This window comes from Carassius carassius, chromosome 46, assembly GCF_963082965.1.
Source record: "Carassius carassius chromosome 46, fCarCar2.1, whole genome shotgun sequence".
Classification (NCBI taxonomy): Eukaryota; Metazoa; Chordata; class Actinopteri; order Cypriniformes; family Cyprinidae; genus Carassius; species Carassius carassius.
Window position 1 is genome coordinate 2,916,397 of NC_081800.1, and position 144,179 is coordinate 3,060,575.

The window sequence follows — 144,179 nt, forward strand, 5'->3', positions numbered from 1 at the left end:
AACACATTAATTACGGAGTAAAAAAAAAATTGCTCCATGGAAAATACTGCAATAAATAATGGGCAGGAGAACAAAAAAAAAAAAAAATCACAAGAAAGATGGAGACAGACAGACAGGCGTTATAGTGCAGACCCAGCTGAAAATGAAACCTCGTTTTGTTCAACTCAAAGGAAATGAACTGAACCCCATGGCCATATTTATGCTCTATTATGCAGAGTATTTTAAGCTGTGTTTGCCTAGGGAGACCAAATGAACAGTTTATAAAATCTTGACATCAACTCTTCGCAATCATGTAGAGGTAAGGTTAATACTTGCATTAATGCATTGGTGGTTAAAGGGAAGCTTTGACAGTTTAGCAAAAGGTTTTGCACAAATTAGCCAAAAAGACTGCGATAATATCGTAATTGTTTTAACGATGTGCGATTTGACATTATCAGTATTTTGCCAAAAACAAAACAAAACAAAACACTCCTACAGAGTGCCATGAAATCTAGTGTATTAGACTAGTGCATGCGCGCATTTACAGTGCATTCTTTCTCTGCCTGATTCAGTCTGTTAAAATGCATTTAAAATGATCACAAAATTGAAGATATAGGGGCAGAAAATGTATATATTTATATAATTTCATATAGTAAATCAGTATCACACGAAGAGTTGATTTTTTTTACAACAGTTCAATAGACAAGAAGTTAATTAAGAAAATTGCGGTTTAGACACCATATTTCCATATTGTTTTTCGACAACAAAAATAATTCAAAAAACAGCACAGTCTTGCACCTCTGAGGAATGACGTGTTTTGTTCCTGAATGAATCAACCCTTTAAATGATTTGGTTCAATTGCAATGACTCACTTATTAACAGTGACTTGCTGACACCTACTGGCAATTTTTATTTTCACATTTAATATATTATTTTATTATTTTTTTTATCATTTCAAATGAGTACTCAACATTTTATGTTGTATATATCAAAACATTATTTTTGCATGTGTAACTGCAGGTTAAATGCATTCATGTCCTGCATTAAATAGTGTAAATACATCTAAATGACACTTCAGATGCAGCTTCTCTGCAATGAAAAGATTAATTTTGTTGATACTGATTTAATTTGCCTGGTAATAGCCCAGATGTCTTATTATTATAAATAACTGATTTCTTCAACTGGTTTAAGATTTAAAGGCCTACCCCAGGGGTGTCAAACTCATTTACTGGAGGGGCACAGCCCTGCAGAGGTTAGTTCCAACCCTGCTCCAACACACCTTCCATGTAGTTTTGAAATAAGCCTAAATGATTAGATTAGCTGGATCAGATGTGTTAAATTAGGGTTATATCTAAACTGTGCAGGGCTATGGCCCTCCAGGAACTGAGTTTGACACCCTTGGCCCCATTTTTGCTTCCCTCTCACTGTTAAGAGAGTAAATTTTAATCGAGCTTCTTGTTCCTTTTACTTGAGTAGATTTTTAAGACTGGTACTTTTACTTGTACTTAAGTTCACCTCGGTACATCTCCCAATTCAGACTTTTTTCTTAGAATTGCAAGGCTGGTGGAATGAATGATAATGCGCAACACCAGCACCACTCACCAGTCTCGAGTCCCATGGAGGAGCTCCAAAAGGATAAAAGGAGGAGAGACCTGAACGATTTATTTTGTTGTTGTTTTCATGTAGCAGTAGTCCATGAGGGGCTGCAGCTGTTAATTTAGTTTTGTGTTTGTTAATTTTTATAAATATCTTCTTTTTTCATAGTTGTTTTACACATTTGTTCACAAAAATAAAGCTAGTGAAATAAACATTCTAAAAAGATATTTCTATTTTTGCTTTTTCAAAAGATATTTCATTTTTTTTTGCCTTTTCTACACAGTATTTATTATTTATATTTAGCCATTTTCTTGTGGCTGGTCCCCACAATGTAAGTGATTTCCTACACTGTGTGTTCTCTGATATAAATTCAGTTGTAATGTCACTTTTAAGGTGGAATCTGACTGTTTCTCTTTCTCAATGGCTGTTTTCTCTTTCCCTGAAGGGCCTAGGGCCAGCTGCAGCTATATGAGTCTTACAATTCAATTGATCTTTAATATTACAAAGTGGTATTGACTCTTGAACATGTCCGTACCAAAGTACCAAATTGGTGTGCAAGCAGAGTTGGGACTAGGCTTTAGATACAGGGCTATAGTGCTTTTTCAATGTTCTGGGCTTCTTCTTTCTTTCTGTGTGCACTGCAGGAAATGTAATTGGACTTAACAGGACAGTAGCTGCATCTTCAGTATCCAGGAGCTGGTTGCACCAGCTGGACATACACCCGGTTGTAAGACTAGGCTGTCCGTAAAATGCAATTTAAGTTGTGCATAAAATGTATACCCGTTGCACCATTTTGGCATAATGCTACGTCTGAAACTAAATCTTACACCTAGTCAGAGGTAGGTGTAAAGTCAAAAGTCATGATTTGCTCGGACTTTATATATTTTTATGATTCATGTCGGTTAGTTCATTTTTACTGCAGATGAACTGTAATGTGGTCTTTTTGGTCAGAATAAGCGATATTAATCACGAAGTTCAGTATAAACTATAGCCTACCACACTTTTCACATTGAATACAAAACATATTTCTGTACAGCAAGTAATAATTATACAGCAAAATATCACATATGAACTAGGATTCATAAAAGAAACTGAACCATTTGACATCTTGCTTGGAAGGACATTGTAAATCCTTGGAAATTTTTTTCCATCTTTAATTCCATTCATTATTTTTTTAGCATGCCTGCCATCCAATAATTATTGTGCTTTATTACTTTTAATCAGAAGTGATCTGCTTTTAAAATCTGTGAATTGTACAACCCGAATTCCGGAAAAGTTGGGACGTTTTTTAAATTTTAATAAAATGAAAACTAAAGGAATTTCAAATCACATGAGCCAATATTTTATTCACAATAGAACATAGATAACGTAGCAAATGTTTAAACTGAGAAATTTTACACTTTTATCCACTTAATTAGCTCATTTAAAATTTAATGCCTGCTACAGGTCTCAAAAAAGTTGGCACGGGGGCAACAAATGGCTAAAAAAGCAAGCAGTTTTGAAAAGATTCAGCTGGGAGAACATCTAGTGATTAATTAAGTTAATTGATATCAGGTCTGTAACATGATTAGCTATAAAAGCTTTGTCTTAGAGAAGCAGAGTCTCTCAGAAGTAAAGATGGGCAGAGGCTCTCCAATCTGTGAAAGACTGCGTAAAAAAATTGTGGAAAACTTTAAAAACAATGTTCCTCAACGTCAAATTGCAAAGGCTTTGCAAATCTCATCATCTACAGTGCATAACATCATCAAAAGATTCAGAGAAACTGGAGAAATCTCTGTGCGTAAGGGACAAGGCCGGAGACCTTTATTGGATGCCCGTGGTCTTCGGGCTCTCAGACGACACTGCATCACTCATCGGCATGATTGTGTCAATGACATTACTAAATGGGCCCAGGAATACTTTCAGAAACCACTGTCGGTAAACACAATCCGCCGTGCCATCAGCAGATGCCAACTAAAGCTCTATCATGCAAAAAGGAAGCCATATGTGAACATGGTCCAGAAGTGCCGTCGTGTCCTGTGGGCCAAGGCTCATTTAAAATGGACTATTTCAAAGTGGAATAGTGTTTTATGGTCAGACGAGTCCCAATTTGAAATCCTTGTTGGAAATCACGGACGCCGTGTCCTCCGGGCTAAAGAGGAGGGAGACCTTCCAGCATGTTATCAGCGTTCAGTTCAAAAGCCAGCATCTCTGATGGTATGGGGGTGCATAAGTGCATACGGTATGGGCAGCTTGCATGTTTTGGAAGGCTCTGTGAATGCTGAAAGGTATATAAAGGTTTTAGAGCAACATATGCTTCCCTCCAAACAACGTCTATTTTAGGGAAGGCCTTGTTTATTTCAGCAGGACAATGCAAAACCACATACTGCAGCTATAACAACAGCATGGCTTCGTCGTAGAAGAGTCCGGGTGCTAACCTGGCCTGCCTGCAGTCCAGATCTTTCACCTATAGAGAACATTTGGCGCATCATTAAACGAAAAATACGTCAAAGACGACCACGAACTCTTCAGCAGCTGGAAATCTATATAAGGCAAGAATGGGACCAAATTCCAACAGCAAAACTCCAGCAACTCATAGCCTCAATGCCCTGACGTCTTCAAACTGTTTTGAAAAGAAAAGGAGATGCTACACCATGGTAAACATGCCCCGTCCCAACTATTTTGAGACCTGTAGCAGAAATCAAAATTGAAATGAGCTCATTTTGTGCATAAAATTGTAAACTTTCTCAGTTTAAACATTTGCTATGTTATCTATGTTCTATTGTGAATAAAATATTGGCTCATGTGATTTGAAAGTCTTTTAGTTTTCATTTTATTAAAATTTAAAAAACGTCCCAACTTCTCCGGAATTCGGGTTGTATCACAAAATACAAACTATAACGTTTTTTTTTTTTTTTTCAGCCACAGAAAGACACAACATGCACAACATGTCACATGAAGTCACAATTACCTCAGGAAAGACATTAATTGTACATAACATTTTGTAACATTTTGTAACATTTTGTAACGTTACACTTGGAGAAGGGCACCCTGGAGGCTGGTGCAGGACTGGGACAGGGAAGCCATGGCGGAACAGGCAGTTCGGTTTGACATGGCGGATCAGGGGACTTGGGAGGCCATGGTGGACCCCCCCCCCCCCCAGTTCTTGCGGAGCAGGCACAGCAAAGCTCTTTCGAGCTGGTACTGGAGTGAATTTAATAGTAGCCAGTGAGCTTGAGAGTGATGTGGCTGGCATATCTGGGCTTAGGACAGAGACAATGCTGGGAGGAGATGGGTGGTTGGACTATTTTGCTGGGTATGTGGAGGTTCCTGGTGAGGGGTGAGCTGGGGCAGCTCGGTGGTATTCGGAAGGGCTTGGATGACTTCTTCGACCTCGGAATTTGAACAACTTAAATAAAGGACATAATTTAACAGCTCGATCAGGGGAAAACTACACATGGAAAGATCGCAACTGATGGATAAAAGACTTTCAACAGTGGACAGAGAACTAGGAACTGAGAACACTTTCAATACACAGACACTGATGGGACATGGCTGGAACCAAATTAACTAAACGTGGAACACCTGGAACTAATAGAACTGAGGATAGAAACAGGAAACAGGACCAAATAAGGAAAACAGGAACTAAGACCGGGGAACAAACACATGACACATTGATAGTCAGCTATATAGGCTACATAAAAAATAACTCTAGAGAGAAGCATTGTATTACATTTATTATATTTTACTTATCCTTGATGAAATCTGTCATGGGAGTTTGCACGGTGTCAGGGTCCAGTCAAGCTCTAATCACCCACAACTGTTCACTATCAGCGACCTCGTCAAAAGGACTATAAAGCACTCACCTCAGCCCCAGTTCTAGGTCAAGCCACACACACACACACACACACTACAAGTTTGTGAAAAGTGTGTTCATCCCATAGGCGTAATGGTTTTTATATTGTAGAAACTGTATATTCTATTGCCCTACACCAACCCTACACCTAACCCTAAACCTCACAGGAAAACTTTGTGCATTTTTACTTTCTCAAAAAAACTCATTCTGTATGATTTATAAGCGTTTTGAAAAATGGGGACATGGGTTATGTCCTCATAAGTCACCCTCTCCTTGTAATAACTGTGTCATACCCATGTCATTATACAGAGTTGTGTCCTGATATGTCACAAAAACAAGAGCACACACACACACAAACACACACACACACACACACACACACACATACACACATACATATACACTCAAGTAGAGGATTATTAGGAACACCTGTTCAATTTCTCATTAATGCAATTATCTAATCAACCAATCACATGGCAGTTTCTTCAATGCATTTAGGGGTGTGGTCCTGGTCAAGACAATCTCCTGAACTCTAAACTGACTAGAGTATCTTTGGGATGTGGTGGAACGGAAGCTTCGTGCCCAGGATGTGCATCCCACAAATCTCCATCAACTGCAAGATGCTATCCTATCAATATGGGCCAACATTTCTAAAGAATGCTTTCAGCACCTTGTTGAATCAATGGCACATAGAATTAAGGCAGTTCTGAAGGTAAAAGGGGGTCAAACACAGTATTACTATGGTGTTCCTAATAATCCTTTAGGTGAGTGTATATATAATAAATCTTTTTTTTTTTCCCTCCATGGAAATGTTTTTTTTAAATGAGTACCCAGCTAACCTTTATAGAGAGAGAGATTACAAATGTTAACCTTAAAAAAAATAGAAATATTGCTATGCCAACTAAAACTAATGTAACTGAAATCTAAAAAAATATCTTTTTTTTCTTCATTTTCCAAAAAAAAAAAAAGAAAAGACAAAAGCACATAAGTAACTAAAACTTAAACTAAAATTAAAATGAGAATGAAGAAAAAAAAATTATAATAATAAAGTAAAAGGATTAAAACACACTTTAGTTTAGGGACTTACTCTCACTATTAACTAGTAACCAACATATTTGCATATTGGCTGTTTATTAGTACTTGTAAAGCACAAATTAATGTCTTATTCAGCATTACCATATTCCATATTCATAGAAACTTAACAACTACCTTACTGACTATCAATAAACAGCAAATGTGGAGTTTATTGAGGGAAAACTTAGTTAATAGTTATATATTAGAGAATTCGACGTAAAAAAAAATAAAGCATGACCATTAATTCCAAATATTAATAAATACTATAATGGTATAATAATGTTTAAATAACTCTGTAGACAAGTGACTACCATGAAAAGTTGTGTTTTCTGACTTAATAATGTATTAATTATCAGTTCTGCAGGAAACAATTAATCATGTACACAATTTATCTGATATTATCTGATAAAAATAGTTTAAAACATCTTTGACTGGGCTGAAAGACAAGTAATCAATGAGAAGTATGAAACACTCTTGTTCACCCATCCTACACAGCTGCACCCTTAATGGCACGCTGTTCTACAATAGTTTTTATCAGTAGGCAAATCAAATAACTGAAAAAAAATGTAATTTAACAAGTAACTGTTTGTGTAACACAGTACTCCATCACTGTTTCTGAGTAGGTTTGACTGCAGTACCCTGTGTGTGTGTGTGTGTGTGTGTGTACTGTCGTATTTTGGTGTTCCTTAGCTATCTCTAATTATATTGGTCTCAAGGGGGAAGTAGTGCATGTGTCCATCTCTAGATCTCCTTTGAGAACATAATTGGACTGAATGCAGTTCTCCAGTGAAATTTAGTTAAGGCAAGGTGATGAAGTAGAACATAGCAGTATTTAAGAGCTTCTAAGCGTAAATGTCTATACAAGTGCATTAGGAAGCGTTTGTGTTTGCATCTAATTATGTTCATCTTTTCAATGTTTGTCATACATTTTTGAATCATACAGTACCTGGAGGAGCAGCATTTATTTTGTTAATGATATATGATTATCGTTACATTTTCCTTGTGTAATTCCCACCTGACATGAAATGTCTGTCTTGTTGCTGTGAACACTTGAACTCTGTGGTTTCTTCAGATCTTTTAATTGATGTGTGTTTTCTCTCAGTTGCTCTTTTAGACACACTTGTGTACACACTTTTGTTTGGTTCTGCTCATGTTGGTGGAGCCGTTTCACAATGAAGCATGCTACTATTCAGATTTTCCCAGGCATCAGCAATATACCCTCTCAGAAATCCAATGTGAGAGGATTTTCAGAAAGATTTTGTCACAGCTTGATTACATTTAATGTGAAAACATCAACTTGCAATGTGCATACATTAATGTTGCTGTCAGTTGACCAGTGATTTATTTTATTGTATTTTATTAGTACTAGTATTATTATTATTTATTTATTTTTATTCCATTTTTTATGTATGTTAGCTAACATATATGTATATTATAATGTATAATTTGCATAAAATGGCTGTCAAACTATCTAACATAAATCAAGCAGCGCGGTCATTAAAAACTGACCATTAGTACAGTGGTAATGCTGTTAAAGTGACATTTTATTGTAAACCTCTAAAACCTTTCACAGTGGCCATTTTAACCTTGTAATGAGGGGGTTCTTCATCCAAAAATTCATGGGTCAACATTTACCCACCCTTATGTTGTTACACACTTTTGTTTATCTTTGTAACACAAATTAAGGAAGGTTATGTTCTCTCCCCATTTTTATCTATCCATCGACAGTCTACGCAACCATAATTTTAAATCTGCAAGAAGTACATAAACAGTAAATGTGAATTAACATGTGATTAAAAGCCTAAATGAAAACCATTCATCCTCCTATCATCATCTCATCTTCAACATTTTAGACTGCTCGATTCACATAGATAACTTTTAAGATGTCTTTATGAACTTTTTGAAGCTCGAAAATTTTCATTGCCTGGACCTTCAATACATGGAAAATTATCAGTAACGACGTGAAGGAACGACATCAGTGACATCAGGTTAAGGGGATTACACAGATTTATTTATTTATTTATTTTGTGAACTTTTAATTTAAGGAGTGATTGATGGTTTTGGGTTTCATATGATTTAGCATTTTATTAAAAGTATTAGATAAATGATTTCCTGTTTATCCTTTTATGTTTTGATATTTTGTATCATGCATGTTTGCTTGGTTCCTGCTAATGTTCGTATTGCATTGGGCATGTTACAGTGAAGAGTAAACAGCAATCAGAATGTCATTTGATTGCTGATGTAATTCAGAGCATTAAAACTATATTAGCTCATAACTGAAACATCATGGCCATCGATTTCTTTGCTGTTCAAAGTGTTCAGTTATGCAGACTTCAGCATTGCCTCCTCCTGTTTACATTTGAATGAACTTATCACAGAAAATTCTTACTTTCCGAAATTAATGTTTGTCTCCTAAAATGAATAATTTAAGTATAGTTACTAACTTTTTTTTTTTTTAGCATTTTTAAGATTTTTTTTTTTAAGATCATGAAAGATCATTTGAGATCTTTTTCTCATATTCAAAGCACTCAGTAAGGCTCTTCACAAATGTTGAGAAGAATGAGAGCCATTTTACTGTAGCGCTCCCATGAATGCCTGTTCAATCTCTTCATTTTTTTTCCAGACATCAGACTAATTTCCTGTTTTCTATCTCATTCACTTGCATTCACTTATCGATCTATCCAATCATTGAGCAGAAACATTGATCTGCCCACTGATCCTTCCAGTCATCCGTCAGCAGCTGACAGGCTTTTAATTGATGGGAAAGCAGGTCAAATTAAGCAATTAGGCCAAACAGGAAATGCAGACAGATAACTACACTCTGACCAGGTCAAGAGACAGCCAGAGTAATGTCTGTGTGGCAGGAATCGAGTGATGCAGAGTGTTTACACTTATTCATTTTGCAACGTGAATGAATTTTTCATTGTGGTTCATAAAAAAATCTATCACTATTTTACCTGAGGAGAAAATAAAACAGAGGAAAAAGAGAAAGAGTGGCCTTATGAATCAAAAGTTAATTGAAGATGCTGATGGTGGGAAGTTTAGGGGTGAACAATGACACAAAACACCTGACAGACAGACAGGCTGGGAGTTGGGCTAATCTCTGGGTGAAAATCAAAAGAGGAGGTGTGGGGAAAGCTGGGCCGCTTGGGGAGGGGTGATGGAGGCAAAGATAGTGCCACTAACAATAACACCTACAACAGCCAGGGTGATTTGGTGATGCTCATTTTCACTCTGTCAGGAGACAAAAGATGATGCCAAGCATCATCACAGCATAATTCCACACGTGAGAGGAGCTCTTTTGTTCAAACCCAAGATGGATCTGTTGTATAGTTTTCCCCCTTAGGATGTCAAAAGCACAGGTTCCGCATAGAGGCAGAAACATCTGACTTTACACTGTCATGCACATTGGAAATACATGCCTCTCTGTACAAAACTTAATAACTCACATATACATACGAACTGCTGCAGTTTCCAGATATAACAATAGAGGCAGTAAAACTCTGACAACTTGTATGCCTTTTTCACACAAAGTATGATTTACAGGCCTAGAGTTTCCATTACAGTCACTTTGGTGCATTTCTCAAATCAGAAATGAAATTCTCAAAACTACTTGTACAACCTCCACACCATCTAGTCATTTATACACTTCATAAAACCCGTTTCTTATTCTTTTGAACAAGTTGCGATTGCTTTTGTACATTCATCTGCGGTTTCCTACATTATCAGTTGCTAATGTCATGTTGCTCAAAATGTATTATATAGTTTTCTGTGCAATAGTCTAACCCCACAAAACATCTAGTCTTTAGTTTATCGTATAAGTCATTAAATGCAAAATGGTTAATCTAGTTGTCATAAACTGCCAAGCACACTTTTTATTTTTATTTTTGCACATTATTACAGTTTTTCTCAGTTGCTTTGGTACATTTCTCGAATCATCCTTGAGATTTGCAATAAGACAGTCAAATTGCTTAGTTATGTTGTCAATATAACTGATGTATGTTCTGATGTAAACTACTGTATTGAACAGGATGCCATATGCTTATGTATGCCATATATCCATTCCAAAAGTATACATTTACACATAACTGTATGTGGCATATTGATTGAAAGAGACTGGATAGAATTCACAGTTACACTTTTACTAGTGGTCTGACCCAAAAAGTAAAAAATAAAAAAATAAATCCTTTACAATGTTTTTGTGATATAGAAAAGGAAAAGGAAATATGGGCACAAAGATGAAAATAAGTCAAATTTCAGAATTTGTAACTCTTGTGTTGTCCTCTGTCTATACAGTATAAGCTTTCTAACTGAAGATTCATGAGATGAAGCTTTGAGCTATTTCAGAGAAATGGTTTATCATTGGTTGATCTACATTCTCTTCATTAGTCAAGATTCAGTTGCACAATTCATGCCTAATTGACAAGAAGTCTAATAATAATGTGTAAAAATAAAAATAAAAAGTGTGCTTGGCAGTTTGTGACAACTAGATTAACCATTTTGCATTTAATGGATTATATGATGAACTAAAGACTAGATGTTTTGAGCGGTAAGACTATTGGACAGAAAACTATATAATACGTTTTGAGCAGCATGACATTAGCAACTGATAATGTAGGAAACTGCAGATAAATGTGCGTAATCAATTGCATGAATGTACAAAAGCAATCGCAACTTGTTCAAAAGAATAAGAAACTGGTTTTATGATGTGTGTAAATGACTAGATGATGTGGAGGTTGTACAACCCGAATTCCGGAAAAGTTGGGACGTTTTTTAAATTTTAATAAAATGAAAACTAAAAGACTTTCAAATCACATGAGCCAATATTTTATTCACAATAGAACATAGATAACATAGCAAATGTTTAAACTGAGAAAGTTTACAATTTTATGCACAAAATGAGCTCATTTCAATTTTGATTTCTGCTACAGGTCTCAAAATAGTTGGGACGGGGCATGTTTACCATGTTGTAGCATCTCCTTTTCTTTTCAAAACAGTTTGAAGATGTCTGGGCATTGAGGCTATGAGTTGCTGGAGTTTTGCTGTTGGAATTTGGTCCCATTCTTGCCTTATATAGATTTCCAGCTGCTGAAGAGTTCGTGGTCGTCTTTGACGTATTTTTCGTTTAATGATGCGCCAAATGTTCTCTATAGGTGAAAGATCTGGACTGCAGGCAGGCCAGGTTAGCACCCAGACTCTTCTACGACGAAGCCATGCTGTTGTTATAGCTGCAGTATGTGGTTTTGCATTGTCCTGCTGAAATAAACAAGGCCTTCCCTGAAATAGACGTTGTTTGGAGGGAAGCATATGTTGCTCTAAAACCTTTATATACCTTTCAGCATTCACAGAGCCTTCCAAAACATGCAAGCTGCCCATACCGTATGCACTTATGCACCCCCATACCATCAGAGATGCTGGCTTTTGACCTGAACGCTGATAACATGCTGGAAGGTCTCCCTCCACTTTAGCCCGGAGGACACGGCGTCCGTGATTTCCAACAAGAATGTCAAATTTGGACTCGTCTGACCATAAAACACTATTCCACTTTGAAATAGTCCATTTTAAATGAGCCTTGGCCCACAGGACACGACGGCGCTTCTGGACCATGTTCACATATGGCTTCCTTTTTGCATGATAGAGCTTTAGTTGGCATCTGCTGATGGCACGGCGGATTGTGTTTACCGACAGTGGTTTCTGAAAGTATTCCTGGGCCCATTTAGTAATGTCATTGACACAATCATGCCGATGAGTGATGCAGTGTCGTCTGAGAGCCCGAAGACCACGGGCATCCAATAAAGGTCTCCGGCCTTGTCCCTTACGCACAGAGATTTCTCCAGTTTCTCTGAATCTTTTGATGATGTTATGCACTGTAGATGATGAGATTTGCAAAGCCTTTGCAATTTGACGTTGAGGAACATTGTTTTTAAAGTTTTCCACAATTTTTTTACACAGTCTTTCACAGATTGGAGAGCCTCTGCCCATCTTTACTTCTGAGAGACTCTGCTTCTCTAAGACAAAGCTTTTATAGCTAATCATGTTACAGACCTGATATCAATTAACTTAATTAATCACTAGATGTTCTCCCAGCTGAATCTTTTCAAAACTGCTTGCTTTTTTAGCCATTTGTTGCCCCCGTGCCAACTTTTTTGATACCTGTAGCAGGCATTCAATTTTATATGAGCTAATTAAGTGGATAAAAGTGTAAAATTTCTCAGTTTAAACATTTGCTACGTTATCTATGTTCTATTGTGAATAAAATATTGGCTCATGTGATTTGAAATTCCTTTAGTTTTCATTTTATTAAAATTTAAAAAACGTCCCAACTTTTCCGGAATTCGGGTTGTACAAGTAGTTTTGAGAATTTCAAGTGACTGAGAAAAACTGTATTAGACTTTTTGTCAATTTGGCATGAACTGTGCAAGTGAAACTTTACTAATGAAGAGAATGTAGATGATAAACCAATGATAAACCATTTCTCTGAAATAGCTCAAAGGTTCATCTCATTACTGTAATCTTCAGTTGGAAAGCTTCAGTCTGTATAGACAGAGGACAACACAAGAGTTACACATTCTGAAAATTGACTGATTTAGGCTTGAAGAGTAAAAATGGCTTCTGTTCATGTTGATCAAATTTTATTGGAGACTATAGTAGTCTGATTGGCTGAATTCATTGATTCGGTAACACTTTAGAATAGGTAACACTTGTTAACTATTAACTACGACATTTCTCTCAATAAATTATTAATTTGCTGCTTATTAATAGTTAGTGGCATACTCAATACAGTAACTGTCATCCAAAATGTTGCCATAGTTTACATCAGTACACTGTTATACTGACAACATGACTAAGCAATTTGACTGTCTTATCCATAAACTATGACACAAGGACTTGTCATTCTGATGGCACTGACATGTTCATTGACACAGATATTTATTTTTGAGAGATGAACTAAGGATTTTGAGCAAGAGACCTGCTTTTGCAGGTAATCCATTGTGTTTTGCTATTTGTATTTGTTGAGTTGTAATGAGTTGTTTTGAGAAATGCACTTACTGTTTTGCAAATTTCAAGGATGATTCGAGAAATGTACCAAAGTGACTGAGAAAAACTGTAAGAAAGCCTTTTTTCTTCTTCTTGCGCAATATTATGTTATGAATTCAAAACAATTTTGATATGCTGCAAGTTTCGAAAACCAATACTTTTGAACATTGGCGTCACATACACAGCTTCATATGTAAGGGTTTTCTAATGCAATTGGTTTTATCAGTACCTCACATGATGGCATTGCATTTGTGAGGGGAATCGCTTTGGTATGAATCCTGTGAAACCACAGTTCGATAAAACAGATCAAGGCTGCATAAAGAAAGGTCAAATAGAATAGCACGGTTGCAACACCGATGGTGGTTTTTTTTTTTTTTTTGCTTTAGTTAATACTATCGTGTAGGTGTAGGGTTGGGTTTGGTGTAGGGGGTTTGTTAATTTACAGCATGATTTTTCTTGTAAAAGTCTGTGTTACAGTCCTGGTGCTTACCATGGTCAAAACTTTATGGGGACCTTATGCAAAAATGCCACCAACAATTTTACATAAATGACCCCAAATGCCTCTGCACAATTAAATGAGCTTGCGATGAATTAATTGACTGCTTCTGGGATGAGGAACATTCTTTATTCGCTTTCTTTATATAATTTATTTCCAATTTGAATAATCGTTTTGTTTTCATGCTATTAAGATAAACAATAATTGTGTTTCTCATATTATTATTATTATTTTAATCATTTATATTCTTTCTGTGGGGTATTGAACATTACAAAAATAACTCTTAACATGGAATTATGCAGTTGTGTTGTAAATACATTTATGCCATCGTTGAACCGCATTAAGCAGTGCATTTAGGCTTGAAGAGTAAAAATGGCTTCTGTTCATGTTGATCAAATTTTATTGGAGACTATAGTAGTCTGATTGGCTGAATTCATTGATTCGGTAACACTTTAGAATAGGTAACACTTGTTAACTATTAACTACGACATTTCTCTCAATAAATTATTAATTTGCTGCTTATTAATAGTTAGTGAGGTAGTTGTTAGGTTTAGGTATTGGGTAAGATTAGGGATGTAGAATAAGTTCAAGTAGAATAAGGCATTAATATGTTTGTAATTAGCACTAATAAATGGCTAATATTCTATTAATATGCATGCAAATAAGCAACTAGGTGTTACCTATTCTAAAGTGTGACCATTGATTCTTTTTAAATCGTTTGCCCCTTAATGGAAAAGTTAATGTCTGACCCTGGTCACATTAAACAATGATTCTCAACTGATGGAACTTAACCCAAAATGAGTCGAAGGGTAGTGTTTCTTTCATCAATAAAAATTATGACTAAAAATCATCGTCAACGAACCTTTATCACGTGACAAAAACAAGACAAGACACAACGTAAATGCTGGTCATGTGACAATGACTATAATTAAATGTATAATGCTATATTGTTGACAGATAAAAACAAGACTAAATGTGGTTTACAAAATAAAAACTATGCTAAAATGTCTCTTCATTTTCATTGAACAAAACAAGATGAAACTAAATGTTATAACATTGTTTAGTCTCATTTAGTCGCTTTATTATTGTTATTTAGCAGTATTTCTGTTTCCTGTGACGCAGACGCAGGTGACGTCCCTTCCTCAAGCCCCACTAGTGGCATTATTTAGAAGATGACAACAAACAACGGACTAAAATAAGACTAAAATGCTCAGACTTTTAGTTGACTGAAACTTGACTAGACTAAAAAAAGGCAACCAAAAACAACACTAGTCGAAAGTCTTTTCTGAAAGGGTCACAAATAATAATAGACTTGGAAAACTTAACAAAATTAAAGGTAAGTCACAAGATATATCATCATAATACAAGCAGTTGAATGGATTTTCAGCCCAGAATCTCTCTGATTTCTGAGACTGTGTCTGGCCACACCAGGGCAGTGGTGACCCTTATATTGGTCTGTGACCTGTGAACTGCTTTGCTAAATCCATCCCAGCTCAGCCAGAACACTGTCCCATTTGCATGAATTTATGCATGCAATGGATGCCATCATCCGACTACAGATAGTCAATTAAATATCTAATTAACTTAGGCGAAGATTTAAATAATTCAGATGTATTGACTGGCCTCTAGGAGAGCAGATTCACCATTAAATCATGTCAGTACCGTGAGTCTTAGCTAGCCCTGCCGCGATCATAAAACAGACCCAAATTATTCTGCTTTAGACGTGTGGTGGAAATATGCAGTTGAAGGTTCAAACCAAACTTTATTGTCTTGATTTAACTACTAATAAAGCTGTTTGTATTTTGTTTTGTTTTACAAAACCTTTTTTTCCCCTACATTTTTAACCTTAACTAAATGGGTTACTGTTAAGTTTAGGGGTAGGTTCAAGGTAATTGGTATCTTTGTCACAATATAATGTGTTGTTATTGTTTGTGTAGCAAAGAATGGGGATATGCATGCAGACTAAGACTGATCCAAATAATCCTATTTTTAAAAGTCCACATGAAATAAAAATTTACACTATTTATTTTGTTAGCACAAATTGCTTGTCTTGTGGTGAAAAAATAAAGAAAATAATGTTTGTCTTAGTAAACTTTATTCAAAATCTGATTTGATTCTGCTCTGGAATGGCATACCTTCTCTGGCTCATTCAAAATAGGCGCCTCTAAGTACATTTCTGCAACACCTTTATTACTAACTTTACTGCACATTTTGCAGCAGTGTCAAAGTGAAATGTCCAGTGAGTGGCACTAAAACACGGGTTCAATACGTGACCCTGCCGGTTTTTTTTTACATTGATATAGGCACATATTGCTGTGTTTTAAGTTTCTTCAGGTAAGTATTGCGGTGGTTCATAATTCAAATATCAGGGGAGTGTCACTAAAAGTAAATGATTTATCATGTTGGAAATATCCCCTACACCTAACCCAATCCTAAACTTACTTGATAGTGTTAACAAATGCAAAGCTGATTGATTGCATTTCTAGATCCAACCGTGCAATTTGATCTTCCTTATATGCAGGTTTGAAGTGTTTTGTCGGAGCACAGTTTCACGAGATTCGTACTGGAGCTCTTCACCACTCAGGTGCAACTACATACTGCATGAGCTTCCAAAAAAACCTACTGCATATGAAAACCCATACAAACAAAGCTGGATATGTGACTCTAATGTTCAAAAGTATCAGTTTTAAAATCTCGCTGCATGTTAAAATTGTTTTGAATATATAACATAATCCCTCAAGTAATTGTGCAGAAATTAGTCTTTATTAATCTAAACTGTGGACCTGTAAATCATAATTTGTTTGAAAATAGGTAAGCGAACTTTGCTTCCTTTGATCTGTTAACAAAATCTTAGTTCTTGCAAGACTATTATATTCTCACTGGAGCTTACGCTACACCTATGTCCTATGTCATCTGCTGGATTGCCACTCGCTAATGGAGCCATGTGGAGCACTTTTTATGATGGATTGATACACTTTATTGGACTTCTTTTGGACTAATAAATAATGGAACCATTCACTGCCATTATAAAGTTTGGAAGAGCCAGGACATTTGTTAATAAAACTCTGAGTCGTCTGAAATAAGAAAGTCAAATACACCTACGATGGCTTGAGGGTAAGTAAATTATGGGTTAATTTTCATTTTTGGGTGAACTATCTCTTTAATACTCAAATCCTCAAATCTTAACTCAAATACTCAAATCATCAGAAATCACCCTTAACAGATGAAAGGTTAGTACGACAAAGATATTGCTTTCCTCAGTGGACATTCAAACTAATGTTTTAGTGTGAATATGAGATTGAGCTGACTATTGAATGCTGTATTAGATACTGGTAACTGTGTAAGTGTAAATGTCAGCATTAAGAGGTTCTGTCTCAGAATGGGATGTTTCAGAGAATGCAGCACGGTGGAAAATATAGGCTCTTTTGGCTGATTCCGAACATTGCACCTGCATTGAGCCACAGTCTTAAACACACACTAAGAGCCATTAGGTCATTCTGCACCATGTAACATGTCTGATGAGTTTTTCAGTGCCAGAAGTCTAATTTCTCACCCGCAAAGAATGAAAAAAAAAAATGTGTAGAATATCTGGATATACAACATCTCTGCTGACACTCTAAAAAATGCTGGGTTGTTTTAACCCAACTTTGAGCCAAATATGGACTAACCCAACTATTGAGTGAATATTTTTATTAAATGTTTAACCCAAAAGTTGGATTAGTTCATCTTTGACCCAAAGTTTGGTTGAAACAACCCAGCATTTTTTATGGTATGGTATGATAAAATACATATATTTAAACACAATAAATATTTCTTCTGCCAAGTTCATTAGACTAACTGTAGTGTAACTGTAAGCTTTTTAAAGTTGTCAAACAATGAAAATGCTACATTTGTATATTGTTAGAAATACTGTAATTACCAGATAACATCAAAACTGACAACATTAATGGACTCTTAAAATAATGCTAAAAATAAGAATAGATAGATAGATAGATAGATAGATAGATAGATAGATAGACAGACAGACAGACAGACAGACAGACAGACAGACAGATAAACAGCATATTATATATGAGATACATGATGAGTTAAATCCCTTTGATTAAAAACCTGCTATGAAATGCTTCATCCTACTGGTTATCTTCAGCGCACGCAGCTAAAAACATAAATGCTGAACATCATAATGTTATAATGAGAGCACTATTGTAAACAATTTTGTGAATTCTTAGGGTTTTGCTGACATTTCATGTCAAGAAAAATTCTAGGCTACAAGCTCCAGTTCTCAAAAATCCCGGGAACCATTGTTCTTTATGTGTTTTTTTGCCTTATTCAAGTGTTTTAACATTTTTAGTTTTTCACTAACCACGCATAATATTTTTTTTCTCAAAAACACAATCATGTACATACATGCATTTCACATATTATTACAGCCCAGTTTGAGCTGATTACAGTGAGATTAGACTTTACCCATTTAGATGTTTATAAGAAACTGAAAAAAGCACAAATGTCAGGGCATGACAAAACTTCTCCAGGCCCCAAAAATACCCTTAGACTCCAGAGGGTTAATCACAACATAAAACATTATTTACCATGTTGTATCTGTGAGGCATCCGTTACATATTTCCCCTGTGTGTTAACGTAATTATGACTGTCAAATGTCTGACTTGACCCTTGGTAATGTATTTGCCCTGCCCCTAAAACATGATTTGACTATCAATCGAATATCTGCAAGATTCGAAAATTCCAGTTCGACTATGAAAATCCTTAGGACACCCCTAATATGTATATATGAAGAGTTTGGTTCCAAAATGCAATAAATCCATTTTGATTAATTTGAGTAAAAATTGTGTTTTCTTTACCAAAAAAGTGGCAAGATGAAAACCACTATTTTTTTTTCATACATTCACATAGCATCTTTATGTCGCCATTAATCAATTAATGTGTCAACGTGATAATAACGCATTAACTTGCCCAGCCCTAGAAAATACACAACATAGTAAGTTGATCCACATATAAAAGCCTCTGAACTTGGTCAATACTAATCTTATATACAGGCACTGGACTAAAAATACATTCATCAGTCATCGCTTCCAAAATTAATTCAGCGTGTCATCTTGTTAATGCTATACAATTAATTGCAGCAATAAAATACAATTTCATCATGAACAAGGACATGAACAACAATATCACATTAGATCACATTAATAAAAAAACTTACACTGACAAGCTACACAATATCATGTTCATAATCAAATGCGATTCATCTAATGAACACGATATAGTGCAGCTTGTCAGTGGTCGTAAGCTCACAGTGCAATGAAAGAACATGACAGAAGAAATGTTCATTGTTTATTAGTAAATAACCAAAAGACATTTTTAAGGCATATCTAAGGGGAAAAAACAACAACAAGATATCCATTTATGTTATTACAATGTTGTTTATTGTGTATGTGCTGAAGGTCACAGCCCTATACAATGTGGCAGAGCAGGGGTGCCCAACCCTGCTCCTGGCGATCGACTGTCCTGCAAAGTTTAGCTCCAATCCTAATCAAACACACCTGAAGCAACTCACCTTTATTTATATAGCACTTTAAACAAAATACATTGCGTCAAAGCAACTGAACAACATTCATTAGGAAAACAGTGTCAATATTGCAAAAATGATTGTTAAAGGCAGTTCATCATTGGACTAATTTAGGTCTTCAGGCTCACTTAAAAATTAAAGGCAGGTGTGTTTGATTAGGGTTGGAGCCAAACTTTACAGGACAGTCGATCACCAGGAGCAGGGTTGGGCACCCCTGTGGTAGAGGATGTTCTTCAAGCTAACTTCATGCAAGCTAAACAGGCATCACACCTACAATGGAGGCCTGAGAAGATGAGGACAGTCAAATGGAGCTATTACAATAAGCAGCTGCTTGTCTGCAAGATGCCAAGGTGCCCCTCTGGGTACAGACGGGTGAGGGCTAAAGTTGAACCCCCTGTCCAAGCACCTCCACCACCCAAAACCCTCTTCCTTATTCTTTTCACTAATTGTGCTACCTTAATAAAGACATTGAGCACTGTGAGTTGAAGGTTGAAAGTTTAAGCCACCTTTTATTTGAAGGGCAAATCACTAAGACATTAAACACAAAGAGAAATATATACCATGAGGCATTCATTTTTCATCAAGAGAAAAAGGCATGATAATCTTTATATATATATATATATATATATATTTTTTTTTTTTTTTTTTTTTTTTTTTTTTTTTTTTCTGATAAATTAATTTCCAAACCTCTAAAAACTGAGAGGAACTAAAGCGAAAACATTATGAAGAATCTACACATGGAGACTCAAATAGACATAGATAGATGCTCACTTAGTTACTGTAAGTCCTGCCCACTCTCGTGAGAAATAGTAGGGTCAGCTAAAAATGGCTCTTGAGCAGTCATACTAAGGAAGGTAAAGACAGACCTAGGCGTAATATAGCCCATGCGTGTGTAAGATGTGGTGAGGAGTGTGTGTCTGATGTGTCACAAGCACTCAGCAGAGCTTATGGACAGAAGCAGACAGGAGGGGGTTTGAAGTATAGAAAGGTCTGGATCCGTGCCACCATCCACCTGTGCCGCCTACTCTCACCCCCGCCTCATAAACTCACACAAAAACAGGACTATAACATGACTGGGTAAATACCTTCTATTCCTTCATCATCGTTTATTCTCCTTTCTACCCCGACCTGATTCAGGCACTGTTTTTGGGCTGCTAAGGCACGACTATGACTTCCTCCCACGATATGAGGAAAACAAACCCAGATAGTGTGTGTAAGTGTGCATTTAGCCCACAGATCCACCACTCTTCTGGCCAGGGACTTTCCAGTGCAAAACCCAACTGAGCTGGAGTCAGCGGTTCAGACTTCGTGTTATCTGGGGATCACACAAAGGGCACCCTGGGATGATAGAGCCAATCAGAGATAATAATGGCTCGGTCCACAGTATGCAACATAAACTGTACTGAATATATGCTAGATTAGAGCCTGCAAATTAGGCAATAATTGTGTAGGCTATGCTGTACTGAAGGTTAAGATGGATGTACATGAGAATTTTCCTGTATGTTTAATAAAAAGGTAAACTGTTATGTTACTTTCATTTTATGAGACATGTTGAGAGCTCTTTAGACAGTTTTCAGCATTACTCAGAGCACCAACACAGTCACTCAGACGACCGAAGGGAAAGAAATGGCAACACCTGCTCCACAAAATTGGTAATCAAAGAAACAGGAATGGAATCGTGAAGCCCCAGTAAGCTAAGTGCCGACGTCATGTTGTCTTGCTACCCTTCATCTACCCCACTTACCACACACAGTAAATCCTCAGGGCACAACATATGGCCCACACACAAGCTTCAGGAATAAGTGGACCAGAGCACCTTCTCCTCTTTAACAAAGAAGCATCATAATTCGCTGTACCTTTCATGTAATAATGTACTTTTTGAGTATATGACTACAGTTTGACTTATTTCCTATTATTTCCTATTTAGTTTATTTCCTATTTATTTATTTCCTATTTCCACTAATTTGTCAATTTGCTGATGTTTTGATCCATTGTAAATGGTACATTTAATACAGGGAAAATCCCTCTGTAGTTAACTTGCTTAAGGGGAACAATAGTGATATTTTTTAGATCACTCCTTGCAGGATCTGAACATTTAACCTTTACTCTTTTTACAGGTTTTGAGAGGTTCATGGCCACAGGTTCCGACCACAGAAGTCTATACTCATTTTCCACTGTTTACTTTGGTGTGGACTGTACAAATTTTCACAAAAACTGTTGAACCATTATTTGAATGAACTACCACTTTGTTTCATGCTGATCTATTATTGGTCACTTCAGGCAAACAAATAAATGAACAGTCTCCCCATTGGCATGGTTTCAACTACTGTTGGATGGGAGAATTGGACTATATATTTGTGGTAAGTGAGAGAGGTAGGGAGAATGATTAATCTGCCATCCTACATAGCTTCCTGATGGACTGATGGACTCCAGAATCCCACATCACTGAGCCACCTGCTAACATCTCTCCCTGTAGCCAGCGGTCTCTGTTGATTCTCCGCCTGTCTCTGTCTGTCAGTCTTGGTTCCCAGATGGACCAGTGTGGTCCTGTGTGACCACATCAGTGAACGCAGCATTATAGGAAATAAAGAGAGTCAGCATTCTCATGCCTTTTTTCCTCAAGTATTCCCAACATCTGAGTGGGTTAATTTATTAGAGCTACTTACACAGCGGGAAACACTTCTGTTTGCCCCCTGTCGATGTCACCAGTAAAATGTGCAAACTCATTTCAGCTAAAAGCCTCAAAAAAGATCCCAGCTGTCTCACATCAGGACACTTTTAATTCAGATGTTGAAATGGAATATACCATAACACAGAGTCTGGCCAGGTGTGTTAGCTTTGCTGACTCTAGCCACCCACCTGCTTTCTAGACATTTACAGTGCTAGCCTGGATGATCTCATAATAACCTAATACCGCTAAGCCCAGTCATAGCCCTTCCTGCCAAGAAGAACTTGCTCATGGAGCTTTTGAAGTGTCATGGCCATGGATGAAGTCATCTCTTTGAGTCAGCAAGGCAATGTACATAATATTTTCTGTGAAAGCTTTTTATTACAGATCCTACCAATGCATTAAGTGATGTTTTATTAACTAATTTCAGGAGGAGCATGTGCAGATAATTAACATGGCCAGTCCATCATCAGTAATTACACCATCTATCCAACCAGCAAAAGAGAGAACCCCTATAAGTAATCAAAGCAGCCTTACCTTCATTACTTCTAGTCTTTCAGCATTTGGTTTGCTCCTTTGCCTTAACAGACCCAATTTTTCACATCCAAACAACGAGACCTATACTCGGGATTTTCAGATAACTTTCAGATCCTCCACCACAATCCACTAGCCTCAGGATCACTCCTTCTCCACCAGTCATCGCCACCGAGCCCCAGGCTCCAGCGCGGCCTCCGCCTGGCTCGACCAGCCACACGATTTCCCCAATACCGAGGCTTAACCTCACCTCCACTGCTGAAACTTCCAACTTCCCTGACATCCTCGTATAATTAGGCCACACAAGCAATTCCTCTGATCAGAAAGTAGAAGTGCAGCAGTGCCTGCTTCCGCAGAAGCCAAATTCTCTTTTCAGATAAAAGAACAGAAATTGTGAGTAATTTTCTGTCGTCTTTTAGGTCTGTATTATGAAGAGTGTGCAAGTAAATATCTTAGCAACAGAATAGAAGTGAATAGCAAGTATCTGTACAATTAAGATTATAGGTATAATCATAGATGTCTATTGGTACAATATGTGTCACATGACTAAGCATGCGTCATCATTTTCAAATCCTCCACTTTGGACACTGCTTCCAAAAAGCTCAATTTTTTTCACCAAACACTGTCTCACTGTGGACGGAAGGCCAAAATGGAGAGAAAGATGTATTTCAAATGAAAGGTATTATTGTGGACAAGGCCTGAGGTATTGCCAAATCTAGCAACAAAATGGATAAGTTGGTAACACTTCAGGCTATCCAGGGATTCCAGCCTGCCCTGCCAAATGTCAAAAACCCTTCCACCTTCCTGCGGCCTACAGCTACAGCAGCTGAAGCAAGCGTGGAGCTGCTTCCACTTGCAACACAGGCCCTCAAAACTCAGTGTTCCCTCCTGTTACTTCTAAGCTCTTCTTTTCAATGGCCCCCACCTCACTATCGTGAGTAAGTAAGTAAGTAAAATGTATTTATATAGCACCTTTCACAGACAAGAAGTCACAAAGTGCTTTACAATCTGTTAATAAAAAGGATCAAACATGCATACAATAAATCTACCATAACACAACACACATAAACATTCTTCACAAACATGAAATGACAAGTAACCACTGCTGTTAAATAAAAGCGAGTCCAAAAAGATGCGTCTTCAGGTGTTTTTTTAAAAGAATTGACAGAACCCATAGTTCTCAGTACTAATGGAAGTGAGTTCCAAAGCCTCGGTGCCACAGTACAAAAAGCGCGATCACCTTTAGTCTTAAGACGTGTTCTAGGGACAATTAAAAGGTCCTGACCAGAAGACCGTAAGAGCCGACCCGGTGAATGTTTATGTAAAAGATCCTGAATATAGAGAGGTGCCTGACCATGCAAGGCTCTATAAGTGATAACTAACATTTTAAACTGCACTCTGAATTCAACTGGGAGCCAATGAAGGTCCTTGAGAACTGGTCTTATATGAGACCACTTACTGGTACCAGTCAACAGCCTTGCAGCTGCATTTTGTACAACTTGTAGTCGCTCCATAGAAGACTTATTCAAACAAGTATACAGAACATTGCAATAGTCCAAACGTGACGAGATGAAGGCATGAACAAGCATCTCCATCTCTTTTCTTGAGACCACCGATCTAATCTGAGCAATGTTCCTAAGATGGAAAAAACATGAGCGAACTACAGACTTTATATGACTGTTAAAACATATGGCTCTATCCAGAAAGACACCTAGATTTCTTATTTCACTACAATCTGAAGTGGCTGAAACCCCCAAAACCTGCTTAATCCTAGGTATAATATTATCAGGAGCAAAGATCATCATTTCAGTTTTATCCTTATTAAGTTGCAAAAAATTGTTTGCCATCCATTTATTAATGGAGACTAAACAATCCTGTAGAACTGACAGTTTATCTAGACTATCAGGTCTAAACAAAATAAATAACTGAATGTCATCTGCATATAAATGATAAGATATTATTTTAAATCTATTAATAATCTGTCCAAGAGGAAGCATATACAAGTTAAACAACAAAGGGCCCAGCACAGAACCTTGTGGCACACCACAGGACAAAAGTACAGAATCGGACATAAAGGATCCAACAGATACCGAAAAAGACCTATCGGACAGATAAGATGAAAACCAATCCAGAGCCGAACCCGAAATACCTACTAAACAGCATAATCTATTAATCAGAGTGCAGTGATCCACCGTGTCAAACGCTGGGCTAAGATCTAACATAACCAACACGGAACATTCCCCCGCATCTGTGGCCATCAAAATGTCATTTGATACCCTGAGTAAGGCGGTTTCAGTAGAATGATTTTTGCGAATTGATAGCCTGATTGAAATTTGTCATAAATATTATGAGTATCCAAAATATCATTCAACTGCATTGCCACAACCTTTTCCAGGATTTTAGAAATGAAGGGCAACTTAGAGATAGGCCTATAGTTGTTCAACAATGTAACATCAAGATTACACTTTTTCAAGAGCGGTTGAACAACAGCGTGTTTAAAACACCTAGGGACCTGGCCCAACTTTAGCGACAGGTTAACAATTGAGACCAAACATGGACCAATGGATGTAATAGTTTCCATGACCACAGAAGCAGGCAAAATATCCGCCGGACTTGTGAGAAGGTTTCATCATACAAACTATCTTTATAAGATCATTAAAGGATATTGACTGAAAAGAGCTCAAAATTGAGGGCCGCTCTGTGATAATTAAAGAGGGGATAGCTGATGGTAAAATGCTAGCCCTAACAACCATAACCTTACCCACAAAATGAGACAAAAAATTATTACAATCATCGTTAGAAAAAACAGGTACAGATGATGTAACAGGAGACACAAGACAATTAATAGTGTCAAACAAAGTCTTAGGATTCCTTTTACAAGTTAAAATCAAATTTCTAAAATACAGCGCTCTGGCCACCTTGATCATCTCATGTAAATCAGACAGTAACTCTTTAAAATACAGACGATGAACCTGGAGCCACGTAGATTTCCACAAACGTTCAGTCTTCCGACACACACGTCTGAGACTGCGAATGGCATCATTTATCCATGGAGAAGTATTAACCACGGGAATATGCCGATTCCTAAATGGAGCCACTTTATCCAGTACCAAAGTGCAGTGATCATTAAACGACTGTACAGAACTGTCAATGTCATTCAAAATAATAACCGAGTTGGAATCAAAAGCGGTCGAGAAATTCTCAACAGCAACTTGTGTAATCATGCGAGAACAAGACACCCGCTTGACCGGCAGTGGATTTTCGTTACACGCAAGATTAAATAAAACACATTTATGATCACTAACATAGACATCCTCTGTACACACATCGTCAATATTTAAACCATGAGAAAACACTAAATCAAGTAAGTGTCCTTTATCATGTGTAGGACCAGAGACATGTTGAACAAAATTAAAATTATCCATTAAATTAAAAAATTTTAAAACAGTATTACATGCAGCATTATCCACATGAATATTAAAATCACTGACAATAATAACTCTATTCAACTTAATGATAGAGGATAAAAAGTCAGTAAAGTCGCTCAGAAAAGGACCCAAAATCCCAGGAGGCCGATAAACAAGAATACAATAAAAAGAATTTGATCGACCAACCTTAGACATCTGTAATTCAAAGGACGAATATGTGTTGGAGTTCATCAACTGGCAAATAAACTGATTTTTATAAACAACAGCAAGTCCACCCCCGCGGCACACGAGCCTTGGTGTGCTGATGAATGAACATTCCGCAGGACAGAGTTCAATCAAATGGGAAAACTCCATACTCCGTTGCCATGTCTCCGTCAACAACATAAAGTCCAAATTTTTATAAGTGAATAGTTCATTGAGCAGGAATGACTTGTTTCTGATTGATCGAACATTCAACAAAGCAATCTTAAGCGGTGCAGATCTACCCCCCGGAGCAGAGACAGAGGTACGCAGCAGCAGCCTCAAGTGCTCGTCGCACACACCACGACTGGTCGAAGAAACTCTCAGGGGCAAAAAAAACTGACCACTGTAGACGCTCGGAACCAAGGGGCGAAGACACGGCAAACTGGAAACAACACAGCACTGCTCCAACTTCCAGAGTTTCCTGAGATACACTCAGATGGTCTGGGAGATGGTCTCCCAGCCCTTTTTCCTATCCTTCTCCTCCGCTTCTTAGTATGTCTCTCAAGTCCCTCTCCTTCCGGCATGCAGACAGCCGATGCAGGTGGACAGCGGTACAGGAATGATTCGCCCAAGCCACTCCAGGTACAAAAGCCACCACACTTGGTCACAGATGAACGAATTAAAATCATTGTTTGGCGATCATACACCCACACGGCAGACACATCATAGGAGGACAAACTTAATAACAGCAACGCACATAAAATAATTAAAACAAAACGAAACGATCCTCCAGCCACAGCGGCAATGCCAAACACAGGCACCATCTTGGACCGGGCCGCCATCTTGGACCGGGCCGCCATCTTGTCCTATGACTCTATGTCCTAAGACTCTGCCACGCCTCCTAAAACTGAGGCTGCTTCCGCTAGTGGTACAAGCTACATGGATTCTTCAGGATGTCACAAACCCATGTCCCGTGTCCTAAAGCTAAAGCAGCTAAAGCAAGCGTCAGGCTGCCTCCGCTTGTAACACAAGCCCTTACATCTCGTCTTTCCTGCTGCTTCTTATAAACCATTTACTTTTTAGTTGCTCCCATAGCAGAAGCTAGCGTGAGGCTGCCTCTGCTAGTGGTGCAGACCTATCCATAGGCTTTTCCTTAACCCACTCCCAAGCCTCTCCCCTACCCATGGCACCGCCAATGCCACAGGCCCCGATGTCGGCCATTCCCCTTCTCTTTCCCCCTCTTTTTCCCACTCCGGAGCCATCCCAAGCATGAGCATGCCTCCGCAAGTGGTTCCAGCAGCTATCTTTCCTCCTCCCGCTCGCATGCTCGCCCTTACTTTTCTGTCTTCCGCCACACCCCTACCCATCCCTTCCAACACTCTCACCTTGACACCACCCCCAGTAGCCAATAACATCAGGACACAGAAGCCAAAGGCCTTCATGACCTATGTGCTGTCAGACCACTTCCATATCAAAGAAGCTCATTGAACCCTCATCAGCCAACCTCTTTAACGCCAGTCCATCCCTGTTCACTAGAACTCCTGTACCACAATAGCTAACCCCCTTTAAACTTTCCCTAATCCATCTATAACTGCCCATCCTTCCTCCAGCCATTCCTGCTCCCACAGGTGACTTATCTGTCTTTCCCCACTGCCACAGCAGTGTCTGCTCCTGCAGGTGCCTTTATCTGTATTTCCCCACTGCCGCAGAAGTCACTGCTGCCGCAGGAGCCTTTATCTGTATTTCCCCACTGCCACAGCAGTGACTGCTCCTGCAGGTGCCTTTATCTGTATATCCCCATTGCCGCAGTAGCTTCTGCTACCGCAGGATTCTTTATCTATATTTCCTGACTGCTGCCTCCCACAGGAGCCTTTATCTGTTTATCCCCACTGCAGCAGCGGTGTCTCCTCCCGCAGAAGCCTTATCTGTATTCCCCCACTGCCACAGCAGTGACTGCTCCCACAGTAGCCTTAATCTGTATTTCCCCACAGTTTCCACTACCACAGAAGCCTATCTGTATTTTACACTACCCCAGCAGCGCTCGCCTCCACAAAACCCATTTTTTCTTTTCAGATGCCATAGCTGTTCCCACTCCCACAGAAGTTTTCTTTTCAGGTGCCGCAGCAGCGCCTGCTTCCACAGAAGCCACTTTCTCTTTTCAGATGCCGTAGCAGTTCCCACTCCCACAGGAGTTTTCTTTTTCAGATGCCGGAGTAGTGCCCGCTTCTGCAGAAGCCTTAAGTTCTCTCTTCTGCCCCAGCAGTGCTTCTACTACAAACGAAGTCCAGCACCACACCAGTCTTAAGCTTTGCAAATATTTGGAGGTTATCAACACTCTGCTCTGGCTGCTGTTCCGTACTAATTGGATCTTTTAGGGCTGTACTCTGGGTTCGGGCTAAAACCCGGGCTAGTACCCAGACAGGGCGAGTACCCTGGGCTCGAGAGTAATCACTGAGCTCGAAGCCCTGTCCCCGGACAGCACACCAAATACGCATAACCTTTACTCAGTTTATTATATGTAAGTGTGAACTAGTGAAGTGATGTTTTATTTAAATTTTTTGGGAGGAGCACGTGCAGATAATTAACATGGCCAGTCTATCATCAGTAATTACAACTTCTATCCAACCAACACAAGAGAGAACCCCTATAAATAATCAAAGCAACCTTACCTTCATTGTTTCTAGACTTTCAGCATCCCTCCACCACCCCAAGTCCTCACCTTCAGCCCGTTCCTACCCCAGCACAGGGAGGAGCATTCGGGGGAGCACTCTGGGTCTGGTCTAACAGCCAAGCTCGACCCCTCTCCCTGGACAAGGGAAGTACCCTGGGCTTGAGAGTAATTACCGAACTCGGAGCCCTCTCCCCAGACATTACGCCAGATATGCATAACCTTTACTCAGTTTTATTATTATTATATGTAAGTGTGAATTCGTGAAAAATCCTAGCAATACAAAAGTTTCTTAATGGAATATTGTTAAGACAGATGTTAGAAGTTCAATACAAATCCCCCCCACACAGCCAATCACACATACAGTTTTTTTTATTCGCTTTGGTACTACTTTCACAAGCAAGGTGTACATTTTCAAAACTCATAGTACTAATATCACAACAGATCATAAAAAGTGCACTTTTTTCAAACATTTCAGCATATTTTCGATTGTGTTAGTACAATACACAAAACCACAAAGTATCCTTTTCACTACACAAAATAAGTGTTTCATCTTTATAAATGTTTCATTCACAGTAACCACCTTTCATAAATCTCTTACTATCAAACTTTTGATTTGCATCTCTTCTCATTCAGTTTAATACATTTGTCTGTTATTTAATCCAACTGATCTTAATGGTTAATCACAAAACCGTTTGGTAAACCTATATATTTTAAATTGGTTTGTCAGCAATATACAGTATACAGATTTTGAGAACTACAGAAATAAAAATGCGTGTTTGTACGAACATATAAATCATGTGTAACCACACATGATGAATACTCGTTATTGCTAATTGATTTCACATAGTAACCACAATTGGTCACTATATAAAAGTGGGGGTGTAAACACTGGCAATTTCTTTCAACATGGCGCAGGATAGACAGCAAGGAATAGAAAGAGCTTGTGGACAAGGGATCCGTCAGAGAGGTGGACCCCAACAGAGAGGTCAAAAAGGTGGGCATGGGGCCCGTCAAAGGTTTGGTCATCAGAGAGAGGGAGTCAGAACCGGAAACATCTCCATGTCCCAGCTATCTCTGAAGATGGTGTTGTAGGACGTAGGCCATAACTTGGCTCCTATAATGCTGCACATCTTATTGAGTTTCTCAATGAAATTGAGCCAGTCTGTCAAGGTGAAGGGGATCACCTATGTAATTGTGTGGGACAATGTCAGGTTCCACCATGCAGAGGTAGTTCAAGCATGGTTTCAGGCCCATCCCCGATTCATGACCCTCTACCTGCCTCCATACTCTCCCTTCCTCAACCCTATTGAGGAATTTTTTTCAGCATGGAGGTGGAAGGTCTATGATCGCCAACCCCTTGAGCGTGCTACCCTCCTTCAGGCCATGGATGATGCATGTGATGACATCAGTGTAGACCAATGTCAAGCATTGATTCGCCACGCCAAAAGGTTTTTTCCAAGGTGCTTGAACAATGATAACATTCATTGTGATGTGGATGAGAATCTATGGCCAAATGCTCAAGACAGGCTTGATCCAAATTAATGTAATGTGTGCACTAAATGTTATGTTTTCTTCTCATTTAGTTGAATTTCATTATAGAAAGTATACCTATGTTACAATTATATCTGAAAAATAAAAACTAATTCGCCCAAATTGTTGTAGAGGATGTGTTCATTGATCCTTCACTTGATTACACATAGGATGGATATTTTGGAAATCATAGATTATGTAAATGTTGGGTAATGTATTACATATATTGGTATATAAGTGTATTGCCTAATGTGAAAACTGTGTAATCTGTCCTCTATAGTACTGTAGCATATTAATTTCAGCACTTCTAAGGCTGATTTGAAACCAGTATCTTGCATTGTTTGCATTTGGATGAAATTCGTTGGATTTTATTCGTTACGTTTTTGTAACTGAAGACCTGGAGCAATATAATTATTCATTCCATTCTAGCTAATTGTTAAGTGAGAATATTATGTTTAAGTCATGATTTGTTCAAAGCGACTCATGTAAAAAAAAAATGAAAAGATGTGTTTCTTACTAAGGTAAACATGCTGAGCGTTCATAATATTTTTATTAGGCCGAATGTCAGATATCAGTATGTTTCATGTGCATTTATTGTGTCTATAGCTCCATTTCTGTAACTGTGGAACTGAAAATAAATAAAAGGCGTAAGTTTGTCATGTCAATAGTAAGTGAACAATTTTTACAGAATACAATATTTGCAGAAGCTGTCAATAATGAATGAATAATTAATTTCTTATGATTATACTCCATTGTAACTTAAGATCCTGAGCAAGATGAATTGTTCATTGTGAGTTTGATAAAATGTTTTAAGCTATAATTTGCTTATAGCAATTAAAAATTAAAAACAAGTTAAAATGGGTAAATCTTTTATTCATATTTTTTATTTTTCATTTTCTTAACTGACGTATTCCAATTCATGTTAAAATACGCTAGATGAGCTTATTCTGTGCATTTTAGCATGTTTTGTGAGAAATCATGTTTATTTTATCCATCAAAACTGTACTGTGTCTCTCACTTTAATTTAGCATCAGCAGTGCAGTAAAAATAGCAGCAACTCTGTATATATATAATATATATATATACACACACACACACACATATATATATATATATAAATATTCTTTATATATATATATATATATATATATATATATATATATATATACACACACACACACACACACGCTTAGGAGAGTTGTGGAAAATAGTTTCTTACTTATCCAGGATGTTCCTTGTATGGATTCAGGTTTCCTTCTGGCCATGGATTTTCCCCTGTGAGGAGACTCAGTCTCGTTGTCTGGACATATCCGAGAAAAGCAAGGCCTTTTTTTCAATATTTTAATGACATTGCATAAGAGATTATTTTATTTGGACACTTAGACTAGAAGCCTCTGCTCGGCCCAGATGGCTCCATCTGATCTTTCCATAACAACAGAGTGTATTCCAAAACAATTTGCTCGCAACATGATTGAGCAAAGTGTGATTTGTTGTGATAGTTACAAATGTTTGCAATCATCTTGTACTAGTCATTAGTAGCGATCAGAGTCAAAAAGTTCAAGCCAGTTGTGTTGAGATAACAAATTTTTCTGCAGACTGTCCTTCATTTAGATGGTGCTTTGGCTGAAAAGGAATGGAAACCTAAATGTTTCAGTCTTTGGTTATTCTGATTTTAGGTTGGTCATGTTCAGAAGTCCAGAAGTATACTTAGTATAGTTGTCATGTGTTTTATGGAGCCATATTTACTACATATGGTGGAGCCATTGGAATGAGTTCTGACCAACACGTGTTGATGTCTACATTTGTAAAGTAAGCTCTCTCTTTCCATTTTTTTTTTCTTTCCCCAGAATTCTCTTCATAAATAAAGTCCTGTCCACTCACATTTTAGGATCTGTCAACTTTAAGAGGCTTTAGTAGACTATAGCTCATAGTCACAACCAGGAACCTTCAATATGCAATGTTTGCTGTTTCGGATCCAAGACATACTCTAACATGAGATAATGCTCAAAAATGATATTTATTGAAACTAAACTGCAAAACTGTGTCGTTCAGGAGTTTCTGTGGCATCGCATGAACTCAAATGAACTCAAATCACATTTACCCATAAGTGCATATTGAACTTTGATCTATTCCTATACACAAAGGTTAGCCAATCAAAACAGTGTCCATTTGCATATACAAGGTGCAGCAAACTTTATTCTACTGATCACAGAGACGATGTAAAATGAATCTAATAAACATGTAATAACATTAATAGGAAGAATGTACACTACAAAATGTACACTACAAAAGTGTACATTTTAAATGTTAGGTAATGCTATGCAGAGGATGTTTTGCAGGCATGAGGCCAGGAAGTTAAAACTTTCCGGACCAGCAATGATTCCATGGGAAGTGGATCCAAGGATCCAAAATTGGGCTTGAAAATATATAAAAGTGCTACAACTTTTTTTTTTTCAGTAGCTTGTTATTGATTTTCCTCCTTGCCATTCCACTCACGCAACCCCCATTAATGTTGAAGATCACAGGCTCTGTATTTATTTTGTTGTGGCCCTGCTTTGTACTGCATTTCCATATGATGGATCCATGCAGATGTTTAAAAATGAATTTTCACAGGGAAGTGAATCTTGTAAGCCCCTGCAGCCATGTCCTTGTGCTAACCCTTCACACACACACACGCAGTGTCTGTGTTTGTCATCACTGCAATGGCTTGTGTTGTTTTAATGCCTATTGTTTCAGCACCGCTGCTGGATATTGAGTTCACACACTATAAATGAGTCATAATCCATTAGCGTGTTATAGCGATTATATCCTTAGGACTTTTCATTCATAAATATGATCGCCTGTAGAGGGACCTGCTCATTGCTGAATCTAACTTGAATGAAAGACTGATGAATAAACTTTGCCTCATCTGTTTAGCCATTCATTATTAGGATCAAATAAATGTGTGTGTGTTCCAGTTAAGTCCTAACTGGGTGTGTGTTGAGGTCAAATGGGTGGATCATACACCATATGAAACACAAAGATTAAACAACTAACTAGATTCACTGTAGCAGTGTGTGTAGTGTGTGTGTGTGTGTGTGTAGCTTTCTTTATAATAGTGGTACAATTACCACAAAAGTAAAATATTATTATTAATATAAACATTTTACACTGTTATATTGGCAACCATTCTTCATTTGACACTTTATTGTCTTTCTCTGTCTGACCGTCTCTCTCCAGCATTTATAGAGTCAGATGTTTTTGTCTCTCTTTCTCTGCCACTGAACCGGTGACAATATCTGCCTGTTATAACCTCAAACTACATTCAGTCTGTCCAGTGGCTCACTGTTCACAAATAACCCCAGGCCAGACGTTTATTAGAAACTCAACCCGAGTCGACGTCCCTCCTCACTGCAAGAAGAGGAGGAACTCTTCTGATATTAAAGTGTGTGTGTGTGTGTGTGCTCAGCTGTGCACAACAACTCACACCACCTTTCTCTCTCTCTCTCTCTCTCTCTCTCTCTCTCTCTCACTCTCCTCCTCCTCCTCTCTTTGATGAATCAGATTGCATTTTTTTCTGATATTTTCTTTCTTTCTTTCTCTTTCTTTCTCTTTCTTTCTTTCTTATATATATTTGGATTTTCAACTATTATGAAAGTTGCCCAACAAAGAGATCAAAAGCGTGTTGCATGAATGTACAGTATGTTGGTACCTGTTTGTTATTAGTCCAAATGAATCTTTAGATATCTTCTTTACCATACCCAAAACTTGTTTTCAGACACTTAAACAGAATGTGTCAGCGTTGCTCCAGTGTTGACTTGTTCCAGACCTTCTACTAAACAAACACTCCCTGTACCACAGCTGGGACACTACAGCGAGACGTGCCTCCTATGTCCAGCGCCGGAGCCCATGAGTGGGACTTAGGAACACTGCCGCCCCTTCCTCCCAGAGCAGGAACTTCATGGTCTGCGGCTGTTTGTTTGGCCTTGCTGCACTATTTTCAGTGACTGCAGTATCAAGAAAAGGCACAACATGACATTCTGATGAACTTGAGAACAGGCCAGTCATGCTTACTGTTTGTGTCTGTCATGCGTGACTCAGACAGAATTCTGAAAACACTTATTCTAGGATTATTTTGAAATTTTTCCTGGTTGTATCATGTCTCACACTTTTCTCTCAAGGAACAACCAGATTACATTTCAAAATAAACCTATAGAAAGCTTTGAAAAAAATTATGTTAGCATTTGTTAATGTTAATATTTGATTATACACATTTGTCACGGCAAATGTGGCCAAATTTATCGGAGTTTACCTTATTTTAACTTTTTTTATACTTGTTTGGTGTCAGGCAGATATTTTGTACTAAAACATGCCCATAAAATGAAGTACAGTTATGCATTGATAACATGTAAATACTCTAAAAGTACAAAACAGATATGCCTGCAGTGAACAATGAGTCTGTTCACTCTTTACAACACATTTTGCTCTGTCATGTGTCATGATGTACTGGCACTGGTACTAACACAATACCAGCATCACACACACAAACACACACACACACACACACACACACTGGCTGAGAACTAAACATTCAAGACATCTGTCAAACAAAGTTAGATAAAGCCATGCCACAACTTCATCTGAGTGTCCTTTGTAGTAGAGAGAGCATTTCTGCTGTCTGTCTCTGCACCGTGTGCATTTTACATTCTCTCCTCTGTCACATAAACATTTCTTGAAAATAAAAACACGTCAGACCCTCACACTAAAAACAGAGATAAAATATACACGAAGAAGCATGATAAAATATTGTTATCTAGGTAAAATAAAAACATAACAGACAGTTCTGGTAAATACAGAATTCCAGTCATAAAATACACAATATGTTAACAGTTCTAGTCAATATTTGACTTGTTATGATGTTCTGAACCCTTGTGCTGGTATCGCTAATATTTCACTCACTTTTTGTCCCTTTTGAGCTTGATATTGCTTATAAAAAGAAACTGTATTGAACTTGTATTCTACTCTAAATCTGTACTTTCAGATAATATTATATTAATTAAAAAAAGTAATTTAAAAATTACTTAAAGAGAGTTCACTTTCTTGACAGTTTCTTAACTCATCAACTAGCCTTTTAAAAAGAGTGCTTTGTCATGTCAAATTAAAAGTTAGGGTTAGGGTCAAGCTTTAAATTAAACTGATTTTCCTGTGTTGACTAGGATACTTAAGTAATGTAGTTAATTAGAATTTGACTATAACTATTTTATTAGAACTGTAGTGTTATTATATGTTAGATTTAAAGCTGATATATTTTAAATGTACCAAATTGTACTTTTGCATTACAAAGGTATGTGTTGTTTAAACTAACTTAAGTCCTACTAAAGTGAGTAAAAATAAATAAATAAATAAAATGGTTAGCATTTAACCTCAAATTTTAACTATACTACATTTTCATGCAAACATCCAAGGGTCCAACAGCATTACATTCAGTTTGTACAAATTTATAACTTAACTTATATATATGTTTATTTTCATATATATATATATATATATATATATATATATATATATATATATATATATATATATATATATATATATATATATATATAATATATAACATAATACATGTATGTTAGGCCTATTTATTCAGATAAATGGAACATCATATTGACCAGCAATGACTGCAAAATGTAGTGATGCAGACAGTAGACAGGATATTTATATGTACAAATCAGACAAATATCCCATTCCAAAACATGTCTAGCATAAATTTACATTCTAAAGAAATTAAAGTTCCATCTTTGATTGTTGAAAGACTTTCTGGTGCATTTCACTTACAACCAATAAAACGTCTAGAAGGATTTTCATCGATCAGGTGTGGATCTATTCTGAATGGTTCATAACTTTTGACAAAATTTAATCCAGGAGCAAAGAGAAATAATTTCTACTTTAAAAGCACGGAGAGATCGCGACTGCACAGTCTGCAACCAAGCAGTTCTCTTCAGGAAGCGCTACGGGGAACGCGTCTAGCATGAGCGACTCTGAATATGGTGTGTAATCAGTCCAATGGAAGAGCGTGACGTCACGGGCAGGGGTGACGTAAGCGACCAGGAAGCTATAAAAGCACGTGCCGCGCAGCTGGCATCAGCTTCGCGTCTTCAGCAAGCGCTCTGTGTGTGAATGTCCTCAGTTTGTCTTGTGAGTCTTATTTACTGTTGTCTGTCCAGTAGAGCAAGGCAAAAACCAAGCACTTGAAAGGTGAATCTGGATCGTGTTTCAGGCTGTGTGTTCCTCGCTGCCCACGATACATTACGAGTGGGGATTTACACAGTCTGTGCGTGGTCTGCCTGGGTTCGAAGCTCGCTGAGTCGGCTCTCGAGGGAGTCAACCACCTCCCAGCCGGGGCCTTCCCTTTTTTCCCCTGCGGTGGCCTCTTACACCAGAGGTCAGTCTCGAGAGACTGATTCCCTTAGTAGATTATTAAGCAGCGTGGAAACTACTGCCAAATGAATCTCAATGGGTCCTGCGCACAGTAGAAAAAGGCTACCATATTCAGTTCGGCTCTTCACCGCCAATATTCAGCAGGGTTACTCCGACGATAGTCGGCCCCGAGCAGGCTCTGGTTATGGAACAAGAAGTGAAAACCCTATTAGGGAAGGAGCGCTGGACGCATATGTGAAGTTTGAGCTCAGGACGCATACGTCCACAGAGCTGCAAATCAGACCAATTGCTTGTATGCTACGGTCCCCCCAAGAGGGGCTTTCCTGCTTCTAAGCAGACTATTAGCCGTTGGATATTTGAGACTATCAACGCCACATATGAGTCCTCTGGTCTTCCCCCGCTGTCGGGAGCCAAGGCTCACTCTACACAGGATATGCCGGCCTCAAGGGCCTTTCTAGCAGGTGTGTCCATGTTGGACATCTGCAATGCTGCGGGGTGGTCCACACCTTCCACTTTTGCAAAATTCTATGGCTTAGATATACCAGTCACTCTAGGCGCTTCAGTCCTCTCATCTTAAACTGTGCTCTTCGTATACACACTAGGCAGGGATTTGGTAGTCTGGCAGCGTGGGTACATCGTTCCCCGTAGCACTTCGATGCAGCTCGAGTTCCTGAAGAGGAACATCTCTAGGTTACGCATGTAACCCTAGTTACTCGAGGGAACGAGACGCTGCATCTCGAGGCCATACCCCCGGCACCCCTGCCGACGCCTGCTGGTTCTTTGAAGCTGACGCCAGCTGCGCGGCACATGATTTTATAGCTTCCTGGTCACTTACGTCACCCCTCCCGTGACGTCACGCTCTATCATTGGACTGATTACACACGATATTCAGAGTCGATCACACTAGACGCATTCCCCGTAGCGCCTCGACGCAGTGTCTAGTTCCCTCAAGGAACTAGGGTTACATGCATAACCTAGAGATGTTCATTTGTATAAGTTAGGCCTATTTGAAAGCTTGGATCCAGTTTTCTGCGATTACATGACAGTGTTCTCATGTTACAATAAAGCACTCACCACATTTGCATGGGAATAATTAAAATAATGCGGAATACCTGCAATCCCGAGCAGACATTCAGACTGTAATTGACAGGAGACGGATGATTGTCAAACTCACTCGGAGAGGAGAGAGAGATGCAGATTGTATCGGTGTATATTCAGATACTGTGGGAAAAGAGTAATGGAACCGTGTCAGATATTTCAGTATGGGTATCAAATTATAGATATTTATGATAACACTACCATGTAGTTTGTTTCTCCAAGCTCTGAGTCCATAAATGACACTGAGCTCCCTCACTGTCTGATCAACTCTTTACCTACTGCAGCGGCGCTGTTCCCGGTTCAGATATCAGCGCTTTTATTGGTCCCTTCACGATCTGATATTTTTATTGGCTACTGAAGTGCCTTCAAAAATTTGAATATCAATTCAAATTGTGGGCGTACTCAGTAACGAACTGTGATTTAAAAGTAACAAAGTCGATTATTTTACTTAATTTGTACCTAAGTAAAAGTAAAAGTACAGCTTTAAAAATATACTCAAAAGAGTACAAGTGGTGGAAAAAATTACTTAATTACAGTAATGTGAATAGTTGTAATTCGTTACTTCCCACCACTGGTATTTTCCCAAAATGTAATTTGATAACATGGTAATATTACGAGGTCTATGGATGACAACATGTTAACAGAGGCCAAAGACGGACACAATAAGGAAAAATACTGTTGCAGGCTGAGCAAGCTCGCTGTCCACATGCATGACATTTCTTTACAAATGCCCTGTAACAGAGCAAATAAAAATCTTGTTTGTGTACTAATATTTTCATTATTTTATGTCTCTGGCTTAAAAATAAATAAATGAAATCTATTTTAAAAATGACAATTGGAATTGGCCATGACATATTAAGATCAGTACATCCTTACTTCATACAGTACGCTAGGACTGTCACGATCATTAGATGGAGGGCCCATGAACTTCAGTAGAGGGCACTCCACTCAGGACCATTCCACCCATCAACCACCAGATGTCACTTGGACACTAGCACCTCTCATACTGTTGCACCACACCCAAACTACATTCCCCATGAGTCACTGCATCACTATCACCTTGCCACACCTGCACCTCATTCATCAGCCAATTTCCTTGCCACATCTGCACCTCATTTACACACACATAAAAGCAGCACAATCACTCTCACTCACTGCGAAGTCTTGTTTAGCCTGTCTAACATTTCCGAGCGTTTCTCCCTGTGTTTGTCATTCCCGTGTTTGATCTTTGGACTGATTACTCTGATTCTTTGCTGCCTGCCCCGATCTCTGCTTGTTTCTGGTTTCGACTCTGGCTATCCCTGACACACCTGACGCCATTCCTGATTTCTGCCTGTTTGACCATTCTTTAATAAAGTGCTGCATTTGGATCCGGATGTCTCTAGCTCATCATTACAAGGACTTTGAACAAGTGGAATTTTATAAAAGAAAGCAAGTAAAAAAAGGAAAGCATATTGCAATATTTTTTCCCCTTATTCTCGTACTGTTCCTGTCCTGAAAACTTTTATTCCTTTTCACACAAAGTATGATTCATAGCACCACAGTTTTGATTAATAAAGCCTAATTTTCACACTATTCCATGCATAATATTATGTTATGACTTCAAACAATTTTAACATGCTTCTAAATTTGAAAACTGGTAAGCTAATTTTGAACATTATCATCGCATATACAGTAGCCAAAACGTCACCACAAGCACAGATTTCCAGTGAGCCTGAGTTGGGAAAGTCCCACACTTTGCACACACATGCAGGGACATCTACTGTACACATACACACATTCCCATGTATCAGTTCAAGTCCTCGCTGTCAGCCACACTCGTTCCCTTCCCCCATGTCTCTCTCTCCCTCCCCTCCACATGCTTTTGCTCTCTTTAAGTGGAAATGATTGGAATTGAGTTCAGTGTGCTCCCTAGAGAGGAAACCTGCCTGCCAACTGCCCGTCCCGCCACACACTTACACAAGATTGTGTGTAAGAGTCCCTAAACCTTTACAGTGACTTCAAACACTGCCATATTTCTGTAGATTGGTGACTAATCTACAGGACTAGATGAATTAATTAGCGGTTAATTGCCCTGGTAAGGCTCCAGGTATAAGAATAGCAGATAATGTGAATGTAGGCGTCTTTGTAATATATATATATATATTCAATTTGCAGTAAATCTGTGACAATGTTTTTCTCAATATGTCATTCTGATTAAAATAGTAGCAATATGCAAAATGGAAGCATTTTCATTTGAGTTTTCCAACTATACCCAGTGTGTATCACTACATATATGATTTAGATACATCATAGTGTGTTTAGGGTGTCCTGGGCTCTCTGCAAGCTTACAAGCGATGGTGTCTGCAAGAGGCCCAGCAAAAAGTCCATAACATCCCGGGCTATCGACTCCCTCTGGGGGATCAATACTGGAATGATGGGCATCTTCTGTCTCGCCCATCCATCCACTGGGCCATTGTGTGCATGTTAATGTTATGAATTATTGAGAGAACGGTTTCTATTGATTGCCAGTGGGGATTATTGAAGGGATGAATTTCAGCGAGAGGGCGGGCAGAGGTCTGGAAGAGGCGGAGGGAGTCTACGTCAACAGACAGGTTAAAATCTTCAAGCAAGGTTTAAGTATTCACTAAGGTGCCTGACCTCCAATACATTCAGGTCAGAGGTTGCAGGAAGGACACGGCTGACATTATGATGATTGTGTTTTCTGCCTTTGGTTTCTTAGTCATTCCCTTTCTCTTGGTTTCCCAGGATTTGCTGAGAAAAACTGTTTTAAATCAACCTAAACTTTTTAGTTGGTCTCCCAGCCTCACCATACTGGTCTGGTTTGCTGGTTTTAGAGGTGGGCTGGTGCTATTTAAACTGGGAGACTAGACAGCCATTTAACCAAATGAGTGGCATGGTGGGGAGACCACCAGTAAAGACATTTTCAGCTTTTTAAGCAGGGCTAAGTAAGTTCTAGTTGTGAAAGCAGCAGTATTTGAATTTTAGATTCTCAATAGGTGTGCTTCATTCATAAATTGATTAGCTGCTTTGAGTGTGTTTCATTAGGCTTGGATTTAAATTCTGCAGGACAGTCTCCTCCAGGAGCAGAAGGTCAGTGAGTGTTAGTTTCTTGTTACTTACCATGTTTAATATATTTACACAAATCCAGATATGAGGTAATGAATGAAGTCAAGTACCCTGATTCATGGGCCTAAAACAAACCTGGGAGCCTCTATTCATAGTTTCAGCCACTTGACTGACTTAAAGACCTGAAAGGCAAAACATCCATAGAACTGTAGCACAAGCCTATCAAGTTTTCATCTGTTTCCAAGCCCCAGATATTTCGATAACCTCTCAAAATAATAAACCAAAGATTTTGCAATCATTTTTAAATCACCCCCTGCAATATTTCAATCACTTAGACAGTGGGGAGATTATAACACAGTTAATATGAAAAACACTTAAAGTGTCATTGTATTAAAACAGGATACAACCTTATTGATGATGCATGGCATTCCTTGTGGGCAGGTTTCGTTGCTTGAAAGATTGATTGAAAGCTTTGAATGGGCAATACTAATACTAAGAAAAAAGAAATGGCATGAGATTAGGAAGGGTGAACTTGAGCCACCATCTCCATTATGACTATGGCTCAATATGTATTGAGTTCATGCGCTAACCACTAACCACAGCTCAAACAATTCCAAATCTGAGCACCCATGCTAGAAAACACAAGCAAATCTTGCTTGGCAGATACATTTTTAAGTCTGGTAAAGCATTATTGAGTACATTTTGTAAAGCATTTAAGCCAACAGATCCCCAACCCTCAACCAGAAATCTCCACATAGCTTGACCTATCTTAAAACATTTCTTTCTCTTTTTGTTCAGAGGATGCTCCTGAGACAAGATTGCAGTAGAAATTAGTTCCCCATTGCTGAATCCCCACAGGCCTTTCTTAGCAAATGTTGTGGCACTAAAAAACGAAATCGCTGGACCGTACTGCTCCTCACTAGCATTATCTTCTATTGATCCTAGTTCTTAAGTGTGACCATAAATCCTGCCTTGCACTGCTGACCGAAGCCAGTTTACCAGGACCCTCTGTGTGGAAACTCTGATGGCAGGGTAACTGAAAACAGTACTTCCACTCTTTAAGAATCAAGATCAAGTCGTTTGGATCTTTGTTTAACTGCACTGCAAAGGGGAGAGATTTCGATAGTAGCTCCTACAAACTGAGTGCACCACTGATGGTACGTCCAATTCAAGAATTCAGGAAATCACTGGTTCGAGTCAGATGAGACGTAACTGGAAATATCCGAGGAGGCAGTCGTAGAATAATAAAGTAAAATTACATTGATCGCTAGTAATGGCTTTTGAAATGAATACAGGGTTTCTTGTTGAATGCAGTGAGCTTGGATGTACAATCTAAAAGCTTGTCTAATAGCTCACCATGAGCCAGGAAGACCAGTATATCTAATATCAGATAGTCTCATAATCCCCATTTACACAAACAGTCGACGCTGCATCCATTAGGTGATGAGCTACAGGCTGTGTTTGTTGTTGAATGGAATTTCAGTGATTAAGTTGTTGGATGATAATGCAATTAGAAAGCTGTTTCAGAGCACTTCTGCTTTGTTTTGATTCATAAAATGCCAGTGGTCTTTGTTATATAATTTGAGAATCCGTTGTCAGCCGACAGAGTTTGCTTAATTCTGAAACGTAAATATACACTAAATTTGTTTCAACTTAATTATTCAAAAGATTTAATAAATTCCAATATGACTGAGGTCTTTTGTGTGTGGACACTGACAATACAATGCTGCATTAAGACTGAGTTATTGTCTGGTTGTTATTGATTTCTGAACAGTCTCATTGCAAAGACATGTTTGAGAAAAATTATCTGGACCTGTGTTCCTGTAAAAATCTCTGTGTTACTGTAAGGACACCAAATCAAACCAGCTCTGCTGTTAATATTTCAGCAGGTGACAATCTGAGCGAGTGTGTGTATCTGCTGCTGAATGAGAATGAGAAATACAGTCTCTACTTGTCCAGCTGAATATAAAAAATTTTAACCATTCTAAATTATATAGAAAATCATAATTAATTCTTACAGTAATACACAGTTTTGAATACAGTGTGTGGGTAATACTTTAAAAAAAAAAAAAAAAAAAAAACCTTTCAAAGATATTACCCTGTTTCTCTTTTTTTTAACTAAATTGTAATTTTCATTATCATCTCATTTTAATTTTATTACATTTCATTATTAACTTATGTTATCAGCATAACAATTTGATTGTAAGGTTTGATTAAAAGTTGAAAGAAATAACATTAAATTCAGCATTTCGTAGGTTTTGAATGGTCCTCCTTTTGCTTTCCTGGCAGCAACTGACACAAGAATATTCCAGATATTTATAAACAAATTGTTAAATAATAGAAATACAAATATTTTGTGTGAGGAAATATGAATGTATTTTTTTTACAAAATAATAAGAAAACTAAATATTAGAAAAATAATTTAATTAGTTGGTAAATTATGTCAAATTGTAATCGAAATGTTCATAGATGCATGTGAAAAACTGTAGCAGTGGAGTACGGGTGGTGGCGGCGCTCTTAAATCTGCTGTTGAATAGCATATATCAGGTGACAGCTATAAAGGGCTGCCCTTTAGGGTGCAGCGGGCGCGGGGAGCTTGACTCCTGTCTGAGTGATAGTTAGCCCTACATCATTCAGACCTCACCTTATCACTCGCTTCCTCACTTTCGCACCCTTATAAATGTCAGCAATAAATCTGGTCTAAATCCTGCTCAGAACATAATTCATACACGCACATGCAAACATACACAAATACACTCTGTGTTTGACATGCACCACACGTCTCATCACTTTACAGTTGTACAAACTCGTTTTGTTTCTCTACCTGTCTCCTTCCTTCTAACCTGTAGAGATGCTAGCAATGAGTTTTTTATGGTGTCCTTATTTCAAGTACCTGCCGTCACCTCTCAGTTTCTCCCTGGAGAGAAGTAAACCGCCCATCAGCTCCCCTTACAGCAACCTCCGAGCTAAGCCCCTATGAGAGCCAACACAGGTCTGCCATTGTGAAATATAGCCGGGCATAATGACCCTCTAAATGAACTCTACATTTCTCAAATGGCGTCATTAGCATATAATAGGGTGCAGAGAGACGAGAGAGGGCCAAGTCTGCCCTGCAGCAGGCCCATGCCAACCCATTGCTCTGTCTCAGCACCACGAGCGCTGCTGTAACGGTATTGTAAAGTTCAGTCTTATAAACATGTCAGCTGAGCATGTAATTAACCGACTGGCCATTAGATAATGCATCTAGTACCTGTGAGCTGCCTGTCAATAAAGAACAGCACACATACTCCTGCTCCCTCTACAGCCCTAAGACCATCCCATTGATTCTACCTCTTTATTAAAGTGGTTGTTTTTAGAATCATTGAAGCTAGTTTGGGGGTGTTGCCAAAAAAATAATTATTATTATTAAATGGCTTTTAAAAATTCCTGTTACTTCAATAATGTCATGACTAAAATATTCAGAGAAATAATGTATCCATCAGGATTGGGTATACCATTTTTTTTTTTTTTGTTAATTATCTTTTTACATTATCTTTATTAATTTAACTGAAAAGAAAAGTCATGGAGCAAGGACAGGACAGGACAGGAGAGGAGAGGAGAGAAAAGGAAAGGGAAGGGAAGGAAAGGAAACTAAGAAGAAAAGGGAATGGAGAGGCTAGGGAAGCTCTTTACAGCTGTCACTGTGACACACACAAAGCGCTGGTGCAACTGCAACCACAAAAACACTGGTTTGGTTAGACATACCCCCCCCCCCCCAAACACACACACACCCTCCTCCAGGTCCCCACCTCAATCAAATTTACACCTCCACTTCATTCTCTCTCTTCTGTAGTTATCTTATTTTCTTCTCAGCCTCAAATTAATGAAAAGCAGGCCAAAGAGGGAGCGCTTTCAGTCATTTTAAGAGCCAGTTAATAAATGCGATTGCAAATGGAACTTGTCACCGCACACTAGAGAGCAGCGTGCGGTCAATATCTTGGCTGGCAGGTGCTGAGGGTCACATATAAGTCAGCCCAGTGATGGATATGTATCCAATAATTGATGTAGGCCGTCTGTTATTGTGGGTTTCACTCCTGCCTCTATTGCTTATTAAAAGCTGTTTGCTTTAAGTACCAGGCTGCCCTGTAACTGCCCATGCTGGCTGTTAGCTGAGCATCAGGAACCACAGGCAATAGAGAAGACGGCCAACTCTGGTTGTCAACACAAATATTACAAATATTTTGGCCACACAGGTTAACTTCTAGTTTTAACAGACGATATACTTGTTTTATTTAATAAATGCACACACAGGAACTCTCTACGTATAACTAAAAATTAAGGTGGAAGAACATTTATACAGAAACATCACTACAGTATATTTTTTATAAGTACGACTCACATCCAGTCTGTATGACGTTATTTTCAGAATCAGCACAGTCTGCTGATGCCACTGTTTGTGTGCAGACTCGAACCTACGTCTCCCATATAAGCACCAGGACTCAACATTTCAGAAATACATTCGCTAACCACTATGCCATGGCTATGAAAGGCCAAATCATTTATAGAGCAGAGCAAGACTCTACTGTGTTGACATGTTGGGTTCTTAAAGAGGCATAGAACGTGAGAGGACACAGATGGAAAGACAGAAGCAGAAAGAGAGGTAGACACGTCAGGAATTACCACAGGGCCTAACCCTGCACGACTGGAAGGGTGTTGTTATTGTAAAACTCAGAAAGAGCTGCTATAGCACATTTCTGACATGTAGCGCTGCCTTTCAGGGTCTGATCAAAGTGCCCCACCACAACTGCGTCTGATAACCAAATCAATTTTCCCAGTCTTTTGCTTTTCGCTGAATAATGCACATTTAGTTGTAACCTTTGAGCATGGAAGGAAGACAAGGCAGATGAGGGGAAAAGAAAGGGAAGGGGTGAGTAAGAGAGGAAAGTGATATTCCTTTATATTCAAAGAAACTAAATATATTCAAAAAGAGGAGGGAAAGATTCAATAAACTTAGTAGAAGGTTTAAAAGCGCAAAGGCTCTAGAGGACTGTATACAGCGGTCGGAGGCGGTTCGACAGGAGAGAGCAGAATGATTAGAATATGAAATGTCTCAGAAGAGGGATGAGGGTGGGAACGGAGCCAGAGAAATGGAGAGGTGAGATTAAAAGATTACCTGTCTTCTTCTCTCGCCCTTCAGGACCCTAGCGTCTGTCTGCCACCGCTGCCAGACCAGACACGTCAATGAAAGAGAGACAGCTTCAAAACAAGATAATCATTACAATCAATCCTCACCATATTACCTCTGGTGCTGATCACATTTTCAATCACATGTCTTTGTATTTTTTAATGTTTCTTAGCTCGAGAGGTCTTCAAATGCAACTTATCAACAGCATTTACTTAATACTCCATACAATAAAACCCAAAAACCAAACAAACTGTTTGAATGGGGAGCATTAATACAGGCAGAATTTGTTTGTTCAAGGATCTATGAATTCAACAAGAACTAAAGAATATGTAACCATGAATCATGCTAGAATTACAGGGTTATTTTTTTCTACATTTGTGTCAGATCAGTCCATTATGTTTTGTGGTTGCGCTGTAGTGAAAGAGTGAGTCGTGCCACTCTTGATCTGCGTGCTGCTGTCTGTTCTGTTGGATGGGATACCCTTGACCTGTCGCATCTGCAGACATTGATATTCAGTAACAAGCTCCACAAAACAAAACGATCCATATCACAAGGTGACAGGAGACAGCTTTCTCTTGGTGTGTGTTTCTCTCTCTCTCACTCACTCTTCAGTATAAATGGGCTTTTAAGGTAAGTGCACATATGGCTAAGTCTTCCCATGGCCCTTTAACCTTAACGGTGACATGGGAAAGACTTTTTGAAAGAACCTCCAAAAAGTTGGCCATAGATTAGTTCCTCAACACTTGCTTTGGCGGAGACTGAAAGAGAGAGAGAGAGAGAGAGAGAGAGAGAGAGAGAGAGAGATGAAGGCACAATCAAGGAAAGAATGAAAAAAGGACGGCCAAAAGGTGGGAGACAGCAGACAGGACCTGTGTTCGATTTAGTCTTGGCATTGACAAGTGAACTTGCTCTTTCATGACTTCTCTCTGTATATATATTACCTTCAGCATTGTTTCCTAACAGCATTTCTCATCATTTTAAGTAATTAATCTTCAGGCATTGTACCCTTTAGAAAAAGTAGTCAGCTACACTACAAGTCTGTGTTTTGAGTGGGAACCAGGGGTGGTCATGGCTCACTTGATGCCCTAGGAAAGAACATTTGAAAGGATCCATTTGCAATAAATTTAAAAAATAAAAAACATATGCTTTATGCAAATTTAACATCACTGAATGTGAAAGCACTACACTGCATTATTTGTCATCAGCTAATTTCAAGATCAAAGACCGCAATAAGAGAGAGTGTGGCATCAGCACTAATGAGAGACTTTAGTCTCACTACTTTCAATTAAAAGTGTGTTGTACTCCAGGATACAATGCCAAACTTTCCATTTAATTTGTGGCAGTTTGTGTGTCTGATCACTGAAGAGAGATTCTCATCTCCAATGGGCCATGTCTGTGGAGATGCATCTTGCAGTAGTGCTGTGTTTTTTGGCCTCTGGGAGCTGGTATAACATGAAATCTGGCTAAATCAAATGATTATTTTGGTCTAAATGAGTCTACTCCACCAAACTACTGTTATAAGCATGAGCCCAGTCAGACTGGTCGTGGAGGAGGTGTTGCAAGAATATATAGTGATATTCTCAATGTTACCCAGAAAACAGGATACAAGTTTAACTCATTCTAAATACTTCTGCTTAATGCTACACTTTCAGATATGCAAAAGAAATCTAATGTATCTCTTGTTCTAGCTACTGTGTATAAACCACCAGGGCCGTATACAGAATTCTTAAAAGAATTTGAAGTTTTCCTCTCAGACCTTTTGGTTACAGTTGATAAAGCACAATCTGTCGGAGATTTTAACATTCACGTGATAATGATGCATTAGGACTTGCGTTTACTGACCTCCTCTTTTGGAGTCAACCTAAACTAAATTGAATTATATTGCATGGAATCGATCTTACTGATATAGATGTTGTACCTCAAAGTGATGATGTTATTGACCATTTCCTTGTATCATAGTATATAAGATAATAGTCACTGTCAATATATCGATATTGTGTTTTTTTTTTGTGAAGTGGCTAAAAAGTTGTGTATAAGGAGTGAGTAAGAGGCTCAAATATATCTATATAATAGTAAAATATATTTGCATTAAAAAAAATTGTATATATAATTGTATAATTGTATGATATTTGTCATTGAAATATCATATAAGGGATTTGTATAGATTTGTATATCCTGTAACTGAGTGTGGTGTACAAGAAATTTTGCATATGACAAATACATGGTAAATTTACAAACTGCAGTTTGTACATAATTTATAAAGATCTGCAAATGATATGTAAAGCATTTAATAGTGATGAATAGTTTTCACTTTAGATTAGGGGATGCCGAAAGTGTTATAAATTACTTGTTTACATATACAACTAATTTGTAACAGGTAAGAAAGGTCTACAAATGATATGTAACACATTTACAAGTGATTAATAGTTTACACTTTAGAAAGCTTTGTAAATTATTCATGCATTTACACATGATTTCAACTTTTTTTAAATGATTCGTTCATCTTGAACAAATAACTTATAAGTGACTCATAACTGAATTAATAAAACATAACTAAAATGTTAACTTATTACTTATTAATCATTTATGAAAGTATAGTCAGGTTTTTAAATGATTAGTTCATCACTAACTAATAATTTATAAACAACTTATAACAGAATGTTATTAGGAAGTGTTACTGAAAACGGTATGTCCAGCTATAGACAGGCTATAAAAACTACCAGGGCCGAGCATATCCACAAACTCATAGAAAATAAACAAAACAATCCAAGTTTTTATTTAGCACAGTGCCACACAATCTAAATATTCCCTCACAGTTTAATAGTAATGACTTTATGAATTTCTTCACTGATAAAATAGATAACTTTAGAAACATAATAACAAATGTAGATTCTACAGCATCTAATACTTCAGCTTCATTCATTGCACCCAAAGATAAACTGCAGTGCTTTACAACTATAAGACAGGAAGAGCTAAATAAACATTGCACTGCATCTAAACCAACAACATGTTTATTAGATCCTGTACCCACTAAATTACTGAAACAGTTGTTACCTTTAGCAGAAGAACCGCTTCTCAATATTATTAACTTGTCGTTATATTTACGTCACGTGCCAAAACCATTCAAGCTGAGGGTTATTAAGCCTCTTATTAAGAAATCACAACTACAGTAGGTGGACAACCTAAATTGGTATTACCACCGCGGCTAACTGCAAGTCAGTTGCGTGTTAAAATCATTCGCGAAACTACCGCCAGGTGGCACAAAGGGACAGATTGCAAAATGAATGTAATTGTAAAATGAGATACAAGGAGGAAGTAAAACAACAATAACATTATGATATGACATTGTAACATCTTTAAAAAGCATTTTAAAAATTACAGTGAGTTAATTTCAAAACGTAGGAAAAAATACCTTTACACAAAGGATCATATGCATGCTATTGTTATTAAACAGAAAAAAAAAATCTAAGGCCTACGTATATATATATATATATATATACATATATTTATATATTTATATATATATATATATATATATATATATATATATATATATATATATATATATATATATATATATATTTATATATATGGATAAAAAGGTAAATGTTTTCATTTCATTTTCATTTCGGTTCATTCTTGGTTAAAAAAAAACCTTCATGTTCCATATGCAGAGCGAAATGAGAACGGTCCAGCATTTAGCAATAATTATTATTAACTCTGTTGTTATTCTTGATTTTTTTCAAACTACTAACACTTTGCATTTTTGAATTATGCCTTATGTGTGACCAAAAATTGAGTATTATCTCTTTCAGCTGTTTGATCGCGCTGCTGCCTCGTGCACATATTCACTGGAAACAGCAGTCGTTCACCGTGACATTCGGCTCGAGCAGCGGTCCACTTTGGCATATTGTTAATTATGTATATATATATACATACACGCGTGGACTACAAAGCCTATTTTACCTCATGAATAATAGTTAAGCTTCAAATGGGAAACATCACGATTATGGAAACGTTTGGTTTTCTCCCACGTGAGAAAATGAGAGGGCCCAACCTTACCTTATGCTTAGCTTTAAATTATTATTATTATTTTTGTTTGTTTATAGCTAAGCCTATATTATTATATATTTATCCACTAGAATTATATATTTTTAATTTTTGTTTTGTTCTGATATATTTTTTTAATTTAAAGGATTTGTTGTAAAGTGAAGGGAACTAAAAACATCCTGTTGGTACATTATAACGTTATTAGGCCAGCCGTTATTATTTCTAAATGTAATAAAATGCAACTTATACATGAATTATATAATACCCCCCCCCCCCCCCCCAAAAAAAAAACCATGCAGCAAACGAAAATAAGTGATTAATCCGTTAAAATGCAACCTATACATGACTTATATATTTTTTGATCTTACAAACATAATTTATTTTTTAGTGTGTTTAAAAAAATAAAGAAACATGAAGCAAATGTAAATAAGCGATTAATCCGTCAGTTAAAATGTGTTACTTTGGGTTAACAGTAATCATAATTATTATATACTTTCGAACAGAGCCTGGGCCTAATCTAGGCTATCTAGGGTTTTTTTTTTTTTTCATTGCATCTGACTTAGTGCATCACATTCACTTTGCATGCTCTAGCACAGATCTGCCTCCGCATTGCTCAGCTGTGGACAATTTAAAAATGTTTGATACAAAGGTTGCTGTCTCATTTTGTACAGGAATTGTTCATTTAAAAAAATCGAATTATATTGTTAGTTCTAATTATATTGTTAACACAAGTTCATTTAGGCTATTTAACATGCACTGTGACATTTTACCATTTTTAACTTATAAACTCCTTGTGATTTTAAAGTTAGTTTAATAGTATTTAAATTCAAGTTTAAAAAAGGTTTTAATTGCTTAAATAATTTCTATGTATTAATAATATGTTATCATGTTTATTCTTGTAGAAAATAAGTGTTTATTCTTTAAGACAATAAGGGAAAAAATAAGGAACGATCCGAATATTTGTTTTGCTTCACCTATTTATGTAGGCTACAATTATTCAAAAATAAATAAATAAATAAATAAATAATAAAATAATGTCTTTAAAAAATACCATCAGCCTGAGTACATTTGGCCATTATAGAATTGTGACTTTAAAGGTTAGTGATTTAAGAGGTAAAAAATACTGTGACATTACAAATGGCATGGATTTTAGATCATAACAACTGAAGGTTTATGAAACGTTAGCCAATAAAGCATTTTTTTAAAGAATTGAACTTAAAGTTGTGAACTAAAATATTATTTCAACCATACAGCATGTGAATAAATAAAATGCATACTTTTCATAACATTTCATTATTCATAAAATGCATAACGTTTCTGGTGTTTGGATTTGTACTTCAATATAATGAGCTCCAAGTTTAAGAATAGCCCTAGACTTGGTTTTCTCTCTCTCTCTCTCTCTCTTTCTCTCTCTCTATTTAACAGCATTAGCTCAATGAAATACATCTTCCTTCAAGCAGAATAAATGTTTTCCTGCCTTGCTAAATGTAGGTCTCATGATCAATAAGTTGTATTCGCCTCAATCTGATTTAGTAAAGTCAAACTGCAGATGGTGAAGCTGCGTCAGTTAGCGCGAGTCCCGCGCGTTGTGAGGCGCGGAGGATTCCGCTTGGTCTTAAAGACTTCGGCAAACATCTACTATCACAAATAACAATTATTTTCGAAAAATAATGATTAATTATCAATTTATAATTTGTTATTATTATTATGGTCTTGTGAAAATAATAATATGGGCTGCGAGAAAATAATGAATACAAAGAAAAGGGCTGCTGAGTGCAGGCATGTTTCAGTCCAGTAACATGAAAACACATCGCTCTTTCAGCCAAAAAACTGACTGAATTCAGTTCAGCTGGAGGGGGCTGGGGTTTTTGGGGGTAGTTATGAATGGCTTGTGGGGGTCGAGATAAAGTCAAGTCCCCTTTATTTATATAGCGCTTTTAACAAAATACATTGCGTCAAAGCAACTGAACAACATTCATTAGGAAAACAGTGTCAATAATGTAAAAATGATTGTTAAAGGCAGTTCATCATTGGATTCAGTTATGTCATCTCTGTTCAGTTAAATAGTGTCTGTGCATTTATTTGCAATCAAGTCAACGATATCGCTGTAGATGAAGTGACCCCAACTAAGCAAGCCAGAGGCGACAGCGGCAAGGCACCGAAACTCCATCGGTGACAGAATGGAGAAAAAAACCTTGGGAGAAACCAGGCTCAGTTGGGGGGCCAGTTCTCCTCTGACCAGACGAAACCAGTAGTTCAATTCCAGGCTGCAGCAAAGTCAGATTGTGCAGAAGAATCATCTGTTTCCTGTGGTCTTGTCCTGGTGGTCCTCTGAGACAAGGTCTTTACAGGGGATCTGTATCTGGGGCTCTAGTTTTCCTGGTTTCCGCTGTCTTTCAGGGCAGTAGAGATCCCTAGAGTAGGTCCCTAGGCAGTAGAGTAAAGGTGTGAATCTCTTGCCCTTTCATATGCAAAGTCTCTTATGAGGGTTTCAAACTTGCTGAGCAGGTTTAGTTAGGACTTGTTGTTTTGGTTATACACTAAAAATTGGTCTGCCCCCACGTAAGATTTTTCTAGTTTTAGTCATTCATTTGTTATATTCAACTAATCGGAGGTTTATAATAAATTTACATAATCAAGTCTTAATATATTCCACGCTCAAGCACATGCATTAAGTTTGCCTCAAAGCACATGCAGAAATAGCCTAATAATTGTGAAAAAATTAGACATTTTAATTATTTATTAATAAATAAATGTTTTCTTGTCGGCTGCAAGATGAAATTCACAGTGCTGGCTCTCTCCGACGGGAGAAAAGCAACATTCACAGATTACACAATGCTTTCGTTTTCATTTAAAAGACATTTCAAGCTTTCTGTAGATATATTTTTCATGTATGTGAGACACCACAATTTTAATTAAATTCATTATCAGGAACAAAAATTAAGTGATGAGATGGCACCTCTCTGTCATTAATGTGCATTAATAATTTTTGCACAAACACTTGAATATAAATATTAATTCACATTTTGCATATGCATTACAACATAAACTATTTTTTTACATGCAATTATCCAAAATAAATCCAAACAAGATTTGTAATGAAGATAAAACAAGAATAAATGCTCCACATCCAGCATCACATGCACAGTGCAAATCTTGCACATATTTTACACACCTGCATTTAAATGCAGCTGCAATTATTATTTTTTTATTAAATTATATGAAAGCAAGTTGGGCTGGGTGATAAATCGATTTTATCGATTAACTCAAATTTGTCATTTACATTGGTTTGTTTGAAGGTAAATTGGTTTTCTTTTTAACATCCACCGATGCTCCACTCAGGCTCACGTAGTTCTGAGTGGACTCCTCCCCGCGAGTCTGACAGAGACACGCTGCCGAGCAAAGGATGACTATTTTCAGGTTAAAGCATGATTTAAACACATTCACATGCAATCTCTTTAGCAATAATGCATTCAAACAAATGTAATCTTACAGTGCTACTACATTATCAGTAAGCTATCTGATTTTGAAATCTTGAAGAAATTTATCGATCGGTTTGGATAAAATAACTGACAAAAATGTACTGTTATTTTCATCACAAACACAATTTGTACAGCAGAAAGCAGATTTAATGCTTACAATATTTTTAGATTGGCATGTGATAGGGAAAAAAGTTTACACACAATAGCCTAAGCCACTTTGAAACTCTCCCGTTATTTTTTTTATATAGACTACGTTATGAACATAACATTTCAAACACACTGAAATACTTTGGAGTGAAGGCGGAGCTGTGTTTCTGGTGAGCGCACAGCTGATGCTCCAATGCTCTGAGCGTGGAGGGGAAGTTGTTGCTGCTCCGCTCCGCTCACCTGCTGCCGAGTGTGAGACATGTTTCAGCCAACGAAATGAAGACGACCGCAGCAGCACAAGCACAGCACATCCGCCGAAAGCAACCTGCAGCAATGTTCGTTGCTCGGCTCTAGGTCGCATGGCAGTAAATAATACGATGGTATGACCATGCAGTCAATACAGATATTTAATTAAAAACATTAAAAACAAGCAGGTCTGTAACATAACCCATTAAAAAACGCACGCCACGACACGAGTGGCACGATCCGTGATAGATACACTGGACACGACCCCCATCAGTGAACTGATGCTCGTTCTGTTTATGACTAAATGTTCTGACACTGTGTTCAGATGATTTGACACCATTAGTGTGATGTCATCAAGTTTAGACACGCTTTTAGCACAGTGGGACGTGCAGACAACTCTCGCATCCAGTGTAGACACAGACAGTGACTGCTCTATTTACAAATAAGTTACATAAGAAAAAATAAATAAATAAACCAGCTATGCAGCTATGCCGAGATGGAAATATAGACTAGAAAATATATTTACACTTGCTAAAACGAAATTATACAGTGCTTCACATTTTACTAAACATGCAACAATTTCTTAATCAGTTTAGAAACAAATGTCTTTTTCCCAAGAAATTATCTGTCAAAATAATGGACAGGTAACGGATAACAAAAATGCATGTTGTTTTATTAAAGGAATTTTAAAATATAAATTAAAATATAGGCATAATATATGAAAATATTGACATTTTGCATATTAATCCATGTAGCCTACCCCCTTAAAATAGGCTACCACTTTTAATGCTCCGATGCAAAGTAAACCACAATTTCTTTTGAATAATATAACACATAATTCATATAATATAAATAATACTGCGCACCTTTTAAATGTGTCAAATCTAAAATATGGTTTAATACCATGTAGCTTAGAGAAAATATAAAGGCTCAGGCTTGACATTTATCCTGCTTGAATTCGTTCTAAGAAATGCACATAACTTCATAAGTAGCAGACTTTCATCTGTGAATATTAAATATTAAATATTTTAACTATAGAGTTTTTCTTTCATTTTCCGTGGTAGAAGCCGTCAAATGTAACACATCAGCGAGGCAAAACTGACGTCTATTTGCAAAAATGTGCTTTGATACGATTGTTTGATAACTTGTGGTTAAAGCGCCACTCAGCGGTCAAAAGCTGCAAATGCACTTTACAGACGCCAAGGTGGCGGTACCCGCGGCGGTAGATGGGGAGTTTTGGATGTCTACCTACTGTAGATCCTAATAAACTGGCAAATTACTGCCCCTTTTCAAATCTTCCGTTTATGTCTAAATTTTTTGGAAAACTTGTGTCTGCTCAATTGTGATCCTTAATGCAAAAAATAAGAAAAAATAAAGAAAATTAAATAAAAATAATCTCTATGAAGAATTTCAGTCAGGTTTTAGGATCCATCATATCAAAGAAAAACTGCACCTGTTAAAACTACAAATGACTTGCTTCTTGCGTCAGACAAGGCTGCATCTCATTGCAAGTTTTACTTGATCTTAGTGCTGCTTTCGACACCATAGATCATGAGTGCCCAAATGTTCCTGGAGGGCTGGTGTCCTGCAGAGTTTAGATCCAACCCGAAATTAAACCCACCTGAACCAGCCAATCATGGTCTTACTAGGCATACAGGAAACTTCCAGGTAGGTGTGTTGAGGCAAGTTAGAGCTAAACTCTGCAAGACACTTGCCCTCCAGGACCGAGTTTGGGCACCCCAGCTATAGATCATGACATAACTATAGATAGATTACAAAACTATATGAGCATTTAAGTACAGACTTTAAGATGGTTTAGATGCTACCTGTCCGATCACTACAACTTTGTTTATTTAAACAGGGAGTTATCTCAGTTATCACCAGTAAGGTATGGAGTGCCACAAGGATCTGTCCTACTGTAGGTCTTTTACTATTTTCAATATACGTGTTTTAGACCTGTATTCGGTCCATAAAAGTTAGGCCCGACAGGACCCGAGCCCAACAGGTTTGGCCCAAGCCCGACAAGTAGATTTTGATTGACAGCTTTTTAAAAGCCCGAACCCGTTTACAGCCCAACATTATTCAAATGTGCGTACACACAGTTCTTTTGCCTTTTGTCAAGAATGAGTCATTTATACATGTTTTTTACATAATTTATTCATTACTAACGTAGACTAGACCACTTGGAAGTTGGAATAAATAAATAAAATAAGTCCTCTGTGACATCTTAACATCTCAGCACTCTAAATAGACATAGGCTCATTTAGCCTATAAATAGACCAATGCACCAATAAAATGAGTCTTTTTTATCAAATTAAATTAAGATACATTTTAAATTAAGATGGGTATTTGGCAATAATGAAATTAAGATAAAGACTCCGCCGGATTTACTTCGCCACTAGCAGCTGACATTTAATAAAAGAATAATTCCAACATTGGAGTAAATACTTCCATATTATGCATTTAAGACTCAATGGGCCCTATTTTAACGATCTGAAACGCAAGTGTCAGGCGCAAATCAAAAATGGGTTGGTCTGAAGTAGCTTCACTATTCATAGGTGTGGTTTGGGCGTTACGTGAAATAAACCAATCAGAGCATCATCTCACATTCCCTTTAAGAGCAGGCGCGCTTGTTCTAAAGCGGGTTCCTATTATAATGGCGGACTTGCCAGACCCCACCAGGAGCGGTTCACAGCCAAGGAGAGCAACGCTCTTGTCAGGGACGTTGGGGATGGAGGAACCCACCCAAAATAACTATCTATCTATCTATCTATCTATCTATCTATCTATCTATCTATCTATCTATCTATCTATCTATCTATCTATCTATCTATCTATCTATCGTAATAATGTATGATTTGCAAAAATGATAACTGCTGCTTCTGTGTAGATGAGAGAATCGTGCGCGTTGTGCACACGCTACATTGATTATGGCCAAGCATATGCCCTTAAAATAGCATATGAATAACATGCGCAACGCGCCACTGACTTTAAACTATTTTTTCCTGGTTAGTGGCACAATTGTTTTCTAAACCTGCAAAATAGCATGAAGGAACGTTTGCGCCGGAACACGCCTCCTTTTTTGCGCTGAACCGCCCAGGGAGTGCAAGTTCATTCCCTAGTTTAGCGACGTGCTTCTGTGGAGGGAAAAGCGCGCTTTGCCCGAGTGCAAAATAGGAATGACACATGCGTCGGTGTACAAAGTCAATTGCGCTGGGTGCAAGATAGGGCCCAATGAATATTTAGTTATCATTTGAAAAACCTTTACTCACAGAGATTAGGCTAAGCCTACATGTTTTTGTGGAGGAAAATGATTGAATACACAGTAGATGGCTTATTATTCTCATGATAAAAATGGTCAAAACCTTTCCACACCTCAGACTTTGCTTTAGTTGCTGGTGCAACCAAAACGTAATCGCCAGAGGCAAGCCTCCGTTACACCTACTCAGCATCCATTGCATCCACAGCATCTTTCTTGCGCTAATCGAAACACATCACATAACTGCTCTTTTACCTCGCAAACTGGACCGCGAGCGCGAGCCTGAGCCCGCGTAAGATAATATAAATTAAGACCGAACCCGACCGAACGGGCAAAGATCTTAATTCATGACCTCTAGACTGGACTATTGTATTACACTGCTCCAAAATGCAGCAGCTAGAGTCCTTACCAGGTCAAGAAAATAAGATAATTTTACCCCAATTTTACAGTCTCTGCGCTGACTACCTAGCAAGTTCTGTATTAGTTACAAAATATTATTACTTACCTAAAAGGCCCTTAATGGGATAGCTCTTGCGTCCTTCTACCATGCTACAATCAATCATGCTACCTAAGATTAAAAAACTCTGGACTTGGTAGTACCTAGGATAGCAAAGTCCTTTAAAGGAGGTAGACTTCCTGATAATGTTAGGGGTTCAGACACACTATATCTGTTTAAATCTAGATTAAAGATGCATCTCTTTGGCCAAGCGTTCAAATAATGCATCTCATAATCTCATAAGCTACTCTAATTATTTTTCTATTTGTTTCTCTGTTTTTGCCACAGGGTTGACATCCCGTGGTATCTAGGATTTACACAAGCTCCAGTCTGAATTTAGAACACCTGAGAAGAGATGATTCCAACTTTTGCCAAATTTTGCTATAAGTTTGATTGCAACATATAACAATTGCTGTTAATAGTGTTCATCGTTTTTCTGATTACATTTTTAATTGATTTTTCCATACAGTTCTGCCTTATGTACATTAACTGACAGTCACCACTGATAAGCTACTACTAAATAGAACTTAATATTCTGTGAAGTCACTTTGCAACAATTTGTATCATGAAAAGCATTATACAAATAAACTTGAATTTAATTTAATCTCCTGAAGTGGTTTGAACAACTGGATTGAAATCCATATTGAATGCATTTCATAGGTCATTTACACCTGATATTTCATGATCAGCTATACAAGTGGCTAAGTGTAAAGCACAAAGTATATTTAGACAGTTCCACAAAAGTCTGCGCACTGTTCTCGTGAAGCAATTTTCATTAACACAATCTTTGCATACAACAGCGCATACATGAGGTGAATATTGAAACAGAATGAGTTAAGTTGGTGGTACTGCGCATGTGTTGAGCCACCACTGAGTTTACTTAGAAAGCTGTACAGACGTGTGTGCCAGACGAAACAGAACACAGAAGGTCTTACAGGGCCTTTATTAAGAAAAACACGGGTGGATCTTGATTCCACAAGTTTTTATGCAATGTTGAACATGAACTTGACATGGACACTAAACATGGACCTAAAACAGGTGCATCCAATCCTGCTCTTACAGGGCCACCTTCCTGCAGAAAATAGCTCTAACCCTTATTCAATACACCTGAACCAGCTAATACAAGTCTTCAAGATCAAGGTGTGTTGGAGCTAAACTCTGCAGGAAAGTGACCCCTGCCCTGAAACCTGGATGCTCCCCAAAAGTACACATTTTGGACATCTGAACCATCCATTTCTGCTATTGGAGTTTCTACTAATGAGCTGATGAATTGATTCAGGTCTGTATGATTATGAAGAGTTTGAAAATGTGAGTTGGGATGGCTTCAAGAACCTTAACCACTATACCATGTGGATATTTTTCTTCTTCTCAAATCCTGGAAGAGGAACTTGGCACAGGGTAATGGTCAAGTATAATAGTAGCTGTGTTTGAAGAGGTTTTGCAGTCATTAGTGTAATTTATTATTTAGTGTAATTTATCATGCATGTTTATGTTCACACTTTATTGTAAGGTCCAGTACTCACTATTAACTAACTATTAACTATAATTTTTGCCTCAATAAACTCATAATTTGCTGCTTATTAATAGTTAGTAATGTAGCTGTTAAGTTTAGGTATTGGGTCGAATTATATCTGCTTATAAGTTCTAATAAACAGCCAATATACATTCTAATAAACAACTAGTTAATTTTAAGAATCGGTCCTTAAAATAAAGTGTTACCATTTTTACAGATCGGAAGTAACAACTCAAAAACATTTTTAGCATTTTAGCTTTAAGACCATGTAACCAAACAACCAGAAGAGATATAGAATATAAGTTCATGGTAAAATAATGAGGTCATGTAATAAAGAGAATACTATTAGCACACTTTGAGCCAGCTCTCTTCTCTAGTATTGGATATTCACTTCTATTGATCACACAATAGCTATATAGGGACTGAATACCTGACCCCTAATCCCTTTATGGACGGACCTCGATTGAACCATGTCCCTTAACTGTGTGTGTGTGTGTGTGTGTGTGTGTGTGTGTGTGTGTGTGTGTGTGTGTGTGTGTGTGTGGCAGTCGTCTGTTTTTCACATGAACACACATACACTCAAAATCATTGTGCTGTAGGGCTTTTTACTATAATGATTCCTTTTCTGATAAACTAAAGCAATTGCCAAAATGTCGCTAGCCTTTATGGTGTTTTGTAACTTGAACTTGAATGAAAGAGTTTTCTTTTATTCCCTGGTGGGTCTATAACTGGATAATTTACCATTTTGTCCACTTTGTCTGATATAAGTGTTGGAAAAAGAGCTGAATGTAATATAGAAATGTATGATACTTTACTCTAAAACACCATTCTCAAAGTACCTCTCAATATTATTCATGAGAAGGTCTGGCCTAACAGAGTATTTTTATATTTAATTTACTCTTCTGCAAACTCACATCCGGCACCAAATGAACTAATGTGGTTTCTTTCCTAAAAACCTGACATAAAGCTTACTGACATGCCAACTTTGAATATGCACCTGCTTAAATGTGATTTGAAAGCTTTGTTGGGGAAAAGATTTGCAGCAAACTTACATTTTGGTATGTTGCTCATAAAATACTATCATATAGAGAGAAAAGTACATTTAGCATACATTAAAAAGATTACTTATTACAGTAGCTCTAATTTAAATGTAAATTTATTTTAAATACAGTTAAAATCAAGTTATTTGGTCATTGTACACATTTCAGTGAAGGCCTTTGGCTGTTGGGTTGCATCTCACCCTTCAGCTGGGGCCATCTAAGATGTAAAACCAGCCTTATTATATTGGGCCTACACTAGATTAGTGATTCATCACACAGACCAAAGGGTAAGACATGGCAGATCAGTCCAGAAGATTATACTCCAATGTCACAGTACATTGTCTGAGGGGGTCTTAAACGATATATTCTTCAATAATTAACCCCCAACCCCACTAGCATTTTCTTCCAGTATCATTTTAATTGCATCTCAGTGCTTAACAGATATTGATTAATACATGTATTAAAGGGGGAGCTGCTGCAGTGTCCACATGGCTTGTTCATGTATATTCATATCATCTCATTCCAAGCATCATTTGTACGTCTCAAGGGAGCGTGTCAGTTTAAGCCTCTGCAGTGACGTCATGCCTGTAATTGAGGGCTATGAATTGTTTGCCATTTTTTCTGTTCCTTTGGTTCCTTCACTCCCAAATATATATATATATATATATATATATATATATATATATATGAAATAGAAAAATATGTTATAAAGCCAACTTTGTAGCCTATCTCTGTCACTTTTGACAAAGTGATTACACAGTCTCCTGCAAATCAGTGACAAATTAATGCATTATATAGCTTTATCTACTTTCATTTCAAAATGGGAGGTGATAAAAGGTGCAAAAGAAAACGATCTTTGTCTCTATCTGGACTGAGCGGGGATTTTAATTATGTTAACACCGGTAAAACCTCGGTCCTGCCTTCCTGTAAGTCACTCACTCATCTATTCATAATTAATTAATAGCTCATAAAAACCCAGGAGAAGGAACAATGATTGTCATACATTTTCTCCATTCTTTCTCTCCTTTAGCACGTCTTGGGTCTTTTCTTCCCTCTCTTTGAAAAGAAAACAGAAATATTGGTGACTAACATTATGAGAGAGGCCTCATTTCCATAGTCGCATGGTGAATTTCTGCCACCTTTTTAGTGCGCTTCGCCTGCAGGCTTCAATAATAATGATGTTTTTTTTAGTGGAGGGGGGCTGGGCAAAGTGTGTGGGGCTTTATATCTAGAGGGAAAGATTTGGGGCACTTCATATATATATATATATATATGTGTGTGTGTGTGTGTGTGTGTGCGTGTGAGAGAGCGAGTACAAAGTGAATGTGAGAAAGGAGATATAAACTACGATCTGAGAGATCCGGTTCATCAAAAAACACATACCCACATTCAACCACAGTATTCAACAATCATGCAGTTCAGGTGGATGAAAGCTGCTCCAGTGTATCTGCGGCCTTATCTGGGACCCTGGCACTAACAGCCTCCTCTCATCCACCCCGCTCCTCACACGACTCCAGTTCCGATTTCAACACGCTCATATCAAATGGTCACATGGCAGAGTGTCCCAATCAAGCTAGATAAATGATTACGAGCAGACAGAATGCCACAACAATGCAAGAGGGCGTACGTACACACAGGATGCATTCTGGTGTTCAAAAACAGCTAGTACAAAACAACTGAACAGAAGGCACATTTAAAGGTGCATTAAACAATGTTCCTGTCCAATACAAGTTCAGTTCCATCGATGGCATTTGTAGAAGGATGTCCATTAGGACAGAAAATCTTTTGAAATGCAAATGGTGGTTACAATGGACATACACAGAGAAAATTATTGTTAAAATTCACAAAGTATCACTTGTCTGGTAAAGTTATGTCCAATCTTTCAACTTCGATGTCATGAACAGTCAGAAAACCTTATTCATAATATGCATAAGGATTTCAATGATATCTGTAACATTATTTATATAACAAACTCCACACAGGTTAGGGATATGATGAAAATAATAAATGAATAATACATTAAATTATAATAATAAGAAAAATGCAACCCATTCACATCTACATCACTTTTACAGTATGTATTTTAAAATGAGGAAGGTTTTTTTTTTCTGAATTAAAATTAATGTCGAATTTTTGAGATGCATGGTCAAAAACATTACAGTGATATAATTGTTTCTTCATATTATTATTATAAAAACTAAATAAAAAAAATCAAACCATATGAAACAGAGATGTTTCTTGTGGACATTTGATATTTAAATTGTGGACACACAAATCAATAAACAGTATTTTATTTTATTATATATATACACAGTATATATATACTTTTGTATTATTATTATTTCTTTTAACTGAGAGATGAGTCAAATAAGTTTTCTGTGGTAATCGACATTATGCCACAAACGCTTTATTTATCTCTCCCTCTCTCTATACCGACACTGTGTAGAATAAAAATCATATTATAGCCTGCTGGAATATCAAAGATCAGAGGAAGCAAATACAAATCACATTACAGTTGTTTTCGCAGGCAGACACATACAGTATTTGTCCAAAAATAAGCTTATGTTTCTGTAGAGTTTGAATGCTGAGTGCACTGAAATACACAACTGAAGGACAACATTCAGCACCTGGACACACACACACACTGACCCTGCTGGTCTGTAGGACATGAAAAGAGTCACGGCATGTGAGATTTCTGCTAATTTACCATTGACAAGCAACTAAATACCATCAGGCCAGAGAAGGTGAATAATCAAGTGGGATCAAAATCAAATAAGATTGAATATAAGAAATTCTGCATGACTGTTGCTGTTTCTCACAAAAAAAAAAAAAAAAAAAAAAGTGATTTGTATGGAAACTTGTTTCCACCACAGAAACATACATACATAAATAACGGTTACATAAATAAATAAATAAATAAATAAAAAGGTAATTGTGACTTTTTTTTCTTCTTCACAAGATATAAACTAAATATTGTGAGATCTAAACTCACAATTCTTAGAAGAAAAGTCTCAGTATTGTGAGATATAAACTTGCAGTTACATTTTTATTTTTTATTCTGTGTTTATTTATATATGTGATAAACTAAGTTTATCTATCACAGTACTCCTAAAAAAAGTCTAAATTGCGAGTTAAAATGCCACAATTTGTTTTTCTCCTCCTGCTACATGTAGATATTGTTACTGCATTATTATACAGCTGCCAAGCATCTGTCTGAATACACTTTTTGCTATCAACGTATATATTACAATATGTATATGTTTAATGGCCATGTACCATTGGTTGACTGTAGAGACCAGAGAATCTGAGAATCTAACACATTGGTTCTGGCAAAACTCTTAAGACATGAAAGCATGATCTTTGCAAACATTAGTAAAACCCTAACCTTAACCTCAGTATAGTGTTAGTTAGCTGTCATGTAAGGTGAACTCAAGACAAGGGAGAAAACATCCAAATTCAAAAAATACAGTAAAAGCTGGAAAGCACCAAGAAACACAGAACGAGAAACAGTAGGTCAACCAAATATACTTGACAAGAAAACGTAAGCTCTACGTGTACGCAAGAGTAAAACTACAAACTAAAAGACCACATAAAGCAAGAGCACAAAAAAAAAACACCCAAGACTGTAGCACATTCTTACAGACAGCATTACTGTTGTCCCAATCAAAGCACACTGTTCAATATTTTAGTGTGCAGTTACAGTGTATTCCAGGTTAACGAACAGATTACAATGCAAACATCTTATTCTAGTTTTACCTGTGGTGATTAACTTATTTTTGGTTCACTTTTAGCAGTGTGTGTTGTTAGTTTATGTTGTAATTGTTGTTTTTATTTTGTTATCTTTATTTATTTTATTTTATTCCCATACCTCAAAGATATTTCTCAAGGTATAGACTGGTTCTTGACTGATGACTCTGTGAGTTGACCAATGGAATCAGCAATGGGAGGGGATTCGCACATTACTGTTTTGAGCATGCTAACGGATAGCATGAGTGTGACATGTCAACTTCTAGCTCGACCAATGATGTGAATTTGAGGTTGGGGCCTTAAGAGTGTTTTGACTGTTTGGAAACAATCATTACTTTTGCCATTTGCTGCCACTTGTAGTGCAGAATTTACAGAATTTGCAGTCCTGATAGAAAGCGAAGCACAAATCTAATTGAGGTTTGTGGGGAAAGAGGACATGTGAGGCAAGGGGAGAGATGGTGGGCAGTAGAGCGCTGTGCAAACACAGAGCTGCCAGGCTGTGAAACAGCATGCAGCAGCGGGATACCTCATTACACACAGCAGGCCTGCGACTGATCACTATTCATTTTGCTCAGATGAACACACACACAGAAGAGACCGGGATTGTACGTAATAAGGACATGTCATTTAACTATTTAACATTATCACCTCTCTAAGTGTGGCACACACAAGCACACACGTACATCTTCAATTATATGAGCAGAGGGAAAATGACCGAGCAGAATAGAATGACATAGTCACTAATACACTGTTACTTATTCCAGTTCTGCACATTTCAATTTAACTAATTGCTGCATTGCTTGTTAACCATTAACAGTCTGTACTTAAGATCTATTCACACCAAGAGTTATATACAATATATATATATATATATATATATATATATATATATATATATATATATATATATAAGTTGCACAACAACTGGTTTGCAATACTTCACGTGACCTGCATTTAAAAATAAAATAAGTGTGTTTTCACCTCCCCACATATCCATTTTTTGTTGTTCCAACTTCTTCTACTTTGAGTAGTTCTTAAATGCAACTATTCTATTTTATTTATTTATTTATTTATTTACTTACTTATTTATTTATTTATTGGTGTATGGTGTTTTTCTCACATGGACATTTGTGCCATTTTATAAAAGCAATAAGCCAGAGAGCCTGTTTGCTGTAGTAATTTTTATAAATCACTAAAATGTACAATACTTCACATATCGCCTTACAACAGCACTGAAACTCACAACCAGGAAAAAAAAATCATTGTGACTCACATCTTTGTCAGACTTTGAAATAAATCAAGTGATTCAAAAACAATTCATATTTCCAGCTTCGTAAAGTATAAGACAGTGTGATTTCTCCATCATATAAATCTGAATGACAAATTAAGATTTTGTTTTCTTCACTATTCTTTTAGTTGTTAGTTGGTTTGACACTATTATATTGTCTACAAGCTCTTTGAATAACATCACCATGCACAAATACACACACCCAAACACAAATACAATGCTATGAGTCCATTCAGTGCCACAAATCCCGAGAGGTAAATCTGCCAGAACTGGCAGGGAAATGAGTTCTGAAGAAAAAGAGAATTAAATAAAAATGCAATAAAGCTGCCTGTGTGAAATCAATCTGCTTAGAGTTTTGCTTAATAAAAATTCATGAAGAGCTGCTAGCCCAGAGTTCATAAGAAATATTGTTGTTGATATAGAGGCAGAGCCGGACAGTAAGTGTCTTATTTGTGTGTGTGTGTGTGTGTGTGTGTGTGTGTGTGTGTGTGTGTGTGCGCGCACAGATGTGAGTGACAACTGTAGGAAATATGCCTTTGTGTGTCTGTCCCAACTCTATAATAACATTAAGATAATTTCCTAAAAATATGTTTCCCCCTCAGGAACTCGAGCTGCGTCAAACAACGCTTTGGGGAACGCGTTTAGCATGAGCGACTCTGAATATCATATCCAATCTGTCTTATAGAAGAGCGTGACGTCACGGGTGGGGTGACGTAAGGGACCAGGAAGCTATAAAGGCACAAGCCGCGCAGCTGACTTCAGCTTTGCATATTTCAGCAAGCGCTCTGTGTGTGCATGTCATTCTGTCTTGTCAGTCTTATTTATTGTTGTTTGTCACTATTAGCTCCTCAAAGAGTAAGCAATAGTCAAAGAGCAAAGCTAAGACGAGACATCTGAAAGGCGAATCCAGATCGCGTTTCAGATTGTGTGTTCATCACGAGTGGGAATACACGGTCTGTGCGCGGTCTGCCTGGGATCGAGGCACGCTGTTTCGGCTCTTGAGGGAGCCGACTGCCTGCACTTGTACAAGCTAGTGTGGACGCTTCGATCCCGGAGGACTCTCTCGAGGGGGAGTCTTCGCCAGCGTTCCTCGCGGTGTCGGTCCCGCTTTCGCCGAGGCGGAGCGGCGCCTGCACTCGCTGGGTTCGCAGATAAGATCTGCTGGAGGGTATGGAGACGGGTGCGTCCCTATCTCCTACCTCACCCGCCAGATCTGCCCGATCTCCAGGTGCGGAAGCCAGAGTGTTGCGGTCCTTCCCCCCGAGTGACGGCCGTGACACACTGCCTTTTTTTCTCAGAGGAGATTGAAACAGAGGGCGTCGATGAGCTCGCAGTTGCACAAACATAAGCTGCATTAACATCAGTTGCACAGACAAACAGTTACACAAGCATCAGTTTCACAAACATCAGTTTCACAAACATATTATGCCTAACTGTATAACGAGCAGCATTAATGAGGAGCACAGCTCACGCAGTCAGCTCTCGGAAAAAAAGGAAAAAAAAATATGAGGGGGCTGATGCCTATCTCCACCCGTATTCCCTAGATTTAGAGTTCATTCTCGAGGTTCGGAAGCACGGGCAGCGGTTCCTTCCTCCTCTGTGAACTCACAGCTGCAACTACTTATCTCCGAGGAGATTAATATTGTTTGTGTGACCAAGCGGCTCGTGTGTTGCCGAGGCAACGCGTGTATTACATCATTTTCAGTTTTGATGTAAATCTTACCAAAACCAGACCGTCTTTACTCGTCTGATTGGTTAACTGAATTAATTCTGAGGAATTAAATTCAGTATCTATCTGACTATGAGAAGTTAGATATCAATTATACCAACAAGGCAGACATTGTTTACTCGTCTGATTGTTTGTTTGCATTAAATTCTGAGGAATATAATGACATTTATCTCACTCTGAGAAATTATATATACTGGAGGGGCTGCTGGGCGGGAGCAGCCCTCTCAGTCTATAGTCAGAGCGTTGCCGCCCGCGCTCCCCCTGCGTCGGGACCGGAGGCTGAAGCAACGCTCTGAACCAGGGTTTTTGCAGCCTAAGGCGGATCTGACGGCCGTACTTCAGGCTGTGAGGCCCTCAGTTAAGAAGTCCTGACACGTTTCGGTCACGACTGCAGAGGGCGGCCCCTACTGGGGTAGAGCGGCGTACACCGCATTACACGGTGCCCGTCTCACCTCAGCGCCCTCAGGGTGCTGGTCTGCCAACCCTGCCAGTGTTCCAGGGCGCAGCGGTCCCCAGCGAGCATCGTTCTCAGTATTTTCCGCCCGTGCGCGTAGCGGGGCTGAGACGCTCGCTGCCCCTGCGGGGGCCTCTTACACCAGAGGTCAGTCTCGAGAGACTGATTCCCTTAGTAGATTATTTAGCAGCGTGGAAACTACTGCCAAATGTATCGGCCCCAGGCAGGGTCTGGTTATGGAACAGGAAGTGAAAACCCTATTAGAGAAGGAGGCCATCGAGGTGGTCCCTCCTCAAGACAGTGAGACCGGGTTCTACAGCCGGTATTTCACAGTTCCAAAGAAGGATGGGGGGTTGCGTCCAATTATAGACTTGAGGGTCTTAAATCGTTCAGTTATGAGATTGAAGTTCAAAATGCTCACAATCAAGCATGTTGTAGGTCAGATCAGGTCCGAGGACTGGTCTGTCACAATAGATCTCAAAGATGCATACTTCCACATATCCATCCTTCCACAACACAGAAAGTTTCTGAGGTTCGCTTTCGGGGGGGGACCCTACCAATATCGAGTACTTCCCTTCGGCCTTGCACTCTCACCCCGCACGTTCACAAAATGTGTAAACGCGGCTCTGGTTCCCCTGCGCATGCAAGGCATCCGCATTCTCAACTATTGGTTGATTTTAGCTCAGTCAAAGCAGGTTGCGGCTCGGAATCGAGATGTCGTTCTCGCACATATGGGGGAGCTGGGTTTGAGACTGAACACCAAGAAGAGTGTACTTTCTCCAGTTCAGAGAGCCACCTATCTAGGCTTAGTATGGGATTCGACCGTGATGCAGGCACGATTGTCCCCTGCTCGTATCGAGTCGATCCTCATCTCAGTCGAGAGAGTCAAAGAAGGCCAGTCACTCACTGTCAAACAATTTCAGAGATTGTTGGGTCTGATGGCAGCTGCGTCCAACGTGATACCTCTTGGCCTGCTGTACATGAGACCCCTACAGTGGTGGCTCAAGACCAAGTGATTTTCCCCGAGGGGCAATCCACTTCGAACTATCAAGGTCACTATCTTCCACGTCTAAGGCCTCCGTGCCTTAGACGTGGAAGAAACCTTGGTTCTTGAATCAGGGCCCGGTGCTGGGAGCTCCTTGTCGCCGTGTAATACTAGCGACGGATGCATCCCTCACTGGCTGGGGTGCATTCATGAGTGGCCACCCTGCCCGTGGTCTGTGGAGCGGTCGCCATCTGACATGGCATGTCAATTGTCTAGAAATGCTAGCAGTTTATCGTGCACTGAAGCACTTTCTCCCAGACCTAAGGGGTCACCATGTGTTGGTGCGCACCGACAACTTACATCAACCACCAGGGAGGTCTGCGTTCACGCCCCTTGTACAAGCTGGCACACCAGATCCTTGTGTGGTCCCAGAGCAAACTCCTCTCTTTAAGAGCAGTATATATTCCTGGGAAACTAAATGTGGGAGCAGACATACTGTCGAGGCAGGGGCCGAGGCCCGGGGAATGGGGGCTTCACCCCGAAGTGGTGAAGCAGATATGGAGAGTTTTTGGCAGGGCTCAAGTAGACCTTTTTGCGACTCAGGATACATCACAATTGGTTCTCTCTAGTTCATCCAGCTCCTCTGGGACTGGACGCTATGGTACAGACCTGGCCGAGGCTTCGTCTGTATGCCTTTCCCACTATTGCTCTGCTCCCGGGAATTCTGGCGAGAGTACGCCGGGACGGGGTCCGTCTGTTATTAGTGGCCTCATTCTGGCCGGGCCAAGTATGGTTCGCAGACCTGGTCTCGCTCCTCGACTGCTCTCCATGGGAGATACCAATCAGGATAGACCTACTCTCACAGGCTCAGGGCATGATAATTCACCCTCGCCCGGAGTTGTGGAAGCTGTGGTGTTGCCCCTGAGGGGGCACAACTATTAGCAACTGGTCTCTCAACCGAGGTTGTTGAGACCCTCCTCCAATCCAGAGCTCCCTCAACAAGGAAACTGTATGCCTTGAGGTGGAAACTCTTCAACTCATGGTGCAGAGACCGCAAGCTAGACCCAGCAAACTGCCCAGTTGGTACAGTTCTGGAGTTCCTACAGGCCAGGCTCTCTGCAGGGTTGACCCGCTACACGTTGAAGGTTTAAGTGGCGGCCATTGCGGCCTACCACGCCCTTCTCGATGGCCAGTCTTTGGGAAGACACCCCTTAGTTACACGTTTCCTCCGTGGTTCGCTGAGGCTGAGACCTCCAGTACGGTCCCGTATTCCCCCGTGGGACTTGGTTGTGGTGTTAGAGGCAATGTGCAAACCCCCGTTTGAACCTATTCAAGATATTTCAGATGACATCTGACGCTTAAAACCGCCTTTCTGTTGGCTATTACCTCTCTGAGGAGAGTAGGAGATCTGCAGGCCCTTTCAGTGGCCCTTACTTATCTTGATTTTGCACCTGGCATGACCAAAGCGTTCATATACCCTCGAGCGGGATATGTTCCTAAGGTTTCCTCTGTCACACCATGACCTGTAGTGCTGCAGGCCTTCTGTCCTCCTCCCTTTCGGGAGTCCGACCAAGCAAAGCTAAACTGTATGTGTCCAGCTCAAGAGCTGGATGCATACGTCCACAGAGCTGCCCTGTGGAGAAAAACGGACCAATTGCTTGTATGCTGCGGTCCCCCCAAGAGGGGTTTTCCTGCTTCTGAGCAGACTATTAGTCATTGGATAGTCGAGGCTATCAACGCCACCTATGAGTCCTCTGGTCGTCCCCGCTGTCGGGAGCCAAGGCTCACTCTATTCGGGGTATGGCAGCCTCCAAGGCCTTTCTAGCAGGTGCGTCCATGCTGGACATCTGCAATGCTGCGGGGTGGTCCATGCCTTCTACTTTTGCAAGATTCTATGGCTTAGACATGCCAGGCACTTTAGTCCTCTCGTCCTAAGCTGTGCTTTTCGGATACACACTAGGCAGGGGTTTGGTAGTCTGGCAGCGTTGGTACTCGTTCCCCAAAGCGTTGTTTGACGCAGCTCGAGTTCCTGAAGAGGAACGTCTCTAGGTAACGTATGTAACCCTAGTTCCTCGAGGGAACGAGACGCTGCATTTCGAGGCCATACCCCCGGCACCCCTGCCGGCGCTTCCTGGTACTCGAAGTTGAAGCCAGCTGTGCGGCTTGTGCCTTTATAGCTTCCTGGTCGCTTACGTCACCCCGCCCGTGACGTCACGCTCTACTATAAGACAGACTGGATATGATATTAAGAGTCGCTCATGCTAAACGCGTTCCCCAAAGCGTTGTTTGAAGCAGCGTCTCGTTCCCTCGAGGAACTAGGGTTACATACGTAACCTAGAGACATTCTCTGAGTTCAGTAAAAAAAAAAAAAAATTTTATTGGGAATGAAATTGAAATTTGTTAAAAAGCATTTGTTTCAGAATGAGAATCACTATTCTTTTATAACTGTGTGTCTGTTTTATTTTATTTTATTTTTTTTTGATTGCACAGTAAAAAAGGACATATCTCAGAACATCAGCCTAACACAAAACAGGGCCACCAAATAACTAGGATGTCTGGTCACCTGATTCCCATCTCTCTTCAAGGTCTTGTATTAGAGGAATTACAGAAATTGCTTGCACCATCTATATCTTTATTTCTGACAAAATCCATTCTATGGGCTCAACATCTTAAAAATGAGTCACTAGGGCTATGAAACTTTGGGTAGACAGCGAATCGATTAGATTCACGATCCATAGGGTTTCGATTCGATTCAATTTGATTAAATTTGCTTTGATTTAAAATCAATTTCAATTTGACTCGATTAATGATTTGATTCTGCATTATTTAAGTGCATTCACAGGATTTTTTTAATTGCTTCCCCTAAATTCTTTAAATGCTTACTCAGGGGGCAAAAGGGGTTAAAGAACCATAGGGCGAGAGAGAGAGAGAGAGAGAGAGACTGTAGATAAACCTTAGATAAGACATGGTTTACCCCCCAAATTTCCATAAAACGCTCTAAACGCCCAACCATTTTATAGTATGCATATTCAACTCTGAGACGAGAACCCACTAAGCGCAAAAACATGAAAATTTGATTTACTGCACCTTGTCCTAATATCTTATTTTTTCTAGTTTTCCATATGGCTAATTTTGCATTACCAAAAAGGAAATCAAGTAAAACCAAAACATTATTTTGCTCAACGGTGTACTTTGGACCAAAATAAACAACTGAAAAGAAAAAGTTTCACCCAAAGATGTAACCCCCTCTGTTAACAAGGAAAACAAATCCATCACCCTTGTACATTGCATGAACAAATGTAAGACAGATTCAGTCTCTACACAAAAAGGACAACCCATACAAATACTAGGATCAAGATGCACAACATGTCTGTTAGTAGCTATACATCTGTGTAAAATCCTCCACTGGAGGACACCAGTCCGCTGGTCAATCGGACGTTTGTACAGAATACGCCAACTACCTTTAGGGGAAGAGTCGATACCAAAAACCTCTGTCCATTTTGTCGAAAGAACCCCAGTCAAAGAGTGTAAATTAGACACCTTTACACAGGTAACATAAAGGGCTTTCTTTCCCACTGACTCAAATCCATCCCTTTGTGGAGTTCTGAAAGACAGTAGACCTTTCCTCTGTTCCTGCCAGTCCCCCACCGCAGCTCTTACAGTCAGAGAGGGGAAACAATACTCACATCCAGTTCTCCATTCATCTATTATAGCTGGATTGTCCAGGAAAGAACGATAGTTAAAATCCAGTTCTCAAATCACCTCTGTGATGAGCTTTTATAATACTCTTGTTGACTTAACTCCAGCTTTCCTGCCCAAGGTTTCCAAACTGGTGTATAGTAAATGCCCCAGCTTTGTGCACCCAACAGACAGTAGACGTGCACGCAGAAAGGCTGGAGATAGAAGTCTCGAAGGCAGGAAAGAGTTAAGAAACAATGGATCCTCCAACAGCCACATCCCTGCAGGTACTTCATGTGATCTTGAAAATGCAAAAAGTTTCCAGGCTCCAAGAACAGATTTGTAGAAAGGAGTCAGATCTGTAAGCTCATTCTCTTCTAGCTTCCTCAGAAACAAATGCTTATCAAGTCCCATTCCACCAACTCTTCTCAAAAGTACCACTGCGACCAAGTACTATCATTGTTGTATCATAGTCTCTGGGCAGCTTGTAAACGAAAAGTCATTAGCCTGGACCAAGTTACTGACAATCTAGACTCTCCCCCTGTAGGATAGTGCCCACCACAAACCAACACAGTCACATAATCAGCATAAGCAGTAATAGAGACATTTGTGTTCTGAATCACATTTGGTATTGAGAACCCACATAAAATCTTTCTTAGATTAAAAAGTAGAGGTTCAATAGCAATACTGTACAACAAACCAGACAGCGGGCAACCTTGTCGTATTCCTCTTTGAACAGAAATTGGTTTACTCAAACCGCCCCCAACATTTACCATGCACGAACCGCCAGCATAAAGGAGTTGTATCCAATTTAAAAAGCTTTCCTCAAAACCAAAAACTTTAAGTAAGTTGAATAAGGGGAAGTCGTGGCCTAATGGTTAGAGAGTCGGACTCCCAATCGAAAGGTTGTGAGTTCGAGTCCCGGGCCGGCAGGAATTGTGGGTGGGGGGAGTGCATGTACAGTTCTCTCTCCACCTTCAATACCACGACTTAGGTGCCCTTGAGCAAGGCATCGAACCCCCAACTGCTCCCCGGGCGCCGCAGCATAAATGGCTGCCCACTGCTCCGGGTGTATGCTCACAGTGTGTGTGTGTGTTCACTGCTCTGTGTGTGTGTGCATTTCGGATGGGTTAAATGCAGAGCACAAATTCTGAGTATGGGTCACCATACTTGGCTGAATGTCACTTCATAAGTAACTCTGAACTACCCGATCAAAAGCTTTTTCCTGATCTAGGGCAACTAATCCAACTCCTAAATTAAATGTTTTACAAATGTCTAAAATGTATCTTACTAAAAACAAATTATCCATTATTGACCTATTTGGTATGCAATGTCTGATCTTTATGCACTATTGTGTGTACGTATTTCTTTAACCTATTGGCAAGACATTTTGACAAGATCTTATATTCTGTGGTCAATAAGGCAACAGGACTCCAGTTCTTTAACGAAGACAGATCTCCCTTTTTAGGAAGCAAAGAAAGAACAGCACGGCGACATGTGACAGGCAAAAATCCATCTTTAAAGCATTTTTAGGAATGCCTTTAAATAATTGTTCAGCACAGTCCAAATCACAATGTTCTGCAGTATATAGACAGGAATAAAAATCCACTGCATGTTGGCACATTTTTGCAATGTCAGTGGTGACCCTTCCATCAGATGGAGGCAGACCATTTGTTTATGCTGTGCTACTGAATGTTCCAAGTTTTAAAAAAATATGCACTTGGGGCATCCATCTCATTTACTGCAGTAAAACGAGACCTCACCAAGGGTCCTTTCACACTTTCACTTAAAAAGTACCCCAACTCACTCTTTTTTTGTTGTAAACAGTAAGACAAACCAGGATCATGTCTATCCAACAAGTCTTTCTTTATTGAATCTATAGATCGTTCAAGAGTCTGAATAGCTTTCTTTATCATTAACTGGAATTAACTGTATATTGCTGACAAAACATTTGTATTTGTGTTTTTCCTATTTCCCACCATTGTCTTAATTTTTCAAAAGTATGTTTTTTTTTTCAACATTCCAAGAAACCTTCAAAATGTTTACAGAAGTTAACATCTTGTAATAATTTGGCATTAAAGTGCCAATATGAAGATTTCCTTGAAGACTTGGATAACACCAATGACATTAAAACCGCATGATGGTCTAAAAACCCCACTTGAAAAAAAAACAACCCAATTACTAGAACATTTAGATATATAAATTCTGTCCAAACGGGCAGCACTCACTCTATCATCAGATACTTTTAACCAAGTATATTGTCTGGCAGTATTATGTTTAATCCTCCACACATCTAACAGTTCAGCTTCTTTTACTATTTTAGAAAAGTAAATGGAAGATTGCATATGAGGTTCCTCAGAAGTTCGATCAATGGTCAAATTTTCTGTGCAATTCCAGTCTCCCCCAACTATCACATTATCATTGTTGTGACACTGTTTCAATATTCCACTTAAAATTTTTAAAAATGCAATTATCTCATGTCCCACATTTGGTACATACACATTTATGAAACAAAAAAGAAAACCTTCAATTTCAGCCTTCACTGAGACAAGACAACCTTGTATAACTTCTTCAGAACTTAAAATATGAATTCTAGTTTCTGGAGAAAAAAGAATTGCCACACCTGCACTAAGATTTGTCCCATGACTAAGTATCTGTTGCCCCTTCCAGCACATTTTCCAATCGGCTTCATTATCTACATCACTATGAGTTTCCTGAAGCAATACAACATTTAGTCTTTTTAGCTGTATGTTTTCTAATAGCAATTCACGTTTATGTCTATCCTCCCACCATTAACATTAATGGAGCCCACCCTCAAATTATCCATACATGTATTTAAAAGGAGAAAAGACAGACATAACAGAAGAAGAAAAGAAAAGGAAAAGAAACCCATGTGATGCATTCCTGATCAATTTAAGAACCTTTTTATTTCATTCCTACATTTTCTTATCACTGTAAGATGCTTCTTCAGTCGAAAACGCTTTTTTTCACTCAAAATATCAAAACCAGGGCCGGCTTTGCCGACAGGCGACACAGGCGGCCGCCTGGGGCGCCATCTGCTGGATGGGGCGCAAAAGTTAATTAAATGTATGTATCGTGTTATGAAAGCTGCGCACACGCTGTACACTTTTACTGTGTACTGTCCACACACTGCTTGTATTTGTCCATTTCTTTTACTAGATTTACAATCCTAAAAAACGACTGAGTCACTCTGACAGGCAGCTGTCAAACTCACGCGCGTTGCTCAGCAACCGGGAGTGGCGCGAAAACATCTGACAGCTGGTTTTAGCGCTTTAAATGATGGGGTAAAAGCCCCCCCCCCCCCCAAAGCAGAGGTAACTTATGTAGACTATATCATCAAGCTCAAAGCCTACCTGGAGGAGATAAAGACGAGGATGACCAACAACTTTTTACACCTTAACAGTAAATAAAATGCATTATTATTATTACTATTATTATTATTATTATATCAATTTACCAAAGGAACGTTTTGCGGTAGGCTATGAGCTAACAGCAACAACAACATGCTGTGTTACAGCAGTGGAGTAGTCTACGTCAGGGGTTTTCAAACTGTGGGTCGCGACCCACTCGTGGGTCACGGAATGGAACAAGGTGGGTCGCACAAAGTCACTTGGCTGCAGCTAATTTTGCGTTTCAATGACACACAGACACTAACACAGTTCAGTCTAGGGCTGCACGAATGTGACGAGTGGGGCGGGGCCTAGTGCCATGGGAACAGAGCTAGGCCGGTGGAGTGATTGGGAAATGAGCAACACTCACCGGTCTCAAGAACCACGGAGGAGATCGGAAAGATACAAAAGAGGAGCGATGACAGTGAAGGACGAGAGAGGACCAGGCCTGGGTTTTATTTTGTGTTTGTTTTTTATTTGTGCACGGCAGTCATCCGAGAGGGGCTGTCGCGCTGTTTTGTGTTTATTTGGTTATTAAAACTTTGTTTGATTGTCCGCCGGTTCCCACCTCTTTCCACGAAGGAGTCATCGAGGCGGTGGGCTGGAGTGAGTTCGCCCCCCCCCCCCCCCCCGGCAACTCACTCCAGCCCACCACATCGAGCACCCTCGGCGGCAGACTCCTTCGCCCTGCTCGATGGCACTGCGGATTCACCCCAGCGGCGAAGGATCTTCGGCAGCGCGCCCCTCCTTCCTCCCTGGCTTCGGCACCAGTGTAAAACATTAAAATCTTCACAATCACAGGAAGAAGGAGGCGGGAACTGGGAACCCACTCATCACAACGATATAGCCCACCAACATTAATAATGAACTGCAATATCCTTAGTGTGATTTTCAAATTGCAATTAAGTCCGTGTGCGTTGCGTGTTTTGAAGGTCTCAGAGCAATGTCATTAAAAGGTTCAATCGGTCTTTTTTTACCTATTTCACAATTATTTTAATCTCCAAACTGTTTTAGATAGTTCTGCTTTGCTTCTTATGCTTTTCTAAAAAAGTGTTGGATTGTGCTCCGTTCTCGCCGACACACACGGAAGGATCATGAATGCAACAAAACACAGCAGCGCAGATCACACTTCACTGGAGTGAGCCTGCTTCACGTTTTTATGGACACTACATATTTTAACGCCAGTAAACAAAAATTAAAACTTGTAAATTTGTAGTGAAATTTTCAGTTGTACTCTAAAATAAAATGGTTATTTTTCTTAAATACTTAATTTCTGTCATAAAAATTTTAAGTAAGATTAGGTTTAAAGTAATTTCACTCGTTGTTTTTTTTTTTTTTTTAATATTTTGGTGGGTCGTGAAATATATTACACTTGTCTAGGTGGGTCGTGGAATGGAAAAGTTTGGGAACCACTGGTCTACGTGATACGCAGGTAACGTTATACAACGTAATACCCACTCTTTTTGTAAATAGCCCACAATCTTTTCTAACTTTGCCAAACCTAAAATGAAAACACTATAACTGCTTTTCCTTGAGGTGAGATCTTAATGCTTCTCTATTGTTTTCTACTGTATCGTTCAGGTTGTTACTTTTAAAGAGTTGTTGTGTGAACATTTAAAATAAAAAATGAATAACTATGGAATAACTGTGGAGTTTCTTTTTCCAGGGGTGGGGGGCTCTCTCGCCTTGGGCACCAAATAACCTAGAGCCGGCCCTGATCAAAACCAACTGTTTTTTGAAAGACTGTAACAGACCTAACAAACTTCTCAATATCTGGGAAAAAAATCTTTAACATTCACCTGTTTGCCAAAAGTATCATCCAAAAAGTGATTTATTTCCTCAAGGGAATATAAGGTGATTTCCTTTTGAAGATCTCCCTGTGAGCCCTCAATGTCAGTTGCATCTGTATCATCAGATATGGCATCAATGCTATCATTGCCTGTACAAGTTAATAACCCGCTCAGATTAATTTCATCAGATTCTTCACCATTATAGTTACTTTGCTCAACGTTGCTGATACCTGGTACAATGACGCTAGTTCCAGCTGTGGGGTTCTCAGCATTCCCGACTGTATCGGCACCGCAGACACTGGTTCAGAGATGACACGTGCTATTGTACCAGTATCTGAATGTAACCCAGAAGGACCTGCGATTTCATTGCCACCTGAGATGATCACAGCATCAACTTCCCCCTCTGAAACTATTTGTTTCGCTCCTCCATACTCTTTGCGTGGACACGCAAACCGCTTATGCCCTATGTCACCACAAATAAAACATCTCAAGTTACCAGAACTTGCATAAACCATATAAGATCTCCCTTCATGCTTTACATGGAAAGAAACATCCAAAGTATTTTCTGGAGAGTCCAAAAACATGTGCACTTGTCTTCTAAAAGACTGCACATTTTAAAGACGGATGTTTACAACCTAAAGAGATCGTTCTAAACTTGCTAGCAAACTTACCGAATCTCACTAACTCATGTTCCAACACCTCATTAGAAATGAAAGGCGGAATATATCAAATAATGATTTTGCTAGAAGGTGCATGAAGCGGAGTAACCTGCACAAGATTATCACGTATGACAATACCATTTTCAATCAACCTAAAAGCAGTGTTTTTCTCTTTTACAAATACAACAACCGCTTTGTTCATTCGGGAGGCATAAATAATGCTTTCACACCCTACCTCATCTCCCACTGCCACGAGAACCTCCTCTACCATAACAACGTCATCAGGTACACACCACACACCATGCTGCAAAGATAGAGATCAACGTATCGTGCAACGTAGTTGTGCTCAAAAATTCAGAACATGCAAAAGAGAAAGAATAAAGTGAAAAGAAAAAGAAAGACAAGAAAAAGAGAAAGAGAAAAAAAGTAAAAGAAAACAAGTTTTGCAGATCAGTTCTCACTCAATGCCACTCTCACCCTAAAAACTCCCAGCATGCACCAGAGAGAGAGAGAGAGAGAGAGAGACAGAGAGAAAACAGTTTTGTCCATTGTTAGATGCTAGTTTAATGATGCTATGGCATGACATGGCATACTTAAAATTTTTTGTAAGCCACGATTTTAAAAAAGTATTATGCATAGGCTAACATTTTGTCACACCAAGGGTGTAGCCATCATTTCAGAAGTGACAGAAATGTCAAATATTATTTAATGTGGGCCTATGTATGCATGTATTTTATTTTTATTAAATGTTTATACAATTTTTTACAAGGAAATATTTTCTTATCTCTTACTTTGAATTTGCATAAGGAAATCAAATACACTGCTGGACAAAATTCGATCATTTGTAATCAATAATTTTTCCTTAATGACAATTTTATGATTATTTTATACACTACAAACCTTTTTTTTTTTTTCAATTTTCTGCACATAATTAGGTACAAAATATACTTTATAGTTTATGTAATGTAATAAATGATATGTCAATTAGCAATGCATCATTCATAAATTGTATTTATTTATTGTTTATGGTCTTAATGTTTCACCAGTTCATTCTGCTTTGTATTCAGCTGAACTGAATGCTATTTTTTTTTTTTACCTCAGTGAAAATGTTTTATTTTAAAGTCTAAATGCCAACAAATACAGGTGCAGCTCAATAACTTAGAATGTCATGAAAAAGTTCATTTATTTCAGTAATCCAACTCAAATGACGATATTCAGTATAACAGCACTCTTTTTCTTGTCATACTATTCAAACATAAAAAAACGTCTCTTCAGTAAGTTAACTAGGAGCAAAACCTTTACACCTTCAACATCAAAAAAAATAAAAATAAAGACAATTTCTGCAATTTAGCTACTTTGAAGGGTTACATGAAGCCATATGAACCAAATCACTTCTGATCTGGCATGTAAGAGGAATTTGAAGTGTTGTCAAGGGAACAGTCATGGCACAGTACAGTGTCTCCAAATGAGCTGCCCTCGCTTGCTTTGTGTAAATATAACACAACACTGTTCTCAGGAACTGCCTGGCCCAAACACAAGCTTGCATATCGAACAAAAGAGGAATGTCTCTGGTTCCACTCCATTTGTCAGAGAGACAATAACCCCGCTGGTGTTAACAACTCGCACAGCAGGGACGATCACAGAGGTTTTAATTGTGTGAGAGATTTAATTGCTCACTGAGAGCACCTTACAGCACGTCTGTCTGCTGCAATGCAAGCTCTGTCAGAGAAGATCTTTACACATAACGCCTCACGTTAACTTTATATACAACATGACTGATGCTTTTTGGATCATGAGGATTCATTAAAGTTATGCAACAGGATTAAATATTCAATGGTATATGCAGTCAAAAACAGGATTTAGTTTTGCTCATTTGAAATAAATAGAATTGATATTGAGTGCTGAAGTCAATGGGTTTTTGGTTAAATGTCTGAAATAAAGTCTGTAGTGAACATGTGCTCAATTTGATTTTACATTTTATTCTATAACATCAAGAAAATCAAACATACTTTAGAATCTTGAAAAAGGCAGTCGCTAATAAGTGTCTAAAAAAACTCAATGCCTTTTTTAAAATAAAGACAGAAAGAGTTGTCAGAAGCTTAATGGTAATGTCACGTGACCATGGTGTAGACCATTTACTGTACAGTTAGCTTTTTACTTATAATGATTGTATTTATCCTTCAAAATGTATAAAAGTTATGTTCATTTGTGAATATCATCATGATGGACAAGTGTTTGCTGTCACAAAACTCATTTACTGCAGTAATCTAAAAGCCAATGGAAAAAAATCATTTTTTTAAGTGTTTTCAAACAGACGTTCAACATATTTAACAAATCCCGTCCACATTTTTGTATGGTATTTATCAAACAACACCGAAGAGCTGCTCAATATCCATCTCCACTGTCAAACATTTTCCATCTGCTATTCATTTTCACATGGTAAAAATAGTCTGATTGTGAGCAGCACCAGTTTTATAAACATGTGACTGAAAGTTGCTGAACATGTGACCAGAAAATACTTAAATCTTATTGGTTGCTGGTTTTCTTCACAGTATGATAGAAAAATCAAAGATGGCAAACAAATGTTTGTGTTGTTCTGAATACATATTAACATATTTTACATATAAATATATAATATCCCATCTGCTTTTCGCATACAGTAACTCTGTTCAGGCCGATGTGCAGAAAAACAGCAGAAGGGCTGAATGAAAATGCAGAATCACTCTCTGACAGTAGGTGGCGCTTATAGAAAAGCAGAAATAGCCTGTTTACACAAAGTGTTACTATACTTTTGTCATACCTGCTTGTCATGGAGAAAGTCTAATTGTGTTTGCATGCTTTTATTCAAGAGTACAGAGACGAGAGAGACGGTTACGGATTCTTCCTCGCAATTTAACTGTCCCTTAGCAAAATAGTTTGTGAGAATAATCAAGTCGTTTTATGTAGTAGATGCAGCTCTGGGCATGTGACCAAAAGTGCAAAAATCTATGTTTTTTATTTATTTTATTTTATTTTTCTCAGTGTAATAGAAAAGAGATTAGAACATCTTCACATTGGCCGTATGCAAATGTTTGTGTTGGTCAAAACAGACCATGAACAGCCATTTCTTCAAATCAAAATCTAAAGAGTGGTATTGTGTTGACTTTAGCTGGAACAGTGTGAGGGGCCTTCTTCAGTGTACAGTTAGTGAGGAAGTGAAAGCCGCTCTTCACCCACATGTGTGTCTTCCTCCCAGGAGTCTCAGCAGCTGCTGCATCCAGGCAGAGCGCTCCACGAGACGGGGACGTGGACAGCATCCGAGCACAAGGATTCCCCATCCAGCTCTAACAATTGAGCAGGAAGGAAGGAGCACCACTTTATGAGAGGCCTGGGACAGAGACAAAGACAGATCAAATACAGAACCAGGAGGGCAGCCAGGTTTTTTCTCATTTAAACACACACACACACACACACACACGTCAAGCAGTGCTAGAAGTCATCTATGCTTATTTTTTTGTATACTACAAAAAAGTGGAATCTGTCTTTTTTCTTTTTCTGTAATATTTGTCTTACATAAAAAAAATATTCAGAAAATATCACATTGAAGAGTTAGATAGATGTAGGGATGTAGGGATGTCCTTTCTAGGTGCTGATCCACCATCTGGTCTGGATACGTACTGGATCTGGGTGACTGCAGTGACCCTCTGATCTGGACACAGACTGGATCTGGTGGCTACGGTGACCTCGGAATAAGAGAGAAACAGACAAATATTAGCGTAGATGCCATTCTTCTAATGATGTAGCAAGTACATAGGGTGTTATGGGAAGTGTTTCCGGTTCAGGTTTACCTAATTAATGCAGCCTAAAAATCCTTTAACGAATTTGGAAAATAAAAGCATATTAGTATGTTATGTGTATGCCAGGTTAAAGAGATGGGTCTTTAATCTAGATTTAAACTGCAAGAGTGTGTCTGCCTCCCAAACAATGTTAGGTAGGTTATTCCAGAGTTTAGGTGCCAAATAGGAAAAGGATCTGCCGCCCGCAGTTGATTTTGATATTCTAGGTATTATCAAATTGCCAAAGTTTTGAGAACGTAGCGGACGTAGAGGATTATAATGTAAAAGGAGCTCATTCAAATACTGAGGTGCAAAACCATTCAGGGCTTTATAAGTAATAAGCAATATTTTAAAATCTATACGATGTTTGATAGGGAGCCAGTGCAGTGTTGACAGGACCGGGCTAATATGGTCATACTTCCTGGTTCTAGTAAGAACTCATGCTGCTACATTTTGGACTAGCTGTAGTCCAAAATGTGCAGAACAACCACCCAATAAAGCATTAATAATCTAACCTTGAGGTCATAAATGCATGAATTAACATTTCTGCATTTGACATTGAGAGCATAGGCCGTAATTTAGATATATTTTTGAGATGGAAAAATGCAGTTTTACAAATGCTAGAAACGTGGCTTTCTAAGGAAAGATTGCGATCAAATAGCACACCTAGGTTCCTAACTGATGATGAAGAATTGACAGAGCAACCATCAAGTCTTAGACAGTGTTCTAGGTTATTACAAGCAGAGTTTTTAGGTCCTATAATTAACACCTCTGTTTTTTCAGAATTTAGCAGTAAGAAATTACTCGTCATCCAGTTTTTTATATCGACTATGCAATCCATTAGTTTTTCAAATTGGTGTGTTTCACCGGGCCGCGAAGAAATATAGAGCTGAGTATCATCAGCATAACAGTGAAAGCTAACACCATGTTTCCTGATGATATCTCCCAAGGGTAACATATAAAGCGTGAAGAGTAGCGGTCCTAGTACTGAGCCTTGAGGTACTCCATACTGCACTTGTGATCGATATGATACATCTTCATTCACTGCTACGAACTGATGGCAGTCATATAAGTACGATTTAAACCATGCTAATGCACTTCCATTGATGCCAACAAAGTGTTCAAGTCTATGCAAAATAATGTTGTGGTCAATTGTGTCAAACGCAGCACTAAGATCCAATAAAACTAATAGAGAGATACACCCACGATCAAATGATAAGAGCAGATCATTTGTAACTCTAAGGAGAGCAGTCTCAGTACTATGATACGGTCTAAATCCTGACTGGAAATCCTCACATATACCATTTTTCTATAAGAAGGAATATAATTGTGAGGATGCCACCTTTTCTAGTATCTTGGACAGAAAAGGGAGATTCGAGATTGGTCTATAATTAACTAGTTCTTTGGGGTCAAGTTGTGGTTTTTTGATGAGAGGCTTAATAACAGCCAGTTTGAAGGTTTTGGGGACATATCCTAATGACAATGAGGAATTAATAATAGTCAGAAGAGGATCTATGACTTCTGGAAGCACCTCTTTTAGGAGCTTAGATGGTATAGGGTCTAACATACATGTTGTTAGTTTAGATGATTTAACAAGTTTATACAATTCTTCCTCTCCTATGGTAGAGAATGAGTGGAACTGTTCCTCAGGGGGTCTATAGTGCACTGTGATACTGTAGCTGACGACTGAATGGTTACAATTTTATCTCTAATAGTATCGATTTTAGAAGTAAAGTAGTTCATAAAGTCATTACTGCTGTGGTGTTGGGAAATGTCAACACTTGTTAGATAGATAGATAGATAGATAGATGGATAGATGGATAGATAGATAGATAGATAGATAGATAGATAGATAGATAGATAGATAGATAGATAGATAGATAGATAGATAGATAGATAGATAGATAGATAGATAGATAATAAACACTGCATTGTCTGAAGACATAATTTTTGCTTCTCAAGTAATTTTGTCATGTCTGAAGGATGTTTCAATTAAAAAAAAGAACAAAAAAAAACAAAAAAACAAAGGAAATAAATACTGATTAAGAACATGCATTTTTTGGAAGGCAGCAGATGAGTGTTCATAGTAGATGAAGGCGTTCTATTGTTGGGATTGTTGTTTTGTTGATCCGCTGAAGGAATTCCAGTAGTCAGCTTCAAATTCCCCCATGATCCTCTCTGCCCCTCACCGGCTCAAGGTCGTTCAAGTGTCCTGATCTCCATCTCCTCATGACTCTGTTTTCACCAGCGTCCTGATAAGCATCACTCCTGCGCGTATCGCTGTGCAGAACTGTGAGTATGAGTGAGATAAGAGGATGATTTACAGAGGAACATGTGAGGGGTGTGAGGACGGAGCTCTGGGCTCCTGCTGAGACAGCAGATGGGGACTGAACGTCTATCACCACAAGAGCTGAGCTCAAATTCAGTCCATCCAGCTCACCTTCAAACAGAACATCCACCCAGTTTACAAAACTTATAACATCTTATAACAGTTCACTTTGAGAATTTGCCTTTTATTTCATTAACACCAGATTGATATAAGATTAGAATGAGAACATAATACACCGCCGTTCAATTGTTTGAGTTTGTTATTTTTTATTTTTATTTTATTTTTATGTTTATCTTATGCTCACAAGAGATTGTATTTTTATTTATTTATTTTTTTTGTTTATTTATTTGGTCAAAAATGCAATAACAACAGTGATACTGTGTAAAAAAAAAAAAAAGTTACCATTTAAAATACAGTTTGTTTGTTTGTTTCTATGTGAATATGTGCTCAAATGTAATTGCTGTGACCAAAGCTGAATTTTCAGTATCATTACTCCAGTCTTCAGTGTTGCATGATCCTTCAGAAATCATTCTAATATGCTTATTTTTCTTTTTCAGAAACATTTCTGATTATTATCAATGCTGAAAACAGTTTTGCTATATTTACCGCTATATTATAACTAAATTTTTTGTGCAAACAATTTTTTTACACATTATAAATGCATTTTAAATGACTTTGATCAATTTAATGCTTTCACATGAAAAAAAAAAAAAATTCTTCCCTATTGTTATATTAAAAAATACAAAATATTACTTGTAATTGCATATATTTAATTTTACATATTTAGAAATGTGGATCCTATACAAATAACATAGCATTCATTAAGCACATTGTAATTGACCCACACATTTACTTATGGTTAACATTGTGTGTGTTCAAATACAAAAATTAAATTAAATTAAATAAAAAAAAAAAAAGATCAAATTCAATATATTCAAGCCTTCCAAGATGAACAGAATAAAATTTAAGTTGCTATTCACTGAAATCTGTGCACTTAGTTCTGTGACAATTGATTCCAGTTTGTTTAGATATGTTTGTGATTCTGCATGTTCTCTAAGCTGTTGTGCAATGACTTCTCAAAAGGTCCATTAATAAATATCACAACACAGGAATTTCCTGTAATTATCTAGTAGCACATAGATATTACAGTCTGTCCCATTCACTCTTATGTCAGGTAAACTGGCTTGTCAACTCTTCCTAAAAGTTTCAATATACCCCGACCTCTTACCCAGTGAACTTTAACCTTTAGCCCTTATATAGCACTATTCAAGCAAGCAGAGAGCACAGGATGAGAGGGCCAGATCACAGCTGGATCCTGGACGTGCACACATGTGTGGACTAGATACCATGCCTCTCACACACACACAAACACACGCACACACACATACACACACACACACACACAGTCTGACTGCAGCCAGAAGCTCAGACTGATGACAGGGGTGCAAGAGGTGCCATAGGAAGTCCCAGCCTACACATCCTGTGACCAGCCTCACACTGAATCCAAGGCCATGGCTGCCAAAAGACACACACACACACACACACACACACACACAAACAGCTTACTAACTGTTATGCAATATAGAGTGTCGGAAAGAGAAACAGGACTTGTGCGCACTAGACATAAGGCTTTGAGAAAAACAACTGCAGAATGTATGTGAAAAATATGCTTCAGAAAGTCTCTCTTGTTGCCTGTTAGATTACACAGCAAAAATTACATTTTCTTAATTAGTCATTTTGCTTGTAATATCTAAACATTGTGAAATCAGCATACACTACTGTTTAAAAGTTTAAATGTAGCTGAAAGGAGTCTCTTCTGCACAGCAAATCTGCATTTATTTGATCAAATTAAAATCCACTAAAAACAGTAATATTGTTTAAAAGAACAGTTTTCTGTGAATATGTGCTCGAATGTAATTGCTGTGATGTGCAGCTGTATTTTCAGCATCATTCCTCCAGTCTTCAGTGTCACATGATCTTCAGAAATCATTCTAATATGATGATTTACTGCCCAAGAAACATTTCTGATTATTATCAATGTTTTTATTGTTATCAACCTATCAATGTTTACATTTACTGAAGAAGCAAAGCACTATAAGATAAGACTTGTTTTCATATTTTGAATTTTTTTTTTTTTTAAGTTCTGTTTGTAGTCTCTTTGTTGTTGTTTTCTCGTTTATTAGTTCCTTGATTATCTCCCAGGTGTTCCTTGGTTTCTCGTTGGTCTGTATAGTGTTTCCGATGTTCTTCATCAGGTACTGTTCATCCCAGGCTGTTATGTTGGTTTGCTTAGCTGTGTTTCTGTTTCTTGTTCTTCCCTTGGTATCTGTTTCTTGGTTCTTTATTTAAATGTTTTTTTGCCATTAAATCTAATCCTCGTTCATCTTTGAGTGTACCCAGTGTAACAATATTAATGCAATGTACTACCATCGTGGTTATTAGTGATAAATAGAACCATATTTACATTATTCTAAACAATTATTCTATCATTACAGTGGTGATTTATTCACACAGCTGGTTTGGCTCCAACATGATAGTGACTCACGAACCCAATTAAAACATTGTCTCGCTAATGAATCGACACTGAAAAACAGATATCGCATTTTAAAGAGCTGCTTAAACAGCGTAGTTATTAAAATGCTTCTCTCCTCCCATCAGCTAAGCAGATCTTTCTTTTACTAATAATGAGAAAGAACTATATAGACTGGTTTCATACTTATCATATTGTAATATTTCATACTGTGTAAACAGCTAACAGTAAAGGTTCTCCATAACGTCCCCTGTATGGACAATGACACTGTGAAAGACGTAATGTTCTCTAAACTGTAAAAGCAGCTTTAGGGGAATGATTGCAAGACTTCAGCAAACATTCTGGGACCATTAGAGAACATTAGCTACATGTTTGTAAGTTTGTTTTTAATTAAATACATTTGGTAGCTGGTGCATTAAATAAACAAGAAATAAAACGCAGAGCATATAATGTAACATCAAAAACATGTTTAAATGGTGGTGTGCATAGTTTGATTCGTCTTGATCACGTTGCTCTCGCTGTGAACAGGTGCTTATTACACAGCCTCCTGTGAGCGCAGCACAGACAGGCTGCAGAAGACGAGAGCAGGGGATGGCGGAGTGAAAGAGGTGTGGAAGGAGAACGGAGGACCAGAAGCACGTTTGGGGGAGGTGCAGAGCACTCTGAGATTCATGAAGGGAAGGGGGCACAGACAGAAGCTCAGTTCAGTGTGCTGGAACTTGTAGTATCTCAGCACGTTTGGCTTTTGTCACATTCTTCATTAACTTCATTAACAGATGAGCAGCAGTGATTAGGAGCCGTTTCCCGCTGATTCAGCTCCCCCCCACACACACACCCCTCACCGCTCATGTCACACTTGGGAGCTGTTGAGCCAGATGACACACTGTATCACATAACCGACATGAGAGAACACACATACACACAAGTGCCAGTGAATGTTTGCACATGCTTTGCAGAACAAATCTTGGCTTTGTCTGTATTGATTAGCTTAGTTAATACACGCTTAATGAGCGTGTTAATACTTAGCTCTTCCTAAATTACTGAAGTCATGACCTTAACAGATGACCTTTGACCTGTGGAGAATTTGTATTTGTGAGTGAGTGAGTGAGCGAATGCGTGTGTGTCAGAGAGAGAGAGTTCAACTGATTTCTCTGGAGATCCCACCAATCCCACGTTCTCTTCCCTGATAGCTGAGCTCTATATCGTACTGACCTGACAGCAGTCTTAGTTTAGGAGATCTGAGCGTCACTGAGGGACTGATCAGGATCAGTGTTATGTCAGGGTTCCCGCAGCCCAGGACCACCAGCAAACAGCATGGAATTGTCATTTCCAGGCCTGTAAAAAATAGGGAATTAATATGACTCTAAAAGGTCAAATCACTGAAAATACACTTCTGTTAGATCATGCCTCCACGCCAAAAGACCTGATCCAGCCATGGACACCAGATCCTGTCAGAAAATATCAGTTTTGTCTGGAAACACAACAACTAGTCAGTAAAACTGCAGTAAAAAACAGCCAAAACCTGTTAACAGCGCAGCGCGTCTTTACTGGTACCAAAAACTGTATTAACAGTCTTCTATCAGCCAAGTTGACTGAGTAATGCCAGTGAAGAGCAGAAACAGGAGATGAAGTAATGATGATTAAAATATATTAATATATATATAGTAATAATCTTAGTTGTGTACGTGTCAATGCTCAGACCAGCACAAATCCAACAAGTGTTATTACAACTGCATCCCATGAAACTTGAATCTCCATAAACATTCCCTCTTATCTTTTATTCCTGAAGACAAACATCATAAGACTAAATAACAATGAAAAAAAAATATATATATATATATATATATGTGTGTGTGTGTGTGTGTGTGTTTGTGTTTGTGTTTGTGTGTGTGTGTGTGTGTGTGTGTGTGTGTGTGTAAGAAAAAACTGCAATATTATGAATTAGTATTACAATTTAAACTAACTTTTCTGTTTTAAAATATATTGATATATGAATTAGTATTTATTTATTAATGCACAATTACTATATATCTTAAAAATAATAATTATAAAACAAATACAATTGTGAAATTTGGTTAATTTTATTTATATTAAAAAAAAAAAATACCATTTGTCCAATAAAAAGTCTGTTTCCACATCTCTCTCCTCTCCTCAGTAACGATCTGAGGAATCACACTGTACATGTCTGCAGCACAAATTATACACATTGACTTCTGGGTCAAGGGTTTCCTCATATTTTTATCTCTACATACTGTACTTGTAATAGTCTTTGTGATCCTTGACTTTTTGTACTGTACTTTGACTTTAAAGAAGATAGTGAGTGGTTTTGGGCCGATCCATCAGAGCTTTAGACCTAAATGCATTGTGCTGCTCTCATTACTGCTGCAATCTAATGTGGACTCAAATAAAGATATTAAATATGTATAAAACACCAGGTGTCTTCTGGGCATCACTGTCTCTCTCCTGCCCTGCGTTTTATTTTTGTTGTGTTGTTTCCAGACACATCTAGAAACTGAAGGCCTGTCAGTGGCAGGTGAAGGAGGGTCCCATATCCATACACAGATTGGTGCGTTTAACCATAAATAAGTGCGTATGGCTCCCTCATCATCCAATAAAGTTCTTGTAAACAAAAATGATCTTTTTTTTCCAGACAGCACACACACAGCAAAGGCTTTTGTCACATTTCTCTCCTCTGTTACTCGCCCGTTTACAGCCGTGTCTGGCTTCCCTCTAAACTACACGCATATGCAAATTTCCCTCTGCTCTGATAAATTAATTTTACCTTTTTCATCCCCCCACTCTCACTCCTTCTCAATCATTCTCTTGGGCTGAAGAGGAGCAGGACTTGACCATCTGGAGCTGTCGGAATGATATTGTTTAATTTGTTACATGATTAAGTGATTGTTTCTCAGAGAGCATGAGGTCTCAACAACAAAATAAAGACAAGACAAAAATGAGCATCTACAAAGTAAAAAAACTGCTTAAGCGGAAGATGCTTTTGTACGTTTTGACACTTAAACTCATTTACACTTTCTCATTTTTTTTGGTATGGCATCAGTCATATTGACGTGTCTTATAACTACACAGAGTGAGAGTTTAGGCTGTGCTGAACTTGTGGCACCCATGGATCAAAAGCAATTAACACACGGAAATTAAACCAATCTTCAACTTTTCTTACAGAAGTTACTTTTTAAACCTATTAATGTTTGAAAATTAGAATGTTTTAAATCTTTGTTTTAATATTAAACAAAATTTATGACTGAATGAATGAATGTTTTTTTATATATATATTAGTGGTGGGTATAGATATTTTTTTTTAAATCTAGATTAATCCCACTGAAATTTTGGAATTAATATAGATTAATCTAGATTAAAATGGCTCATTTGAATTCTGCCAAAGGCATTCAGAATATGTGTGCTACCCAAATAAAATAATGACTAAAAGTAAGTCTTTTAGAAGGGGTTTCTCAAGCTACGTGGTGCATTAGACCAGGGGCTCATCTCCTGTTTCCAAAATGCATCACAAAGTGCTTGAAAAAGCTGTAAACTAATTCCAGATTGCACAAGGTGCCTTACACTTGTTTCACACATAATTCGTCTGCAGTCTGTATGCGTTTCGTATTTTTTTAAGCACCAGTGTTAACGGATTCCAGCGTTCACGTGGTTGCTGTCCGTCAGTGCGTTCCAGGAGCGTTGCGTCTGCAGCAGTGCAGTGATCGTTTATGTACCGAGTAGTGAACTGCAAACGCGTCCTGTGTGAAAGCACAATGAGAATGGGTCCGTGCTGCTTCTGCACCACATACGAAATGCACACGGACTGCATACGCACTGCAGACAGAGTATGTGTGAAACAGGCGTGAGTCTTGTGGTAATTTAACAGTAGGCATACACACAGGTTTAGACTCGTTCTCGCCCCCTACAGATTCGGTTAGGCATACATCCGCGCTAAAATATCAAGGTGAAAGTCATCATAGCTCGCCTAGTACAGACCCAGCTCCCAACCCAACTTTGAGAATAGATTAACGGCGGTATTTTTTTTATCGCAGCATGTTAACGCAGATAACAGCCCACCACTAATATATATATATATATATATATATATATATATATATATATATATTACTATTGTATTATGTAATGGTAGTATAGTAGTATTTATAAAATAATTTATATTTATTTAAGTTTTAGTCACACATAAAGAATGTTTTTTTGTATGAAATTTTTCGTTGTGGCATAAACATCCTGAGAATCTTAAAAAAATAAAAAATAAAATAATTGAATAAATATAATAATGTTATATGATTTGACATTATGAATGTTAGCAAATATCATTTCTGGTTGCCAGATGTTAAAACACTTTTTGTATTGTATAAATTTGTATATTTATCTATCTTTGTATTCATATACACTACCATTATAATATTAACAATATCAGTAAGATGTTTTTTGTTTGTTTGATTTTGTTGTTGTTGTTGATGATTTTGATAGTAACAGTAAAGGCATTTGTCATGTTGCATAATATTTCTATTTCAAATAAAAGTTTGCATCACAAAGATATTCAGCAGTACAACTTTTTTCAACAATGATAAAAATCAGAAATGTTTCTCGAGAAGCAAATCATCATATTAGAATGATTTCTGAAGATCATGTGACCCTGAAGACTGGAGTAATGATGCTGAAAATACAGCTTTGTTCACAGCAATAAATTACACTTTAAAGTATATTAAAATAGAAAATAGTTATTTTATATTTTAACAAATTTTCACAATATTACTGATTTTATTGTATTTTTTATTTGTATTAAATACAGCCTTAGTGAGTACAAGAGACTTATTTTAAAAATCTTGCTGTCCCCAAAATTTTGAACGGTAGTGTGTAACAATAAATACTCATTGAAACCTGGTCATAAATATCCTGGAATTCTGATCCATTAGATTCAAAATAATGAAAAGATGTAAATGAAATCCATGTGTTGAATTAATATAAATCACATGTTTCAGAGGCACCGGCTTGAGTAATAGAGCAACTATTTATCTCTGTATCTGTTCCCATCTTCACTGCATGAATGACAGGCTGTGCTAAACACAGAACATAATTTGTACTTTTAATAGCACTGCCTTCTATTTCTCTGACCTGCCTTAATCAATAACCAGAGCTGTCCCTGGCCACGCTTGCAGACCGTTTTTATTAATTTTAAACAAGCTCACTAACTAGGCATCTGATATGGAGATGCATCTCTCACTATATAATAGGCAGGCTGGATTGATAGGTTCATTCTGAAGCATGTCTCTTTCACTGTTCCCTCTCTTCCTCTGTCATCACATGATTTAAGACAGAGAAAGACACATTCTGTCATTCTGTCCTAAACATGTGCAGCTTGAGAAATCCAGAAGCAAATAAATGAGGAAATGAAAAAATACATATTTTACATTATAATTAAGATTTGTTAGTAAACATAATATACAGAACTGTATCTTCAAATTTCAGATTTTTCCATTCTTAAATATCACACTAAAAGTGACCTTTTATAGACCAGATTTTGTGCCTATCAGCAGTCAGGTGGTGTGATACTATGAAAAAATACATGATTCAGTTTCTACTATGAATAGTTTTGTTGCATCAACTTTAAAAATGCATTGAGAGTGATAATAGAACGAATATGTTTGTCGTGTTCCTCGATGTAATCTGATGAATCTCCAACCTTTCTATTTGGGAATAGCACCAGATTGCTAAAGAAGCCCATTAACCTCAGTTTCTGCTACAGCACAGCTTTAAAGGAAAACAATGCATCCCTATGGAGCATTTCATACTGAGTGTATAAAAAAAAATTACAGCATGTATACTTCTGGTTCATGTTTATACAGTATATGTTGATATTACTGGTCTACAAGAAACAAAAAAGTCAGAGCAGCAACTTACATCAGCAGTGGGTAGAGTATCCAACAACTTTTGACTACTCAAGTAAAAGTTAAAGTAAAAATCTTAGTAACTTCAGTAAGAGAAAAAAAGTATCCAGTGAAAATCTACTCAAGTTACTAACAATGAATAAGCAACAAATTAGGAGTTTATTAAGGTAAATTTTTTAGCTAATAATTAATAGTGAGATTTGAACCTTAAAATAAAGTGTGACCCACCTCTGATTTACATTCTAAATAGCTTAATGTAAATTCAAAGTAAAAGGCATACATTTTATCAGCATATCATATATATATATATATATATATAAACAGTACAGACCAAAAGTTTGGACACACCTTCTCAATCAAAGAGTTTTCTTTATTTTCATGACTATGAAAATTGTAGATTCGATATTAAGGGATTTTCACAATGAAAGCAAAATTAGCACAAATATTCTTTTGTATCAAAACAATAGATCCCTAATGGGCCTATTCAAGCCAGGCGCGATCATTCACGACGCAAAAAAGCAAATGATTTTTTTTTTTTTATTCCTGTGTGTCGATTTTTCCACCTTCGCTCCACAATGAAACGGGTCGACCAATCAGATTTGAGCTTAGATCCCATGCCCAGAGCAGCTGCTGCTGCACAAAAGGGTGAGAATGGTGGCGCTTGCCAAGCTACGAAACATGTTACCTGTTTCTGATGCAGAAAAGCTAGTTCATGCATTCATGACCTCTAGACTGGACTATTGTAATGCACTTCTAGGTGGTTGTCCTGCATCTTCAATAAACTAATTAATTTTACTTTGTTGGATCTGCAGCTATGCTAATGATGTCTCTATTTGTTTCTATGTTTTGTATGTAACTAGGATTTACACAAGCTCCAGTCTGGATCCAGAACACCTGAGAAGAGATGATGCTGACCCCTCAGAGGACCTCAGATGATGCTAACCCTGAAACAACATACAGAACTAACAAATATTGCTACAAGTGTGATTGCATCATATAATAATTGCTGTTAATAATGTTCAACGTCTGGTTGACTACGTCTTGTATACATTTTTCTGAAAAATCCTGTCATATGCACACAAACTGACAGTCACCACTTATAAGCTACTACTAAATATTGTAGAATCAATTTGTATCATAAAAAGTGCTATACAAATAAACTTGAATTTAATTGAATTGAATAGTATACCAGGTGGTTTTGTCTACTTTACTACTCTGCAAGAGCTACGTACTTAATTCTTGTACCTTATGTGTATGTTTCTGATGAGATCTGAGTGGAATCAATTGTGCATTATTTTCTTGCCTTGCCACATCATAGAGCTTCCACTAGGCATGGCCCCTTATGAAGCACTATACCTTAATTGTTAAAATAATGTGTTCTCATCAGGTGAGGCACTGCAGTTTCCTCTTGTTAGTGTGAAGTTTAGTCAATAGCTCTATCGGCAAACATGCCTTGACATTTCAAAATATCACAATACAAGCCAGATTCAGTTGGAGTGCTCCTCGCCTTGCGTCGCTTGGCATATTAGCATCTGATGGTTTAGGGGAGACCGGGTATGGTTGTAACACGGGGAGAGTTGTAACACCACCATTTACACCAATTGGGGATAAGATAGGAGTCATGTGATCATTTCAATGTTTACCTACTGTCTCCCTGACAACGCATGGTGGTTGTCAAGTCTGAAAACTGGTGCAATCTGAAGTTATTGAGACAAAACTGATTTTGAGGTAAGAAAGTAAATTTTTTGACCAAGACTATTTTTTGTCTAGTATCTAAACTATTGCAGATAAATAATTTTGACTGAAATTAGATTAAAATGTAGTTTCTTAGGCAAAATGTGATGCAGTTTTCCCCTGCTAATTTGAAACCATTATGCTAATACAGCTAGCTAAACAGTGACTGACAGGGGTGGGGTGGGTTGTAACACTTGTTGAAAAAGTGTTACAACCATCCCCTATCATACAACTGATTGATTTAATATTTTATAGAATGCCTAGGCAGTGGAAAAGAAAGACAGACAGAGGTGTGACTGCCAGTCTTTTAAAAAAAGCATCAGATGAGGAAAACTTTTGTGTTGTTTGCATGGAGCCATATGGCAACTCAAAGCCAAAGGAGGTCTGGGAAAAATGTGCCCTATGCAGTCTCTGGGCCCACAAAGCCTGCACTCCTGGGTTACCGGCTTTCATTTGTCAGCACTGTGACTCTGATTAAGAAGACACACACACACACACACACACACACTCACACACACTCACACACACACACACACACACACACACACACACACACACACACACACACACACACGTTTTTTTTGTTAGAAATTGTAGTTTGTTTATCAAGTATACTGTTAAGTAAGTTCGTTCAAGTAGACACATTTACATACACACTCACACTCACTCACACACAGATAGATGTTTTTTTTGTTAGAAATTGTAGTTTATCAAGTATACTGTTACGTAAGTTCGTTCAAGTAGACACATTTACACACACACACACACACACAAGTTAATCAGACAGTTTGTTCCAAAGAGGGATTGAGACATTGTTCTTTTATGTCAATAAACCTGTTTTTGAAGCATAGCTTATAGTGTGGCATCCATTTTTGCTTCTTTTGTGTAATTGTTACAACTTACCCCAGCATGTGTTACAACCTAATTGGGGTAGGTTGTAACGAAGGTACTTCATGTATTTGACACCAACTCACAAGGTCTGTGATATTATTGTAGAGGATTGAATTGGTGCCATTTGTAGTGAACACTTGTGGGTACTTTGTATAAAAATTTGAGAACTCTAGCTACAAAATTCAGTGAGTTATAGTTACTGAAGCAAAAAGTGTTACAACCATACCCGGTTTCCCCTACTTTTAGGTAAAGTGCTCTCTTCAACTGAGGGAAATGCTGAGTACGAAAATCTGTGGACTGGGGAAGTTCCCTGAGTTTCTATGGCATGCAAGATCACCTTTCATGACAGCAATAGCACAATCTGTCTAATAAGCAGAAATAACTAATTTACACTGACCCCCCTGCAACCCCTCCGCTGCCTCTGTTGTGTGATGACTAATTACTGCATTTCAACTAAATGAGAGAGTTGTGGAATTATATCATAACTGAATGAAGCAGAATATTCGATGTGTTTGTCCAACAAGTCACAAATTATTTGGTCTCAGGATTGGTCTCAAATTTAAAGAAGGGTAAGAATAATCACTAAGTTTGTCTGAAGATCCCCTTAAAAGCACAGGGTTGTCCAGTTCTACTGCTGGGGGTCGAGTGTACTGACAGTAGTGGACACCCGCGCAATTCACACACACATTATCTCCAGCACAGCTCTCAAATCATATATGATGTCTGAAGATGAAGAAGTTTAAAAGTTCTTCCATGTCTCATGACCAAACATCACTGAAATTAAAACTTGTGACTCCAACAACCAATGGAAGGAAAGACAGAGATTAATTGCCTGATACAGCTGGACACACACAAACACTTAACAAACATCTACAAACATTGTTTGTGACTTGAATTCATTTGTCCTGCACATATTGTGGGTGAAAGCCACTCCAAGAAAGCCTTGTGGCACAGCCAGGAATCAAACTCGGGATACTTTTTGGAAATTGCACATTTCTAGATGACTAGACAGCCTAAAGGGGTGCCTGCTAGGATCTCTTAACCAACAATTACTGGTGTGTAGTACCAGTGGCCCCTGATAAGATCACAGAGCAAAGGCTTCTACCAAAGCCCATTTGAGCTGGAGAAAGACAGTCAATCAAAGGCCTGTGCAGATACTACCTGTCAACAGACTTGAGGAAAATGGATGCCTGAGAAAGCCATAACTATGATAAATCTACTCCCCTGGTTTGGCAACTGGCCCCTTCTCTCTTTTTCACGCTCTCTCTCTCTCCTGCCTTTTCCTCCCATTTTGCCGTCTGTCTTTGACTAATGTATGCGGTAAAGCTCCCTCCAACCACTCCGCACACCGGCGTTCCACTGTCCTGATTGGCCAATCAATCTCTGCGTCGATGTGGAAGGAGCATTACAATAAATTTGTCACTGTAAGTTTATGAAATATTGATACCTGAGATAAGAGGAAAAGGTGTTGTGGGCTTGGGTAAGGATAAAGAGGTAAGTAGCTTTTGAATGGGGTCCGTTCAGATTTGGTGAATTTTTTGAGAATGGGTGTTGGACTTGGAATCTTGAAGAGATCTTGGATCCTGTCTACAGTCTTCCATATGAATGGGACAAGCTATCCAGTTTTCTGTAGCACCACTGTAGATGTGATTGGGATATGGTGAATGAATGTGCATACATCATATATTAATGATATCATACATCAGCAGAGCCATTAGGTCTGCTGAGGCATATCAATCAATGTGAAATACCAAGCTTAAAGTTCTGCTGTCTGTCTTTGGTATGTATCACGTGTTTGAGAACAGCGGCCTGTGCTTATTTATTTTTGCCCTGGATTGTAGAAAGGTGGAGCTGGGGTAGAAGAGGGATGACAGGAGCGGTGAGCTCCTAGAGAGAGGTAAACTACGCTGATATATTCTTTCTTAATTGATTAAATTTGCAGGCTTTCCTCAAACCTTAATTTTCTATTAAACTATTATGTCTGCCAGTTTTTCCATAAATCTCACCAGTCTAATACTATGGCAGTAGGAAGTTACTCGTTTTGCATTATATTTCTCTAAATGTGGTTGTTTAAATTTAATTGACTGTAGAAGACAATTTATGTTGATGTCATCCATAGCACCTCTTCAAGTGTTGGGTTATGAATTGTGTTGGTAATAAAGCATAAAAACGCAGCTTGCATAGCTAGAAGCACAGCAAATGTTTCACTTGAGATGAAGCCTTGAAGGGATCTTGGTTCTAGTCTACAATCCACCATGAACACGCTGGGCAGGTGTGCTGTTGAAACTGAAGGAATGACTGCATATCTCATTTGTCAATGAAAACATATATCAGCAGATTCTGGTGAGGTTTATCAATCAGTATGAAATTACATGTCTCAGTTTATCAACTGGTGGTTCAAGTATTTTTTCACATTTCTGGGTATGGAACAGAAGTAAATTATTGCAGAATGAACAGCGCAGCTGGCATTATAGCAGTAAGTGAGAGACCATACAAAATCACATTGCAGCAAAAGTAAAATAAAAAAAAATAAAAAATATTAAAAGAGAGATGAATTATAGTTAAAATGACTGTATGTAAAATGCAGTATTTTAAAGGAAAATAACAATTTATCAAATAAGTTCATAAGTTCAAGCTCTTACTTGTTCATAAAAATTTAGTTACGTGAATAATACTGTTTAACACAAACAGTTACCAAAAGTGAGTTGTTCAAAACCTCTGAACTGTTAGTTGGATAATTTTAGTCTTTTATGACTAGTCCTACAGTCTTCTGGATTGTTCAAGAAAGCACTGGAATATTACAGAATGCTACAGAAACTTCTAGAATGTTTTCATTCATGCAAATGCACTATATATGTATTTGTACTAAACCAATGTTTCATCATTTATGATAGAAGTTCAAAAATTTAACTGACCTAAATATTTACCAAAATATTGAAGCTACGTGAAAATAAATAGTAAAATACTTAACACCACATAAATACAGAAGCATAAAATAAATGTGAATCTAATTTTTGTTACATTTTGTGCAATTTTTCTTATGTTAGCATGTCACATTTCTCACACACTATTCAAAAAAAAACACAGATTCATTCATTCAACAATCTGTAGCTACCTAGCTAACAGATGGTTCTATTTCCTTTTGACTTTTGTGATTTAAATGTTAACTGCAATCACACAGATGTAGTGAAAGTTCATTCCAGGGCACTGTAAACTCCATCACAACAATGTTTACCACTTTATTCATTTGTATTATTATTATTATCATTATTATCAATACCAGGGTAAAATACAGTAACACAACTCTGTGAAAAGGTTCCAACAGTAACAAGAAGTTGACATTTTAGACAGAGTTTGACATATAATCCTCAAGAATAGGTACTTATATTTTTCCAACACTTTTGTCTCCAGGTATTGTGCATTCAGAAACATTTATACTTTAGAGATTCAATCATCGCAAGACACAAGTTAGATTTGAACTGCACAAACGGTAGGCTCTGTGAAATGCAATGGCTGCCGTAGACCACTGGAGTGTAAGATGAACCAATTTAGATAATAAGCACCTTTCTAGCTGTACAAAAGAGAGAGAGAGAGAGAGAGAGAGAGAGAGAGAGAGTGTGTGTGTGTGTGTGTGTGTGTGTGTGTGAGAGAGAGAGAGAGAGAGAGAGAGAGAGAGAGAGAAAGAGAGAGAGACAGAGAACGAGTGCATGGAGGTTAATGACAGTCTATTCACCATCTCCTCTCTCCTTCCTAAGTGCCAATCTCAGTCTCATTGTTCTCGCTCTTTCTTTAAATGTATATACTAATGTGAAACATGGTGCTCTATTCAGTTTCAGAGAAATGCAGCCTACAGCTAATTTCCAAACTCTTTGTTTAACCTCAATTGATTCATATCTTGGAGTCTGAGAGTTTGTACTGCATACTGAGTCTGGAAGATACTGAATTGGTTGTAAAGCGGAAGGGCGTATTTTATGGATTATTTTACATTTTGACCCGTGTTTATTTACATTCGAAAGACCTTTAGAGTTTAATTTCATTTATTTTCTCACTGATGCCTTGATTATCAAACTACAGTGAAGATGGTGTGACTGTAGTGTCTTAGTTTGGTCATGTAAATATCAAAGGGACTGGAATCACCCATCCCCACAATGCCCTTAGCATACTGGATCGCTGTAGAGGGAATTTCCCTGCAGTTAGTGTACAGTAAGTCACTTTGGGGAAAAGACCTGATCCAGTTAGGAGAATTTGGGTAAATACAAAGTAAATTCATGTAAAATGAGATGTAGAAATGTTTCAGTTTACCATAATAGATCTGGAAAACATTTCCAAAAAAGCAAAATATACATCATCAGTATATAATAAAGAGGTACTGTATATTTCACCAAAAATGGAAGTTTTGGCATTATTTATTCTCTTTCATGTCATTCTAGCCCTGCTGTGTTATGATCTTTCTTCTGTGGGGCCCAGAACTCTGATACAATACAAATAAGACAAACTTTGAACTGTTCCCATTCAATACTAAAATGCGTTTAAAGTTCCATGTTTGAGAATGTTCTGTCCTTTATATTAGTGGAAACAAGAAAATCTGACCATCTGTATGGTGACTTACATTTACATCATTTTACAATTTTGCAATGTTCAGTCACCAATTCTCATTCAAGTAAGAATTAAGAATAATGCATGCATGATTGCACAAATAAACACATTCACTATAGAGATACATGCAGTTGCATGGATCGATTATTCTGAGAGCAAGAGAGAAAAGTTAAGCAAGAAGACATTAATAAGGAGAACAGAGAGTGTGCTCACAGGATCACTAACACACAACTGAACATATGACAGTCAGGACACACAAACAACTGGGTATGCAGCACCCTCTATTGACCAATAGCAGCAGGCCACTGTTATTTCAGCCTCAATGGGAAAAAAACCACAGAAAGCACAAATAATGACCCAACGGCTTCACTTAGGACAAGAAAATGTAGAAGAAAATCCTTCTGAAAAACTGTCAGAATGTGAAAATTTTATTTTATTTTATTTTATTTTATTTTATTTTATTTTTTTATTTTATTTTATTTTATTTTATTTTATTTTATTTTATTTTATTTTATTTTATTTTATTTTATTTTATTTTATTTTATTATTAAATAAATTAAAATAAATAAAAAGGATTAAAATGTTGTTGTTTACATCAAAGGTCACATCTAATTAAACTTAACAAAAAATGAATAAATAAATACATAATACATTCATACATATAAAATGCGTTTTTATGTTCAGTCTGTTTCATGTCAATAATTTGCCATAATTTGTTGGGCATATGCAGTTAACGTAAGGGGAAAATTTTATATTAATACATTTATCTATTTTAAGGATGTTTTTGTTTACTTTTTGTTTACATCAAAAGTCACAATTAATTAAACAAACAAACATAAATAAATGAATTTTTATGTTTAGTCTGTCATATTTTTAATTGTCCCAAATTTGTTGGGCTTAAGCATTTCATGGTAATTGCAATATTGAATTTTTATATTTTTTTAGTTTTATAGTTTTTATAGTTTTAAGGTTGTTTTCAGTTACATTTTGTAGAATAAAAAAAAAATAAAAAAATGAAATCCACTGTACAAGGCGGGTCCTGAAGCGAAAACCAGTTGCTATAGTTGCATGATGGGATGTAAGCAATTCATGAGAACATAAGAGAGAAAAAGAAAAAGGAGAACGAGAACGAGTGCAGCCACACTTCCTGGCCAGATTGCTTGCTCCCCTCACACCTTTGTTTGTGCTGATGGGAGGACTGCGGCCGACGGGTGTGAAAGTCACACACGCACACACACACACTTCACCAGAAGCTGCACTGTTTTGTTTGTTTCGACTTATCGGTGGAACAGATTGAGCATCGAGGCGTCGATGAGTTCGTTTTGAGAAAATCACACCCCTGAGAGCTAAGGACCAGAGCCGTTGACAGTGCAACTTTGATTTGTGTATGCGTGTGTTTGTCACAACCCCTCCTTCTCCAGCTCACCCTCGGCTCTGTCTCATACACCCTCAACACCTCAGAGTTGGTCAACATATGCCAGAAACGGGAGGAAATGAGGCAGAGGGCTGAGAATACCATGTGAGAGAGAAGATGATGCTGTCGTCTCGAACACTTGATCACAACAGTCAAGGTACAAATTACTGAGGACTTCTGACATCTAACCCTCTTAGAATGTCAAAACGAAAGTTTGAGATTTGTCAGTTCAAAGTAAATATACCAATGCTTATATAATACATTTATATAACCACAAAGATGGTTGAGTGCAAACAGATGAAACAGATAACTATTTAAAGATTAAAAATTCAGAATGAATTCATTATAGATCAGGACTCAGAATCCTTGTTGTATATACTAGATGAACATTATATGCATTTTATTTTATTTAAGTAAAGTGGATTAAATATCAAAGCTACAAAAGCTACTATTTAGTAATGAGTTTATTTTAAGTGTGTGACAAAGAAAAAAAAGAAAGAAAATAAATTAATTAATAAAAGCAATCACAAACTACAAAACACAAAACAAAGAAAAACAACAAAACAAAACACAGGCATTAAACACAAAACAAAACCAAATAACAATGGTACATAATTAAAAAATGTTTTGTTTTAAATAAACAAACTATACAAAAAACAATGGCAAGTAATGGTAAAATGTTATCAACACCCATTATTCATGAAATATTTCTCAAGTATATCACAGTATATGTTATTTAAAACAGTCATTAAGATTTATTAACCCTCTGGAGTCTAAGGGTATTTTTGGGGCCTGGAGAAGTTTTGTCATGCCCTGACATTTGTGCTTTTTTCAGTTTCTTATAAATATCTAAATGGGTAAAGTCTAATCTCACTGTAATCAGCACAAACTGGGCTATAATAATATTCCTTAGTGTTGCCAAAAGATGATTAACCATTGTGTGTGTGTGTGTGTGTGTGTGTGTGTGTGTGTGTGTGTGTGTGTGTGTGTGTGTGTGTGTGTGTGTGTGTGTGTGTGTGTGTGATGTGTGTGTGTGTGTGTGATGATATGTGCGGACATGATAGATAGTTAAAAAATTAGGACCTGTTTATAAAAGGAGAGGAAAGAAAGAAAGTAAAGAAGAAATTATACACAGCACAGCAGAGAGTGTGAAGGAGAGATGAGAGAGGGTGTATATGGTTTATGAGGACACAAATGTGTATAATGACATGGGTACTACAATGTAAACATGGTTTATGAGGACACTTCCTGTGTCCCGTAAACCAAAAGGTTAAAAAACAACAACAACATACAAAATGGTGTTTTATAAAATTCTAAAATTGTCAGTCGTTTTCTGTAAGGGTATGTTTAGGTATAGGGTTGGTGTAGACCGACAGAAAATAAAACCATTAAACCACAAATGCAAGTGTGTGTGTATGTGGACTGGATATTATTCTGAATTCAAATCTATATTTATTTGCCCTATTATTGTACCAGATCATGCATCTAATCGCAGAGGAAATGATACCATTGCTCTCCTACATCACAGTGAGTGTGTCGTCTCCTTACTTTCTCCTTTTCACTTTTCATTTTAACAAGCCATTTCATAATTCAATTTACAGTTAAGGCTGATATGACAAAAGAGGACAATAATCCATTAAAAGTACTAAATTATTTAAACAACCTGAGGCAGAACTGACAACACATTTGACCTCCATTATATGAAGTCCTTTCTACGGAAAACAAAAACATTCAGAAGGACGTGATGGATTTTGATTTTATCCAGGATTCGATTGGATCAGGAAAAATGAGCTATATAATGTTCTATATAATTAGTTAATTTGTTAAAAAGTAGAGAGGTGGAGAAAGTTATATGTTTATGAAAGATGATGAATATTTTTCTTTAATCTTCACTGATGCACAATACAACATTTATTAAGAAAAAAGTCCTCGGTGTATCAGTGTAAAAACACTTGGACACTTCTCTCACTGTGAACTGTTTATTCATGTCTTTCTTTGCAATAATTATAATGCATTACGAAGATCAAACATCTGGATGCATTTCTTCAAAAATGGTCTAATATCTCAATACACATAATTCAGGACTGTTTTATAACATTATAAAAAGTCCTAAAACTGCAAAAGCATTTTAATTTTCAATATAATTAAGTTATTATATTATTTTATCCACCCATGTATTTCATGTAAATCTACAGACAAACACATACTGCACTTGTTTAGATGGCTAAATGATGACATTGTTGTTAAATATGTTATTGTAAATATAAGTTACAGCCTAGCCCAAATCCCAATAAAAAACTTTACTAAATATAAAATAATAATAATAATATAAAAGTATAAATAAATAAATAAATACACTAAAAAATTAGTTTAATGGTAAAATACTGTAAAATTGCTATGATAAAAATCCGTCATTGTTAAAAGTAAGTTTCCTTATTTTAGACACTTAATAACTGTAATGGATCTAACTCTACATTTATTGTCATTACATCATGGAAATTAATACTTTAATAGGTTGGTATATTCACTTAATTTGTATTTAATTTTTATTTTTTAATTTTTTTTTTTTACTGTAAATTCAATATTTAATATTACTGTGAATTTGTACAACCTAAAATGTTCTGGCAACCATAAAATTTTTTTAATTTTTTTATTCACATGTTTATTCACACACACAGATTAATACAGAGAGATCCTGATTCCCTCATGTGTATTGAGAATGAGCAGTAGGTGTAGTGTAGATTAGTGAGAGTGTATCAGCTGTAGGCCGAGCGTTTGAGCCCAGCAGTGCGTTATCTTGCATGTAATGCATGAGTGAACGTGTGTAAAGACGAGCTGATCACAGATGTAAGTTTCACGGCCCCGGTGCCTGCATGGCTACCGATGAGAGCTGCTGTATTAATCTTCCCTCTGTCTCTCCCAGGCAGGGCCGTTGTTGGTCCGATGAGAGGTCCCTGGGGGCCCAGGCCGAGTGATGCGTGTGCAGGCTGTCAGTGATGAATGGAGAGCCGCATAAAATCATTTTAGTAACCTGAGAAAAGAGTCCAGAGACCACATATACATACCTGCAAATGGAGGACTCTCACCAGATAGTGTATTACAGTCCGCTTGACTACGTTTTAAGAGCCAAAAGTGTGGGAGGAATTATTATCTCTAGAGAGGAAGAGAGAGAGCGAGAGAGAGAGTGAGAGATACACACACAGACACACCAGCTTAAATTCAACAGGTAAATCTAGTTCAAAACTAGCACAAAACGGGAGTCTGCTGTCAAATAGCAAATTTGCAAAGTATCGGGGTGAGTCCTTCAATAAAATATTTGGCTTATATTTCACCCCAAAATCAAAAGTAAAATAAAAATGTATTTTGATGATAACTCTTACACTGTGAAAAAATAAAATAAATATAAATAAATAAATAAAAACCTTTTCATGTACTGAAAGTTAAAGTACAAGTAAATGCAAAATGAAAAAGAAGCAAATAAATATGTATTTAAAAAAAATTCATACACAGTTACACAGTAGCAAGATTGTGATCAGTTTTAACTCTTTCTTCCATTTTGTATTTTTTTATTAAAAATAAGCACTTCATCCTGTACTTTCATTAGAACATAAGAAATCATTTCTGAAATAGTATTTACATGTATTTTAACAGTTTATGTATCTCAGAGGAGACAGGGATGCCTTTAACCCTTTAACTGTCACCCCGTCCCGAATACGGGACGCCTGCGTTTACTTCACTATATTACAATCAAATCTAATCTAATCTTGACAAACTATATATCATTGGAAAGGTCTAACACTCCCAAATATATATTTTACCAATGTTTTTTGTTAAAAACTTATGTAGGAAAAGTAATAGATTAATATTATGACAAGGGTGCACCTTCAAAAATCTACATCATAACAGGAGTTTTGACCTTTGTTTAAAAAAAGATTTCTTCGTTGCCTTTTTCTCTATCACATTTTAGAAATCATCAGAAATTATATATCAGCTGAAAACTTTTAATCTCAAAATGCATCCTTTAAAACGTACTCCGTTACTAAACGTAACCTCGGTTCTCTCTAGAAGAGCAAACGAGTACTGCGTCTTAGCTAAGACGCTACGGGAAAAGTCTCTTTTCACGAAATACTGAAGCAAAAAATTATCCTTAATTTTGTATTTTTGTAAAGCGCATTTGCAGCAGTACACAGCCATAGGCGAGACGGCTCATTCGCTCATTAGCTTGTTCTGCGGCAACTGCACGCGCCCTTCTTGCCACTTCCCGCCGAAACGGGTGTGGCCCAACCTATAAAAGGAGCTCGAAAAGGCTGACTCACCTGATTTATTTCATCGCCGAAGCGAACCAGAGTGAATCGTACGCACGGCAGAGAACGCAGTACGTTTAGTAACCGAGTACGTTCTCTTACGAGAGCTCTCTCGTACTGCGTCTTAGCTTAGACGCTACGGGAACCCAATGTAAAACGCCATGCGCGCAGGGATCACACACCAATAAACCTGAAGCAACGCCCAGGATTTACAGTGCACAGTCACCTGAGGAACTCACAGAGAGTGCAGGACAGGAAGGGGGGAAGCCCTCCGTCCCATATCTAGCAGAATCTGTAGATGCGGCAATATGACATCACACAGCCGAGGCAAGGCCTGACCAATGTGGCAATGCGGGTCTTACGCAATACTGCCCATATAACAGTCGGCAGCGCATAGCGCTCATGAACTCAGAATTCCCCTCAGGGCCCTGATTCGACTATACCGACAGCAGCCTTGCTTGCAAGGCGGGAACCTCCAGGTTATAGAACCTGATAAATGTAGACGGCGAGGCCCAACCTGCCACCATACATATATCATGCAAGGAGATCCCAGTAGACCACGCCCACGACGAGGCGACGCCTCTTGTGGAGTGTGCTCTGACGCCCAACGGGCACTGAAGGCCCCTGGAAGCGTAAGCTAACGCTATGGCGTCAACTATCCATCTGGATAGAGTCTGTCTCGAAACAGCCATTCCCTTGGAACGTCCACCGAACGAGACAAACAGCTGCTCCGTCTGCCGAAAGGCAGCAGAGCGAGACACATAAGCTCTTAGAACCCTGACAGGGCAAAGAAGACTTGAGTCTCTATCCTCTCCTGACACCGGCAGGGCAGACAGGGCAATAACCTGAGCCCGAAACGGCATGTTGAGGGATTTCGGCACATAACCGTGCCTAGGTTTGAGTATGACCCTTGAGTCATTAGGCCCAAACTCCAAGCACGACTGGCTCACCGAGAGTGCGTGCAGATCACCCAAACGCTTCACTGAAGCGAGAGCCAACAAGAATACTGTCTTGAACGACAGATGCTGAAGGCTAACCGATTGGATAGGCTCAAAAGGGGGACCCTTCATGGCCTCCAAAACCGCCGCGAGGTCCCACATAGGGACTGATGGAGGTCTGGGAGGATTCAGCCTCCTAGCTCCTCTGAGGAACCGGATGACCAAATCATTCCTTCCTATTGACTGACCGAGCGCTGTTTCAGAAAACGCTGCGATGGCCGCCACATTAACTTTGAGCGTGGATGGGGCTCTGCCCTTATCCAACAGCTCCTGTAGGAAGGAGAGAATCTCCGTCACCTCACAACTAAGGGGTGAATATCCTCGAGCTGTGCACCAGCTGGAGAACACCGACCACTTCGAGGCATACAGACGTCGTGTCGACGGAGCTCTAGCCTGAGTGATGGTATTTAGCACTCCCACTGCGAGATCAGCGGGTAACCGTTGAGCGCCCACACATGGAGGGACCACAACTCCGGTTGAGGGTGCCAAATCGAGCCCCTGGCCTGCGAGAGGAGGTCCCTCCTCAACGGTACTGGCCACGGGGCGACATCTGCTAACTGCATCAAATCTGGGAACCATGGTTGATTCTTCCAAAGAGGTGCTACAAGCAGTATTGAACATCTCGTTTCTCTCACCCGTTCTATCACCTGCGGAAGGAGGGAGACGGGAGGGAAAGCATAAAGCGGGCAGCACGGTCATTTCCATGACAGCGCGCTTTCGTTCTTGGAAAAGAACGCGGGGCAGTGAGCGTTTTCGTGGGACGCGAAGAAGTCCACCTCCGCCCTGCCATATCTCTCCCACAACAGCCGGACTGTTTGCGGGTGTAGAGACCATTCGCCCGTAGGAACATTGCCTCTGGACAGCCTGTCTGGACCCAGATTCTGTAGCCCAGGCACATGCACTGCCCTCAGCGAATGCACGTTGCGCTGAGCCCAAACCAGGAGGCGTTACGCCAGCCTGTACAGGTTTCGGGACCCGAGACCGCCCTGGCGATTTATGTAGGACACCACAGACATGTTGTCCGAACGGACTAAGACGTGGTGGTCCTTGATTTGGGGACAAAAGCGCATCAGCGCGTTCTCCACTGCCAGCATTTCCAGACAGTTGATATGATGGAGCTTTTCCCATTCTGACCATAGGCCAAAGGACGGTCTGCCCTCGAGCAGTGCTCCCCATCCCGAAATGGAGGCATCCGTCGACACCATCTTCACATTCGGGGAAGTCCACAGGCTTACACCTGATCGGTACCAGCCGTTCGCTGTCCAGGGTGCCAGAGCTGTGACACAGCTCTGATTGACCTTGAGATGCAGCCGGCCAGACGCCCACGTTCTGCGCGGCACCCGCGCCTTCAGCCAGAACTGCAGGGGGCGCATGCGGAGCAGGCCCAGCTGCAGAGCCGGAGATGCTGAGGCCATGAGGCCCAGCATCTTCTGACAGTGTTTGAGCGACACGGTCGCGCCGCAGCGGAAAGAACTCGCTGCGCGCTGAATGCCCAACACGCGCTGTGGTGACAGCCGCGCCGTCATGGAACACGAGTTCAGAACTATACCCAAAAACAGAATCGTCTGACTGGGGTTCAGCGAACTCTTCGCCCAATTGACACTGAGGCCGAGCTTCTCGAGGTGATCGAGTAAAACGGCCCTGTGCTCCACGAGCTCCGCTCGTGATCGGGCCAGAACCAGCCAGTCGTCCAAATAATTCAGCACTCGCATGCCTCTGAGTCTGAGAGGAGCGAGCGCTGCATCCATGCACCTCGTAAACGTACGAGGAGCCACGGACAAGCCGAACGGCAGGACTGTAAACTGGTATGCCTGGCCCTCGAAGGCGAATCTCAAATATCGCCTGTGGTTTGACGCTATCTGTATTTGAAAATATGCGTCCTTCAGATCTATTGACATGAACCAGTCCCCTCTGCGAATCTGCGCGAGGAGCTTCCTGGTCATAAGCATTTTTCAAACTGCGTTTCATCAATGCCTTGTTCAGCTGTCTTAGATCCAGTATGGGCCTGAGACCCCCGTCTCTCTTGGGTACCAGAAAGTATCTGCTGTACAGCCCCCCCTCGCTTTGAGCTTGAGACACAGGCTCTACAGCCCCTTTGCTCAACAGTTTTGATATTTCGGCCCGAAGTATGTGTGCTACTTCTGTTTTGACCGTAGTTTCGATGCGCGCTGAAAAGCACGGAGGGCGTCGAAAAAACTGTAGCGAGTAGCCTCTCTTTATAATGCCTAGCACCCAATCCGAAACCCATGGAAGCGCTGACCATGCATCTGCATGAATGGCTAAGGGCTGGATGCGAAGCGCGCTCTGTTGACTGGGCAACGGCGGCGCTCGGGTGTGCTGCGCATTTGAGGTGGGGAGCACGCTGATTACAGCGGGCAGATCGCTCCTCCTCGACCCCGTCCCGGCGCTTAACCGACTGGGGGAAGGCCTGTGCAGAGCGTACGTGCACGGGCCTCGTTTTTACAGAAGCCACGCGCCGTATGTGACATAGTGTATGTGGGCACTGGGGAGTGGGCATGTTTACTATGCGGCGCGCTCGACCGATCTGTGTCGATCTTATGTGCGCGAGCCCTGTGTGCAGGGCTGTGCTTACATGTGGAGATGGGCACTGAGGAGTGGGCAACGTCACTGCATTTATAGCACCATCATCCGTGGCCGGACGAGCGTGCACGGGTTTCGTTTTTACAGAAACCACATGACGCGTGTGACATAGTAATTGTGGGCACTGAGGGGTGGGCACGCTTACCATGCAGTGTGCGCGATCGACTTGAGTCGCTTTTATGGGCACAGGCCCTTTGTGCAGGGCTGTGCTTACATGTGGAGATGGGCACTGAGGAGTGGGCATCGTCACAACATTTATAGCACCATCGGCCGTGGCCGGAACACAAGAAACTTTTTTCGTGAAACATCTTGGTAGCCGTGATAACGGCTTTTGTGTGCAGGCAAGCGGGCACTCATGCAGGCTTGCGCATTGCAGAAGACACTGAGGCAGTCACAACTCTTGGAACTGCAACAGCGGCGCACTTGGGTGAGAGCTCGGCCGCAGCGGAAATCGTACACCGGCGCTTTCCCAGCAGTGCTAGGATGTTTTCGGGGCTTCTGGCTTCACCGCAATCCTCTGCCGTGGCTCCCGCGGCGCGGGGCGATGGCTTGAAGAGCGAGAACAGGGTCCCGAGCTGCGTTACGGACGCTGTCGCGATGACGTAGTTGGAGGTGGTGGGCGTGACTGAGAGCTCTGTGGGGCCGGTCTAGAGCGGCTAGCTGCAGAACCGGAGCGCTTCGGCAAGAAGTGCTTGAACTCCTGCGAAGCTTTCAGGTCCTCGGCGAATCTCTCCACAAACTCGTTGACAGATGATCCGAAGAGGCCAGCAGGAGTCAGCGGTGCGTCGAGGAAAGCAGCGCGCTCAGACTCCTTGATGTCAGAAAGCGTCAGCCACAAATGCCTCTCAGCCACCGTAGCGGAAGCCATAACCCGTCCCATGGCCTGTGCAGCGGACTTAGTAGCGCGGAGGGAGAGATCCGAAGCACTCCTCAGATCCGCGAGACAGATCGCTTCAGGTCCCATCTCATCCAGCTTGCGGAGGAGATCGCCCTGGAAAATCTGCAGCGTGGCCATGGTGTGTAGCGCAGACGCAGCCTGCCCAGCAGCAGAGAAGATCCATGCGAGCAGCGATGACATCATGCGGCAGGCTTTGGATGGCAACGCCGCCTTAGTCCGCCGTCCAGCAGAGGGCGGGCAAAGGTGCGCTGCTATAGCCTGTTCCACCGGCGGAAGTGACAGGTAGCCTCTGTTTTTAGCACCATCCAGTGTGGAGAATGCTGGCAAAACAGATGAACTCTCGCCGAAAATGGAGCGTTCCAAGCTTTCGCCACTTCTTCGTGAAGCTCAGGAAGAAAGGGGGCGTGCTTTGAGCTTGAAGAAGAACGCTCATCCGTAAGATAGCTACCATCCAGCCAGGAACGTGAAGGGGTCGCTGGTGCAGACCACTCGAGGCCGAGGCTCGCCGCGGCCAGCGCGAGCACTCGCATCAGTTCCTTATCGATATCCCCCCGTCTGCTGGGCCTCTGAGCCGAGGGCGCGAGATCCACAGAGCTCGCCCAACCCTCACTGCCCGAAGCAAGCAGAGAGCACGTGTCCTCTTCCTCCGACGCGGGCCTGAGATCCACTTCCTCAGATGACGCGTCGGCAGACAGCGGACGCTGAACATAGGGAAGCGATGCAGGGGAGGCCGGCGAAGCGGAGGGAACCGGCGAGCTCGGCCGAGCTGGAGGCGGTTCCGGTAGACGCTGCGAGCGGCGCTTCTTAAGAACGCCCGGCGAGTCCTCAGAGTCACCATAGGCAGTAGCTCGCAATGAGGGCAGCCGCCGTCAGCGAGCGCGAGCGCTGCATGGTCCTCACCCAGACAGGAGACGCAGATGACGTGACGATCTCCTTCGCTGAGCCGGGCTCTGCACGAGCCGCACGAGGGCATCTTTAAAAAGACGCAGCTCTTTTTGTGAGTGTGCGTCGCAGGGCGAACACACACAGGATATATAAAGGATACAAAGGATATAGGCGCCAGACAGCGCAGCAGGAACGGCAGTGGAAGGCGGCGAGGCCAGCAGCTTCAGAATGGCTCGTCCCGCTGACATGCTTCTCAGACGGCGCTTGCTTCCTCCGTGATCCAGCGATGCCTGAGCTTCGCTGAAGAGATGAAAAATCAGGTGAGTCAGCCTTTTCAAGCTCCTTTTATAGGTTGGGCCACACCCGTTTCGGCGGGAAGTGGCAAGAATGTTGCTTATTGGTCTGATGTTGCATCAGCCTGCGCTCGATAGGCTGTGCAGTTGCCGCAGAACAAGCCAATGAGCGAACGAGCCGTCTCGCCTATAGCTGTGTACTGCTGCAAATGCGCTTTACAAAAATACAAAATTAAGGATATTTTTTTGCTTCAGTATTTTGTGAAAAGTGACTTTTCCCGTAGCGTCTTAGCTAAGACGCAGTACGAGAGAGCTCTCGTAAGAGAACCCATTTTAAAATCAGACATTGCATTTCCATGTAAATGGTACATCAATATCATGTTGCAAAATTTTGTCAGTCATGAATTATAAAAATTTAGGTTTGTATCATGCACATTCAAGTGACAGTGAGTGACAGTTAATGGTTAAACTAGTGTTCCTGTGGCTCAGTGGTAGAGCATTGCGTTTGCAGTGCAAAAGGTGGTGGGTTCAATTCCCAGGGACCATACATACTGGTAAAAAAAAAAATGTATATTTTGAATGCGCACTGTAAGTCGCTTTCGATGAAAGTGTCTGCTAAATGCCTACATGTATAAAATGTAAACTCCAGATGCATAAATAGGCCTAATGTTTTGTTTTTAACATAAAATATTGAATTCTGATATCTGAAATATTTAAACATGAAAAAAAAAGTGAAATGTGAAATTAATACCACCAGTAGATTGCAGCAAGTGACGGTTAATGAGTGAGTCATTGAGCTTCAACAGATTCATTCAGGAATAAACCATTGAATCATTTATTTAACTGATTTGTTCAAATGTATTGGATTAAAAGACATTTTAATTAGGAAATGTAGTGGAGTAAAAGTTGGCTGAAATATAAAAACTCAAGTAAAGTACAGATACTGCGAAAAAATATCTTAAGTACTGTAATGAAGTATCATTACTTGGTTATGTTACACCACTGTGCAGTTTATACAAGTGTGGCTTCAGTGTCCAAATACTTTTTGGAGCAAATGTATATGTAAATATTTTAAATAACTTTTCACACATCATAACTATTAAGGTGAACAAAAAAGTGTTGCAAAGTATAATATAAATGGGTGTACAGTGCAAAATAAATACTGTCACCACACCAAAATAAACTTTTTTTTCACCAGTGTGAACTGATGTAATGTTTTCACAATAAAATGAAAAAATATTACAGATTAAATTTATATTAAATGTCATATTTAAATGTTCTTTAATGTACTTTTGATAAAAGTAAGTCATGTATTTAAATATATTGGTAATTACTCATTTGTACTGAAGTTGTATTTTAATACGCTTCTAATATTCAAATCCGTTAAAGGATATTTGTCTGTTTCTCTCTTATTCCGAGGTCACCGTAGCCACCAGATCCAGTCTGTGTCCAGATCAGAGGGTCACTGCAGTCACCCGGATCCAGTACGTATCCAGACCAGATGGTGGATCAGCACCTAGAAAGGACCTCTACATCCCTGAAAGACAGCGGAGACCAGGACAACTAGAGCCCCAGATACAGATCCCCTGTAAAGACCTTGTCTCAGAGGACCACCAGGACAAGACCACAAGAAACAGATGATTCTTCTGCACAATCTGACTTTGCTGCAGCCTGGAATTGAACTACTGGTTTCGTCTGGTCAGAGGAGAACTGGCCCCCCAACTGAGCCTGGTTTCTCCCAAGGTTTTTCTCTCCATTCTGTCACCGATGGAGTTTCGGTTCCTTGCCGCTGTCGCCTCTGGCTTGCTTAGTTGGGGTCACTTCATCTACAGCGATATCGTTGACTTGATTGCAAATAAATGCACAGACACTATTTAAACTGAACAGAGATGACATCACTGAATTCAATGATGAACTGCCTTTAACTATCATTTTGCATTATTGACACTGTTTTCCTAATGAATGTTGTTCAGTTGCTTTGACGCAATCTTTTTTTATTTAAAGCGCTAAATAAATAAAGTTGTCTTGGCAAAAATATAAAATATATTAACTTTGAATATACTATCACATAACACACTACAGTTAAAATTACACTCAAGTGTAATCAACTTACATCTGCTTAAGTGTGTTAGACAACACTTCAAAACATGTGAACTACTTTAAAGCATGACAAAAGATTCTTAAATAATGATTTAAAATGTAAAACCTTTTTCAAAGTGTGTTAATTTAGTGTACAATTAAGTGCACTTTTAGAAGAGTTATTTGCATGTACATTACACAGATCTAGATTACTGTCACTGTATCTAAGTGAAGACACTTTTTCTTCAAGAATGTAGTAGTGTAATTATTGCCTAATACTGTATGTTGATGCAGATTTAAAAGCTCTGGGTGAGCCGCCAGTAATTTCACAGACAAGCATATGGTTTGGTGAAAATGGACTTTGGCTGCTCTTTTTACTTCCATGCGCTCAGGGTGAAAGGCAACCTGTCAGAGTGTCATAATTACCCATGAGCACTCACAGAGCAGTGTATTTGATAGCCATGGCTGCTTTGACAACCTGCTGAGACACTTGTGAAAGAAGACGCTAAGTTCAGTGACACACAGCCACTTAGGCAGCAGATAAAACACTTCACAACGGCACTGTTCTGACATGACACTCACCCGCTCTTTCTTTATTACTGTCATCTTTCTTTTGCCTCAGTCTCTGTGGCTCTGTATCTGCTGCGCTTCGACCCACGTGCCTGTCACACACACACACACACTGGCAAGCTGATGACGGCAGTTTGGAAACACAAGAATGAGGAATCTGATGACACTATTAAAGAGGTGAGACTATACAAAAGTGGCATAATTCTGCAGTTTCTCCTTTTCTTTCTTTCACTTTGGTGTAAAGATTTGTCTAGTATTATTTCACAACAGTTCTACTTAGGTGTTATTATTTCATTTATATATATATATATATATATATATATATATATAAATGCTGGTCATATAATTAGAATATCATCAAACGGTTGATTTATTTCACTAATTCCATTCAAAATGTGAAACTTGTATGCTCATTCATTACACACAGACTGATATATTTCAAATGTTTATTTCTTTTAATGTTGATGTTTATAACTGACAACTAAGGAAAATCCCCAATTCAGTATCTCAGAAAATGAGAATATTGTGAAAAGATTAAATATTGAAGACACCTGTTGCCAAACTCTAATCAGCTAATTAACTCAAAACACCTGCAAAGCCTTTAAATGGTCTCTCAGTCTAGTTCTGTATTTATGCATTTATGTTCAAATTCACTACTGTTACAAAGTTAATGATAAATGCTTTACTTTTGAACTTTTCTTTTCATCAAAGAATCCTGAAGAAAATGTCACAGTTTACAAAATAAATACATACATACCAGAAACAATAAAAATCCTATACTTTCTGAACAACAGTACTCAGTAATTTATGATTTTACAGTAACAATAGATGTGATTTTGTTTTTGTTTTTAATATTGTATTTTTTTATTTTATTTTTTATTTTTTGCCAGTGACATATACATGACTTTTGACGATTAAAGTGAAAGTGAAAAAGTTTAAGTGACTTTTCATGTACCCATACTCGGAATTCATGATCTGAATTTAACCCATCCTAAGTGCACACACACAGCAGTGAACACACACACCTTGAACACACACCTGGAGCAGTGGGCAGCCATTTATGCAGTGGCACCATGGGGGGCAGTTGGGGTTCTGTGCCTTGCTCAAGAGCACCTCATTAATGGTACTGAAGGCGGAAGAGAGTGCTGTACAACCAGATGTCAGATGTTTCAACAATAAAAATGTTTTTTAAGTGCATTCATGTGTAATCAAAAACGAAATGGTACACTGTTAGTGACTGTACTATGTTTTAGAAGAAAATACTACTGCAGTCTTTCTAATTCAACATTTCATGTTTAATTCAATGTGTTACTTGTGTTTCTTAATTATTAGTGAAATGTACTAGCAATTTCTGAGTGAAATTTTTTTCAAAGTATTCTAATACCATTTTTTTATTTTATTTTTTTTCAGTGTAGAAATTAATTGGGTCACCCAGCAATTTGTTTCATATAACTCTCATTAATTATTCTCATTATTCTCATTCTATCAGTTACAGGACGGTATTTATCCCCCTTCTTTCACCTAAACTCCTCTCTTCTTTCTACAAGAAAACATGTTTTCCAAAGTGTCTTGTTTTTCGTAAAGCTTAAAAAGCTAAGTGTTTGTGTGTGTGTGTGTGTGTGTGTGTGTGTGTGCGCATGTTTGGCAGGTAGAAGGCTGTGGGCGCAGGCTGTCGGAGAGCACTCCTGATTACACACTGCCATTCATCAAAGTGTCACGCCGCTGACAGCTGCTAATAAATATACTGCCACAGGAGCCCCACCCCCAACCCCCCCTCTCCACCACCCAGCTCCAGCCTCCCTCTCTTCACACCCGCCTCTGACACCGCTGCTGAGGTCCACATCACCTGCACAAAACTGCAAACCTCATTTGCTAATTGCTGCTCTCGCCATTAATCTGGGTCCTGTCATATGGCTTGTCGATAGGAAAAATGAAATAAATATGTTGATGGCAGGGAAAATATGTTTACCATGTTTATATCCTGTCTAATACAATTATGCATTTTTGTTTTTTTTTTTTGGGGGGGGGGGGGGGGGTTCAAACGTTAACAGCGAGTTGCATACGGTCATTTCATTTATTTTTGTCACTTTTACTGTGATAAAAGTAATTATAGTTCCCCAAAAATCTTTTTACAAATATTTAATATTTTTACCCTCATGTTGTTCAAAACCTTCTTTCTTCTGCAGAACACAAAAGTTTTGGGTTTTTCAATGAAGTCTAACAGTTATTAACTCCAAAGTGATGTTATCCAAGCCTTCTAAAGCAATATGAATATTTTGTATATTAACCAGAGCAAAATGTAAGTGGTTTATCACTCAAAATTAAAGTGATTACTGATCAGCTCATATTTACAGAGCCCAAAACAAATATGACCACGCAGCAGTAACATCAAACTTCACTGGTTCTTGTGTGTTGCATAACGTCAAGACCATAGACTGTATAAAAACATGGACGTAGTGTCTGTGACGTCACCCGTAGACTCCTGAAGAGCATTTTTGAAGCTCAAATTGGGGGAAGCTGGCCGTCGCCATCTTGGCAGTGCGTCACTCCAAGTAATCGAAAATGCTCAAAGAGTTGGGAGCTGGTTGCCGAAACCACGCCCACCTACCTCATAGCAGTGACAGCAGCGGGCAATCTACTTGTCACTCAAGTGGCCACGCACTTAATTATGCAGAACTTTAAGGCTTAACATAATTTAAACGGACGAATTATAAAAAATTGTAAAAAATCACCACCTCACAGTTGTCAAGAAGGACAAAATTAGATTTATAGACCAAAACCACTTTTTGTACCAGGCTTTAAATAGATTTTTTTTTTCTGCTGTAAAGTTGGAGATTTTAATATAGGGAGTCTATGGCACTCTCACTGAACTATTATGAATGCTTCATGGCAGGGGTGTCAAAACTCCCTCAAAACGCTGCTCCAACACACATACCATGTAGTTTTCAAATAAGATTAAATGTGTCTACAGATCAGTGGCTTATAAGGGCCATCTGTTTCTGGACAGCAGGTCCCCTGACCCCTATGTCAAGGTTAAGTGTTCCTCAATAAGGCCAGGGCCTCAGAGGTGGAAGATGTAGAGGCACCTTAAGAGGTGGTCTATGAAGACATCCCCTCTCTGCTGGGTCAGCAACATCAATGACCACTTCTAAAAAAGAATACTCGGTGAATGAGGACTGTCTAATTCTGCTTCTAGAGGGCCAATGCCCTGGTGAGTTAACCTGCTCTAACCTGCTTAAAACACACTTGCCTGGAAGTCTCTAGTAATCCTGAAGACCTTGATTATATGGTTAAAGTGTGTTTGATCAGCATTGGAGCTAAACTCTGCAGGACAGTGGCCTGATAGAGCAGGTTTGTACACACTTGCCATAAAAAATGCCCTTAAGGCCAGGAAAGCACATGGGCTCAAGTGGGACAAGTCCTATCATCTCTGCTGCTTCCCAGACTTATACTTCTCTGTTGGATCTGTGACACGCAAGTTTGAGTTTGAACTGTAATGTGTCTTCATGCCAAATACTCCCCAAATCCCTTTCCTTCTTCTCTTAAAGTGGGCATGAAACATAACCTGTTTTGCTTCTGTAATATGATGCAGTTTGAGTAGCATTAAGTGCAGTGGCATGTACCAATGATTGAACCATAATGAGACCAAACATTTGTATTAGGAAAATAAATAGGGCCAAGTTAGAGTTCATGTTTACTTAGAGGCTTTGTAGATATATGATTTTGTAGATAAGTGATTATACTGTAGATTCATAAACATAAATGTGTTTGTAGGTGTTTTCTCTCTCTTTCTCTTTGATTGTCCTGACAGGTGTGTGAGTTGGCTCCCCCTGTAGGGAGATGAATGAAGCGTGTGATGTTGTGATGGTGGTCCGGTGGCAGAGGCAGAAGCGGAAGTGGCACATTTGTGTGTGCAATTCTTGCCAGGCTGGTGGACGCACTGTGCAACAGATGGTAGTGAGGGTGGGATTCAAACGAGCAGGTTGAGGGGCACAGCAGCAGCTGCCCAACACACCCACACATACAAAAACACTCGCCCAGATAACCTGTTCACAATGCACTGGATCCTACAAAATGAGTGTCTACTCCCAGTGGTCTCCAAAAGCCCCTTTCAAACTGAGAATCCGTATAATACACGGGTAATGTGTCCCGGCAATCATTCCCGGATCGTTAGATTTTGGTTCATTCACACTGCCAGTGATTTCCCAGAATCTGTGCGTGCGTTCACACAGAACCCATAAAGGCCCCGTAGTGACACGTGACATCAGGATGTGTCTATTAATGTACGAGTGAAAACGCTAGGCATGTTAACTTTCACTTAATCTGGCGAACGATCTCAGCTTCAGTGTGCATAGTGAGGAGCTAACTGATCTCTGGTTCATCAAAGTTTGCACATATTTTTTCGTTGCGAACATTGATCAAAACGCCTTCAAAACACCCGGTAAAAGAGTTGCATGATAACATGCATCATCACCATGACACGATATTGGTTCTGGCTTTTGTTTACACAGAGCTCGTTCCAGGGATGAACCCGGCAATGTTACTAGGTCCCCAACCTGGGATCGATACTGGAATCAATACAGAGACATGTTTGCGTTACCCACAGAAGGCACTCCGGCAATTTACTGGGACAAACGTGCAGTGTGAAGGGGCTAAAAACAAGTAAATTGTAAAAGCTGATGTCTTAAGGATTTGTCCTTTTAGCATAAAACCCCAGTTTAGCCATAGTATTTATAGTAAAACTGTCATTATCGAAAAAAAAAAAATCAATAAAAATAAATAAATATGAACTATGGATATGACTTATGACCATTAGAAGGTAAGAATATATATGAAAATGTATGTGAAAAAACACCTGTTTTTAATGCAGCATAATTTTGCCATGAATGTACAAATGCACATAATGAAATTATGAAATCAGGACAGTGGTTGTCATCTGGTTTAGTTTATTTCAACGATAAAAAAAATGACATGCAAATTTGTGAATTTGCACAAAAATACTGTAGAATTATTGTATTTTGGTAAATGATTCTAGCATACAAATTCCTGTAACTAGCATGCATATTGGCAGTTTATTAATACTTATAAAACACATTTTAATATTAATTATATTCTTGTTCTACATGACCATATTTTAGATCCTTTAATCTTACTCTATACCTAAACTTAACAACTACCTCACTAACTTAGCATATTAGGAGTCTATTGTGGCAAAAATCATAGTAAATAGTTAGTTAATAGTGAAAACTGCTCCTTAAAATAAAGTGTGACCATTTTTTATTTAGAATAAATTACTCTAACAAGGGTCATTTATTTAGATTTTTATTATTATTATTTTATTTATTTTTAAATCACTTCGTCTTTATAATTTTGCTTTAATTGTCATTGATCTGGATCATACAGATCTCCTCTCAATGCAGATCTGAGAATCACATGGGCCATCTAAAAAGCTAACTTGGCTCCTCCTGGTTCCACGTTGTGTTTTAATGTTATTGAAGAATCACGCCCCTGGCGACGCATCCACATCAGATGGTCCCTCAAGCAAGTCCAGCTGCGCTCTCAGAGGGCTGCGATGACCACGGACGCCCACACTGTTAATTAGGATGGTGTGATTAATGGAGGAAAGGTGGAGGAAGCTCTTGGTTTGGAATAGGTACAGAGGGAGGGGGAATGGTTGAGTTGGTGGTCTAACCTAACAGCTAATGTTCCAGCTTCTTCATCTCCCCCTTAGGCCTGAGAGAGAGTTTGAGAGATTGTGAGACAGAATGATATGGCAGACTTTGTCAGCTGAGAATCATGGAACTGAAAGGGTGGATCATCAATCACACTGTGGTCGTTTCCTTTGATTACCACATAGCTGTCTTACATTTGATCTCTTATAGCTCATAAGAGTGTCTCAGGGCTGTCTAGGGAGCAGATTGATGGAGCCAGAATGCATAAACTAGTGTTTTTCATATGGTGTTTCGCAGCTTGAAGATTGTTTACTGGTTTGTTCTGTCAAGTGCAACAATACTAAATGTACAGTAAAATTAGAACTTTTAATATAAATTGTTCATTTAGTGTGATTAATTATGTGGCAATAGTGTGGAATGGGATGATAAGAAACTGATCAGAAACTAACAATCAATTCAACTAATCAGAAACACTACTCCACCTTTGCTCTATGATGACAGTATTTCTGTATGTTTTGAAATATCACAAAGTTTTCCTCAGAACTTATAATAAACCAAAAAATAAATATACAATATTAGAAGAATAGTTTTAATGTGGTTGATTAGACTACTACAATTTGAGCAAGTCAGTGGTGGAGTCAGAGTTTTCCAGGGTGGCGCTGGACACCCCTGACATCTGATTGGCAACCCCAGGTGCTAATTAGAATGCACTCCTGCTTCGCTTGAACTGAGGAAAACCAGGAGTGCACGTGAACCATCTAAAAAGAGCCACTTAAGAGCTCCAAAACTGTATTTATCATTTGACCAATTGTCACTATTAATAGTTGCTTATTACTACTTATAAAGCACATTTAATTCTGCATGGCCATATTTTAGATTCCTACACATATCAAAACTTAACAACTACATTACTAACTATTAATAAGAAGCTAGTTAGGAGTTTATTAAGGCATTATTAACAAGAAATGCTTCCCAATTTAAAGTGTGACTCGGAATACTCATAAATGTTGACATTTATTTACCCATGTTAAACTAATAAAACATCAAACCAACACTGATATATAAGAAACAAGACTTTGAAGATATGAGAAATCAAAACAAAATTCAACAGCAAATAAATGTTGAAATGCCAGCTAGGAAGTGTCATTTTGAAATGTTTATTCAATAGTCTGCCACAATATGTGATATAATTATTTTTTTTTATAATTAAACAACATTGATTTACTATAGTAATGCAACATAAATAGATCTAGGAAGTTGAAAAGGCTTCCCATGTCCTGAATCATCAACAAACTACTTCTGTAATACAACACAGACCACAATTAAAATATTTTAAGGGTTTGGTATTGTCAAATTGCTATTTGTCAAAAGTAACATCATTGTTCTAATGTAAAACCTTTTGAGAAACAGATAAGTGACACATAAATATGATGTTACAAACTTTGTGCTTGTATATCATCACAGCACACCATTCACACAAAAGCCTGTCTGAGGCGTGAACACCTGGGTTTTGCTGTGAGAGAGAGGGACTGTGGTGTGTCTCGATTGTTCTGGTGGCAGCATGGCATAGTGAGACTGTGCTCGTCTGGGAGAATGAGTCCTTGTGTCTTTGTCTATCTGAGGAGCCAGGGCTTTATTGAAGTGTAAGAAGCCACATTGTGACAAAGTTCCCTCCAGGGATGCAGTGTGTAAACACGAGTCATTTGGCAGATGCACGGCGAGCAAATTGGCAGCACATTCCCTCGGTGAAGACACACACACTATTATCTGGATTGAGACTAATCGCATGTCACATCCCATATGATGAGCAATTAATTTGCACAGAATCAAATGCCCCGCCAGCAGAGGGGAGGAAACACAGGACTGAGGAGGAGCGAGAGGATGAAAATAAATATTAAGACACTTAAAAAGTAAAAAACTGAAAAAGAAAAAAAAAATCACAAGAGATTTCTGCAAATTGTGCAGGGACAGAGTTAAATATGACATACTTGACAAGAAATTATAAAAATGTTAAAAGAACGTATAGAAGCAATGTATAGAAAATTAATACAAAGAAAGCATATCAAAGAAAGTATAAAGATTGTGTCAGGGTTTTGCACTGTCACTTTGTTTTATGTTTTTGTTTCTTGTGTCTATTGTCAACACATGGCCTTGTTAGCTATTTTCTCGGCCATGTGCTCCTTTAGCCCCTCCTCCTTGTTTCCTCTTTACCACACCCTCTTGTCAACCTAGTTGTTCTAATTGTGCTCACCTGTCCCACATGTATTTTCCTCCCTATTTATAGTGCACCTTATCCTTTTGTGTTTGCTTGTCTGTGGTCTTTCTCACCCCCTCTGTCCCTGTGGCTGAATATGTGTCCGTGTCTCCCTCTTTGGTTGGTCTTGTGCTTTTGTTTTGTCTAGTCCTTGTAATTCCATGCTCTTGTCTTGCTCCTTGTTTTAGTCATTTGTTTGTTCTTGCCTTTTGCTTTTATTTGTAATATTTATTTAGTTTTTCTAGTCTTGATTCTTGGTTTTGTTTGATTTATTCTGAGTTGGTTAAATTGGTGATTACTTAACCTTTTATTAGTTCATTGGTTTATATTTTTCCTTGTCTTGAGTTTAATTTGTGTCTTTGTAGAGCTTTGTCCTGTCTAGTCTTGTGTTAGAGTTCCTGACCAGTCCCCATGTGTCCTGTCCTGGTTCTACCTGCTTGGCATTTGGTCTGTCTAAGAGTCTGTGGTCAACAAGTTCCTGAGCTCTGCTCTATGGTGCCTTGTGTGGTCTTCTCTATCAGCCTGGTCTTGTTGCCCCCTCTGTTGCCAAAGTTTCCTGAAGCCTTCCCAGTGGCCTTCCCTAGCTTTCCCTAGCTGTTCCTGTTTATTGTGTCTCATGTCTCATGAGTTTATATTTCAAATCTGAATAAGATATCAGGGAAAAGGGACTGCAAATATTTTTATGAGACTATGTCTAGACCCCCCAGCCCCCAAATATACAAAAATATATTTATAAGGCTTCTACTAACTATTTAGTCAGTAAACATACCACTGCATAGTTTTTTCAATTATAAAACACTAGACAGAAACTTAGACATCATATAAGTGATTTATTTGAGCACTAGAAAAATACAATAAGAATAATTTGAGTAAGAACAATAAGAATCATAAGAAAAATAAAAAAAGATTTAACTTTGTTTGCCAATTACAGAAAATCATGAGATTGCTAGAAATGCAGCATTTACAATGAATTACTATGCAAATAAGTGCTGATGTGCTGATGGCCACTTATACAGATGGTAATAACACAAATGCGCCATATAGTAAATAATCCACTCTCTCTATTCATATAGACGCGTTCACTTTAATAGCCGTGATCATGCAGTAATAGCGAGCTGATTTGGGCTGATTTGCACTCAAACAGATGGTAATCATGCAGATACATTCACATGCAACATAAAACACACTCTCACATATATAAAAACTGTTGAAAAATAAAAGAAACAAAGAAAAAGGCGATCGCTATAAGTTCCGCCTCCATCAGCTGACAGGTGCGTCAGAGAGCATCACGAAGGGAGACGAATTCATTCTTTTTTCCGGTGGATCATCTCATTCTGTTTGTGACACTGTAAACTGCAAAACCATGCCGTGTTTTTACTACAAAAATGCAGTTTCTGACCGTGAGTTATTCCATAACGGACACAAACAGTTCTGTCGCTGAAGAACTGAAACGTAAACAAAGGAATTATGATCCATATTACAACGTTATTGCTTCGTTGGACTAAACGTGCTTCATGGGATGTCATTCAGTGGACCCTTACCTTTCTAACTAAACCGGGATTTACAGCTGTGGATGTGTTTATGACTCGTTATTACGACGGATCTGGTATGTACAGCGTTTTCATTGCTTATATTTTTATGTGTACTGCTTACACAAATGTAGCAAATACAGTCTTTATAAGCTTTCCATTGAAAAACAGTGATCTGTCGTCGATGCTTGAGGCTTAGATCTTTATAATGATACATAGATTGTCAAGATTAAATTTGTCCCGTTTCATTTAATCTATTCATGAACACGGACACATGCAAGTTTAGGGGCGTTCAGGATGAGGACATCGGGGTGCTGGCTAACAGGTTAAACTGAACAGAGATGACATCACTGAATTTATTGATGAACTGCCTTTAACTGTCATTTTTGCATTATTGACACACTGTTTTCCTAATGAATGTTGTTCAGTTGCTTTGACGCAATGTATTTTGTTTAAAGCGCTATATAAATAAAGGTGACTTGGCTTGACTTAACTTAAATGGCAAGGCATACGCAGCAGCAGGTCAGGCTGTGGCTTTCTCCTGATCAGGTAGCCGAGCTGCGTTGCACTACAGATCTCTCTCCGTGCTACAAAGCAGGCCGCCTCCGCCATGGGCAGGACTATGGCGGCCATGGTGGTAGCAGAGAGACATCTGTGGATGAACCTGGCAGACATTGGGAAGAAAGAAAAGGCTTTCTTCTCGATGCTCACATTTCGCCTTCTGACCTTTTCAGTTCAGGGAGAGAAAGGCGCACTCCGCTGCTTTCAGATCCTTCATTCCACGAAGGTCCAGGTCTGAGCCTGAAAAGCATAGGGGTCCTGGCCTGTCTCGATCTGAGGATCAAAGACGGGCATAGAAGGCTAGTGTCACGACTCACGCTCCTCTCCCGCCTGCAGGCAGGGGTTAGAGGAATCATGGGTCACAAGGAGGTAAGCAGAACCTAACAGATGTGATCCAGATGAGGCAGTGTTCTCGTCTGAGTCAGAGCGATACCGAGGTATCTACTCGTTCACTTTAGGGATTTTTAACTTCTGCTTTTATCCTCCCCTACCTAATTCCCCTGTAACCAGCAGCTCTCCACCTGATTGAGGTTAGGTGGAAACTTCTCGTATAACAGTCTACTATGCTGGAACTATAATGTTTTTGGCTGGTTCTATGTTCATAGCAACCACCTTACTGATGGTCCGGACTAAAGGAGGCACCCCTTGAGCGGGGCTTCAGCGCAGGAGGGTGGGTGAGTATGTAACCCTTTCTGTATATACTTACGTGTATTAAATTGCTGGTGTTCATGTGTCTACTAGTAAACTCTGTGAGTTTCCGTTGCAGTGCTCAGTTACAGTGTTTACTGAACACTCGTCAGCACCAGCCATCCGGCTTCATGCTCCGGTATTAGGCTGCTGAGATCACAGGCTTCTGCAGGAGCCTCCTTGATCATAAGGCCTGGCACAGCACTGCAGGAAATTTCATGGATGTCCGGCCAGGTGACAATGAGGGGTTTCCTGGCCGCTTAGTTGTGCTGTCGCATCCAGCGGGAAGTGGAGGTGGCAGTTACAGAAGTCTTCTTGTATATGCTGAGGATTTTAAAATTTGAGCTTGCCTCTCCCATGCGGTTCAGCACCTCTGCGATGCTTGGGAACATTTAGGTACACATGCTAAGCTCTGTGTACATTCTGAAAACCACATGGTGGTCAGTGTGCACGTGAACACTTTGCGCACTTTCTAAAATCCTGTACAGTAAGGGTTACGCGCTCGACCTCGTTCCCTTTCTTGAGATGATTAGACCTTGATTCCTTGGGCTCCATTCAGCCAGTGTGTATTTGTTTATACACTTCAAGCATCGTTTTCCTCAACATGAGGGGCTATTTGGGCTATTCTCGTGTTAGTTTAGCAGTGCTCTCCTTTTCCAAGAAGGGTCGCCTATGAGTGCGCTACTCTGAATTCTGAGTTATTCTCTCATATGAGACTTAGTTCTCTGTTTTTTCCCCAGAGCGCTCCAGCATTATTCCACAGATCGAGTTGATGACTCTCAAACATACTGTTTTGAGCTGCACCATTCCATCTATGAGCTACTCTATCAGAGTGCCACGAGAGCCCCTCCTTAGAACAGTATTTGAAAATCCATGCTATAGTAAGTGTGCATGTGAAGTCGTTGCACACTTTCTGAAATCCACACTGTAGTAAATTCGCACTGTGGTAAATATGGTGAGGGCTTCGCGCGGTTGCTTCGTGCCCTTTCTTGAGTTGGAAAAAGCCCCGTTCAGCTTGGGCGCCACTCCACCTATGTATCCTCGAATACCTACCTAAACAGGGTGTTGCTACTAGAGATCTTTTGAGACAACTCCTTCAGCAAGCTTATAGCAAAAGCAAGCGGTAGCCTCTGTGTGACAAGCAAGAATTAGTATAAAATGTTCTTAGCCGTATCCCTTTAAAGGAATCTTTTCTGATTCCAAGCCTTCTGCTCTACCCTGGGCCGAGGCCCTAACAATTAAGTTGGGTATATAGCTTAGACCTTTGGCCGTAAGGGGTACTGTCACTTACACTCCCCACAGCATAGCGGCGTGGGTATGTTCCCATAGCGACCCCTAGAGGTCGCAGTTCGAAATTCCCTTGAGAGGGAACGTCTCAGGTTACAAATGTAACCATGATTCCCTGAGTAGGAAATGAGACACTGTGTCCTCTAGCTCCCTGCCATGCTTTGGACGCAAGCTTCAGACGAAGAAGTGAATAACGCGTTCTCCCGGTGCCTGTTTATAGTCACACCAGTAGTGATGTCAGAGGCTGTCGCCGGCCAACTCATTGGTGTTTTTTCAATGTATGCTTCAGACACGGGTCACGATGAGGTGTTCCCCATAGTGACCCCTAGAGGACACAGTGTCTCGTTCCCTACTCAGGGAACCATGGTTACATCCGTAACCTGAGATGTGAGGAAAAATGAAGTGCCAGTAATTTTAGAAGTTCAAAGTATAAATTAGCTTGAGCATTAAAATTAGTGTCTTTAGTGATGGGGATGGATCCAGAGGAACTGGTAAGAATCCAATGAGAGGAGCCAGGTAAGTTGATGAACTCTTGTAAACAATAAGACCAGACACTGAAGTGGCGATGAGATGGTGGCTTTATACTAGTCCTAATTTGTGATGGCAGGTGGAGTGCATCATTATTCTCCTGAGTGTGAATGAGTGGGATGGGCCCAAGGATCTGGCATGGCTGTTGACGCTGTGATAGTATCCCTTCCTCCACAGGTTGCTCCAGTAGCTCACAAGATGCATCGACGAGGATGGCCATGACCCCTGGATGCTGGACGATCAGGGTGTTGAGTGTGGAACTCAGTCAATAGTTCAGGATCAAGGATGCCATCCCATGCTACCTAAGATCTCTCCATAGAACCACATGTCTCCTAGTCGAACAGGTACTCTAAGGGGCCACCTCATCACTGGGAATCCAGGATGGTATTTACTCATGGGAGTAGTGACCAGAGGATTAGAGGATGGTTTGAGAAGTTAAATATGGGAAGAAGGTGCAATATGGTAGTGTGAAACAGGGGCTTACCATATAGTATGAATAGTTATGTTCACACACAGTACGGTTATTTACGGGCATGACAACCACATACTGTAACCAAACTCACACCCTTGAATTTTCAGAACTCACAACCGCATCCTCGGAAAAGCCATGCTCTGTAGACGGAACAGGACTGGACAAATGGTTTTCTGTCAAGTCATATCCTGCGAGAGGGAGCTGCTCTGCTGCACAAACACATGTCTACCATGTGTTGCATGTTTTCATGTGTGGTTTCAGTAACTTACAGTGACAGAGAAATTAGCTGCATGTCATCTTAAAGTTTTAGTGGCCTATGAAGTGATAATGCCATTGCTTACTGTTTACTAAAGACATCCTGGAATGCCCTTGTAAACCGATGAAATCTCTGGAGTTTTGATGGTTTCGGGGTTCTTCACTGTTTTGGAACAAATGGTTATATCACTGTTCTTTGAGGAGGGTAGCATTAACAGTAAGATAACTTTTGAACTGGAGACATGCAGTACTGGAAACAGTTTTCGCTCCACTGAAAGATCTCACTAGAGTTCCACTGGACATGGGGTGAATGTTGATAAAGCCAAGGGGCGTACCAGGATGATGTTGCGATGGAACTGTCCAGCACCAGGAAGGAGATGGATTCATGATGCAGGTAGAGGAACAGTTAAAGATATTGCCTCTTCCCAGCAGTTCCCTTTCAAGGGAACTTCGAACTATGTCCTCTACGGGTCACTATGGGGAAATGCCTCGTCGTGAGACGTCATGTCTAAAGCATACATTGAAAAACACGAACAACCTGTTGGCTGGTGACAGCACATGATGTCACTACCAGTGCGACTATAGTATAAATAGGCGGTGGAAGAACATGTCATCATCATCTTCATTTTGTTTGAAGCATGCATTTTGAAATTGGTAAGAGCATTCTTTATTCTATCATCATGGTGATGAGAGGATGACCCCTGTAGAAAAGACACTGGCTAGCTATCTCTCTATGGGTGAGACGTTCTCTCTTAATACTCCCTCCTTTCCATCTAAGCCCCTTCAGGTTACATCTCACTTAAATGGCAGGACATACACAGCAGCAAGTCTGGCTGTGGCTTCATTGTACACAATGGCAGTGCTTCATGCATATCAGGCTGATCTAATCAGTAGCACCACAGATTGAGATCTCTGTGCTACTAAGTTGACCACCACCATCGTGAGCAGATCTATGGTGGCTGTGGTAGTAACGGAGAGACATCTGTGGGTGAACCTGGCAAATATCTGAAAGAAAGAATGAGGCTTTCTTCTCGATGCTCTGGTTTCGCCTTCTGAACTTTTCGGTACCTCCATTGAGACAGTGGTCGAGAAGTTCAGGGAGGCGAAGGTGTGCTCAGCAGCCTTCAAATCCTTCATTCCACAAAGGTCCAAGTCTGAGCCCGAACTATATAGGGGTCATGGTCCATCTCGGTATGAGGATCAGAGACGGGCACAGAAGGCTAGTGTTGTGGCTCACGCTCCTCCCCAACCTGCGGGTAGGGTTAGGAGGAAGGTAGGCTCTTGAATAGACTACAAAACTTTGCTGGCATTAATGGTAGTGCATTAGCATGGATCAAATTGTAGTTATCTGACCGTCATCAATTCGTTGCAGTGAATGAAGAGGTATAATATCGATCACAAGTGAAGTATGGAGTACCTCAAGGCTCAGTACTAGGGCCATTACTTTTCATGCTTTACATGTTACCTTTGGGAGATATCATAAGGAAGCACGGTGTTAGCTTTCACTGTTATACTGATGATACTCAGCTCTATATATCTTTGAGGACCAGAGAGACATAGTAATTTAAAAAATTAGTGGAATGCATAGTCAATATAAAAACCTGGATGAGGAGTAATTTCTTACTGCTAAATTCTGAAAAAAAACAGAGGTTTTAATTATAGGACCTAAAAACTCTGCATGTAATAACCTAGAATACTGCCTAAGATTTTATGGCTGCTCTGCCAATTCCTCGTCATCAGTTAGGAACCTAGGTCTGCTATTTGAGCAGACTTTCCTTTAAAAGCTACATTTCTAGCATTTGAAAAACTGCATTTTTCCATCTAAAAAATATATCTAAAATATGACCTATGCTCTCAATGTCAAATGCAGAAACATTACTTAATGCGTTCATGACCTCACGGTTAGATTATTGTAATGCTTTATTGGGTGGTTGTTCTGCACGCTTAATAAACAAACTCCAGCTGGTCCAAAATGCAGCAGCTTGAGTTCTTACTACAACCAGGAAGTATGACCATATTATCCCTGTTCTGGCAACTCTGCACTGGTTTCCTATCAAACATCATATAGATTTTAAAATCTTGCTTATTACTTGTAAAGCCCTGAATGCTTTGGCACCTCAGTATTTGAACAAGCTCTTATTTAGTGTTAGGAAGGTTACATTGGAAATGTAATAGGTTGCAGATTACAAGTTACTTTATTTAAAATGTAATAGCAGTGTAACTTTTTTTTAATTACTTTATTTAAGTACTAGTATTACTTTTCTAAATTTCTAATGAATGTTTATTTTCAACTGTTAATCATTTTCAAACATTTACACCATGCAGGGTTAACCTTACAGTAGTGCTCAACACTGTCAGGCTTTCAAAATCCTTCATCACTTGAATTAAGATGATCAAATTTGAACACATCCACCACAAAATCAGACTTTAGTACTGGCTTTTACTTTGAGATTGATCTGAAGTTCAATGCAGATTAAAAACTATAAGAAATTGTTTACTAATACTGTTTTTGAAACCAAATCTTTGCATAACTACAGGAAACATTGCATCTAACAATGGTTTGGGGGAAAAATTTGTTAATTACATTTACATTTACATTTATTCATTTAGCAGTTGCTTTTATCCAAAGCGACTTACAAATGGGGACAGTGGAAGCAATCTAGTGTAAGAGGTCTTTACACACACAAACAAACACACACAGACACACACACACAATTGCATAATAAATGCAAAGAAAATAGAATACAAAAAGATTAGAAATGTAGTTAGATTTTTTTTTAAGAATAGAATTAGAATAGTGAGTGTTAAAGTTAGAGGGTCAACTAAAGATGGAAGAGATGGGTTTTAAGCCGATTCTTGGAGATGGCTAAGGACTCAGCTGCTCGGATTGAGTTGTGGAGGTCATTCCACCAGGAGGGAACATTTAATTTAAAAGTCCGAAAAAAAGAGACTTTGTGCCTCTTTGGGATGGTACAATCAAGCGACGTTCACTTGCAGAACGTAAGCTTCTAGAGGGCACATAAGTCTGAAGTAACAAATTTAGGTAAATGGGTGCAGAGCCAGTGGTAGTTTTGTAGGCAAACATCAATGCCTTGAATTTTATGCGAGCAGCTATTGGAAGCCAGTGCAAATTGATAAACAGAGGTGTGTCATGTATTCTTTCTGGCTCATTAAAAATGTATCTTGCTGCTGCATTCTGGATTAATTGTAAAGGTTTGATAGAAAGTGAAGTGACATTCAGCCAAGTATGGTGACCCATACTCAGAATTTGTGCATTTAACCCATCCGAAATGCACACACACAGAGCAGTGAACACACACACACACACTGTGAGCACACACCCGGAGCAGTGGGCAGCCATTTATGCTGCAGCGCCCGGGGAGCAGTTGGGGGTTCGATGCCTTGCTCAAGGGCACCTAAGTCGTGGTATTGAAGGTGGAGAGAACCGGCTGGAAGACCTGCCAAGAGGGCATTGCAATAGTCCAGCCTGGACAGAACAAGAACTTGAACAAGGAGTTGTGCAGCATGTTTCGAAAGAAAGGGCTTGATCTTCTTGATGTTGAATACAGCAAATCTGCAAGATCAGACAGTTTTAGCAATGTGGTCTGAGAAAGTCAGCTGATCATCAATCATAACTCCAAGGCTTCTAGCTGTTTTTGAAGGAGTTATGGTTGATGTGCCTAACTTGATGGTGAAATTGTAATGAAACGATGAGTTTGATGGAATCACAAGCAGTTCTGTCTTGGCAAGGTTGAGTTGAAGGTGATGGTCCATCATCCAGCAAGAAATGTCTGTTAGACAAGCTGAGATGCGAGTAGCTACAGTCGGATCATCAGGATGGAATGAGAGGTAGACTTGAGTGTCATCAGCATAGCAGTGGTATGAAAAGCCATGTTTCTGAAGAATAGAACCTAATGATGACATGTAGACAGAGAAGAGAAGTGGTCCAAGAACTGAGCCCTGAGGCACCCCAGTAGTTAGATGTTGTGATTTGGACACCTCACCTAAATACTTTGAAGGACCTATCTGATAATATGCCTTTTGCCAGTAGGGTTGTTAGGAGGATCTGGTGGTTAACCGTGTCAAAAGCAGCGGACAGATCAAGCAGGATAAGTACTGAAGATTTGGATTCCGCTCTTGCCAGTCTTAGAGCTTCAACAACTGAGAGCAAGACAGTCTCAGTTGAATGTTCACTTCTGAAGCCAAATTGGTTGCTGTCAAAGAGGTTGTTGTGTGTGAGAAATGTAGAGACTTGGTTGAACACAGCTCATTCAAGTGTTTTTGCAATGAAAGGAAGAAGGGAAACTGGTCTGTAGTTTTTAAAAGAGATGGGTTGAGGGTGGGTTTCTTGAGTAGTGGAGTTATACGAGCCTGTCTAAATGATGAAAGAAAAACACCAAAAGTCAAAGTCACCTTTATTTATATAGTGCTTTAAACAAAATACATTGCGTCAAAGCAACTGAACAACATTCATTAGGAAAACAGTGTCAATAATGCAAAAATGATAGTCAAAGGCAGTTCATCATTGAATTCAGTGATGCCATCTCTGTTCAGTTAAATAGTGTCTGTGCATGTATTTGCAATCAAGTCAACGATATCGCTGTAGATGAAGTGACCCCAACTAAGAAAGCCAGAGGAGACAGCGGAAAGGAACCGAAACTCCATCGGTGACAGAATGGAGAAAAAAACCTTGGGAGAAACCAGGCTCAGTTGGGGGGCCAGTACTCCTCTGACCAGACGAAACCAGTAGTTCAATTCCAGGTTGCAGCAAAGTCCACCAGTGTGGAGGGATGTGTTGATGATGTGAGTGAGTGCAGGTACAACTGCAGGAGAAATGGCTTGAAGGAGATGAGATGGAATAGGATCAAGCGGGCAAGTAGTAGAGTGAGTTTTGAGAATTCTGCCTCAGAGAGTGAAGAGAAGGATGTAAATAAGTGTATGTTTACTGGTGATATGAGCTTGACTTATTGTGGTGTGGAAAATTGTGCACTAATGCGTTTAATTGTATTAATGAAAAACGTGGCAAAGTCGTCAGTTATTTGAGATGAAGCAGGAGGGGGAGGAGGAGGACAAAGAAGTGAGGAAAATGTTTTAAAAAGCATGCGAGAGTTAATGTTAAAAGTTAAAAAGACAAATTGTTAATTTTGTTACGGTAGTATGTCATTTTAGTAGTGGAGACATTAGCAGAGAAGGAAGACAGGAGGGACTGATACACCTTAAGGTCAGTAGTATTTTTGGATTTGCGCCACACCCTTTCAGCAGCTCTAAGCTTAAAACGGTGTTTGCGTAGAACATTAGATAACCAAGGGGCAGAAGGGGTGTTACGGGCTGGCCTGGAAGATAAGGGGCAAACAGTGTCTAAACAAGATGTAAGAGTGGAGCAGAAAGTATCAGTAGCACTGTTAGCATCCAAAGATGCAAACAGTTTAGGGGAAGGAAGTGAAGATGAAACCATTGCAGATAGCCGGGAGGGTGAAAGTGTGCGTAGGTTACATCGAAAGATTACATGTGGAGGGGTAAGTGAAGTGTCAGGGACCATGTTGAGGTTAAGAGTGAGGAGGAAGTGATCCGACGTGTGCAGTGGAGTAACCAGAACATGATCAGTAGAGCAGTGTAGCATATAAATAAGGTCCAGTTGGTTGCCTGATTTGTGAGTAGCAGTAGTTGATACTCGGTTGAGATCAAAAGAGGCAAGCAGAGTGAAATCAGCATACAGAGGTTTATCTAGGTGGATGTTGTAATCTCCAAGCATAACTAGGGGAGTACCATCCTCAGGAAAGGTTGAGAGAAAGACATCTAATTCATCCAAAAAGTTACCCAGTTGTCCTGGGGGTCGATAGACAGCTACAAAATGTATTTTAAGAAGGTAGGTAACAGTAACTGAATGAGATTCAAAGGAGCTGTCGATACCCAAAGATGGTAAAGGATTAAATTTCCAATCATTAGAGATGAGCAGACCAGTACCTCCACCTCTTCCAGTCAAACGGGAGGAGTGGGAAAATGGGAAATTATTGGAGAGTGCTGCAGGTGTGCTCTGGTTTGATCCAGGTCTCTGTTAGGGCCATGAGATTAAGCTTTGAATGAGTAATAATAGAAGTAATGAAATCGGCTTTGTTTACAGCAGACTGGCAATTCCAGAGACCAATAGAAAAGGAAAGTAGTGTATTAGCAGATATAGGCAAAGTGCGCAGGTTGTCAAAAATAGAGTCAAAAATATTTGAATTAAAAAATAATAATAAATAAAAGCATATGCATCAACTCATACGTCCTATTCTGTATACTAAACTCCTGAAACATTGGTGTCTTTTTGTAAGACTCCTCCTGTAATGACTGTCCAAGCCACCAGGGAGCGCTGTCTGCTACCTCATGCAATTACTCTCCCAACCATTGGTGGGCACCCTCTGCCCTTTACTCCAGCTGTGAACTCTTTAATTAAGACTGCTCATTATGTTAATTTGTTCCACATGTATTTTGACCTATTTAAGTTTCATTGAGCTGTGTTCAGTCTTGAGCCTACCCGATACGAATTACCTGTGTTGTAGAACTGTTATGTTTTCCAGTAGCCATTTGGCCTACCACCTGGTCAGGATCTGTGCCGGGGATGAGTGGAAGAATGCGTTCAACACCCCAACTGGCCATTATGAGTACCAGGTAATGCCCTTTGGTCTAGTCAATGCCCCAGCCATCTTCCAGGCATTCATTAATGATGTTCTACGAGAGATGCTAAACAAGTTTGTATTTGTTTATCTGGATGACATCTTAATCTGCTCCCATTGTTACTAAGATCATGTTCAGCATGTCCGGCAGGTTTTGTTTCAACTGTTAAGGAACAAGCTCTTTGTGAATATTGAGAAAAGTGAGTTACATGTACCAACTGTCTCCTTCTTTTGGGTTCATTGTCTCCATTGGCAGCATTCAGATGGATCCTAGCAAGACACATGCAGTTCTGAACTTGCCTCAGCCTTGCTCTGTCAAACAGGTACAGCGCTTTCTTGGTTTTGCTCATTTTTATAGGAGAGTTATAAGAAATTTCAGCTCTATTGCAGAACCCCTTGCAGCACTTACCAAGAAGACCTCAAAGCCATTTAAATGGACAGAAAGCGCTAATCAAACATTTGAGCTGGTCAAGCAACGCTGTGCACGCTGTACCTCTGCACCCATTCTGACCCTCCCAATCTAGACTTGCCTTTTGTAGTAGAAATGGATGCATCAGATGTTGAAGTGAGAGCTGTTTTGTCTCAAAAAGCCAAGAGAGACAAAAAGCTTCATCCATGCTTTTTTTTCACGTTGACAACACACAACCTTAAGGAAGGTTAAGGAAAACAGTTTGACACCATGGTATAATGAGAATACTCGCACCCTAAAGAGAGCAGCCCGAAAAATGAAGTGCAGCTGGAGGAAAACAAAACTAGAGGTATTTCGTATTGCTTGGCGGGAAAGTAACATATCCTACAGAAAAGCATTAAAAACTGCTAGATCTGATTACTTTTCTTCTCTTTTAGAAGAAAACAAATATAACCCCAGGTATTTATTCAATACAGTGGCTAAATTAACGAAAAATAAAGCCTCAACAAGTGTTGACATTTCCCAACACCACAGCAGTAATGACTTTATGAACTACTTTACTTCTAAAATCGATACTATTAGAGATAAAATTGCAACCATTCAGCCGTCAGCTACAGTATCACATCAGACAGTGCACTATAGACCCCCTGAGGAACAGTTCCACTCATTCTCTACCATAGGAGAGGAAGAATTGTATAAACTTGTTAAATCATCTAAACCAACAACATGTATGTTAGACCCTATACCATCTAAGCTCCTAAAAGAGGTGCTTCCAGAAGTCATAGATCCTCTTCTGACTATTATTAATTCCTCATTGTCATTAGGATATGTCCCCAAAACCTTCAAACTGGCTGTTATTAAGCCTCTCATCAATAAACCACAACTTGACCCCAAAGAACGAGTTAATTATAGACCAATCTCGAATGTCCAAGATACTAGATTTCCAATCCAATTTCTGTCCAAGATACTAGAAAAGGTGGTATCCTCACAATTATATTCCTTCTTAGAGAAAAATTGTATATGTGAGGATTTTCAGTCAGGATTTAGACCGTATCATAGTACTGAGACTGCTCTCCTTAGAGTTACAAATGATCTGCTCTTATCATCTGATCGTGCGTGTATCTCTCTATTAGTTTTATTGGATCTTAGTGCTGCGTTTGACACAATTGACCACAACATTCTTTTGCGTAGACTTGAACACTTTGTTGCGATCAGTGGAAGTGCATTAGCATGGTTTAAATCGTACTTATATGACCGCCATCAGTTCGTAGCAGTGAATGAAGATGTATCCTATCGATCACAAGTGCAGTATGGAGTACCTCAAGGCTCAGTACTAGGGCCGCTACTCTTCACGCTTTATATGTTACCCTTGGGAGATATCATCAGGAAACATGGTGTTAGCTTTCACTGTTATGCTGATGATACTCAGCTCTATATTTCTTCGCGGCCCGGTGAAACACACCAATTTGAAAAACTAATGGATTGCATAGTCGATATAAAAAATTGGATGACGAGTAATTTCTTACTGCTAAATTCTGAAAAAACAGAGGTGTTAATTATAGCACCTAAAAAGTCCGCTTGTAATAACCTAAAACACTGTCTAAGACTTGATGGTTGCTCTGTCAATTATTCGTCATCAGTTAGAAACCTAGGTGTGCTATTTGATCGCAATCTTTCCTTAGAAAGCCACGTTTCTAGCATTTGTAAAACTGCATTTTTCCATCTCAAAAATATATCTTAATTACGGCCTATGCTCTCAATGTCAAATGCAGAAATGTTAATCCATGCATTTATGACCTCAAGATTAGATTATTGTAATGCTTTATTGGGTGGTTGTTCTGCACGCTTAGTAAACAAACTACAGCTAGTCCAAAATGCAGCAGCAAGAGTTCTTACTAGAACCAGGAAGTATGACCATATTAGCCCGGTCCTGTCAACACTGCACTGGCTCCCTATCAAACATCGTATAGATTTTAAGATATTGCTTATTACTTTTAAAGCCCTGAATGGTTTAGCACCTCAGTATTTGAATGAGCTCCTTTTACATTATAATCCTCTACGTCCGCTACGTTCTCAAAACTCAGGCAATTTGATAATACCTAGAATATCAAAATCAACCGCGGGCGGCAGATCCTTTTCCTATTAGGCGCCTAAACTCTGGAATAACCTACCTAACATTGTTCGGGAGGCAGACACACTCTTGCAGTTTAAATCTAGATTAAAGACCCATCTCTTCAACCTGGCATACACATAACATACTAATATGCTTTTAATATCCAAATCCGTTAAAGGATTTTTAGGCTGCATTAATTAGGTAAACCGGAACCGGAAACACTTCCCATAACACCTTGTGTACTTGTTACATCATTAGAAGAATGGCATCTATGCTAATATTTGTCTGTTTCTCTCTTGTTCCGAGGTCACAGTGGCCACCAGATCCAGTCTGTGTCCAGATCAGAGGGTCACTGCAGTCACCCGGATCCAGTACGTATCCAGACCAGATGGTGGATCAGCACCTAGAAAGGACCTCTACATCCCTGAAAGACAGCGGAGACCAGGACAACTAAAGCCCCAGATACAGATCCCCTGTAAAGACCTTGTCTCAGAGGAGCACCAGGACAAGACCACAGGAAACAGATGATTCTTCTGCACAATCTGACTTTGTTGCAGCCTGGAATTGAACTACTGGTTTCGTCAGGTCAGAGGAGAACTGGCCCCCCAGCTGAGCCTGGTTTCTCCCAAGGTTTTTTTCTCCATTCTGTCACCGATGGAGTTTCGGTTCATTGCCGCTGTCGCCTCTGGCTTGCTTAGTTGGGGACACTTCATCTACAGCGATATCGTTGACTTGATTGCAAATAAATGCACAGACACTATTTAACTGAACAGAGATGACATAACTGAATCCAATGATGAACTGCCTTTAACTATCATTTTTGCATTATTGACACTGTTTCCTAATGAATGTTGTTCAGTTGCTTTGACGCAATGTATTTTGTTTAAAGCGCTATATAAATAAAGGTGACATTGACATTGACATACACATCTGACATGAGAAGAGAATAAAAATAAAATAAAATTAGTAAGACTTAGCAATAAATAATGTGTATGAATCTGGAACAGTAGATTGATTTATGTACAGATTTGTGCAATTTTACTCTATATAGAACTGTATAAATAAAGAGATACGCATATGTATTTACATAATACTTGAGAAAGGCAATTTAAAATGTAGAATGATTTACGGAAATTGATTACAGAACACAGGTAATGATTCATATGTTAGCTGTTTAAGATGGAGATGACATGGGGGGAAAAACAGTTTTAATGCATAGATGTTCTAGTGCACTTCTCCTGAAGTCCACAATCATCTCCACTGTTTTGAGCATGTTCAGCTCCAGGTTGTTGTGACTGCACCAGACATCCAGCTGCTCAACCTCCTGTCTGTAAGCAGACTCGGCGCCATCCTGGATGAGGCCTATGAGTATGGGGTCATCTGCAAATTTCAGGAGCTTGACAGAGGGGTCTTCAGACAGGGGGACAGAGGTGCAGTCATTTTTTGTAGAGGGAGAAGAGCAGTGGGGAGAGAACGCACCCCTGAGGAGCTCCGGTGCTGATGTTGCGGGTGTTGGATGTGAGTTTTCCCATCCTCACTATCTGCTGCCTGTCTGTCAGGAAGCTGGTGATCCACTGACAGATGGAGGTGGATACAGAAAGCTGCGTGAGTTTATTCTGAAGGGTGTCCAGGATGATGGTGTTGAAAGCGGAGCTGAAGTTCACAAACAAGATGCTCGCATAAGTCCCTGGTTTGTCGAGATGTTGGAGGATGTAGTGCAATCCCATATTGACTGCATCATCCACAGACCTGTTTGCTCTGTAAGCAAACTGCAGGAGATTTAGCAATGGTCCAGTAATGTAATTTAAGTAACTTCTTGTCCACAGATGTTAAAGCAACAGGTCTGTGGTCATTAAGTCCTTTGATTTTTGATTTCTTGGGTACAAGGATGATGGCGGAGTGTTTGAAGCAGGAGGGGACTTCACAAAGCTCCAGGGATCTGTTGAAGATCAATGTGAAGATGTATGATAGCTGGACAGCACAGGCTTTGAGGTAGGCTGGACAGACACCTTCTGGGCATTTGGCTTTCCTTATTTTCTGCTTCCTGAAGACTTTGCATTTATCTTCTTCACAGATCTTGAGTACATGCTGAGAAACAATAGGAGAAGGGAGGGGGAGGGTGTTGATGGCTGTGCTGTGAGACCGTCAAAGCGGGTGTGGGTGTCAGACCAAGCTTTTGCTTTTCAAACCTGCAGTGCTGGGGGATGGGGTCTTGTAGCTGGTGATGGCGTTCAGGTCATTACTTGAAAGCTGATGTTTTAAACCCTGGTGGGAACACACTTGTCCTTACATAAACTGATGTAGGATGTCACGGTGTCAGTAAGCTCATCCAGATCAGTAGCTGCAGCCTCAAAAACACTTCAGTCAGTAAGTTCAAAGCAGGCCTGTGAATCTTGCTCTGCTTCAGCAGTCCATCTCTTTACAGTTTTTACTACAGGCTTAGCAAATTTGAGTTTCTGCCTGTAGGCTGGTAGAAGGTGAAACAAACAGGGATAGGAGAGTCCCAGCGCTGCTCTAGGGACAGTGGTATGCATCCTTTAAAACAGTGTAGCAGTGGTCCAATATATTTCTTTCTCTGGTGGGGCATGTAATGTTCTGTATATACTTAGGCAGTTCACAGGTGAGATTAGTTTTATTAAAATCACAGAGAATGATCATGAATGAGTCCAGATAACGTTGTTCTCTATGTGTGTGATCTGATTGGCCAACAGTTCTAGCGCGACGCTCACATGCGCTTCAGGAGGAATGTATACACTCACCAGAATAAATGTGGAAAACTGCCGCCTGAATAAAAAGGCTTGCAGTTAATGAAGAAAGCTTCTAAATTTGGGTAGCACATCTTCTTTAAAACTATCACATCTGTACACCAGCCTTCATTGATATAAAAACATAATCCACAACTCGTTTTCCCCGATGACTCAGTGACGCGGTCTGCTCTGTTCAGCCAGCTTTCCGTGAAGAAGACTGCAGCAGAGTTTAGAAAGTACTTGTTTTTGCATGTGAGGAGTCGTAGTTCGTCTGATTTATTTGCCAGGGAGCGGAGATTTGCCAGATGACAGCAGCGGCATCCTAAATCTGCACTGTCGGAATTTAACGAGCGCACCGGCGTGCTTCCCTCGTTTGTGTTGCCTGGATCACTTGTATAGGAACGCAGCTCCTCAGACTAAAATGTCCAGTAAAACATCTGAATGCTCAAATGTCGGCAGAAAGTTATTTGGTGTGCTATCTCTGATTTCCAGAAATTCGTTCCTAGTAAAGCTGATCAGAAAATATTGCTTAAGACAGGACAAATAAACAAAAAGAGTACAAGTACAGAGGATCAACAAACCATGGCTGTCATCTGCGACGCCAACCGGAATAAATCTGTATGTGGATTTGTGTAAATATTCAAATGTAATCCCCTTTGTAATCATTAACATTTTCATAAGTAACTGTAATTTAAGTACTAATTTTTTTCTTAGTAACTTTAACCGATTACAGTTACATTTATTTTGTAGTTAAATTAGGTAACGCAATTACATGTAACTAGTTACTCCCCAACACTGCTTATATTGCACTATATTCCTCCACGTCCACTGTGTTCTTAAAATTCTGTCAATTTGCTAATACCTAGAATATCAAAAACATTGTTTGGGAAGCAGACACACTCAATCAGTTTAAATCTAGATTAAAGACCCATCTCTTTAACCTGGCTTACACATAACACACTAACACATTTCTAACATTCAAATCCGTTAAAGGATATTTAGGCTGCAATAATTAGGAAAACCAGAAATGAAAGCTTTAAGCATAAGTTCTGCCAGGAAAACTCAATTGTTAGTGTCACCTATTACCTTCTCAATTGTCCAATCACGTTCTAATTATAGAAGTATAAAGAACCTGTGCTTACACTTGTCTGAGTTTGCAGATGCTGAACTCTTCACTCAGTTGCTCGCGTTCAGTTGCCGACCAAACATGTCTCAAAACTCGCAATATATTTGCGATTATTCTGATTCTGACGACGAAATAGTCCTGCCATCTCCTATTACCGCTCGCCGAAGTTCGCGTTTACAGTGCCGGACTTCTCCATGGGCTCAGTGGTCTTCGGAAAGTATAGCCAAAGCTCTCGAAGATGCCAGCATACCAATAAGCCAAGGTCTCTCAAGAGAAGATCTACTTTCTCTCGCTCATAACACACTGGGCAATCCCCCTGTTTCTACCCAAACGACTCCAAAAGCATCGACATCGACAACACAGACAAAACAGACCGGAAGGAAAAGAATGGCTAAATCATCTTCACCCGTTCCCGCAAAAAGAACATCACAACCTGCCAGAGCACCATCTTCACCTCAATTCATCGAATCCACCGATACGAATTTCCATCTCATCTCTGCTGTTCATAGTCTCTCTAAAACAGTCAAAGACCTACAATCAAAAATGACTAACCTCGAACATTCTTTTACCAGTTCCCACTCAAGCGAAGATCCGGCAACACACTCCTCAGCTATTACACAGTCTCGTCCTCCTCTTTCTGTATTTAGTAATGATCAGAGCATGCCATCGACTTCAGCTTCCTCGCCACCTTCTCAGCTTACTATCCAGACGCATTTTCAAAATGTCTCCGCTTCACTGGCTTCCTCAAACTTCAACCTCTCCACAGCAACTCCAGCACAAGCATTCAGTAGGCGTTTTGTCCCACCAGCCGCCGCAACAGTGTCTAACCATTTAAGAAACAATATCATCCAAGGTAAGGATATTAATCTTGCTACCTTGCTGCTTCCTTCGCCTGCTGCTGACAGGAAAATGGTTGACTGTGGTGACGTGGCAGTACTTCTTAAAACTTCCGATCCCCGTTTACAACGCAATATCTCGTTTGGCGAATTCGTCATTGCATTCAGTATTTACAGAGACATACTGTGTCAAACCTACCCTGAGAGAAGAGAAGGGAAGAGCTAGATCTATATCTAACAATGATGGCGGACTTCAGTCAAAGATACGGGGGAACTCTATTTTACGAGTACCACAAGTCCTTTTCAGCAAAATCTGCCTCCTTTATCTCACTTTTTAATTCAAGACTAGACTGGTCAGTTACCGACACCGAACTGCTCATCCGCCATTTCGGAGGCCAAAAAAGCTTAGCTTGCGCCATTTGCAGCGCTCACGGTCACAAGGCTTCATTTTGAAATTCATTTCATTTTCATTTTCAAATCTGTTTGTCCACGCCGGTACAAACCTGCACCCCGAGGGAAAGCCCCAATTCGGAAAAAATTTTGAATAAACACCCATCTACTCCTATTAATATTCCCAACCTTTCAAGCTACCTCTCTTCTCACCTCGATCCGGTATTGATTTGATCATTGATTTGATTATTTAATCACCGGTTTGCCTCAAGGGTTTCGGGTGGGTATCCTTTCTCATCTTTCTGCCTCTTTTGTTGCAAAAAAATTGCAATCTGCTTGACACGAACCTGATGTGGTTTCAGATCTTTTAGACAAAGAGGTCAATAAAGGATATGTTATCAACCCCTTCACTTCTCCTCCTTTTTCTCATTTTCGGATTAATGCCATCGGCATTGCAACTCGCAAATATTCCGGTAAAAAATGTCTAATCTTTGACATGTCTTCTCCACATTACTCCAACATAGCTAGCGTTAACGAATGCATTCCCTTAACACCTTTTTCTCTTCATTACGCTACGGTGGATAACGCCATCCAGTTAATCAAATTAGCTGGTCATGGGGCCTGGTTAGCTAAAGCTGACATTACTGACGCTTTTAAAACTATGCCAATTCACCCCTCTGATTGGCCGTATTTTGGAGTGAAATGGAATTCAAAATTCTACTTTGCTGTGAGGCTCACTTTCGGTTGTAGAAGTAGCCCGCATATTTTCAACAGTCTCTCAGAAGCTCTGTGTTGGATTCTACTGAACGTCTGTAAGCTTCCTTTCGTTTTGCATTTACTAGACGATTTATTGCAAGTCGACTTTCCATCTTCACAATCTTCCATCCTTAGCATTCTTAAACAAATATTTAGCGACATCGGCGTTCCCCTCTCTGCCGAAAAAACATGGGCCCTTCTACTTCGTTAGAATTCTTAGGCATTTCTCTTGACACAGTAAAAATGCAAGCTTCCCTGCCACAAGAGAAACTCCTAAGGATCAGGTCGTTTCTGGAATCTTTTTCCTCTCTCGCGTCACGAAATGAGACATGCTCTCTCTGCTTGGTCACCTCAATTTCGCTATGAGCGTGTCATACCACAAGGCAGAGCATTTATTTCTCGGCTGTTAACTATGGCTCATTCCGTCCAAAAATTAAGCGATCCGATCCAGTAAGATGATGGCTGTCTCTCCGATATAAAATTTTTGACTCAGTTGCTTAACCCTCTGGAGTCGATTAACGCAGATACGCGTTATGAGTCATTTTCTCCTGATAACCTTATATTATAAACTTAAATTACACTTTCAGTTTTAATCGTACAGATAAGAGCAATACATCAATCGAATCTGTAAAGGGTCTAATTTTTTTTGGATACAGACATAATAACAACAAAACTTTGTGCACTTATAAAATAAAGATAACAAACAAGGTGTGCTGTTTGCATCCTTTGTCTGTGCTGATCTTCATTTACAAACAAATGAACTGTAACTCAGTGAATACTCAACGAAGAGACATGAGAGATATATCTATAGAAAGCTTGACATGTCTACTTTTAAACAAGTGATAAATAAGTGCTGCCGAAAACAGATATTCTGTGTTAAAGTAATCCATATGAAAACAACGCAATGTCCGTTTTTCAAGTCTCCCTTCATTATATCTAATGTGACCACGCCCCCACGCTGAATGCGCTATTCAGATTCAAACTGAAGCGCGCGGCTTGAATACGCCACACAACAGAAGACACACAGCGAGACTGTTCTTCAAGTTCTTTTATTTTACTGTTTGCTTCGCGATGAGAGGAATAAGACATAATTAACCCCGAAAAGATGTGATGTGGTTGAGGATTTGAGAAATGGATTTCCTCAGAAAAAAAAGAATGAAGTACTTTATTCAGCAGAGATCATAAACATAAGTCTCTCTTTATTTATTTATATACTTGTACTAGTTTTTACACAACGTGTAAACATTTTACTAGTTAGACTTTTTCCAAACTATAATTCCTAACTAAATGTATAATCAAGTGAAACATTATGAAGTTTCAATAACAATATACAATATATCCCATTCAAAAGCTTGACGTAAATAATATAAATGTAACAAATAAATGTAACTGTAACAAAAAAATGGTGTTCTTTTAATTTATCCCCCCTAAAAAACCTGAAAAAATATTCTCAGCTCTTTTCAACATTAATTATAATAATAATAATAATAATAACAATACTTTTTTGTAGAAAATAAGACTGTTAAAAGGATTTCTGAAGGATTGTGTGACTGGAGTAATGATGCAAAAAATTAGTTTGAAAGTCCTGATAAACTGTTTAACTGCTCCTCCATGTGGATATTAAATTATGTTGTGGGATAATTAAATATATATAAAAAAAAACTACAAACATAAAATTATATACATTTATTTTGTCTTCACATTCTTTCTTGTAACTC